We start from the raw sequence: 144,179 nt of genomic DNA on the forward strand, positions 1-144,179 counted from the left end.
TACAGTGCCTTGCGAAAGTATTTGGCCCCCTTGAACTTTGCGACCTTTTGCCACATTTTAGGCTTCAAACATAAAGATATAAAACTGTATTTTTTTGTGAAGAATCAACAACAAGTGGAGAATCAACAACAAGTGGGACACAATCATGAAGTGGAACGAGAATCTGTGGAAAGAACTGAAAACTGCTGTTCACAAATGCTCTCCATCCAACCTCACTGAGCTCGAGCTGTTTTGCAAGGAGGAATGGGAAAAAATGTCAGTCTCTCGATGTGCAAAACTGATAGAGACATACCCCAAGCGACTTACAGCTGTAATCGCAGCAAAAGGTGGCGCTACAAAGTATTAACTTAAGGGGGCTGAATCATTTTGCACGCCCAATTTTTCAGTTTTTGATTTGTTAAAAAAGTTTGAAATATCCAATAAATGTCGTTCCACTTCATGATTGTGTCCCACTTGTTGTTGATTCTTCACAAAAAAATACAGTTTTATATCTTTATGTTTGAAGCCTGAAATGTGGCAAAAGGGCGCAAAGTTCAAGGGGGCCGAATAATTTCGCAAGGCACTGTATTTGCAAAAATACCAAAAAAATGTTTTTACTTTGGCTTTATGGGATATTGTGTGTAGACTGCTGAGGATTTAAAAAATAAATGTAATCAAGTTTAGATTTAGTCTGTAATGTGACAAAATGTGGAAAAAGGCAAGGGGCCGGTCTGAATATTTTCCGAAGGCACTGTGTGACATCATAAAAATGATCTTTGCCTGGTCAAATAAACAATGTACAGACAATGATAACAAGATACAGTATTTGACATGTCCACACTGATAATATAGTTTTATTAAACCGAGTCAGTCAGATGACATAACATAGTAAAAACATATGTACCATCACTATTTTCATAGACGATCCCTAAACAGTGCTTCATATATATGCTCACACTGCACTGACAGTGAGCTCAATGGCATATTAATGGACACAAGTCATGGATTTACAAGCCATTTAGTTACCAATAGGAACATCTAGAACAGTCTAATAGTTAAGGACGTGAACTTGCTAGCTCCAGTTGTTCAATGACTGTACAGTATCGGTTGTTTGTACTGTGCTGTACCCACAACAATCACCTGTCATACAGTATACATACACACACATTTACCACAGTTAAATCCTACATATAGAAGACACATCCACAGAGGTGTTAACCTTTATCATTTTTGTACAGAAGGCAGTGGTTCATTCACTGAAGTTGATTGGTCGTTGTTGTGGCACCACTGCTCAGTTCGGGCATTATTCTATTGGGCCGACCATATTTATTTAGGCTCATTTTCATAGTAAAAGGCATTATAAAAAATATAGTACAGTTCTTTAAACATTTATTTGAGCAAACATTCATATCTGTCCATTGCTGGCCTGTTCATTTAAAACAGAACAGCAGCCATAGTAACAAAAAGACAAACGCTTCACACAGGAGAGGCAAAATAGTCACGTTTTAACTTGAAGTGGTCTTTCAAAATGTCGACATAGCAGTGTGTAACAACGCCGCGATGAAGTCATGATTGACAGTAAAAACGCCTGTTCCAACTGACGTAGTACTATGATGCCCAAAAACCATCAAATGTTCCAACGTGTCTCCAGTTTCCCCCCACTTGACTCTCTGAAGACTAAAACATGATTATGTCAGTTGCTTTCAGGCTGAGCTTGCATGAACTGCTATGAGACATGCTATGTAGACATTTGACGGGCCACTTCAAGTCAGTGTTACCAACCGAAAGGGGGAAAAAAAACCACCTTTCAACTGGGAAACGTCTGCAGATTCCTAAAAGGTGAGACACTCACAGCAATGAAGCAGCGAGATGTTTTGAAAGAAGCACATCAAAAGAGAATTGTCAAAGATAATTACACACATAAAGAAGTATCCAGTGTAGCCTACTGCACCCGGGCAGCAAATTGTTCCTTCTGCCAGCCAATCTGCACCGCCACCTCGGTTAGTGAGAACATCCCCTGGAGGCTGGAGCTGGGACTTTCTTCATTCAGTCCTAGTGCTTAGGGACGTATGCGAGGAGGCATGTGAGGAGAGGTGGGAAGAGAGGGGAATTCAGTGGCAGTGCGGATGATGGTGTAAAGAATTTTATGGCGAGGGGGAAAAAAACCTGGAGCCCGGCCCTTCGCCATATCGCCATACACATGCCACCCATTAACAAGCGGAAATGTCTCCAAAAATCATCCAGTCCCTCTTTGGCACGGGAGTTGTTGAAATGTTGAGTGAGTCACTTGTACTTGATACACACAATGTGCTTCTATAGAATTCTATAGGCTTTGTTCATTGAAAAGGTTCTCCCATGTCTCCAAATTCTATGTGGTAGAGAGAGACGAGAAGCCTGACCTCCTGAAGTCAGGCTCCAAGGGCATACCAGGGTAAAAGGTCATGGGAGGGTCTAGAGCAAGTTCTAGGTTAAAGAGCAGAGGGAGGCCAAGATCGACCTAACAGTTCATACAGGCCTCAGGCGTACAGTGATGTTTGTTTGGTTGGTCATTGGTCAGTATACATACATTACACACACGTGAAGTAGGCACGGCACGTGTCAGTGTCCTTAAACTGTCTTTTCTCAGCCAGCGTACACAGAGTTTGTCCAGTGTCTGTCTGTCAGTCACATACAGTTCCCAAGCGACCCAACGGCTTCGCCACCTCAAGCCCACTCTTTTCTCTCTCTTTCTTACTCTGTCAAGCTCATTCTTTTCCTACCCTCCTTTTACCCCCTTGTCTTCAATCTCTCCCCATGCCCTCTCCTTTTCTCCTTAACTATTTTTCTTTCATCTCTCCCTCTCTTTCTCTCTCTCTCTTTCTTTCTCTCCATCACTCCCTCTCTCTCAGGTGCAGCAGTCTCGCTCCAGGGGGTGGCCCTGAGGGGTGGAGGAGGAAGAGGAGGATGAGGAGATGAGAGGGGGGTAGGGGCTCATCTTGTCTATGTTGACATAGGTGGTGTTGAGAAGGATGTAGTGCTCTCCGCTGAAGCTGGAGAAGATGGCGTTGATAAGGGATACCAGCTCTGAGAAGGTGGGCCTCCTCTCCGACTTGGGGTGCCAGCACTCGACCATCACGTTATACCTGGGGTGGGAGATAAGGGAGGGGAGGTGGTTAGGATCAAATTTTGATGCATGGATAAGCCGATATGCAGGTGAAATACAATTATGTACATATGTTTTGCTCACTTAGATATTTAGTAGCCACATTTATACTGAACAAAAGTATAACGCCACATGCACACAATTTCAACAATTTTACTGAGTTACAGTTCATATAACATTTTGTTACACCTGCAATTACATCTGCTAAATATGTGTACGTGACCAATCAAATTTGATTTGATATAAGGAAATCAGTCAATTGAAATAAATAAATTAGGCCCTAATCTGTGGATTTCACATGACTGGGCAGGGGCACAGCCATGGGTGGGCCTGGGAGGGCATAAGTCCACCCACTTGAGAGCCAGGCCCGCCGCCCACTGGGGAGCCAAGCCAAGCCAAAACATGAGACATCTGTGGCATTGTGTTGTGTGACAAAACTGCACACGTTAGAGTGGTCTTTTAATTTCCCCCAGCACAAGGTGCACCTGTGTTATGATCATGCTCTTTAGTCAGCTTCTTGATAAGCCACATCTGTCAGGTGGATGGTTTATCTTGGCAAAGGAGAAATGCATACTAATAGGGATGTAAAACCAATTTGTGCACAAAATTTGAGACAAATACGCTTTTTGTGCATGTAGAACATTTCTGGGATTTTTTATTTTAGCTCATGAAACATGGGACCAACACTTCACATGTTGCGTTTATATTTTTGTTCAGTGTAGTTTTGACAGTTTTGCCACAGGGCCCCATTCATTCTGGAAATACTGCATGTCAGTGAATGTTCATGAAAAAAGACTCATATGAATGGTTATGGATCATTGCGTTTTGCTCTCCGCTTGGCTGAATCTATACTAGGATTTACACCTCACCTGAAAACTCCCCCTGACTTGCGGAGATGAATAGGGAGATACTATTTTATTTTCACGAAATAATCGTAGTTCGTACTTGGAAACATGTTGTTTTTACAGATTGGGGGAGATTAAGGAGGATCTCATGTCTCTAGTGACCTGATTGATTCAGTAGTTATATATGCGTTATAGTTTACACAATTCTCTCTCTCCCTAACCCTCCCTCCCTCCGTCTGTCTATCTGGCTGTCTGCATCCCTCCCTCCCTCTGTCCGTCCGTCCCCTTCTCTGTCTACATATCTGTCCGTCTCAGTCTTTTTCTTCAAGCAGACCATGCAGTACGTAAGGGTGGTGTTAACAATGGGCCTCTGTTCATCTCAATGTCTCTGTCAAGGACAAGCACTACTGAGCCATCCCTATGCGCATTGGTCAAGGTGAAAGACAGGAGTGTGTGTGGGCATATGTGTGCGTAGGAATACACTTTTATTAATACTGAAAGCATCTGTCTGCACATTATATTTGGGAGTGGTTGGGTATAAGCTTGATGGGTGTAAGTATACATGTGTGTTTGTTTGTGAGTGTGTGTGTGACTAGTGGACACACACACTTTCCACTCACAGTGTGTGTGTGTGTGTGTGTGTGTGTGTGTGTGTGTGTGTGTGTGTGTGTGTGTGTGTGTGTGTGTGTGTGTGTGTGTGTGTGTGTGTGTGTGTGTGTGTGTGTGTGTGTGTGTGTGTGTGTGTGTGTGTGTGTGTGTGTGTGTGTACAAGCGTGCACGCGTGATGTGTGTGCGTACTGTATATGAATGTGTGTTTGTGTGTGTGTGTTCACTCACAGTGGGTCAGGGCAGAACTCTGGCTGCAGCAGCCGTCTCCCTTGCAGTAGGAACACAGTGATGTCGAAAGAGTTGACGTCCGAATACGGCGGGGCTCCCCGGGTCATCAGTTCCCATAGCAACACGCCAAACGACCACTGAAACATTGAACACCAGATGGACCAATTACACATCAGATCACATCACAGTACATCACAGGCTGCATCTGAAATGGCACTCTATTCCCTATGGGTCCTGGTCAAAAGAAACGCACCATATAGGGAATAGGGTGTCATTTCGAACACAGGCCAAGTCAGTCCTAATGAGATCATTTCCCTTCTGGCCTTCAGTGATGAGAGCAGCCAGCCGGGAAGAGTGTTAAAACCAGCTAACCTTAGTGAGATCACAGACAGATACTGTAGCAGAGAGTGACAAGCTAAACCTATATACCTCAACCAGAGATGGAACGGTACAGTGATGGTTTGTTAAGGCAGAGTGGAGTTCGAGGGGTTGAGAGGATGGAGCTCTGATTAAGTTCCAAAGAATTAAGCTTGCTACTTATTTATCACAGGTTATCATCGTGTGTGTGTTAGAATAGACGAGAGAATGATTACGTAATACTGTAAGTGAATGAAGGAGTGAGTAATAGTGTATATACAGTACCAGTCAAAAGTTTGGACACACCTATTCATTCAAGCATTTTGTTCTTTATTTTTTACTATTTTCTCCAAGTGAAGACATCAAACCTATGAAATAACACATATGGAATCATGTTCTAACCAAAAAAGTGTTAAACAAATCAAAATATCTTTAAGATTTTAGATTCTTAAAAGTAGCCACCATTTGCCTTGATGACAGCTTTGCATACTCTTGGTATTCTGTCAACCAGCTTCACCTGGAATGCTTTTCCAACAGCCTTGAAGAAGTTCCCACATATGATGAGCTCTTGTTGGCTGCTTTTCCTTCATTCTGCAGTCCAACTCATTCCGAACTGTCTCAATTGGTTTGAGGTCGGGTGATTGTGGAGGCCAGGTCATCTGATGCAGCACTCCATCACTCTCCTTCTTGGTCAAATAGCCCTTATACAGCCTGGAGGTGTGTTGCGTCATTGTCCTGTTGAAAAACTAATAGTCCTAACGGCAAACCAGATGGGATGGTGAATCACTGCAGACTGCTGTGGTAGCCATGCTGGTTAGGTGTGCCTTTAATTCGAAATAAATCCCTGACAGTGTCACCAGCAAAGCACCCCCACACCATCACACCTCCTCCTCCATGCTTCACGGTGGGAACCACACATAGGAGATAATCCGTTCACCTACTCTGCATCTCACAAAGACACAGAGGTTGGAACCAAAAATCTCAAAAGACAGATTTCCACAAGTCTAATGTACATTGCTCATGTTTCTTGGCCCAAGCAAGTCTTTTCTTATTGGTGCCCTTTAGTAGTGGTTTCTTTGCAGCAGTTCGACCATGAAGGCCTGATCCATACAGTCTCCTCTGAACAGTTGATGTTGAGATGTGTCTGTTACTTGAACTCTGTGAAGCATTTATTTGGGCTGCAATCTGAGATGCAGTTAACTACCTCATTAAGATGGTTGAGAAAATCCAATGTCTGCAAAGCTGTCATCAAGGCAAAGGGTGACTACTTTGAAGAATCTCAAATATAAAAAAATATTTAGATTTGTTTCAAAAAAAGTGCGTTACTACATGATTTATTATATGATATTTCATAATTTTGATGTCTTCACTATTATTCTACAATGAAGAAAATAGTAAAAATAAAGAAAACCCTTGAATGAGTAGGTGTGTCCAAACTTTTGACTGGCACGGTACATGCGTGTGTGCCTGAGTGTGTATGCATGACTATCGCCTCGTAACACTCACCTCTGTCATCATGAATTGCTTTGAGAGGCTATTTAAGGATCATTTCACCTCTACCTTACCTGACACCCTAGACCCACTTCAATTTGCTTACCGCCCCTATAGCTCCACAGACGATGCAATCACCATCACACTGCACACTGCCCTATCCCATATCTGTACAAGAGGAATACCTATGTAAGAATGCTGTTCATTGACTATAGCTCAACCTTCAACACCATAGTACCCTCTAAGCTAATCATTAAGCTCAGGGCCCTGGGTCTGAACCTCATCCTTTGCAACTGGGTCTTGGACTTCTTTACGGGCTACCCACAGGTGGTGAAGGTCGGCAACAACACCTCCACTCCGCTGATCCTCAACACTGGGCCCCACAAGGTTGCGTACTCAGCCCCCTGTTCACCCATGACTGCGTGGCCACACACACCTCCAACTCAATTGTCAGGTTTGCAGACGACACAACTATAGTAGGCCTGATTACCAACAATGACGAGACAGCCTACAGGTAGGAGGTGAGGGCCCTGGTGGAGTGGTGCCAGGAAAATAACCTCTCCCTCAACGTCAATGTCGTGGACATTAAAAAGCAGAGGGAGCAACTCCCTATCCACATTGACGGGCCGCAGTGGAGAAAGCTTCAATTTCCTCTGCATACACATCACTGATGATGTGAAATGGTCCATCCACACAGACAGTGAGGTGAAGAAGATGCAACAGCGCCTTTTCAACCCCAGGAGGCTGAAGAAATTTGGCTTGTCCCCTAAGACCCTCACAAACAGATGCACATTTTTTTTGAACAGATGCACAATTGAGAGCATCCTGTAGGGCTGCATCACCGCCTGGTACGGCAACTGCACCGCCCACGACTGCAGGGCTCTCCAGAGGGTGGTGCGACCTGCCCAACGCATCACCAGGGGAAAAACTACCTGCCCTCCAGGACACCTACAGCACCCGATGCCACAGGAAGGCCAAAAAGATCATCAAGGACATCAACCATCCGAGTCACGGCCTGTTCATCCCTCTATCATCCAGAAGGCAAGGTCAGTACAGCTGCATCAAAGCTGGGACCGAGAAACTGAAAAACAGCTTCTATCTCAAGGCCATCCGACTGTTAAATAGCCTTCACTAGCCGGTTACTCAACCCTGCACCTTAGAGGCTGCTGCCCTATATACATAGACATGGAATCACTGGTCACTTTAATAATGGAACACTAGTCACTTTAATAATGTTTACATAATGCTTAATTAACACATTTCATATGTATATACTGCAATATATTCTACTGTAATTTATTCATTGCACGTCTTAATATTTATATATTTCTTCATTCCATTATTTTACTTTTGGATTTGTGTTTATTTCGCCACACCCGCAATAACATCTGCTAAATATGTTTATGTGACCAATAACATTTGATTTGATTTTGATTTGATGTGTGTGCTTGGGTAGTCTCTCACCACATCTGACTTTGGGGTGAACTTGTGTGTCTGCAGGCTCTCCAGGGCCATCCACTTGACAGGTAGTTTGACTCCACTCTTGTTGTGGATGCTGTAGTACTCCTTATCATACACATCCCTGGCCAGGCCAAAGTCTGCCACCTTCACTGTGTAGCTTTCATCCAGCCTAGGAGAGAGAGAGAGGGATGGGGTCAACAACAGCTTTACAGCATACAAACAGCGCTAGGGAAACTGACAGCCATGTTGGATCCGAACATTCTTATATTATCTTGTAATGGTTGGAGCCAAAATGGCGTCTTTTCCAATGCGGAATCTCAAAGTATGCATGACTGTATGCCTGTCTCACTACAAAGTTGGGGACACGTTCACACACTGACTGTTTGAGATTGCATTTGACAGTTGGTTCCAGATCTTACATGCAGTTCCTTGCAGCTAGGTCTCTGTGGACAAACTTCTTGCTGGCCAGATACTCCATGCCCCGGGCCACCTGCAGACCAAAGCCCATCAGGTCCTTCACTGTGGGGTTCTAACGAAGCAAGGAAGAGGGTGGAGGTGAGATACACGTCCCACATGTATCCACTGGTGCTGGGGGAAAAAATACTTCATATAGGAAGTAAAGCACACAAATACAGAAAGAAAATGCTGCTTCGGTGCTTTACTCCTGTACCTACATATACAAATGTTTCAGCTGCATTGGAATTTGTCTGACATTAGTTCATGTATGACCAGAGTGTGTGTGTGTGTGTGTGTGTGTGTGTGTGTGTGTGTGTGTGTGTGTGTGTGTGTGTGTGTGTGTGTGTGTGTGTGTGTGTGTGTGTGTGTGTGTGTGTGTGTGTGTGTGTGTGTGTGTGTGTGTGTGTGTGTGTGTGTGTGTGTGTGTGTCGTACATGTGTCTCTTCCCGTATGAAGTTCCTGAGGTCTCCGTGCTTCATGTACGGCAGCACCACCAGAGGAGAGCCCTCAGTGGGCAGACAGATCCCCAGGAGAGACAGCACGTTGGGGTGGCTGAAGTCCTTCATGATGATCCCCTCCTTCAGGAACTGAGACACCTCCTCCAGATCAGTGATCCCTGACAACCCGGCAAGATATTACAGAATGGCTTGTTTACTTATTTAGCCAAGTTACTGAAAAGAGAACACATTCTCTTTTACACAACATCCTGACATTAAAGTCTGTATTATAATCAGGCATTGCCACCACCAAAAACGCAAACAAAACAGGCCCTGGAGCCATAAGCCTAAATCTCTTTACCGTGCCATCTAAACCTTAGTTAGCAGCCCATGAGGAGCCAGTCTTCAGGCTGTCTGAGCATTGGGACTGTGACCCTAAACCAAACCTATAGGCAACCGCTACGCAACACTCCCATTACCCAATCGAATCAGTGCTCCTGGTGTCACTGCTCTTTCCCCCTCCCCTCTCTTCTAATCTCGTTTAAAACGGAATCTCATTTAGCTAAGATAAAACAGCTGATTGCCCTTTCACTGGAACTACCAGATGACGACACACTCAAACGGAAAAAAGAAGACTTGGCATTTAATGCTGAGTTTAAAAAAGAAAGAAGACAATACGGCTGTTAAGCTGCAAGAGTTCAAACTACACTTTTCCGAATTGCAGAAACAACATGGTGACATCACCTACAATATTCACCGAAAACACTGTGTCTTTGCCAAGACAGTGACACAGTTCCCTAGGGAACTTCGTTTTCTTTAAAGTTCCCTGGGGAACTTCAGGTCACTGTAAACTCAATGAGAAGGCCAAGGCTCAGAGAACAATGTCTAAACGAAAGGCAGAGGTAACTCTATCGCTATGGGTTACCAGCCGAGTGCCCTCAATCGCTATGGGTTACCACCAGTCCAGCAGGCAGATCTCACCAAAGCCTTATCTAGGACATTAATCTCCCAGGGTAAAGTGACAGGTTACACGATTAGAGACAGGGGGACCCTAATGTCATCCTCGTCGCCAGGAGCCCATTCATCTCAATCATCCTTCCACAGGCCACACCGCTGCGGCTGTGTGTGTCATGTGTGTGTGTGTGTGTGTTGTCAAGAACCCAGCTGGAATGAGATAAGGCCCTCTAATGTTATTGTGGCATTGCATTGTTGCTATGATATCATATCACATCATAGCTATGAGATTTGAATTAATGAATAGGGGATGACTGAGGTTGGATTCTGCTTATATGGTTGAATTTTGGACATGGTTAGTCAGGTGTGTTTCAAATGGAATCCACGGTGTAGGTACGGTAGCTCCTCTTAGCATTATTATTGTATCTTCGGCCATGTTCCAGATGTTCCTTTCCTGTTTTTGATCATCCAATCATCCAAGTCGGAACCCCTTAGCTTCAAAAAGTTCTCTCTCGTTTTGTGTCTGAACACAACCCTGGTCAAGTGACTTTGTGATGTGGTTATTTTGGTCATGCTGTGGTCTGTACTCACGGTTGAGGGACTTGATGGCACAGTGCTGTTTTTGACCGTCAGCCTCTAACAAGGTCCCATGGAACACACAGCCAAAGTGACCTGTGAAGAAAAAAAGAGAGAGAAACATGAGAGATGAAGCTCAAATGGGTGTCAAAATAAGCTAGAAACAGAGTACTTGCTGTTAGAGGAATGCTTGATGCTGAAACCCTTGTTTTTTTTATAGATATACTTCTTTAGACCAGTAAGTCAATGGAGCAATTAAAAAAATATATGTAATTTATTTTATTTAACCTTTATTTAACTAGGCAAGTCAGTTAAGAACAAATTCTTGTTTACGATGACGGCCTAGGAACAGTGGGTTAACTGCCTTGTTCAGTTAACCCACTGAGTCATGCAGGCTGAAAAGCTAGATTCCCCTTTGTTGAAGTCTCGATTACTTCTATGAAGCTCTACTTGAGGCGCCCATTCATTCCCTTCAGTTTAGTTCAATAGGGTTCATTAGAGGCTATATCGCCCCATATCTGAGTTACTGTGGCCTTTATTATATGTGGTCTGGGGGGCTCAGTGCAGCTTTGCAAGGGTGTTGGGCTATTAAAAGCTAGGGAGTGTAGAGAACTCTGAGGTGTTCTCCCATCACGATCCCTGCAGATGCACTGAGGGCTCGGGTTACACCACACGGATAAACAATGGTGCTCGGAATTCTACCCGGGAATAAATCATCCCACGCCACCCCATAATCCTGCTTCGGAATCTCCAGGCTTCCCTGAGGGCCGAGTCAAGGGGAGGTGGGATTTTTGGGGGGAGCATTGTCCCTGAACATTGTGCGGATGGTAATAACAGAGAAAGGTCTTTCTCCTTTTTCTGTTTTCATATCTGAATGTCAAACCTGGTAGTTTGAGTATGTTGGTCACTAAGCTCTAACATGGTGAATACTGTTGAGACCTACAGAGTCCGAGTCTGAGTATACACTACTTGTATGTGGACACCGGCTTGTCGAACATCTCATTTCAGAATCATGGGCATTCATTTGGAGTTGGTCCGCCCTTTGCTGCTATAACAGCCTCCACTCCTCGTCTGGGAAGGCTTTCCATTAGACGTGGGAACATTGCTGCGGTGACTTGCTTCCATGAGGCCACAAGAGCATTATTGAGAACCGGCACTGATGTTGAGCGATTAGGCCTGGCACACAGTCTGTGTTCCAATTCATCCCAAATGTGTTCGATGGGGTTGAGATCAGGGCTCTGTTCAGGCCAGTCAAGTTCTTTTATTCCTCCTCCATCAAATTTTGCCACAAAGTTGGAAGAACAGAATCGTCTAGAATGTCATTGTATGCTGTAGCGTTAAGATTTCCCTTCACTGGAACTAAGGGGCCTAGCCCAAACCATGAAAAACATTATTCCTCCTCCATCAAATTTTACGGTTGGCACTATGCGTTCGGGCAGGTAGCGTTCTACTGGCGTTCTCCGCCAAACCCAGATTTGTTAGTCGGACTGCCAGATGGTAAAGCGTGATTCATCACTCCAGAGAACGAATTTCCACTGCTCCAGAATCCAATGGCGGCGAGCTTTACACCACTCCAGCCGACGCTTGGCATTGTGCATGGTGATCTTAGGCTCATGTGCGGCTGCTTGGCCATGGAAACACATTTCATGAAGCTTCCGACTAACAGTTATTGTGCTGAAGTTGCTTCCTGAGGCAGTTTGGAACTCGGTAGTGAGTGTTGCAACCTAGGAGAGAGATTTTTACATGCTATGATCTTCAGCGCTCGGTAGTCCCGTTCTGTGAGCTTGTGTGGCCTACCACTTCGCGGCTGAGCTGTTGTTGTTCCTAGACATTTCCACGTCACAATAACAGCACTTACAGTTGACCTGGGCAGCTCCATCAGAACAGATATTTGACAAACTGACTAGTTGGAAAGGTGGCATCCTATGACGGTGCCACGTTGAAAGTCACTGAGCACTCCAGTAAGGCCACTCTGCAGCCAATGTTTGTCTATGGAGGTTGCATGGCTGTGTGCTCTATTTTTACCACACGTGTCAGCAACAGGTGTGGCTAAAATAGCCAAATCCACTCATTTGAAGGGTTGTCCACATACTTTTGTATATCTAGTGTACTTTGTCTAAAACTATGACTTATTGAGTTAAATCGTTGGACAACATCATGGGTAAGCTCGGGGGGTCTTTCAGCTGAAAACATTTGAAGGGGTGCCCACATACTTTTGGCCATTTGGTGTACGTTAAGGTAATGTGTGTGTAGGTGTGTGTGTTCATGGATGTGTGTGTCTTTTCATGTATCAGAAGTATGTATAGTAGACACAGTTCCGACCCCATCATCAAGTTCGCTGACGGCATGACAGTAGTAGGGCTGATTACCAAAAATGATGGCACGCCTACAGGAAGAGGTAGGACCCCAGCCACCTGAGCCATGGCCTGTTCTCCCCATTTCCATCACTCAGACGTGGGCAGTATAGGAGAATCATGACCTAAACTGTCAGAATGGCCAATAGCTTCTACCCCCAGACCATCAGGCTGCTGAATAGCCACCACTCGTCAGCTACCTGCTCTCCCTGTCCCCCTCCTGCCTCCTGGACTATCCATCCATCCCTCTACATGTCTATCCTATATATGTGGTCCTTCTGTAGCTCAGTTGGTAGAGCATGGCCCTTGTAACGCCAGGGTAGTGGGTTCGATCCCTGGGACCACCCATAAGTAGAATGTATGCACACATGACTGTAAGTCGCTTTGGATAAAAGCGTCTGCTAAATGGCATATATTATTATATTATTATTATTATTATGTCTATCCCACACACATGTATGATCATCCCACTCACCTCTGCCTATGACCTGGTTTAGGTGTAACAGCAGGTGTTCCCTGGCGATGACCACATGTTGAACCTCCTTCAGCAGGTCAGGGTGCAGCTGGGACGTGTCGATGTGGACCGAGGCCGACAGGAGAGGGGACACCAGCTCCCCCTCCACCCCCAGACCTATCCCCATCCCCATGCCACCCAGCCCCAGCCTGGGGGACAGGAGTTCCCCATGGCCCCCGTAGATGGGGGGAGCCCCCCTGCACGACTCTGGCCTCTCCACGCCCTGGTCTGAAACAATATAGCCAAAGGTCAATTACTACAGGGTGTCAGGGTTAGAGGTCAGTGTGAGGTCAGATGATCACAGAGTGATGCCAGAGAGAGTCATGGTTACAGAACGGAAAAGGGAGAACTTGAGCCCTGCCCAGTACATGCAGAGGAAAGTGAGAAAGGTAGTTACGTTGCTTTCTTCCCTTTCTGTCAGTACTGCTCGAATGAGTGGAAACAGTTGGGGTTATATTGAAAGAGGTTCATGCAGGGACTCTAGTCCTTAGAAGTTGCAGCACATCTCTGGGTTATGAACTTACGAGTTAGAAGTTTAAAGGGGCCAATCGTTGCGACATCAATTTTTGTTGTTGTTGTTGTTGTTACAAGCGAATCATACGTACCCATTGATTCTTGAAGAATATAATGTGTAAATAGTTCATAAGCTTAGCTCAACTGTCATAACCCAACATATAAACTTGTTTTACTCCAAAGTTTAAAAGCAAAGTAAATGTAAACCAACACTGTACAGCCTCAAAACATGGTTGCATCTGTTGTGTTGATATCATGGATGGTTTGTCAATGCATCCATAGCTCTGACTATGAATTAGAGAGTCGTTACATTCCTCCAGCCCCATTCCTCAGCTTTTTACCGAAACAATGGCAGTCGAGTACAATTTGTAATTGTTTCAAATACAAAATAGCCACTTTAAGTTTAGGAAATGAAAGCGAGCATTGTTAGTACAGGGTTATAAGGTCAGCGTTAGTGTTAGGACAGGGTTAGTGTTAGGATCATGTCAGGAAACGTACCCTCCAGCAGGGTGGTTCTATAGTCCACCGACTCGTGGGACACCATTTCGTTAGTGGGACTGACGCTTCGGGCGTTTGCCAACATGTCCAAGTGCTGAATGTGAGCCCGGCCATCATACCAAACCTTACCCTCAGCCAGATCTAGAGACCAGAGAGATGGAGAGGGGGAGAAGAGTGGGGGGGTGGTGGTGGGTGGGTGGGTGGGGGTGGGAGAGAGAGAGAGGGAGGGAGGTAGGTAGAGGATTGGATGTAGGGAATGTGATGAGATGTAGGGAAGAGAGGGGGCAGAGAGAGGTGAGCGATAGGGAAAGATGGGGTAAAGGTGGAGGGAGAAGGTAGGACCAGAGAAAGAGAGAGAGAGAGAGAGAGAGAGAGAGAGAGAGAGAGAGAGAGAGAGAGAGAGAGAGAGAGAGAGAGAGAGAGAGAGAGAGAGAGAGAGAGAGAGAGAGAGAGAGAGAGAGAGAGAGAGAGAGAGAGAGAGAGAGAGAGAGAGAGAGAGAACACAGTCATTGAAGGAGAAGGACAGAGCGCTTCACCATTTCTCCCATTGTGACCGGCCAGTCAGCACAACATCTCCAGCAAACCCACAGCCATCCGAAAACCCACAGCCCAACACGGCTAGTAGGAGGTGGACACACGTGCAAACGTACACACGCACACAAAACCCACACAAACAAAAACATAGTAAATCCTGTATATCACATTTCTATAATAACACACGTACCGTCAATGTGCTTGTTCCTCCTTTTCCAGATGAATAGAGCGAGCAGCAGAAGTAGTAACAGGCTGACACACACACAGCCAGCTATCAGCCCTCTGTAGTCCTGTTCATGAGCCAACATCACTCTTCCCAGACTCACTGAAGACGATGCCTGACGCCACTACGCACACACAATACACACACACAGAAAGGAGAGGAGAACAGTGAGTGAGATGTACAACTACTTTCTAGATTATTATTTTGATTTTTCCCTAGGGGAAATACTGATGCGTAAACACGCACACTGTAAATCAATTCTAGTTGTTTCAACGGTTTATTATTAAGTAACTGGTTCCACAGCCTTTTTAAGTTTACTCAACTTTTTGATCAAAGTGTTACCTGAACTTATTAAACGTTTTTAGTTGGCCCAAACTTAGCTCCGACTTGAAACTTTAAATGATGTGTTTGCTCAACTTGTGCCACGGATCCCTCCGGAACTTTCATCACGCACATCTGTCTCCTATTCCCACTGATTAGTATTTGTATATATGTGCCCTTTGGTGTCCATGGTCTTGTCGATTATTGTTGGTGCGTGTGAGTACCTGTGCTGTGTGTTTTGGGCTTTCGTGTCTTTGTGGATTGCGCAGATGATTACGGGTCTCGTCCCGTGTGCGCGTGTGTACAGTTGAAGTCGGACGTTTACATACACTTATGTTGGAGTCATTAAAACTAATTTTTCAACCACAAATTTCTTGTTAACAAACTATAGTTTTGGCAAGTCGGTTAGGACTTTGTGCATGAAACAAGTAAGGTGTACCTGTGGATCTATTTCAAGGCCTACCTTCAAACTCAGTGCCTCTTTGCTTGATATCATGGGAAAATCAAGAAATCAGCCAAGACCTCAGAAAAAAAATTGTAGACCTCCACAAGTCTGGTTCATCCTTGGGAGCAATTTCCACACGCCTAAAGGTACCAGGTTCATCTGTACAAACAATAGTACGCAATTATAAACACCATGGGACCATGCAGCCGTCATACCGCTCAGGAAGGAGATGGAAGCTGTTCAGGGTTCTGGTGGTTCCAGACTTGGTGCATCGGTACCGCTTGCCCTGCAGTAGCAGAGAGAACGGTCTATGACTTGGGTGGCTGGAGTATTTAACACCGCCTGGTATAGAGGTCCTGGAAGGCAGGGAGTTCGGCCCCAGTGATGAACTGGGCCGTAAACACTACCCTCTGTAGCACCTTGCGGTCGGATGACAAGCAGTTGCCAAGTATGTAATACGCTAGTATGGGTATTTGGACACGGCCACCGTCTCCTCTCCAGGGGCCTCATTTATAAGTGTTGTGCGTAATTTTAACATGAAAGACCTGCACAAAAATAGTTAGATGTATAAACTTGGTGAATGCCATACATGTTTCCCATTATGAAATCAGACCTGTCGTAAAACTGTGCACACGTGAACAACCATTATAACTCGTCCTGAGAAACACCCATTCACCTTTTATGGTGATAATAACACCCTTATTGTCTGTCAAGTTTGGACTTTTTGGAATTAGGCTAAGACAGTACAGGGAATAGGAATGGCCGACTTGATCAAATGTCTTTGGAGGAGTTGGCAGAAAGTTTTATTTTGCAGTGACATTAGCGGTATCGGACCGTTTCTGAAAGGCAACAACAATCCTACACAGTTCAATGCAAAAGATGAACTGTATGTTATAAAGCGCACACCCTGTCCGATGCATCAAGCAAAAAAACGAGAAATGATTAACTGTCCCAATTAAATGAGCGATGCGCACGGTAATTTGTTTTTGCATGGCTACTACGGGAATATAAACTCATCATGGCCAGAAAAGGTTGAGGAATTGTATTCTGCAATGGTTATGATATATACGTATTATGTTTCTAAATGAAATATTGTCTACGTGAGAAATGTGACATTACAGTACTCAGACGTGGCCTAAAAATGTCAATGGGGAGAGGTGAGCATAGAGCAGAATAGGCTACTTGAAATAGCTCATCTATTTACTAATGTGAAGTGGGTCCAATTCAATGAGAGATGGGACGAATGGTCGACAGTCCAAACTTGTTGTAGGCCTATAGGCTACTTCACAAGTAGCCTATGAAACCATCACAGGTCATAGGTGAGGAATCTATTCTGCAATGATCATGGAAATGGAATACTGTAAATAATAGGAAATATATGTCTATTTCGAATTATTTTCGAATGCAAAGATAAGAAACCCCCCAACATTTGCTCTTATCACTAACGGCAAATGTTTGCATCTTGTTATTATATTTAACTAGGCCACCTGTTCTCTTTATGAATGATACATGAGTCATATATTACCCATTTGCACAAAGCTACTTCAACCATGAGAAACTGTTAGTGTGTACACCTTGTTTACAAAATAGGCCCCAGCTCAGTGTTCCTGTAACGTTTTAAGGGTTAAATCATGTGGAAAGTCAAAAGTTTATGGTTGAACAATCTATTGTTATTACATTCATAAGCATTTTATGTGTCAGATAAATACTATTTGAGGGAGACAACTTTTTGGGAAGTCTGAGTTGAACAGTCCAGTAAAAGTTGAGAGGTGTTGTCACGTTCTGACCTTTATTTCCTTTGTTTTGTCATTATTTAGTATGGTCAGGGCGTGAGTTGGGGTGGGCTGTCTATGTTTGTTTTTCTATGATTTGGGTATTTCTATGTTTCGGCCTAGTATGGTTCTCAATCAGAGGCAGGTGTCATTAGCTGTCTCTGATTGAGAATCATACTTAGGTAGCCTGGGTTTCACTATGTGTTGGTGGGTGATTGTTCCTGTCTCTGTGCTTGCACCAGATAGGGCTGTTTTAGGTTTTCACGTTTCTTGTTTTTGTTAGTCTGTTCATGTATAGTTTTCTTCATTAAAGAACCATGAATAGAAACCACGCTGCGTTTTGGTCTGCCTCTCCTTCACCGCAAGAAAACCGCTACAGGTGTTGATGGAATGCCAGGAGGAATGCAGAGATATCCGTGGATTTACCCGCCTAGTGGTAATAAAATGCCAGGCAGCAGAACGATAAAAATGACTGTATGATCTATCAAAGCAGGCATCTATCAAAGCAGGCATCTATCAAAGCAGGCATCTATCAAAGCAGGCATCTATCAAAGCAGGCATCTATCAAAGCAGGCATCTATCAAAGCAGGCATCTATCAAAGCAGGGGCTGTCAATACAAACAGTCAGGACGCACACACGACACACACACATGCTTCAAGCACACACGCTTGCGCGCAAGCACGTGCGCGCTCGCACACACACACTCACAGCGCCATCGTCATGGGCACATACACAAATGCACGGACACACCACACACAGAGCCCTCTGTATGGATGCAGTGGCTGCCCAACAAGGCCTTTATGAAGCTGTGGAGGGGGTACTGCTAGACTGTGGGGTGGGGGGGGGTAGTGGTCTGAAGAGGTCTCTGTAGACAAGGGGCTGTTTCAAGTGGAGGGCTGAAGTGGAGGGCTCAGAGATCCTAGGGAAGGTAGGGTGGGCTCACTAATGTTTAACTAGGGGTGATGAGGGAACTCAGTAGAAACCCAATGGAGGTAGTTTGGAAATGTTCACTGAGAGTTTAGCTGGAATGGAGTGTGTTTTTGTCCATGTGTCTGTACTAGGTCTCTCTCTCGCTCTCTCTCTGTCTCTCTCTGTCTCTGTGTGTGCGTGTGTGTCTGTCCTCACCTCCACCTCTAGTTCATTGGTGGCATCCCGTAACTCCATGGGGACAGTACACTCCAGGGTGTTACCCACCACAGTCACACTCTCACAGGTCCTGTTAGACACCTTCAGCACCTCCCCCTTCATCGCCTCCACATCCACACGACCTGGCACCTGGAGATGGGGGTTATGGAGATTTAGAAAGAAGGGGAAAGGGATAAATGGAGTCAGTATAAATATCCTACGTACTACATCATCCTCAGTGAGTCCTACCATATCCACACAGAGACATGCATGCAGGCTTGCTCGAAAACTGCTTCCAGTGGAAGTGACTGAGGCACTGGTTGTGGTGCCACTACTGTTATCGTGAACCCTCTCTCCAGGACAGAGACAACAGCCTCTCTGCGTCTGCATACAAACTACCTAACCCTTTTGTCGATGAGGGCTCTTCAGACGGGAAGAGAGGATTTTTGAAGGAAGGCATCTCACCATCACTGCCTTGGCTACATGCTCTGACGCTCCTTCACACACATTTCACTTGGCTCCTGGACTGTAAAATGGTCTGGTTCCTTCAGTCTCTAATGTTACTGTCTCAACCTCAACACTGTCGCCTGACGGTTTATTCTCAAACTGCTTGGTCCCACACACACACACACACACACACACACACACACACACACACACACACACACACACACACACACACACACACACACACACACACACACACACACACACACACACACACACACACACACACACACACACACACACACACACACACACACAGCTCGGTTGCCTCTCACTCTGCATGGTTGTGCTGTATGTGTATAGCAGAAGGCAATAAAAAGAATGATCACATTCCTCGCGTGACAGCCTGGGATTTTCAGATTTGACACAGAGTGGAGGGCCGCACCTGTTCCCAAACCTCACGGTGTAACTGTATGCGTCAACTAGTGCAGTACATGTGAACACACACACACACACGTTCTTTTATCCTCGTGGGCACATTACATTTATTTCCATTCAAAATCCGATTTTCTCTAACTCTTAACCCTAAACTTAACCCTTACTAATACCTTAACCTGTAACCCGTAACCAAAACCCTAAACCTAACTCCTAACCCTAACCCCAACCACTAACCCTTACCCTAATCCTAAACTTAAAATAGCCTTTGTCCTCGTGGGGATGTGGGAAATGTCCCCACGAGGGAAAAGGTCCTTGTTTCACAACCCCACAACCCCCCTGCATACGCACACATGGACACTGAGACAATAACAAACTCTAATATCAACAGTATTTTCACATGTACAGAGCATATTGCATAATATGTACAATCTCTCATCTGAACACGTGTCATCTCATGTCTGTACTCTGAGGTTGTGTGTAACATTTAATGTGTGTTTACGAGTCATTGAAAGCAACATATCCCATAGAGAGAATAACTATACAATTTCTGCCAGGCATTAAACAGTCTATCCAAACAAACAGAGTGTGTGGCGCTAATCTGGGCTAAGATGCTTGTTACCCTCCCATGGAACGATCTGTAGAGATAAGAGCTCTACACCAGCCAAGACTAATAACATTATCAGTAGCCTTTACTGATTGGCGGACATTTTGGGGCAAAGATATCAGATGGCCCCAAATGTACTCTATAACAGTGCAACCCAGGGCCTTGGGTGTCCCTGGGGTAATGGGGGCTCATGGGAGCTCATCTGGGACCTAGATGGGGGTTGGGAGGTTACTGAGAGGGAAAGGAGGGGCAGGGGCTGGATTAAGCCATGGGGCCAAGGTCATGCCTGGGAAAAAAGCCGACCCAGGATCCTGTGAGACCTGTTCCACACAGCTGTCACTAACCATCGGGGCCGCCTCAGTAAAAGAAAGAAAGCTATAATTGTTTTCATTGTAAAAAAACAACAACAACGTTTTCTACCCAGAAAAATTAGGTTGCCCATTTGAAACACGCCATTAATATGTCAAGGGCTTTGACCTCAGGAACCTGAGACAATGCAGTGAGATGGAGAGAATACACAGAGGAGAGGGATCGGAGGAGTGAGTGAGGGAAATGTAGGGGGTGAGCGATGGGAAACGGGACTCTTTTTTTCCTGTTTTCTTTCAGTATACAAACCCCTCGCCCCCAGTATTGTTTCCTTCCCACCTCAGACGGGCGAGGGTGAGTCAGTGGAAGGGTGTCGAGGAGGGCAAAGTACAACAAGCTACAATCAGGGCTCAATTCCATTTCAATTCAGGAGATCAACTGAAACTTTCGTCCAGAAGAGAAACTGTAAGCGCCATTTGTTTTAAAATAGGAATTCTCCCATTTTAATTCATTTCCTGAATGGATGCATTGGTAGTTGCACTGACCCCAGCTTTCATCATTATCATCATGGCAGGGCTTTACAGTGTGACTCTTTCGCTTGCATATCCTCCTTCATATTCTTCTGTGCTTTATTATCTCAAATATTCATCATTTGTTGCTCTCACATTTCTTTGTGTGCAGTCCACTGTACATTTGTCAACTTAGGCAAACACGTGTTCCTTGTCAAAAAGGTAAGCATAGAGCCCTGCATGGAGAGGTGGTGGTGGGGTAAGGGACAAGGGGGGAATGTGGATGTGGGAGAAAGGACCTCAACATTAATATTGTCAATTCCCCTTAAACTCAGACGATTCAGGAGATCAATAGAAACTCAACTAGGGAACAAAAAGGTGCCGGTCTGACACGTCTCACCTTAATCTCCAGGATGCTCTTGTTGCCTTTGGATGTGACGGTGGGTCTCTGGAAGTCCTCGAAGCGAGGGTCCTCTACATACAGCAGGTCAAACTGGGGCGCGGTGAAACCATCCAGGACGAACGCCACCTTGGTGACCACAGGAGGCTGCAGGCCCAGGTCCTTCAGGGAGGGAGTGGTACACAGGATGGTCAGCCTGTCCTCACCCTGCGTACAGCTCTGGAGAGAGATCGCACACGTGGCGTAAATAACACACACACACACACAATACATTGTCCTTTACTGCATTAACAATAGCAGTTACAACGTGCACACACATGTACGTACAGTATGTACACATGCACGCACACACCGCAATTGTGCTTTAAGGAGAAACACTCCTTACAAATTCCTCCAGCATTTCCCTTGTTCCCCTGTCACATAACAAGGACACATACTAATCCGTCAGATGACAGATGCTTTCATCCCAGGGCTAATTACACGCTTTCTAATTGTACACACTTATCTATTTATTTCTCCATACAGCTTCAGTGGGGTTTAAGTGCCTTGCTCCGGGCACAACAGCAGTGTGTGTACACCACCCTGGATTCAAACTGAAAAGCCTCCCATCACTAGCGCTTTACCATAAGTGCTATTGAGCTAGACACCGACTTGAGAAACACATAAGAGAAAGCATTATATGAGTCACATTTCACCTTTTATTTTTGAAATGTATTATTTTAACAACAAAAAATATATATATATACATCCAGCACCCGCTCAGAGACAATGAATGTGCACATGTAATCGTTTCCTGAAACATTCCCTTCCATACAGATGATTAGTTCCAGATTCCAGCAGGTCATAATAAAGCCAAAGTAATGACAGACCATCAGATACTGTATAGAATCCAAACCAGCATCTGCTGCTATACCAGTGCCTGACACTATTATTTAGACTGTTTCAAATGTAAGAGTCTATCCAGTAAGATATACCGGCGTGCTGAGTGGAACAAACTATACTTTGATTTTTAAAAGAATGTCAAAAGCTGGCTGATGACTGAACCATATAACCATTTTCCAAGTCTGAATCTCCACTTAACAAAAATATAAAATGCAACATGAGACAATTTCAATGATTTTACTGAGTTACAATTCAGATTAGGAAATTAGTCAATTGAAATAAATAAATTAGGCCCTAATCTAAGGAATTCACATGTCTGGTTAGGGGTGCACTCATGGGTGGGCCTGAGAGGGCATAGGTCCACCCACTTGGGAGCCAGGTCCAGCCACTGGGGAGCTAGGCCCAGCCATTCAGAATGAGTTTTCCCCCCACAAAAGAGCTTTAAGGTACACAGAAATACTCCTCAGTTTCATCAGCTGTCCAGGTGGCTGGTCTTAGATTAGATCATGTGGTCTGCGGTTGTGAGGCCAGTTGGACATACAGACAAATTCTCTAAAACAAATTTGGAGGGGGCATATGGTAGAGAAAATAACATGACATTTTCTGCCAACAGCTGTGGTGGACATTCCTGCAGTCAGCATGCCAATAGCACACTCCATCAAATCTTGAGCATTGTGTTGTATGACAAAACTGCACATTTTAGAGGGGCCTTTTATTGTCCCCAGCACAAGGTGCACCTGTGTAATGATCATGCTGTTTAATCAGCTTCTTGATATGCCACACCCGTCAGGTGGATGGATTATCTTGGCAAAGGAGAAATACTCACTAATAGGGATATATAAACAAATTTGTGCACAACATTTGAGAGAAATAAGCTTTTTGTGCTTATGGAACGTTTCTGGGATTTTTTATTTCAGCTCATGAAACATGGGACCAACACTTTACATTGTTTTTGTTCAGTATATATGTCCCTGGGACTGAAAACTTGCCTCTGCAACTGGATCCTGGACTTCTTGACGGGATGCCACCAGGTGGTGAGGGTAGGCAACAACATATCCTCCACACTGACCTTCAACCCAGGGGCCCCTCAGGGGTGTGTGCTTAGTCCCCTCCTGTACTCCCTGTTCACCCACGACTGCATGGCTGCGCATGTCTCCAACACCATCATTAAGTTTGCAGACGACACAACAGTGGTAGGCCTGATCACCTACGATGATGAGACAGCCTATAGGGAGGAGGTCAGTGATCTGGCAGTGTGGTGGCAGGACAACAACATCTCCCTCAACGTCAGTAAGACAAAGGAGCTGATCGTTGACTACGGGAAACGGAGGGCCGAGCATGCCCCCATTCACATCAACAGGGCTGTAGTAGAGTGGGTTGAGAGCTTCAAGTTCCTCGGTGTCCACATTACCAAGGAACAATCATGGTCCAAACACACCAACACAGTTTGTGAAGGGGGCTTGACAGCGACTCTTCCCCCTCAGGTGGCTGAAAAGATTTGGTACGAGCTCTCAGATCCTCAAAAAGTTTTACGGCTGCACCATCAGGAGCATCTTGACTGGCTTGGTACCACTTGGCATCCGACCACAAGGCGCTACAGAGGGTAGTGCGTACGACACAGCACATCACTGGAGCCAAGCTCACTGCCATCCAGGACCTCTATTACAGGTGGTGTCAGAGGAAGGAAAAAAATGGTCAAATACTCCAACCCCCCAAGCCAAAGACGATTCTCTTTGCTACTGCATGGCAAGTGGTATCAATGCACTAAATCTGGAACCAACAGGACCCTGAACAGCTTCTACCCCCAAGTCACAAGATTTCTAAACAAGACTGCTAAATATATAATCAACTGGCTACCTGGACTACCTGCATTGACCCTTTTTTACACTAACTCTCTTGCATTGACTCTATGCAAACACACAGGACTCTAAACACACAGCCACACACACACAGCCACACACACACAGCCACACACACACAGCCACACACACACAGCCACACACACACAGCCACACACACACACACACGCACAGCCACACACACACGCACACACACACACACACTGCTGCTACTGTCTATTATCTATCCTGTTGCCTAGTCACTTTTTACCTATACCTATATGTATAGTACATAGCTACCTCAATGACCTCGTACCCCAGCATATCGACTCGGTACTGGTACTCCCTGTATATAGCCATGTTATTTTCTACTCCCTATATACTGTATATGGCCATGTTCTTTTCTACTACCTAAATACAGTATATAGCCATGTCATTTTCTACTCCCTATATACTGTACATAGCCTATAGTACATAGCCATTTTATTTGTTACTCACTGTGTATTTATTCCTTGAGTCACTATTTAGATAAGATAAATATATATATAATAATTATGTTTAACTCTTCATTGTTGGAAATTGTAAGCATTTCACTGTTAGTCTACAACTGTTGTCTACGAATCATGTGACAAATAAGATTTGATTTGATTTGATTTTGTCCTTGACTTTATTGTGTTATCCCTGACAAGTGTTGAAAATGTTACAACCTGGAAATACAATTTATTTTTGGGGGTTTGTATCATTTGATTTTCACAACATGCCTACCACAATATTTTTTTTTATTGTGAAACAAGAAATAAGACCAAAAAAATGTCAACTTAAGCATGCATATCTATTCATCTCCCCAAAGTCAATACTTTGTACAGCCACCTTTTGCAGCAATTACAGCTGCAAGTCTCTTGGGGTATGTCTCTATAAGCTTGGCACATATAGCTACTGGATTTTTGGGCAAAACTGCTCCAGCTCCTTCAGTTGGATGGGTTCTGCTGGTGTACAGCAATCTTTAAGTCACACCAAAGATTCTCAAGTGGATTGAGGCCTGGGCTTTGACTAGGCCAAACCACTCGAGTGTTGCTTTAGCAGAATGCTTATTGCCATTGTCCTGCTGGAACGTGAACCTCCGTCCCATTCTCAAATCTCTTGAAGAATGAAAAAGGTTTCCCTCGAAAATGTCAGTGTATTAAGCACCATCCATCATTCCTTCAATTCTGATCAGTTTCCCAGTCCCTGCCAATGAAAAACATCCCCACAGCATGATGCTGCCACCACCATGCTTCACTGTGGGGATGATGTTCTCGGGGTGATGAGAGTTGTTACATTTGCGCAAGACATAGTGTTTTCCTTTATGGCCAAAAATCGAAATTATAGTCTCATCTGATCAGAGTACCTACTTCCATATGTTTGGGGAGTCTCGCGCATGCCTTTTGGCGAATACCAAACGTGTTTGCTTATTTTTTTCTTTAAGCAATGGCTTTTTTCTGGCCACTCTTCCATAAAGCCCAGCTCTGTGGAGTGTACGGCTTAAAGTGGTCCTATGGACAGATACTCCAATCTCCGCTGTGGAGCTTTGCAGCTCCTTCAGGGTTATCTTTGGTCTCTTTGTTGACTCTCTTATTAACGCCCTCCTTGCCTGGTCCATGAGTTTTGGTGGGTGGCCCTATCTTGGCAGGTTTGTTGTGGTGCCATATTCTTTCCATTTTTTAATAATGATGTAATGGTGTTCCGTGGGATGTTCAAAGTTTCGTATATTTTTTTATAACCCAACCCTGATCTGTACTTCTCCACAACTTTGTCCCTGACCTGTTTGGAGAGCTCCTTGGTCTTCATGGCGCTGCTTGCTTGGTGGTGCCCCTTCGCCTAGTGGTGTTGCAGACTCTGGGGCCTTTCAGAACACGTGTATATATACTGACATCATGTGACAGTTTCTGTGACACTTAGATGGCACACAGGTGGACTTCATTGAACTAATTATGTGACTTTTGAAGGTAATTAGTTGCACCAGATCTTATTTAGGGGCTTCAGAGAAAAGGGGGTGAATATATTTGCACGCGCCACTTTTCTCTTTTTACATTTGTTTGAATTATTTGAAACAAGATATTTTTTGCATTTCACTTCACCAATTTGGACTATTTTGTGTATGTCCATTATGTGAAATCCAAAATAAAAATCTATTTAAATTACAGGTTGTAATGCAAGAAAATAGGAAAAATGCCAAGGGGGATGAATACTTTCGCAAGGCACTGTATCCAACCCAGTGGGGTACAAAGGGTGGTAGAGTGACAGTTTTACACTATTCCATACTGAGAGATTACATTTTCGTCCACCCTACTCATGATAGTTCAACCAGTCTGTGAAGGCAGGGTCAGATGCAACACCTGTAACCTTTCCCTCTGTAATTTCTCCATTTGTTTGTTATACAATATTGGATTTCATGGCACGTTCCTTTCACATGTTGAGCTTACATTTCACACGTGAAACTATAATTTTCACATGTATACATTTTGCGTTGACACCACCTTTTCACATGTGAGGAGAACGACATGTTTTCACCTCACATGTGAATTGCATTGTCACGTGTGCAATTTGCAGTTTCACGTGTTAAAAATGTGAAAATCACATTTGCCATTTCACATTTAAGAAAACTCCACGTGAAAATCTCATTTAAACATGTCGAATTGCAAGTTTAACATGTGAAAAACAATCACGTGAAAAGTAAATTAGCAGTTTAACTGTAAAACATTTAACTTTCACATTGTGGAATTTCAGATTCAAATGTGGGGTTGAAATAATGTTAATGGATTACGTTCAAAGGGTGACATACTGTAGTTCTGCAATCCTTAGTTGCTACATCCATTTTTGGACTTGTAAATGAATGATATGTGTTTATTATTGAAGAATGTAACGTATAAATGTCTCATGAGCTTCATTCAACTGTCGTACCCCATCAGAACCCCAAATATAATCTTGTTTTACCCCAATGTTTGTAAAGAAAGTAAATAGGAACAACCACTAAACACATGGTTAAAATTATCATTTTGATATCATGGATGGTCAGTCCTTGCATCCAGCGTTGTCTATAGATTTGAGAGGGGTTTGCATTTCTCCAGCCCCATCCCCATCCCTCAGCTCTTTACTGAAACTGTGGCAGGGAATAATGGTGTAAGAGAGTAATAGTGTTTTATTATGTGATGTAATCCTCTAGTGAGTGAGGTACTTTTGTGCCATAATTATCAAGAAAAACATCTGACGTCGAGAACAAAATTGTTAGTATGGCAAACAAAAAGACTAATAATGATATTGAAAGCCAAACATAACCCCAAAAGTATTGATTGCAAAACCAAATATTGCAAGGAAATCATTTCAAAATGTTTTTTTGTGAAACATTTCTGATAAATAAAACGCCTCCCTCTTTCCTGCAGTTTTCCCTATCTTCGGTTATGTTCGCCTGGCCTTTGCTTTCGCTGCCTTTTTGGAACATTTATTCAAGCAGCATACTGTAGCACCCTGCATCCCACTGCTAGTTTGCCTCTGAAGCCTCTGAAGCTAAGCAGGGATGGGATGGGAGACCAGACGAAGATGAAAAATAAACATGTTAAAAATAAACAGGTCCGAAAACCAGATGTGTTTCTTCTCACATGTTATTTTGTAAGGGTACCACTACCCTAGATACATTCACTTCTCTGCTAATGCATCCTCCATCTTTTCTAGTCTGACATAATGGTAAACAGAGAGAAAAGAAGGGCCTGCGTTCTAGTAAGAGTGAAACAAAGGCCCTCATCCAGAACAGAAGAATAAAGGTAAAGTCCCAAATGACACCCTATTCCCTATCTACTGTAGTGCACTACATTTGACCACGGGCCATAGTGCACTATATAGGTGTAACAGTTCTGCCTTCCCTCCCTCTCCTCGCCCCTATCTGGGCTCGAACCAGGGACCCTCTGCACACCTTGACAACAGTCACCCTCAAAGCACTGTCACCTATCGCTCCACAAAAGCCACGGAAACAACTACTTCAAGGTCTCAGAGCAAGTGAAGTCATCAATCAAAGCGCTATTAGTGTGCACCCGGCTTACCATTTCACACCGGTTACATAGGGAATAGGGTGCCATTTGGGACACAGTCTAAGAGCTAAAGTGGTGGAAGTTAGTTCAGGTATTTCAATTGTTTTTACATTTAACAAGGCAAGTCACTTAAGAACAAATTCTTATTTACAATGACGGCCTACCGGGGAACAGTGGGTTAACTGCCTTGTTCAGGGGCAGAACGACAGATTTTTACCTTGTCAGCTCGGGGATTCAATCCAGCAACCTTTTGATTACTGGCCCAACACTCTAACCACTTGCCTACCTGCCGTCCCTGTATCCTCTGACATCTCTTCTGTCCTCTCCTCTTTCCCCTCTCGGCATCGACATGGCACTTCTGTCCTCTCCTCTTTCCCCTCTCGGCATCGACATGGCACTTCGGTCCTCTAGCACAACTAGCGTGGAGAAAAACTGGCCCAGATGTCTGATATGGTTGTCATTTCCGGCTCTTCACGTCTAACTGGAGATTTGGGAAGTGGTGCGGACGAGTTCTAGAAGTGTTTCTTCATGTGATAATGGTGTCGCAGGGAGTTTTTGTCAGTCAGTCAACATGCTTCCTATATATATAGCAATCTGGTGTTCCTTATGGAACTTTTTGTGTGTTTTCAACAAAGGCCTCCTGAAAGTGCACCGGCAGCAGACACTTCGAAGCCTCCTGGTGCACACACAGCTGTGGCATGGACAAAAAAAACAGTTTAACTCTGCCCAGAGTTGACAGCCAAGTGTAAATGTCTGTCGCGTGGTTAGGGGCCATTGATACTGTATATGTATCTAGTTGGCCACTAAAGCAAACACGTCCTTGAGTAAAGATATCCTACACAGACAGACATCAAGCCCAAAGTACCCATGGCCCCAAAAATGGCCCCAAACATATGTTTCTAGTGGCCTTTCAGCACCACAGTCACATGTCCTTTCTGCTAAAACATTTCATTAGGTGGCATGTTTTTACATATCACGGCAGGAGTGGAATACATATCAATCAATCAATCAATCAAATGTATTCATAAAGCCCATTTTACATCGGCAGTTTCAAGTGGTATTAGTTGTATGTACCGGGGTACACATGGAATACATGGTACAGTTGTCACAACGTGCATTTACAGTAACCTGGTCTTGACCCCGAAGGGCAAGCCGGAGCAGAGGCAGACGCACAGTGGCCAGACTATTCCGGAACATGGAAGTGTTTTAATAAACCTTTCAATGACTCGTTAGTGATTGAACTCCAATTCCCATGAGCATCATTGTTGCTAATCACAGTAGCCATGGGTGGAATAGCAGGGCTGGTTTTAAGTGTTACAGAAGCTTCCTGTTAGCAGTTCAGTTCCCCTGGACAGACTTCCAAACTCTTGTCAGTGTTGAGCAATAACGCAGATGGAGTGCAAACACACACACCCTCTGGCCCTGCAAGCCCTCGTTCACACACACACACACACACACACACACACACACACACACACACACACACACACACACACACACACACACACACACACACACACACACACACACACACACACACACACACACACACACACACACACACACACACACACACACACACACACACCCAGCAGGCCTTGTTTACACACACACGCTAGCATGCACACACACACAAATGCATGTACGCATGCAGTCACGCACACACAGGCACACACATGGGCCCTGTTCACTCACACACAACCTGCACTTGATGATCGAACAAAAGCAAGCAATCACAATTGAGTCTGGCGTGTGTGTGTGTGTGTGTGTGTGTGTGTGTGTGTGTGTGTGTGTGTGTGTGTGTGTGTGTGTGTGTGTGTGTGTGTGTGTGTGTGTGTGTGTGTGTGTGTGTGTGTGTGTGTGTGTGTGTGTGTGTGTGTGTGTGTGTGCTCCTCGACAGGGAGCAACTAAAGGGGTCTAGAAGGTAAAATGGTCCCCTGGAGAGTTTAGACAAATATCCTGTGAATTAGGGGAAACCTCAGTCAACCACTACTCATTATATGGCAATGATTCATTGTTTCATAAATGTCTCCTCTCGCTTGTGTTGGTAGACTGATCTGAATGACTGTGGGTTGGGGGGGAACAACTGTGAATACAATTACTTGTTAGTTGATATTGTAGCAGCAGAGGTGGGTAGTTAGCTCTATTATCACTGAACTGGCAACCCTGTACTCCCAAGATGGAGACAGCAACCATAGTGCAATTGTACAATTGCAAACTCTCTGGAACGTGTTCAGTATCCTGACCAAGGGCTAACAATGCCAAACAAAGCGATCTTATAACGTACTAAGTGTTACCCAGGAGCTAAGGACTCAAGCTGTACATACATAGTTAGTTAAGATCGAAAGATAACACCGACAAGTGTAGCCGTATTGGGTCACAAAAATATCTTTAACTAGCCAGGTGGAAACAGAAGGCCTCATACAAGCCCCTCTCAGGCATCCCCTCAAGCTGGGCTTTGGCCATACTGCTGAAAGGGTAAGAGATGGGAAAGGCAGACCAGACCGGGTCTTCAGTTGACATGGAGCACCCCCATGTATAAATTCCTCCAACATGTGTCTGGCCGGTTAATGGAACGGTAACACTTTCTATGAGGCACACACACACAACGCCGTAGTGTATTTACAATGATATGATACACATATAGTGCATTATAACACAGGGGATGGGAAAGGCAGACCTGGGCTGTGTTGACATGGAACTTTATGATTCCTTACCAACCAACCGGTGTCTGGCTAGTCTAGTGGATCCTCTAGTAAAGCGAACCCTGTCCAACCGCAAACGCCACTTCCCCATCTTCCTCTCCACACCAACCCCTTGGCAATCTCACTCTGCTCCCTGGTCCCCTTTACTGGATGTGAATGGGCCCTGGACGTAGTAATGTGAAAATTCACACTAACTCAGATCTATTGCTCCATCTCTCTTCTTTTTTTTTTCTCGGCTCCTTTGGCTTTCTGACCATGCCAGCTTTTCCCTGCAGATCGTAAAAGAAAGAAGAAAAAAACATTCCTTTCATGTTTGTGGGAAAGCTGAGATTACTTGAGCCTCGGCTTTACTCCAGATCTGAGAAACAGATATCAAGTCGATGCTTGGACATTTTTTTTTCTTTCTTCTCTGTCTCCTTTCTCTCATGCTGTTGTCAGAGGCCCCAAATCTCATTGTCGGTCCATGGAAGAGTTGTTTTTCTTCCCTTCTAGACCTTGCTGGTATGAAATCTATGGAAGGAGGATCACGAGTGTGTGTGTTTGTACTCTACGTGCCAGCAAGTGTGTGGCTGTGCATGTGTGCATGTCAGCATGCGTACTGTATGTGTACAGTATGCTGCATATGCGGAGTATATTATGGACTCCTATTTCAACCGCAGTCCTACTATATTTTTACGGGCTGACAGTCAGCTAGGGGTCTGTGCAGACAGGCTACCCAAAGTCAGGAGATGAAATTGTACACGGATCAAAGTTTTATTTTCTTCTTTCCCTTTTCTCTACTGAACAAACACAGAGCTGCTGTGGTGGTGGATGATGACAAGCCCGTTCAAATTACTGCTCAGGCATTCATATATCCAGGGGTGTTCTCTTTGGAAACAGTGATCTCTTCTCTCTCGCTATCTCCCTCTCTTCTCCGGCGACCCCGTGTTGTGGGTCAAAATAATACTGTGTCTCATGCCGTCTCTTCCTAGAGAAGGCCTCATCTCATCCTGGTTACTGTAAAGAATTTAAGAGGCAACAGCTGGAGCATTAGGGGACTAGAGCATTATCCCCGATACTAAATCATTAGAAATGATACCCCGTGTTGTTAAACACAGTACACGTCCCTGTCTTGTCTTGCCTGGTGCACTGTCATCCAGTCAGTCTTCTCTGGGGGTTTAGGTATTAGATTAGTGGTTGGGAATGGAAAGGAAATTTTGAAAAGGGATTGATTGTTTGAAAAGGGACAAACTCAGTGCATGCGTTGAGTCACGCTTATTTGATCCATAGTTGGACCAAGATTGATCCCATTTCTATTCAAGTCTATTGAGAAATTCTAAGCACAATAAATTCCACGGAACATTTTCAAAGTCTCCAAATCGAAACTTTCAAATCATAAATGTACAACAACAATGTTATTGGTAGTTGAATTGATACTGATATATTATGAGGACACCTTCTACCTGTGTCCTTTTTCCTTCCTCATCCCTCCCTCCCTCCTCTCCTGTTGTCTCTTCTGACCCTAGCCCTCCCTGAGGCTCTGTAGAGCACCAACCTCATCACAGGTCACACCAGGAGGGGGTCAGTGAAAGGGAAACTGAAAGGCGAGCTGGTGTGTGTGTGTGTGTGCGTGCTAGCGTGCGCTTGATGTCAGGGGATGGGGGTTGGTTGTAGCTTAGCTGATACAGATACAGTGGTCTGGTATAGAGGGGGTTGAGAGGGATAGAGAGGGATTTTGTTTGGTTGAGATTTGAGATAAAGTGTTAGAGCAGTGTATGTGTGTGTTTTGCTTGAGTGTGCGTTTCTCCTAAGAGAGTCATGACTAAACCTGTGTGCCTTGCTATCAAGGTTGAAAGATAACACCATAACAAAGCACTACCTGTCCACATAACATCAGAGGCCACTTGTGTGTAAAACGTATTTGTTGTGGTTCATAGAGATGGCAAGATGGCGCCAATAAAGATGGAAGCTTCACTTCAAGTCCTTAGGAAACTATGCAGTATTTTGTTTTTTTAATGTATTATTTCTTACATTGTTAGCCCAGAAAACCTTAAGTGTTCTTACATACAGCCGAGAAGAACTATTGGATATCAGAGAGACATCAACTTACCAGCACAACCAGCCCTACGACCAGGAATACGACTTTCCGAAAGCGGATCCTTTGTCTGCACGTCCCAGGGCATTTGAACTGATTCCAGACGGCGACTCAAAACAACACCGTCGGAGGAGAGGGTGCCGGAGCGGTCTTCTAGGCTTCGGATGCTCGCACACCACCCACCGCTTCTGAGTATATTACTTGCTAATGTCCAGTCCCTAGCTAACAAAGTCAACAAAATTAAGGCCAGAGTTGCTTTCCAAAGAGATATCCGGGAGAGTGTAACATACTCTGTTTCACAGAAACATGGCTAGCTGGGAACATGCTGTCGGAATCCGTACAACCAACGGGATTTTCAGTGCATCGCGCAGACAGGAACAAACATGTCTCTGTTAAGAAGATGGGAGGGTGTGTATGTTTCAAGATTAACGATTCATGGTGTAATTGTAACAACATACAAGAACTCAAGTCTTTTGTTCACCTGACCTAGAATTCCTCACAATCAAATGCCGACCGTATTATCTCCCAAGGTGAACTCTCCTCGGTTATTGTCACAGCCATGTGTATCCCCCCGCGCAAGCGGATACCAAGATGGCCATCAAGGCTGTCTTGGTATCTTTATGCACACTGGAAACCATATATCCTGAGGCTGCATTTATTGTAGCAAGGGATTTTAACTAAGCTAATCTGAGAACAAGGCTACCTCAATTTTATCAGCATATCGATTGCAGTACACAAGCGAGTAACACACTTGACCACTGCTACTCTAACTTCCACAATGCATACAAGGCCCTCCCCCCCACCCTCCTTTTGGCAAATCTGACCATGACTCCATCTTGTTGCTCCCCTCCTATAGGCAGAAACTAAAACAGAAAGCGCCGGTGCTTAGGTCTATCCAACGCTGGTCTGACCAATCGGATTCCACGCTTTAAGATTGCTTCGATCAAGTGGACTGGGATACTGTATGTTCCGGGTAGCCTCAGACAATAACATTGACATATACGCGGTGAGCAAGTTTATAAGGAAGTGTATAGGAGATGTTGTACCTACTGTGACTATTAAAACCTTCCCTAAACAGAAACCGTGGATTGATGGCAGCATTCACGCAAAACTGAAAGAACGTACCACCGCATTTAATCATGGCAAGGCAACTGGAAACATGACCAAATACAAACAGTGTAGTTATTCCCTCCATAAGGCAATCAAACAAGCAAAGTATCAGTGTAGAGACAAACTGGAATCGCAAATCAACGGCTCAAACAAGAGACGAATGTGGCAGGGTCTACAGACAATCACAGATTCCAAAAAGAAAACCAGCCCCATCGCGAACATTGACGCCTTGCTCCCAGACAAATTAAACAACTTCTTTGCATGCTTTGGGGACAATAAAGTGCCACCAACACAGCCCGCTACCAAAGACTGTGGGCTCTCCTTCTCCATGGCTGACGTGAGTAAGAGCATGCGCAGACCAGCTGGCTGGTGTGTTTACAGACATATTCACATATTCAATCAATTCCTATTCCAGTCTGCTGTCCCCACATGCTTCAAGATGGCCACCATTGTTCCTATTCCCAGGAAAGCTAAGGTAACTGAACAAAATGACAATTGCCCTGTAGCACTCACTTCTGTCATCATGAAGTGCTTTGAGAGACTAGTCCAGGATCATAACCTCCACCCTACCTGTTATCCTAGACCCACTTAAATGTGCTTACAACCCCAATAGGTCCACAGATGATGCAATCGCCATCACACTGCCCTATTCCACCTGGACAAGAGGAATACCTATGTAAGAATGTTGTTCATTGACTACAGCTCAGTATTCAACACCATAGTACCCTCCAAACTCATCATTAAGCTTGAGACCCTGGGTCTTGACCCCACCCTGTGCAACTGGGTCCTGGACTTCCTGACTTATCACCAAAACCCTCACAAATTTTTACAGGTGCACAATTGAGAGCATTCTGTCGGGCTGTATCACCGCCTGGTACGGCAACTGTACCATCCACAACCGCAGGGCTCTCCAGAGGGTGGTACGGTCTGCACAACGCATCATTGGGGGCAAACTACCTGCCCTCTATATATTTTATACTTATATATTCTCATCCCATTTCTTTACTAGAATGTGTCTGTTTTAGGTTTTGTTGTGGAATTGTTAGATACTGTATTACCTGTTACATTCTGCTGCACTGTCGTATAAGAATATCTCTACACTTGCAATAACATCTGCTAACCATGTGTATGTGACCAATGACATCTGTGTATGTGACAAATATCATCTGCTAACCATGTGTATGTGACCAATAACATCTGCTAACCATGTGTATGTGATCAATCTGCTAACCATGTGTATGTGACCAATGACATCTGTGTATGTGACAAATATCATCTGCTAACCATGTGTATGTGACCAATAACATCTGCTAACCATGTGTATGTGACCAATGACATCTGTGTATGTGACAAATATCATCTGCTAACCATGTGTATGTGACCAATAACATCTGCTAACCATGTGTATGTGACCAATCTGCTAACCATGTGTATTGGCCCAATAACATCTGCCAACCATGTGTATTGGACCAATAACATCTGCTAACCATGTATATGTGACCAATAACATCTGCTAACCATGTGTATGTGACCAATAACATCTGCTAACCATGTGTATGTGACCAATCTGCTAACCATGTGTATTGGCCCAATAACATCTGCCAACCATGTGTATTGGACCAATAACATCTGCTAACCATGTGTATGTGACCAATAACATCTGCTAACCATGTGTATGTGACCAATAACATCTGCTAACCATGTGTATGTGACCAATCTGCTAACCATGTGTATTGGACCAATAACATCTGCTAACCATGTGTATTGGACCAATAACATCTGCTAACCATGTGTATTGGCCCAATAACATCTGCTAACCATGTGTATTGGCCCAATAACATCTGCTAACCATGTGTATTGGACCAATAACATCTGCTAACCATGTGTATGTGACCAATAACATCTGCTAACCATGTGTATTGGACCAATAACATCTGCTAACCATGTGTATGTGACCAATAACATCTGCTAACCATGTGTATGTGACCAATAACATCTGCTAACCATGTGTATTGGCCCAATAACATCTGCTAACCATGTGTATTGGACCAATAACATCTGCTAACCATGTGTATGTGACCAATAACATCTGCTAACCATGTGTATGTGACCAATCTGCTAACCATGTGTATTGGCCCAATAACATCTGCCAACCATGTGTATTGGACCAATAACATCTGCTAACCATGTGTATGTGACCAATAACATCTGCTAACCATGTGTATGTGTAACCACAGTGAGACTATTTCTTTTTGATTTTCCGACCAATCTGCTAACCATGTGTATTGGACCAATAACATCTGCTAACCATGTGTATTGGACCAATAACATCTGCTAACCATGTGTATTGGCCCAATAACATCTGCTAACCATGTGTATTGGCCCAATAACATCTGCTAACCATGTGTATTGGCCCAATAACATCTGCTAACCATGTGTATTGGCCCAATAACATCTGCTAACCATGTGTATTGGACCAATAACATCTGCTAACCATGTGTATGTGACCAATAACATCTGCTAACCATGTGTATTGGACCAATAACATCTGCTAACCATGTGTATGTGACCAATAACATCTGCTAACCATGTGTATGTGACCAATAACATCTGCTAACCATGTGTATTGGCCCAATAACATCTGCTAACCATGTGTATTGGACCAATAACATCTGCTAACCATGTGTATGTGACCAATAACATCTGCTAACCATGTGTATGTGACCAATCTGCTAACCATGTGTATTGGCCCAATAACATCTGCTAACCATGTGTATTGGACCAATAACATCTGCTAACCATGTGTATGTGACCAATAACGTTTGATTTGATTTGGGAACAACATGTCACAACGTGGGCCAAGTCCAAGTCAGCCAACCACCAACCCCCAACACTAAAGGTGGACCAGTCTGTTTCAAGACAGAGGGTAACCTTAAAAAACAACTGCAATGAAACCTACATTTCTATCTAGTTATCAGGGTTCCTTATAAAAGTGGAACACACAGAGAGTCAGGTCAGGGCTTCTCTCGTGCTGTGGTAACTGAGGTAACCTTGATAGTGGCTGAATACATGTGTATCCGCACCGCAGCGTTCTTAGAAGAAGGAGAATCAACACAGATTGAAGAGCTCGAGGCCCACAGCTGTGTCCCAAAGGGCACCCTATTCCCTTTGTAGTGCATAATAAACCATGGTTGTGTCCCGTAGGGTTTTGGTCAAAAGTAGTGCACTATATAGGGATGATGGTGCTATTTGGGATGCGGTGGGGGGAAAGATAATCAACCCAGATTGTGCAGATTGAAGCCAGATAATAAAACAAGTCAGCTACTGTAACATTACTTTGTGACTCAGAGGTGATGACGCTATCTCATATGGAGCGTAGATTTTCCATTTCCCCTCCATCCATTCGTACAAATCTATCTAGCACTGTTTCCCTAATATTTCACCTCTTTTCTCCTCTTTTCAGGGGAGCTTAATGACAATAACAGCCACGCGGTTTGTTTGAAGGGGGGGGGGGGGGGGCTGGAGGTATTTTGTTTTTTTGCACAGGCTGGAAGGCCTACGGTCGGTCGCCTCAACAGACGGACAGACACTCAACGGGAAAGAGGTCTTGCTGAACCTCAATCCTAGTTCAGTAGAGGTTAAGACACTCACCACAGTGAAGACCTTGCCGTCCTGGGCTGTGGGGATGAGCACCATCTGAGGCGGGGGAAGCCGAGTGAAGGTAGAAGCCCTGGGCCACCACAGTGCTTCCTCCGCTATTGGGGACGCAGAGAGAGTAGCCATGAATAAAGACACAGTGTGATCTCCATGGAGAAAATGGCTGTTAGTGATTAGTCACTAGCGTGCCCATTGGCCGTTATCAATAAAACGTCACAATAAGGCGCAGAGTGTTAGATTTGCCCGCTGAAAACATCTAAAAACATTTACGTGCCGTTTTCAAGGGATCGTTCAATAAATGTTAACTGTCCTGCAAAAATCATCACCTCTTGAAGAACATAGTCATAATTACAAATGCATTGTTATTCCATGCAGAACAATTGCGCACATTTAGCTCTATCATCATACAGCAAGTAACTGCATGCTTTCAATGATCATTAAAAATCAATTAATCCTGTAATATTGTCCTTTGTAAGATCTGCCTGTCGAGCAGCCGAAGGGCGTATTTGACGATATAAACTGTAAAGGTTGGCTAAACTTAGACGCAAATAGACCTAATGTACTTTTCTCCCCCAAACAACGTAGGCCTTCCTAGCGAAGTTAGCTAACACGATTCCCTTTTCAACGTTGTTTTCAAGAGGGTTTAATCACGCTTGCTGCTGACAGACATGATAGACTCCATTTATTGACGGACCACGTCAAATTGGCTAGCTTGCTAAAAACAGCTAACAAAGCTAGAAGGCTGTATCCAAATATTGTTTGATTTGCTTGCCATCTATAGAGGTGAAGACAGTAATCCGACTGGCAATGTAACTACGTCATAGAAAGGCCGACGTCTTGCTCTTTCCAAAAGTCGAATCTCTGAGGAAGCTAAATGACACGTGTTGTTTGCTTAGCTAGCTACACGCCAAATCGATAGGCTCCCCTCACCTATCTGAAAATACACGCTCAATCAATGTTTTCTGATCATAAAAAGCATGCAGTTACTTGCTGTACAACTCTGATGATTGATGTGGAATAATCGGAAAAGTGTAGTTCTGACTCTGCTCTTCAAGAGGAGGTGATGATATTCCAACCAAATAGTTAGAACCTTTATTTAACAATCCCTGGAAAACGGCACATAGTTGTCAATGGTTTTAGCGGAGCTGGGGGTCTCCTTGCCCACCAGCAGCCAAATAGATTTTTATTTCATGTGTCCCTCTTCACCCACTTATCCTTTATGACCGTCTCTCTCACTTTCTCTTCTCCTCTATATACCACACACTGCTACTCGTTCCCTCTCCCTGCGACTTCTCTGTTTTCATAAACTCCCCCCTACGATCTCTCATTCCTTCTCGGACACCTGTATCCTATGGAACCTCTTCCTACGGATAATAACAGCTTTATCTCTTTCCCTGGCTGCCTCTGTCGACACCGCCCTATTGCTCCTGCTGCTCTACGGCCTGCCTCCCTCCTTATCAACGGACGAACTAGCAAACTACCATCAAGTACCTGATGAAGGACCGTGTGGGCTGGATGCTGGAGATGAGAGGGTCTTCGTTGTAGGCGAAGAGTACAGGGGCCTCTCGGACCACAGAGTCCACCCTCACATACACCGCCTGGAGGGACGGGGCCGACTGGGGAGGGGTCCTGCACATCAGCACGGTAACTGACACACTGGAGAAAGAGAGAAAATACACGTCGGCATATTAGTGAGAGTACACACACACACACACACACACACACACACACACACACACACACACACACACACACACACACACACACACACACACACACACACACACACACACACACACACACACACACACACACACACACACACACACACACAACACAGTTCCTCACATTTGGAGAATAACCCAAACCTGTTAAATACAGTGTATATCGTCCGCATGTACAGACGCAAGCATTTTTACTCGAAGCAGAAACATTATGCACTCACCTCAGGATCTCACAGGTTGCGTTCCCCACAGTGACCTGTCTGGTGTTGCCACTGTCTAAGAAAGAGCCTCTGATGGTGAGCACGGTGCCTCCTGACTTAGGACCGAATGCAGGGAAGATCTCCCTGATTACTGGGTTCTGTATGAGCGAGACAGGAGGGGAGTCGAAGCCACTTCAAACCCAACAACAACCACAATTACAGTTCATATGGAAATCAGTCAGTTACTGTAAGTAATCAATCTGTCCATCCATCTGACTTACTGTACCTACAGTGTCTATGACAGTGGGCACCAACTGTAGTCGTGGAGAGCTAGAGAGAGAACCAACGCCTGCATTTTTAGCTCTCCGGGACCAGGGTTAATGACTACTGTCTACTGTGTTCATATTGTGATTGTGAGTGGAGATAGCATTCAGTTCTTACCACAAAGGTGAATCCCTGTGTTTGGGACATCTCCTTGCCACTGTGGACCTTCACCACACTACTAGCCAGAGACGAGTTCACAGGAGACGCCGGAACACACACCAACCTACACACACAGAGACGTGTACACACACACACACACACACACAATTCAATAAAACTTGATTTATCCCGCAAGAGAGGCACAAGAACACCAACAACAAACACTGTGTGCTCACTCTTGTTGGGGTAAGCAAGCAGTTAACCTAATTTGATGATGACTTTACTACGCTGCTGAAAAGCACAAAGAGGCCATCTTTTGGGGGGTTCAATCTTCTACACAATGAGTTGACTATAAGAGGGGGGGGGGGGATGTTTGGTAACTTGGGCTTTTGAGTTAAACGCTGCTGTCTGGCATGGCCTCTTGGATTGGAAAGAGTGAAATTCTGTACGCAGCCATTCTCCCACCAATTTAATACTTAGTGAAGTCATGAGCAGAATGCAATGCAATGTGGGAATGCGCCCCGGCACTTGGAGTCTCATTCTATGGCGCCGTTTCTTTAACATTATTCATTCAACTGTTTACCCTCACCCTTATCCCAACGCATGATTAAACAGTACACACACAAACACAACCCCCCCCCCACCCCACCCACTGACTCATCCACAAGGATGCATGCACTACTACCCCCACGCCTACACACACACCCCAATCCCAGTCCGTCCTCCCTCACCTGTTGCTGTTGCTCTCTCGTCTCAGTAGTTTGCAGGGTGCTCCGGCCACGTCCAGGCTGATGAGTGTGTGGTCAAACCTCTCCGTCTTGTTGAAGCCAAAGTTCCTCCCACACACCGTCACCTTGGTGCTCCCTCCCAGGGGGCCGTTGGCTGGGGAGATCTACACAAACACACAATAACAACCCAAAGACAACCTTCAAACATCCTTCAAAACAACCTCCAAACAATCAGATAACAAAGGAAGTGGAAACCCTGTACTTCTAGATCCAGGTGCTGGTTTTAGCAGAGACAACTAGTATCCAAAAACAAGTGTAGAAACCACACACTGGAAATGACAAGCGACCAGACAGACAACCTTTAAACTATCCTTAGACAACCTTTAGACAACAATGGAGGAGTTGCTTACAAGCTCTCCAGTAAAAACATGACTAGCTTGTTCACAGCTAAATCCCACTGTGTCACTGTGTAGTGTATCCAGGTTACTGGTGGGAGCTTTGTTTCCATACTTGCCAAAGGGGTATATGGCATATAGTATACTGAACAATTAGCTACAGGTAACTGCCAAAATAATTTTCAAAAAATGGAGTAAATGAGGGATACAAAGTAAATGAGGGATACAAAGTAAATGAGGGATACAAAGTAAATGAGGGATACAAAGTCAATTGAAAGTAGGTGCTTCCACACAGGTGTGGTTCCTGAGTTAGTTAAGCAATTAACATCCCATAATGCTTAGGGTCATGTCTATAGGGTCATGGCTACCATGGCTATGCCCCACATAGGATGACAATGCGCCCATCCACAGGGTCACGGAATGGTTTGATTAGCATGAAAACCATGTAAACCATATGCCAAGGCTGTCTCAGTCACCAGATCTCAACCAAATTGAACACTTGGAGATTCTGAAGCGGCGCCTCAGACAGCGTTTTCTACTACCATCAACAAAACACCAAATGATGGAATTTATAGTGGAAGAATGGTGTTGCATCCCTCCAATAGAGTTCCAGACACTTGTAGAGTCTCTGCCAATGTGCATTGAAGCTGTTCTGGCTCGTGGTGGCCCAACGCCCTATTAAGACACTTTATGTTGGTGTTTCTTTTATTTTGGCAGTTACCTGTATGGCCTCAGATGACACTAGTCACTAGCAGCTTGTCTTTGTTTATGTAGACACTCTCAGTATGGAGTATTGCAATAAAGATCAAAACAACAACAATAGTCCCAGTGTTTTGGTCAGAGGGAGTGACATAGGGGGTGTTGTGAAATGTTGTGCTTGTGGACAACAAAGCTTTTTTTTAAAAGTGGAACTGGCTAGTTACTGTGGTGATGACGGGAGGGCAGGAGTCCTGGGTCCAGAGGGACGCTGGGTGACACTGGGCTGCCCTGGTGCAGTGGCCGTCACACCAGCCACATCCCATAAAACCTGGCGCCAGCAAGCAGGAACTACACATCCACTGTTGCTCACAGCCAGGACCAATCAGAGGGACCTTGGTGATCTGGGCGTACACACGACAGCCAATCAGAATACAAACTAAACAAAAACAAGTTTGTTTTGTACATAAGAATGCTGTGGGTTTAATTCCTGCATTGATCACATAACTATATGACACTGGATAAAAGCATCTGCTAAGCTAAAATACCATATTTCATTACTATTATAATATTATATAGTTATGCATTACTTCATTGTAAAAACATCATACTGTACAGGAAGTATTCATACCCTTGACTTATTCCACATTTTGTTGTGTTACAGCCTGAATTCAACATTGATTAAGTATTTTTTTCCCTCATCTATCTACACACTATATACCACAGTGACAAAGGGAAAACATGTTTTTTGACAAGTGTTGCAAATCAATACATGTTAGAATCACCTTTGTTAGCGATTACAGCTGTGAGTCTTTCTGGATGTCTCTACGAGCATTGCATACCTGGATTGTACATTATTTATATCTACTAGGCTAACATATGGAATTGTTTTAAGATGGTCTTACCATGGATCATTTAGCTATTTGATGTTGCATTGTAGGACTCCTTTAGGTATCAATTAATATTATTTTTATTTGGCCTTTACAACTATAGCCCATAGAAACACATTGAATAACAAATTCATAAATGGCAAAAAGTCAAATAGTTTTAAAAAATGAAAAAATAGAGAATAAGGTTTTGAAGTGTCTGTCTTATATCTACGAGATAGAAGAAAGCTCAGGAAATATACATTTTATTTGACGAATATTTAACCTCTTATTTTTGGTGGCACAAAACTACATCCAAAACAGAGAACATTGTGTTCGTGAGGGTCTACCCTTTCCACAGTAGGGTCATACTCGTTTCTAGGCTAAACCATACGGAAGCTACAGACATTTTCATAAGAATAAATATTTTCAGAATTTCAAGGCCTAACAAAAACCGCAGATGTGGAAGGCCCGACATAGGCGGATGTCCATGCTACTTATTATGTGACTTGTTAAGCAATGTTTTACTCCTGAACATATTTAGGCTTGTCATAACAAGGCGGTTGATACGTACTAATTCAAGACATTTCAGCTTTTCATTTTTTAAATTAATTTGTAAAAACTTTTTTTTAAAAGAAGAGAATTCCACTTTCATATTATGAGGTATTGTACTCAGGCCAGTGATGAAAAAAATCTAAATGAAATACATTTTTTAATTTCTCTGATCAATGTGGGCATACGGGGAAAACATTTATTTTCAACTGTTGGCTGACCATAAAGAGTACTTATTTTCTATGGTAGAGTGGGTCAGGGTGTGACTGGGGGGTTTTATTATTTCTATGTGGGGTTCTAGGTTTGTTTTTCTATGTTGGTGTTTGTGTATGATTCCCAATTAGAGGCATCTGGTAATCGTTGTCTCTAATTGGGGATCATATTTAAGTAGCTGTTTTTCTCACCTGTGTTTACGGGATATTGTTTTTGAGTTATTGCACGTTAGCACTCTCTGTAGTCGTGGTTTGTTGTTAGTTTATAATTGTTTTTGTCTTTGCTAAGTTTCACTTCTGTAATAAATATGTGGAACTCAACGTACGCTGTGCCTTGGTCCGTTTCTACGAACGAACGTGACAGAACTGTTGTAGGACATTGATTCCAGCAGTCTGTTGGCTCTGGTCAATGTTGAACACTGTGGCTTAGTGCCAAGGGGCTGTTGTTTCCATCAAACCAGCAATGGAAAGAATGTCTGTTATGAATATAAAGAGTGTGTGTGTCGATACAGTGTGCGTGTGTGTGTGTCTTTGTGTGTGTGTGTGTGTGTGTTGTCTTTTGATACTCCCTCTCCTGTGTCTACTGACTACCCACCTTATTTCCTGTCACCAACAAGAGTGAGCCGTCCTGGCTGCGCTGGGGGGAGCCGTCGTGGCGCTGGGGGGACAGGAGAGCCACCTCGGGGGACACGGGGCGCGAGTCACCCAGGCGGAAGTCCACGTGGGGCGTGCTGCGTTTGGAACGGGAGACCACCACCTGGGGAAGACAGAGGCCAGGCCAGCTCAGTAAAACACAGAGTTCAACCATTTATTAATAATTTTAAAAACACCCCTGTCTACCGGAGATGCCACACATACCTCAGTTATTAATAAAGCAATGTAATAATGTAGAAAGGCACTGTGGGGTGTTGTACTTTGGCAGGCTGCCTAAGCGTTTCTTCAGGTTGCGTAAGTCCATACAGTGTAGAATTTCGGGAGAAACTCTTTCAGTGTAAACTTTAACAGCTAAAACCAAATATAAAGTTTGTAGAAAAGATAATGGACCTATATATTTTTGGAGGTCCAACGCAGCAGTTTTTATTTCAATATCAAATCATTTCTGGGTAACACTGAAGTACTGTGATTGTTGTCAGTTAAAATGGTCAAAAATAAACAAACGTAGCTTCTCAGTGAACATTGACAATGACCAAAACAATGAATTTAGCATTATAGGCTTTGTTAATATGTTTGAGCAAAATAACACATAATTAGCCATGGCAAAATACTGGGAATTAGCTTTAAAAGTGGAAAACATTGATCTCAGCTCCATGGGAGAATAAAGAGAATGTGTAGAATTGCAGGAAATTAGCTTTCAAACTGTAAACATTTCTCTCAGCTCCATGGTGAAATGAGTAAAAATGCAGGGAATTGGCCTTAAAATTAAAAAATGTCTCTACACCACCAAGATAACGGCCTCTAAAATGTCATCTGAAATTCAATCAGGCCGCCAGCCCGACCGCGCCCCTTTACCACAGGCCCTACCAAGCCTTTTTGATCCAGAAAAAAACAATTGACATGAACTTGGGCATGGTGATTTCGTAGGACCTTTCAGTGCTGAGTCAATCTTCTGCTGTTTCTACTAATCGGGTGCCGTACAAGACTGAAGGTTACAATAGAATGGAATACGGTAACAAAGAGATAACGCCATGGAATCTGGTGGTGCAGACCAGGTCATCTAGTTGTGAGGGACTATTAACACAGTAACATTGAACGATGTTTCACGTCACATGCAAAGTGTGTGTTTTCTTCCCCCATTGGCATTGTAGGGGCCCGGCGAGCCACTCCCACTACTGTGTGGAGGGTAATAATGCTGCTATATTGAGAGTGAGATGACAGATTGGCAGATTAGAGCTTAACCACCATGGAGGTGGAGGGAGCTACAGTGAGACGGAGGGACAAAAGACATTGCCCGAAGGCAGAAAGAGCAGCAAGAGAGCATCTTGTACCTGGACATGTCGCGAGGTGTTTCAGAAGTCTTATTCACACACGCACACACGTCGACGTAGGTACGCAGTCATACACATACACACATGCCTGTACACACACACACACACACACACACACACACACACACACACACACACACACACACACACACACACACACACACACACACACACACACACACACACACACACACACACACACACACACACACACACACACACACACACACACACACATAAACGCATGCACGGACATACACACTCCTACACACATATGCAGTGCAGCGCACACCTGGAGTAACTTGGCTTGGAGCTCAGAACCGGTTGGGTTGGGGTGAAACATAACAGTGGGCTGTAATAGAGTGTGGTTATGTCCTGGTTGACTTTAAATCATCCACTGTATCACCCACTCACCCACCCCTCCTCTCCTTCTATCCCCCCTTATCTCTTCATTGACTAAGGCCCTCCGCCAGGTGTGTGTCTCTGCAAGGTGTGTACGTGCGTGTCAGCTGTGCTCACTTTACATTACCATTGCATTTCAGTAAGGAGAATGAGGGGGGCTGCTACCCTCTTAGTCTTAAGTCATATCAGGTAGTCAGACGTGGACACTAACGCCTGTTTTCAAGGTCCTTTGCTGACAAGGCACCTTGGAGCATTGATACACTGAAGCTGAAAACCAATGTCTTCTTTGTGAGAGACTTCAGCCAGTCAATGAATGGCATGTCTCCTTTCTCATAGGGGACACTATTATTTCCTGCTCCACTCTTACAGCTACAACCAAAGACTGAATGGCCTAGTCTCTTTCTCCAGAGGTAATAGTGGTCGGAATTAGAGCTTATTGTATTAGACAGGGTTAGCCTATAAACACAGCCACTGTGCTATTTTCACAGTGATATTGAACCATAGGGAGAGGTTTCCTGAGCCAGAATGGAGAGACCACGGGGACACAGCACAACACAGCACAACACAGCACATCGTTCTCTTTCTTTCTCCTACCCTCTCTCTTTTGTTCTCTCCATTGGTGCTAAGAGCATTTCCCCCTGGGAACAAAGGCTAAACAGAAAGAAAGGCAGTTGACAGAGGCCTTTCCTAGGATTCTAATAAGCGAGAAGCAATCGTTCAACCTTATAAGATCCCTCCCTCCCTCTTTTTTCTACACTCGGTCCCATATTTCTCTCTCATGCCACAACTCTTCTATTCTACCAATCTCTCCATACCTTCACCTCGTCTCTTAAAGCCCCCCCCAACCCCCCACCCCATGAGGTCCACTGCATCCCTCTCTCAGGACAGCTGGTCTCCTGCTCTCTCCTTCCCAGACCCCCATCCCGAGACAATGAGGTTAGAAATTTCACCAACAAAAAAAAAAGAGTGAGAAAAAAAAAACATGCCAACAGCTGCGGGGACTCGGAGAGAGAGAGAGAGAGAGAGAGAGAGAGAGAGAGAGAGAGAGAGAGAGAGAGAGAGAGAGAGAGAGAGAGAGAGAGAGAGAGAGAGAGAGAGAGAGAGAGAGAGAGAGAGAGAGAGAGAGAGAGAGAAATGCTGTGCGAGGGAACGTGTCATCGAAGCTCAGGGCGCTTGCCATTAACGGGCAGTTCGGCTCATGACCCTGCTTCCGCGCAGCTGTCGTCGACTTTTTCGCCCGTTCCCATCGTTCCTCCATGCCTTTTTTTCAACACAGTATTTCCTGAAAGTACTCATAAAACATCAGAGTTTGAGGCCAAACAGAGCTTCCTTTTACAGGGACATGCAAGACAGAGCAACCACTCCAAAGCTCTTATCCGTCAGCGTTCCCACTTCCACCTGACCTCACTCAACCTAGCCGGGTCCAAGATCGGTTATGCATTATGCATGTAAATGGGCAGGATGTTGGCTGATCTGGAACCAGGCTAGACTGAGCCATCTGCTGAGTAAATCCTGCCTCTCTAGGAGACAGTGAGACCGCCGCCGAGGGCCGAGACATACAAATGGGAAGCGGGAAAGTGAAATCCACCATTAGCTGTACTTGTTCATTAATAGGCAAAACCAGACGTGGTTTGTTCGCTCAGATGGTACACACGGTGGAACGCAGCAGGAGGGTTTGTGGAAGCATGGCGAGGCAAGGTCAGGGGTCATGTGTTGAGCAAGTAGGAAGGAAGCCACCCTCCTCCCAGCTGTGGTGTTTCCTAACCTGGCCCTGTACTGGCTGCCACCTGTGTCTCGGCTCCTTGTGATCCCAAAACGTCAGGTTTCACTGGTCACGTACCACCGTCCTGCCCCATTTACATGCACAATAAGAAAGGGAGACTGTGCTGCCTGGCCACGGCACCAACAGGCAGTTTTGCAGGTTTGAGCCTTCTGTATACACTCAGGAGCTCAATTTACTTTTTGTTTATGAATAATTCAAAGTTAGGTTTGGTTTGGTTTCTTCCTCATCCTTTTTCTTGGGTAAGCAGGTTACAGCACCAACCCTTTGCTGTTCAAGGAACTTTTTGGACTAAAAGGACTCATTCATGCTGCCTCCTTTGCATTGAGTGAGTGTGTGATTTTCACACTCTCACTGCTCCCACTCTCGTAAGGCTGTTTAAGTAAAGTGTTACACTTCCCCTCTCGTTGCCAGTGCTCCCTCTTGCCCCCTGTCCCCCTACCTGTATGAGGCGTCCGTCTGCGGTGCCCAGGCTGGCCACGGTCTGCTCCTGTGCAGTCGCCACGGCAATGGAGGTGAGCAGGATGTTGCTGAACTGCCCGCTGAAGTAGTCTAGTCTGGCCATGGTACTGGTCACCTCCAGACGGTAGCCCTCCTCATGCTTCCCACAGCCAAACGAGTCGTCTGACGAACTCTACACGGGGAGGAAAACACATGCTACATAAGATATGTGGATCACATACGGTTACATGAAATACGTCATGTACAGCCAGTGGTTTTTAACTAATTACATTCCGAGTGTCTCAACTGATGAGCCACAGTACTTCCCAAGACCCCTAACCTCCCCCCATGGCCCTGTCAGATGAGGGTAAAAGGGAGGGATGGAGAGCAGGGCTCCCTAAGCCTCCTCATCTGCTCTTTCGTCGGACCCTGCTCGTAATGGAGAGCTGAGTTGTGGCTGGCACGGTGTGCGTGTGCGTGTGTGTGTGTGTTTGTGTGCGTGGCAGGAATTCATGGGAAACACATTGGGAATGCGTGCCGGTGCGGCTGCCATGACATTACACACGCTCACTGCTCACTGCTCTCTCTCTCCCTCTCTCCTTTTGCTTTTCTCCCTCCCTATTTGTCTCCCTCTCTCTAGCACGCCTAATAGGCATGCAAGAGTCTTCTCCATTAGTAATAGAGTAAAAGTCCACCCTGTAAGTGTGTTTGCGCCTGGCCTGTTTTCACTCGGCCACTCTCCAGAACCACTGTCTGGCAATGGCAACCCTGTGCAGTTTTTCACTTGGCCACCCTACTCTCTGCTTTGAAAGTAACCTAAGTCATCGTCATTAAACCATTAGAAGAGGTCACCAGTCTTTAAAGTGGAGAAAGCTCGGGGTAGGGTGAGGGGGGCTGGTGTGGTCAAGCTAGACAAGCTCTCAGGTCAAGGACCCCCCCCCCCCCCCCCAGTCGGTCATCAATAGTTAATGAAATCCGAGGCTGGCAGGCGGGGGCCGTGACTAAACAGGCGGGGCCAGCTACAGAGTTTAGGGTGCTAGCTACAGACTACAGAGGCAGAGGGTTACTGATTAAGAGATCCAGGCTGCGGCCCCTACCACTAACTCCACTTGGCCCGGCCTGGCAGCATCTACTGTTTCACTGTACGCTCCAAAGGGCCCAGACACAACACTCAGTAAGGAACACAACACTGGCCCAAAACCCATATGGGAGGGGGAGAGAGAGAGAGAGAGAGAGAGAGAGAGAGAGAGAGAGAGAGAGAGAGAGAGAGAGAGAGAGAGAGAGAGAGAGAGAGAGAGAGAGAGAGAGAGAGAGAGAGAGAGAGAGAGAGAGAGAGAGAGAGAGAGAGAGAGAGAGAGAGAGAGAGTAGTGTATACAATGATGCAGGTCAAGTGGGTCATTTATTTTCAAATGATCTTAAAATCACTCACCACACTGACTGATGGTGCCTGTGAATCAGGGAGGGATAGCCAACTAATGAAGCACCCAAAGAGAGGCTCTGTAAACGAAGTACTACGTGTGAGGACTATGTCAAGGTGACTTGCTTGCGATGGGTGACACTGAAATGTCTCGGGGTAAACCGCAAAGGCGTGCTTTGAAGCTGAGGAGAACAATGGGAGAGTAGTAAATCACGCAAGCAGCTTTTCTCTAGCAGCCATTACAGAGTAGACCATTACAGGCGAGTTTAGCTCCAAGGTGAAAAGACAGTCCTGGCTGGTAGACAAACAAACAATAAAACAGCCTCAAAGCTACGATATACCTGTATCTATCATAAGCCAAACCAGGTTGGACTGGCTACAACTAGCTCCAAGGCTATAGCAAGGGTAGGATAGATAGAGAGACAACTACAGAGGGAAATCCTCAAGGCTCAGGCTGGCCAACATCTCTGGCTGTACGTAATGCCAAAAGCCACAGCTGTACTGCAGAGGGCCAGCGGTGCTGAGCTGTCAGGCCGGAGTTGATTCACTCTACGAGAACCTCATCGTTCTTTCAGAGGAGGAGAATAATATCTGACGTCTGAGAAGGAGAGAGAGGGCTGACTACCTAGAGTGAAAATAGATCAGGTGGGTAAGATATAGTGTGTGTGTGTGTGTGTGTGGGGGGGGGGGACAGATGACAGATGGAACGTATTTCATGTGTCTACAGTCTGTGTGTGTTTACTTTTGCCCGGAATCTCCCGGCCAACAACTTTGATCCATCATAACTCCCGCTGTCCGCACCTCTCACGCAAGTAAACCACATGAGATACAGTCCATGGGAAGTGGTCCAAAGTCTGGGACCTCTCTCTCTTACTACTCCCTGAGATTGAGATGTCATCAAGCCAGGATACTATGGAGATTACCACAGAACCGCTCCAAAAACAGGTCCAGGGGAGATTATTTTGATAGCAAACAAACAGGGTCCTATGGAGTGTTTGTAAAAGCAATGCTGAGCGGTAGGAGGGAGAGACGAAGAAAGAGAAAGGGCTCTGGAGCATTCCATGGAACTCTGTGAAGGTAATGCTGAGGATCAAGGGGACGTAACTGGACAGTGGACGGGTGTTTTGACAAGTCGTGTTTGAAGCCCCTTTGCTATTATCCTAGAGACCTAGGGATTTTCTTTGGCACACAGTAAGACAGTCTTGAAGAATGGTCACGCTGTTTTCATGGCAAACGATTTCCTTAGCGAGGTTAAATACGTTCTCTACTCTCTCTCGCTCTCTCTAGCTCTCAATTTTTTTTGGGCTCCGATTTGAAATTGAAAGAGATGTTTTAAGGCAAAGGAAGGTGAACTCCCAACTGGTTTCGGGTCTCCAAACTTTCCCCAAGTTTTAGGAAGATGTTTTTGTCCAGTAAAACAGAAGCCGAGGGGATACGTGAGACACTGTACACCTTTTTCCCCCACACTTAACCACCGGCCATTGTCTGCAACACAACGGCCAGGCGATAGAGTTACTATGGCAGCAGCGGCTCAGTGTTTAACTGCTCCGCGGGGCCCGCTAGCGACCCATGTGAGTGTATGTGTGTCTACATGAGTGTGTATGTGTGTGTGAGGCCTGCCAGAGTCAAGAGAGGTGTGTAATCCGCATGCTGGGTACAGACAAGGTGCAGAGAGAGGTCTATTGTCCTTTTCATACTCCTACACTGACCCTCGGGCCAGGCTCCCTTAGAGCAGACACACCAGTGGCTCTAGCGACACACAAAACCACTGGGCTGGGGCTGTGTTACTATTTATTATTTTATTTATAATTATTTTTTTTTTATCCCCTTTTTCGTCATATCCAATTGGTAGTTACAGTCTTGTCCCATCGCTGCAACTCCCGTAGGTACTCGGGGCTGTGTTACTATTAATAGTAGACGTACACCTACACACTCACTTCACTCAGTCATAAAAATACACTGGGGGATACTGCTTAGAGTAGGTAGAGACACACACACACACACTGTTATTGCTGATTTCTTGAGTGGGCAGCAATGCTCTCCACAAAGTCAGCTGGCCTTTTACTAGAATAACACAACTCTGCCCCCTGACAGCTTGCACTGACTGTTGTGTGTGTGTACTTATTAGGGAGCAAGTGCGGTTGGGGTGTAATGGGGTGTGTATATGTATGTTTTGTAGAGTCTGGAAGGGGTGTTGATGGGTTGTGTGTGAGTGATTACACATGTACGTATATGTGTGTTTGTGTGTGTGTAGAGGCCCCCACACAATATACATAGCTTGTGTGTGTGTGTGTGTGTGTGTGTGTGTGTGTGTGTGTGTGTGTGTGTGTGTGTGTGTGTGTGTGTGTGTGTGTGTGTGTGTGTGTGTGTGTGTGTGTGTGTGTGTGTGTGTGTGTGTGTGTGTGTGTGTGTGTGTGTGTGTGTGTGTCAGGGGAATTAGAGAAGCTGACAATAAGGTTGGATTAGACCCTGGCGCGCCGAGGGCAGCTGGTCTGGCGGCGATGCGTGCCCTCCGGATGCCAGGCAGAGTTAGGGGTTAGTGTGTGAATGTGTGTTTATGGGTTAGGTATGGTGACCCAGGGTGGCATGGGTGCATTGAGCCCGGACAGAGAACAGCTTCGCACATCATATAAACAGACGCCAGAGGAACTCAGTCAGGCTGAATAATATTCATTTCTGTTTTGGAGTGTTAAACCCAACCCTCGTTGGGAACGAGCGTTTCAGTTCATTGAGGGAGAAAAGTACAGGGTCTAAAAGCCTCTGTTGGTGAGAGGGCCCACTCTAAACTTCTCTCTAACCCTCTCTCCCTTTACCCCGCATTCCCATTGTTTCTTCCTCCCCTCTCGCTCCCTGTTCACACTGTTCTCCACCTGTCACCCTTCCCTTCTCTCTCTCCTATCATTCCACTCACTCACACACTCACTCACCCTTCTCTCTTCCTTTCTCTCTCTTTCTCTTCCTCTCTCTATCTCTCTGTCACTGAGGCACAACTTGGTGTCCGTGGCTCATTTGAATAGTCAAATGATCTGTCAACGCAGACCGGGGGGCTGTGGGAGCCTTTGTGAATCCTGCCGGGGAACAATGCAGCTACCCTTGGGTACCACACTCTATATAGTCACACACACACACACTGGCTGAATGAATGATGAGTGAATGATGACCCAGCACCTCCCTCTCTCTCTCCCTAAGCTGAAGAATGCAGTTACTAATCATTTGCTCCTTAAGCTTGGTCTCGTATAGCAAGAGGAGTGCAGTGTGGAGCTGTAGAGAGTTTGGGCCAAAGATATTATTTGTGGTCGTACTGTGATGAACTTCTATCCTCAGAGCTCTTCTTCCAGCACGTAGCTACACTCCGTCATCGAAACAATGACTGATATCTGATGATGGGAGGGAAACAGGGAACATCAACGACCTATAGAACATTCTTCACTAGCCCAAGACTTTCTCTTTTCTGTGACCGATAGTCCAGCCAGTCCATACAGCATATTTACTGTTGCACGGCAGGCAGCCGCCAGCCTAGCATGTTAATTCAATTAGACCAAACAGACCAACGCAAATTGAGGATAATTTAGTGTTGGGGCAGCGGGACGCGTAGAGTTAGCGCCCATCATTTACCCGCCGTGCATTATTAGCATTAGCGCTTATCCACTCGTTATTCATGACCAACCACTGACAGACAGAAGGGGCTTCGAGTGGGAATCCTTTCCACCATGAACTCACCCCACTGTCTCCTACTACATTTCAGTAATGGACTCTGGTGTAATGAAAAGGAACTGCCCAGAGCAGAGTGCACCGGAGAGGAGTTGTCAATGGCCAATGCTCCCTGATGAGTAATAAGGAAACATATCCAACTCGGAATGGGGAACATGCACGATTCCAGAGGAGCGTAACTGCTTTTCAAAGATCCAAGATCCAACCTGACATGCTTTAAAGCCCTTTCCTGCCAAACGAATTGAAACGGAATTCCTGGTTATCAGTCAGTAGTAGTCTGGACTAATCAATTCCACCCGGGCCAGCGAGCAGCAAAACGTTTGGCAAGAGCCTACTTAGTGATGACTTCACGGTGAGTGAAGTTAAATGTCTGAAAACCTGCCCCTTCCTTCAGGCCATCCCGCTACCACTTGACTGGTGTGTTTAGGGCTCTCAGTGTGTGTGTGTGTGTGTGTGTGTGTGTGTGTGTGTGTCTGTGTCCGTCTGTCTGGTCTCTCTCGCTCTCTCTTTGTATTTTTTGGAGAGCCAACGCGGAGCAAAGGGAGAAGGATTTTCCACACACTGAACCATTAAGACCTTAGCTAACTGTATATGAGACACGGTGGGGGGAACACAGAAGGACCCCAGCACCAGTAGTTCCAACAGTAGGGACTTTAAGATGAACCAGATAACCAAGGGTTGTAAACAGGGCCAGGAAACTATACACTGTATCTTGGCTCTAGGTCTGACAGCGTTGCTTATCAGTGTACATTGACGCAGGGCCTGGGGAACACTAACATGTTTTCCCACACTATGAGGTTGGAATAATACGTTGAAATTATAAAAAATTATGATAATGCCCTTTTAGTGTAGGAGCTGTTTGAAAAGAACACCTGAAATTTCAGGCTGTTTTGGTGGGATGTAGTTTTGGCCTTCCATGGTGACATCACCATGCAATACATTAGCTAATAGACCAATAAGAATGAGTTTGAAACCTCTCTGCCAATAACAGCTAATAAATGTATTTTCTTTTCTGCTCCCCACTCAGACCACTCCCAGACAGTCCTAACAAAATTCTTGCTTGAGAAATTGCTCTTAGGTAAGAAGCTATTTTTGTTTCTAATTTTACCATTTGAATTGAAAACAATCACAGTAAGCTATTTAATTGTTACCCAGAAATGATTTGATATTGAGATAAAAAAACAAACATCTGCATTGAACATCTGCATTAAGTATGGGATGTGCATATCACCTTCGTTTTCTTAATTGACACAGGATAGCTAGTTCTTCCCTTCTTTTGTCCGTCGTACTGCCAGATGGTGAAGCGTGATTCATCACTCCATAGAACGCCTTTCCACTGCTCCAGCGTCCAGTTGTGGCGAGATTTGCATCACTCCAGCATACGCTGGGCATTGTGCATGGTGATCTTAGCCTTGTGTGTGGCTGCTTGACCATGGAAACCCATTTCATGAAACTCCAGATGAACAGTTCTTGTGCTGACGTTGCTTCCTGAGGCCGTTTGGAACTCGGCAGTGAGTGTTGCAACCGAGGACAGACGATTTTTACTCACTACGTGCTTCAGCACTCGGCGGTCCCCTTCTGTTAGCTTGTGTGGCTTACCACTTTGCGGCTGAGCCATTATTGCTCCTAGATGTTTCCACTTCACAATAACACCACTTACAGTTGACTAGGGCAGCAATTTGACAAACTGACTTGTTGGAAAGGTGACATCCAATGACAGTGACACTTTGAAAGTCACTGAGCTCTTCAGTAACACTGGCAATGTTTGTCTATGGAGATTGCATGGCTGTGTGCTCAATTGTATACACCTGTCAGCAACGGGTGTGGCTGAAATAGCCAGAATCCACTCATTTGAAGGGATGTCCACATACTTTTGTACATATGGTGTACTTGTGTTTTAACGAGAACGCAGGTTTAAAAATCAACACAAACTTGGAGAGAACAAACACAACCTTATCATACGTATTATATTCAGATTTATTTCATGACAACTTGCAGGTGGTGGTGGCTTTTAGTATTTTTTTTGTAACTATTTCTGCACCAGCTAAATACTATAATGTCTGTAAAACAAAAAACACACAACAAAAGGCAAACTAACAATGGGCATAGCCCCAGTCCAGAGAAATGGGCGGCAGTGCAACAATGCATCATTGTACTGCCTTTTCACACTAATAAACTCCTGGAAGTTGGCACCCCCCCACACACACACACACACACAGATTATGTGAGAATAATTCATGATGATCTAAATACTGTACATCTGGTTGGTTTCTCCAGGGCACAGATCCAGGAACACTGTTAATGCTGATCTAGGATCAGTTTTGTCTTGAATCATAATGAATAAGGGAGGACGTGATCCTAAATCAGCCCTCCTCTGGGACACTACTGTTAATGCCAGAGGAGAAATCTTCCAACAGGTTTTTGTATTAGACTGTAAATGTATTATAGCAACATATAAACAGGAAGTTGTGTGTAATGCGTCACCTACCATCTTACTCTTCTTCTGAAACATGACTGAACATTGTCACAGTCCCGGTATGACGACTGCCAAAAAAAAGCTCAAGGGTTCATTGTCAGAGACTATTGTAGGATACATCAAACCAGTAAATGCTGGTTGTTTTTATTTTTTATTTAACCTTTATTTAACTAGGCAAGTCTGTTAAGAACAAATTCTTATTTATAACGACGGCCTACCCCGGCCAAACCCTAACACGGGAGCCCAACTTTAAAAACAAAATATTTCTCTTTTGACACAATCCCTGATGCACAAAGACTGCGTTTTCTTGGCAGTGAATTGGGATAGTCCATTAGATGCATGGTCAAATACTGGGCTTTCTGACCGTAAAATACACCATTCAATTCCAAGAAAAACAGCTCATGCTCACTCAGGTGTGAGCTTGCCCTCCCTTCCTTTTCCTCCTTCAACAGCAATATGATTCAGCCAGAGATCACCAATCCCCAGTGGGGTGGATAACATCAAAGCCTTCTGCCCCAATCTGAATGGTGTCCTGGGGATTTGGCTAGATAGCCTAGGTCTCTGTTTGTTGGTGCATTGTATGGGAGCGCGACAGGGTGATAAAAACCACACAAGCGTTGAGAGGATAGGGATTGAGAGGTTGGAGTAGGAGGGTGTGGGGGTGTCTTTCTATTCGATCCCCTCCATACTTGAGTACACATTCAGACACAATCTCTTGGCTCCATTGTGTGTGGCTTAGTGTAGCTGAATGGAATGGCTGGGGGTTTAGCATCAGCTGATGCCAGAGTCAGACCATGCCTTGTTATCTTAACCATCTTAACCAAGGTTTAGATGTATTCAAGATTCATCTAAACCTAACCCTGAAACATAAAGTCTCTCACATTCTGTCAATGTATCATCAGTTCACTGTTGACCGGCCTGGATGTGCATGGATTCAACCACAAAGACCAGGGAGGTTTTCCAATGCCTAGCAAAGAAGGGCACCTATAGGTAGATGGGTAAAAATGTAAAAATAAGACATTGAATATCCCTTTGAGTCTAGTTAAGTTATTAATTACCCTTTGAATGGTGTATCAATACACCCAGTAACTACAAAGATAGAGGCATCCTTTCTAACTCAGTTGCTGGAGAGGAAGGAAACCATTCAAGGATTTCATCATGAGGCCACTGGTGACTTTAAAATAGTTACAGATCTTCTTTAATGTCTATGATAGGAGTAAACTGAGGATGGATCAACAACATTGTAGTTACTCCACAATACTAACCTGAATGACAGAGTGAAAATAAGGAAGCCTGTACAGAATTAAAAAATCCAAAACATGCATCTTGTTTGCAATAAGGCACTAAAGTAAAACTGCAAAGAATGTGGCAAATAAATTAACTCTGTGTCCTGAATACAAAGAGTTATGATTGGGGAAAATCCAACACAACCCATCACTGAGTACCACTCCTAATATTTTCAAGCATGGTGGTGGCTGCATCATGTTATGGGTATGTTTGCCATCGGCAAGAACTAGGGAGTTTTTTTTTAGGATAAAAATAAACTGAATAGAGCTAAGTACAGGAAAAATACTAGAGGAAAACCTGGTTCAGTCTGCTTTCCAACAGACACTGGGAGACAAATTCAACTTTCAGCAGGACAATAACCTAAAACACAAGGGTCAGCCCTGATCTTTTTCACCTGTCCTTGTGCTTGTCTCCACCCCACGTCCGTTCTAGCAATGATCAACAACCATCTTGACAGAGCATGGAGAACAAAACAATTCCAAAAGAGCAAACACTGTGTAAAAGGTCTTAGAGACACCCAGAAAGACTCACAGCTGCAATCGCTGCCAAAAGTGATTCTAACACGTATTGACCCAGGGTTGTGAATACTTATGTAAATAAGATATTTCATTTTTTTTTAAACACACAAAAAAAAAAATACATGTATTCACTGTCAATATAGGATATTTTGTGTAGATGGGTGACACATCTATTTAATTCCATTTTGAATTCAGGCTGTAACACAATAAGTCAAAAGTATGAGTACTCTCTGTATACTGATACCTTGACTCTAAGTATAGATTTGGTAGAGCTTTCCTGCAGTCAAATGTTACGTTTCGCATGGTTCCATAAGACAGATGGTTACTTATGTGCAAAAAAAAAGCGAAAGTAGGGTGGTTGATCGGGGTGGATGGTGGATGGATCGTCTTGGATTTATGTACAGAATACTACGAAATGTTCTGAGACCAGGTTGCATAACTATGTGCGTGAGGTGTATACTTTTGCTTCTAAGTAAATGTATTTAAGACCACCAAGAAACATTCTGTGTGACCCTGATTTAGCCCACTGCAGTAAAAAGGTTAAAAAAAAATAGAGAGAGAGATTTTTTGTTGTTGCTAGGGAGCGTTAGCTAGCACTAGTTCGCTGTAACTGTGCCCAAACTCTGGTATTGTTCATCCTATAGCTTGTTCTCCATCTTTGTTTTAAATAGTGAGCCAACATGCTTCTCTGTAGCAGACATTTCTTGTCTCTCTGGAGCAGACATATAGTAAGAAGTATTTTTGGAACATGAAATCACAAAAAAACTGAGAATCGATTCGAAATACATGTAGAATCGTGGGAATCGCAATACATATTGTATTGGCTCCTAAGTATTGTGATAATATCGTATCAGGAGGTCCCTGGCAATTCCCAGAACCTAATATATATTGAATGGCTTGAATGTCTACCAATGTCATGCCCATCTTTTATCTGTTCACTCAAAACATTTATAAAGTATAAACAGTGCTCACTTTAGACTAGGGACTGCAAAAAGACTTAGTGAATGTTTTTTTAAACGTGGGAGTAATTATTAATAAACGGTGAACAAACTATTTCAAAATGCCTTTAGAAATGGTTCATCACGGACCCCTAAAATAAAGTGCTAGAGACATATGCAACTGTATGGCAAAGTCCAGAGTTCCATAGGGCTGTAGAGTCCACCATGTTAGTCTGTCTGAGGTCCATGCTGGGACGCTGGCCTGGGCTTCCGGGCCCACAGGGTGGAGTAGACCGGCTGGCCTAACACAGAGGGTTGTTTCTGCTCCACTGCTCCACCCCCCTACACTGACCTTGGTGATTACAACATCCATGAAGCCAGCTCAGACTGGTAGTGAGACAACACTTTAAGAAGGGATGGGGGGGGGGGGGGCTGAGGTAAGGGCACTGGTCAGGAGGGTGCCTCGTGTATGTGCGTGCATGCTGAAATAACGAGTGCGTCCACATAGCACCTATTCCACCAGGAAGCAGGATATCACTGTGTGGAGGTAGAGGCAGAGAAGAGGCAGAGTAGAGGCAGAGTAGAGGCAGAGTAGAGGCAGAGAAGTAAACGAGTAGTGGGAAAGGAAAGTGACTGATTAGAAAACAGCTCTGGGCCCTTGACTCATATCTAAGCTCAACTGAGCAAAGCTCCTTTACTCCACATCACACACTAAACAAGTGTATGATGTGGAGCCTTAGGCACTATTGGCAAAGACCTCTGAGAAGCAATAAAGTAGCCACATTTTTGCAAAATCCCTGCTTAGATGTGTGGAGGACAAAATGGAAGATATGTGATTTGAAGAGAATGTATATAATTTGTAACGGCATGTTGAAAAAGAGAAATTGACGAGGACAGGAGCGGTGGACAGCAGAGATCAGTGTCAGGGCTATGGCAATTCCAGTATGTGCTTTCCCTCAGACAGACAGGTTGCAAGCGGAGGGAGACATTTCCACTAGTTACTGCTCTTAGATAAGGTAAGGTGTGCACACAATTCCAACCTCACAAACAGACAAGAAGCACACACCTATACTACGCAATGTTCTTTTTCCCAAACAAGTCACAGAGAACTGGGACTGGAGACCCCTCACTAATGATTAACTTAATGCAAAATACAAACTAAAAACTACCACAGAAAACAACCCGATTATTACCAGGAAATACCTGCATATGTGAACTGAGAAAACACACCAGCCCTGGAGAATTTTGAACAAACAGCCAGAGGCGGCTCGCCCATTAGGGAGTTAAAAGGGCAGCGCCACACTTGTGATTGGTCAAAAAAATATATTTTAGGGATTATGTTTTAAATGCTCATAAAAGTGCGGTAAATGTGTAATTTGCCTGTTTCAAAAATATATTGTTAAAAACAAGATGTTCAGTTACTTGCCCCACAGTGACTGCCAACATTGTGCCAACATTGCTTGGATTGTGTTGCCAGCTATTTTCTATTAATGGGAACAGCCCCAATGAAATAGGAGGTTTTCATAGCTCAAATGTGCGTCCGTTCAGTCAGATCTTCCGGGTCTGCTCTAGTCTCCTTCCTCCCAAAAGTTATCTTGCGCCAGATAGCTTACTTCCACAAGTGAGACTACAGTAGAACTTCTCTATCAGGTACAGATGGCTCTAAAGCAAAAAGCTAACTGTAATTAACTTGCAAATAAATAATCATAACAGTCACAGGAGCCTGGGACCTGATAAACCGGTCAACTACATCCAACAAGAGTTGAAGGACAGGGGGATACACTAGCTAGAACCTTCTCATCGCGGATCTGGTAGGACAAAAAAGCGTGGGCAATTTGATTGTTTGCCACTAATGTTGTCAAATCAGGTTCTATTGTAGGTGACAGGGCGACATGTTGTGTGGACTAAAACAGCATAAAACCGGGTGTATCACAAAGCATGATCAAATTATACAGTCATTTTGAGAAACATCGAGAAATAGATTGGTACATTTTTAGCTAAAAACGAACCAGTTATTGACCTTTTGATATAGCTAGCTGGTAGCTTGCTAGCTAGTTATCTCCCGCGCCAATTTCAAGTCTTTCTAAGCTCATATCTGACTTACTCGGAAATATGAAGTTATTTCAGAATGAACTTTTACTAGCTAGCGCATCATACCTTGTCACATTATGTTAGCCAGCTATCCTCAGTTAGATAACGTGTTTTCACTTATTACATTTGTACATTTGTTGCATTCTTCCTGGTCCACTTGTTCGTTCATGAGCTGGCTGCTTATTCTAAATAGTATAATCTGATTCGTTCATAACAGCAGCAGCATGTGCAGCAGTGGTCATTCGGTTTTTGACAGGCAAAAGTGAAAAAGCTGTATTTATGCTGTCGTTCAAATGCACAGATTGCTTTATATATATATATTCTCAAAGAAACTACCCGTAGCTTCTGTCATGCTGCTTTGTTGACAATTCCAACCATCTTCATGCCCCAGGTATTCACCAATCAACAGCCGCTGCTGCAAACAGCAACCACACCAGCCTTGGAGAATTTCTAACTCGCAGAAAACACACCCGCCTTAAATAAACAGCTTTTTAAACATATCTGTTTTCATTCATTGAGAATCAAAGTCCAATTTGATAATGTCATCATCGATTGACCAAAAGGACAATCTTATGTAATCACGACTCAGTCGCAGAATATTGACCCACTGCTCTTCTCTGTATATTGCACAGTTAGTGTTGGTCAATGCACGTTTATAAACCTACAGCCCGGTAAAGTAAGTATGGTTTTCCATTACTTTCTATGGGCAAGGACTTAATACATCATGTGAAATAGGGAACTGCGCCATTATGACATAGTGTTTATATGACATAGTGTTTATATGACGTACTGTTTCTATTTTGTTTCTATTATTTCCTTCTCTATTTCTATAATATTTATTCTACCCCACAGACAGGTGCTGAAGGCAATCAGTCAGCAGCTGGATGCCAGGTGGCCAGCGTGCCAGTCAGTCAGTCTCTGGTGCCTGGTGGTATCTAGCTGCTGTTGCTCAGCCTTTCCTCAAGCATGGAGCCTGTCTGGGCACGGACAATTCATGACACACTGTACTTGTCTTAGCTCATACTGGGATGGACTCACTGAGCTGAGGGGGTGGAGGTGGAGGGGCCTGAAAGAGTACACAGCTGCAGGGTCTCTCACCCAACTCTTACCACATATTCATTAGGGGATAGGCTGGTGAGTGTGTGGTTTTGTGAAACAGATGCAGGTTGAGGAAAACAACCACAAAATCTCAAGCTAAACCTCACACAGTTCTTGACTTATCTGACTTACCTTTCTCAGTTCTTCTTACCATCACTTTTACGTGCACACTCACACATACACCAGGCATGCACACCTATCCTACCTTATCAAAACCCAATATTGTGAGATTATTATGGATTTGAACAGGACAGGGCAGGAACAATCCTGTATTTTCATTATTTTGTTAATTTTACCAGTGAAGTGATGTCTCCCTCCCACCAGGTGAGCTGTGACCTAAACCACCGGGGCATATTCAGTAGTTAAAATAGAAAACATTTTGCAACAAAAATTTGAGATTTGCAGCAAAAATGTGAAATTCTTATTGGACAAATTCAGTTAGTCCCTCATTGTTTTGGTGCATTTTCTTGTGTTTGGTGTCTGGTGAATACAACCCCTACCACAACATCCCAGTGACAGCAGGCAGGCAGGTCACCAGCATGCTCAGGCATGTGGCACCATTGAGATCCTATTAAATTAAATACAGTTTATACAGGTGTTATATACATTAACTGTATAAATAGCCTATAAAATATATATAAACAGACCATAAATGTCCAAATGTTGGTTTTCTTGGAAAGCTGTAAGTGCTATTATAACCAGGTAAAAAAAATGGTGACCTACGAAGAGCCCTAGCTTAATGGCTATTTGGTGTGGGAGAGTGAGAAATTGTGGGGAGCCGGTGTCCAAGTAGGGTACACGTAGCTAGCTACAGTTGAAGTCGGAAGTTATGTTGGAGTCATTAGAACTCATTTTTCAACCACTCCACAAATGTCTTGTTAACAAACTATAGTTTTGGCAAGTCGGTTAGGACATCTACTTTGTGCATGACACAAGTAATTTTTCCAACAATTGTTTACAGACAGATTATTTCACTTAAAATTCACTGTATCACAATTCCAGTGAGTCAGAAGTTTACATACACTAAGTTGACTGTGCCTTTAAACAGCTTGAAAAATTTCAGAAAATGATGTCATGGTTTCAGAAGCTTCTGATAGGCTAATTGACATAATTTGTGTCAATTAGAGGTGTACCTGTGGATGTCTGGTTCATCCTTGGGAGCAATTTCCAAATGTCTGAAGGTACCACGTTCATCTGTTTCAAACAATAGTATGCGAGTATCAACACAATGGTACCACGCATCCATCATACCGCTCAGGAAGGAGACGTGTTCTGTCTCCTAGAGATGAATGTACTTTGGTACAAAAAGTGAAAATCAATCCCAGAACAACAGCAAAGGACATTGTGAAGATGTTGGAGGAAACAGGTACAAAAGTATCTATATCCACAGTAAAACGAGTCCTATATCGACGTAACCTGAAAGGCCAATCAACAAGGAATAAGCAACTGCTCTAAACCACCATAAAAAAAAGCCAGACTATGGTTTGCAACTGCACATGGGGACAAAGATCGTACTTTTTGGAGAAATGTCCTCTGGTCTGATGAAGCAAAAATAAAACTGTTTGGCCATAATGACCATCGTTATGTTTGAAGGAAAAGGGGGGGGGCTTGCAAGAACACCATCCCAACCTTGAAGCATGGGGGTGGCAGCATCATAATGTGGGGGTGCTTTGCTGCAGGAGGGACTGGTGCACTTCACAAAATAGATGGCATCATGGAAAATAGGAAAATTATGTGGATATAGTGAAGCAACATCTCAAGACATCATCAGGAAGTTAAACCTTAGTTGCAAATGGGTCTTCCAAATGGACAATGACCCCAAGCATTCTTCCAAAGTTGTAGCAAAATGGCTTAAGGACAACAATGTAAAGGTATTGGAGTGGCCATCACAAAGCCTTGACTTCAATCCTATAGAAAATTTGTGGGCAGAACTGAAAAGGCGTGTGCGAGCAAGGAGGCCTACAAACCTGACTCAGTTACACTAGCTCTGTCAGGAGGAATGGGCCAAAATTCACCCAACTTATTGTGGGAAGCTTGTGGAAGGCTTTTTACTAGGATTAAATGTCAGGAATTGTGAAAAACTGAATTTAAATGTATTTCGCTAAGGTGTATGTGAACTTCCGACTTCAACTGTATGTGTGTGGAAAACATTTGACATGTCGCTACTCGAAAATAGAATTAGAATCTATTACAAAGTCTAAGATATTTTGGGGTTGGAATTGGAGTATGTATTACGTTTTAAAATGTAGAGGTGAGGTAGCAACTTTTGACAGACTGGTTTCGTCCGGAAAAACAAAAAATGGTTGTGGAGAGAAAAGTCCCACAATTTGCATAATCATAGTGATTAGAGGATAGCTGTGAGGGTGATCGAATAAGGATCAACTCCAGGATTATCCTCAAGCACGTTAATGATAGAATGTTCTTATTTGAAGAGGAAAGGCCAGTCTCTTTGGCACATAACATAGAGTACATGGAGTGGATTAGCTAAAGAGACATACAAATTCTTCAAATTCATTATTTTACACAATATCTTATCACAGCACTGGCAAACACTGGTTGACCAACTCCCTGACCAAAAGGGCTGACCTTTACGCAATCATAAGAAGGTTAATGTCCATTCTAGCATTCTAATTCCAAATTCTATGTGTGGAAACACAGTGCGTGTATCTCAAACAGCAGCAAGCCCCTTACTGTAGATCTTACTCAACTGTTGAATGGACACTTTTTCAACGTATATAGTGATGTGTTCAATGCTGGATATATAAAGGACATGTATCCTTGTTGCATTTCATAACCAGAAACTATTATGTATTTTTTGTTCTTAAGGCCACCCTTTAAAAGCTGTTCATTGAAACAGTACTGCTAATTACAATGACTGTCAATCAAAAGCCTCTTCCATTGGAATTATATTACATACGTACAATCAATCAGGCTTCAGATTCAATTTAAAAGCAATCAGCGTCGGGTGGGTTTTCACAGATCAATGGTAATCTAATAATAATTTTGACTTTAAATGTGGCTGTTTGTTATTTTTAGAGCCCAATTGGCCTCTCCCTCTCTCTCTCTCTCTCTCTCTCTCTCTCTCTCTCTCTCTCTCTCTCTCTCTCTCTCTCTCTCTCTCTCTCTCTCTCTCTCTCTCTCAATCTCTCTCTCTCTCAATCTCTCTCAATCTCTCTCGGTCTCTCTCGGTCTCTCTCTCTCTCTCTCTCTCTCGATCTCTCTCGATCTCTCTCGATCTCTCTCTCTTTCTCGCTCGACTCAATTTATGATAATGGCCCCAAAGCCTGTTGGTGACATTCCAAGTCTGAACCATCTCTCACTCTCTTCCATTAACATTACACAGCAAAATGTGTAGTGTTTCTTTTTGTTGCCAATAACATTGTCAAGCCAAAATCTCCTGTCTAATCCAATCAAGAGGCTCTTTGAACTTTGTGTGTATACAGTAAGTCTATTGACGGGACAAGTTATTAGTCTTTCATAAGTATTCTAGATGATTTGTGTTTCTGGTAACAAACAAACGGCCCCCATGAGACCCACAATAAGCCTGCAGTGAGAGAGGCAATGAGCAGCTACTGAAAAGAGACTGGCTCTAGCCTATAGCACATGAAAAAGACGACAGAGACACCAGTGTATCATTTATCATATCTGGCTCCCTACACTATTTGGGCACATCCTAAATGGCACCCTATGCCCTACATAGTCCACTACATTTGACCAGAGGCCTATGGGCCCATAGCCAGGAGTTAAGAGGCTGGGTGGAATTGACAAACCATTTACATCATCAAACATTCTCTTGCATCGGCTCACTTCTCCAACCCTCCTTTAAATTCCTATTCCAGGTCAGTTTAGTTGACCAGAAGATAAAACAAATGATGTAAAGTGCGCTAAAGCTGCCTCATACGTTTACAACTTTTTACTGTTTTATGGCCTAGATTATCTGGTTCTCTTACTATGCGATAAGAGAGAGGGCCTACTTGCCATATGCCACTGAATACGACCCATACATTCATTAGACAACAACTGGGAGGAGATCCTTCTTCAGGCTTCAAAACAAAAACAGGGTAAACCATTGGTGACGGTTGGTCAGTTATTGTACGTTCAGACTCATTTAGTTCTTTACTGCCTTTCCCCGGGATTAAAAAAAAATGTGGTGCTTTAAAGTTTAAATTACTCGTTGTTTAGACTCGAAACGGCACAACGGAATATGTTTGAATGACTGTTAAAGTCATACGTAAAAAGAGAAACCCTGTTAGCGTTTACCTGTCGCGTAACGTTAAAAGCTCTTTTGGCTGCAGCAAATCAACACAACATTTGATAATCGACTAGATGGATTTAACTGTATGACATTGTCTGAAGCAGAGAATCCCACAAAACCAAAATATTTGAAATAGCAGATTTGAGTGATGAATGTTTGAGTGTGTTCAGAGTCGGTGAAAGAGGGACTGAGAACAAGAGCAGGAGAGACTGTACACCACTAAACCCAAAACAATAATAATGGGGTTTCTGACACGCAACAGCTGCCAAGAAAGATGATGTAGGCTATAAAAACGTAGCCTACTTAGTTCTGACTGTGGAATTATTAAAAGGTGTTACACATGATTACACTTTACAAGTGTAGAGAACCCTGCACCTCAAGGCATCTGACGTGGCTCTCTTGTCTGTCAAGTAGTGTAGTCAAGGAAAAATAATCTCCAATACGATTGTGCACCGCAGTGCGCTAGCTGCATTACTACAGATCCTGGTTCGATACCGGGCTGAGTCCGGGAGACCCACAATTGGCCGGGTGGAGTGGGTGGGGGGGGGGGGGGTTTGGCCGGCCAGGAATTCCTTGTCTCATCGCGCTCTAGCAACTCTCGTGGCGGGCCGGAGGCATTCACGCCGACACCGTCACCAGGCGTACTGTGCTTCCACAGACACATTGGTGCGTCTGGCTTCCGGGTTAAGCATGCATTGTGTCAAGAAGCAGTGCGGCTTGGCGGGGTTGTGTTTCAGTGTAGAATAGAATAGATCTATAACTTTAGAAGTAGCTTGATGTGCACTGTTATTGATTGGCTTAATGCTATATCTAGACTAACACCGTTTTCTCTTTCCCACAGATGGAATCAGATGTAGGTGGGCGTGTCGAGGGAAAGCAGAGAGATAAGTTTCCCTATTCCCTATTCCCTATTTCAAGACACTTGGGGGTATCCCAAGATACAATCCTTGTGATGGAGAGGAAATTTACCCTTGTGCAAAACAATTTTCAAGAGGGAGTGAGAGAGAGAAAGAGAGAGAGAGATTCTCATTAGATGCCTCTGCTCTGACGGGCATAGGGATGGGATCATCTTCCTCCCAGCAGCTGCCGAGTCCCTGTTATTCTACCACAGATTCATCGTGGCTCCCGAAGAGTCAGAAATGCATTCCGTGATTCCATTTGTCCCCTCTGCATTCTTCTCTGCAGCCCCCTCCCCTGCTCTCCTCCCTCTGTATCTCCACTGTAATCTACATAATCGTTAAAACCTATTAACATCCTTATTCTGTGGAGTGCACCCGAGTTATACACTGGCTTAACATTACATGGTGACCAGGCCTATAGCTTATATGGCTGCAGGTTAGGTAATGATTCAGTCAGGCCTACCTGGAATCAAATACTACTTGAAATCTTTCAAATATACTGCACATTGAGCGTTTGCTCAAGCAATTGTTTTAAATTGTATTTGAACCCAGGTATCGATGAAGTCAAGGGAGGATTTTTAGTGCTGCTACAGATATTGACAGGACTATTGACAGGACCTCCGGAGAGGTCGTCAGCAGTTAAACTCGTGTCACTATTGATCAGATGATTTAACCGATTGATCCCATCCATGATGAAGTATGGATGGAGAAGACAGAGAAGAGGAGAGGCATGAGGCCAGTGAGGCCAGACAGTTGACTCCCTCCCATAATGACTTATCACTGAATTCTTGTGCCTCGCTAGATCTCCTTAATCCATGTTTAATTCAAGTCAACTACATACCATATTTATTGCAGTAGCTAATTCTCTAACTCTAAAATCCAGAAAATAACCTAATAACCGTAATACCCTTGAAGATTACTCTCACTACATCTACAGTGCAGTCTATTCTATAACACATAACTGTTATAGTGCATTGCTGTTCAGTTCTTACCCCGTTGTAGCAGCGCTTCTCCTCGGAGCCGGTGAAATGGTATGGCTGCTTGGTGTGGCACTTCTGGATGAAGTCCTTGAAGAAGTTGTTGACGTCTGCCAGTGAGATGACGCAGACGGCCGAGTTTGCACTGGGTTCCGGGGAGTCTGGCTTGGACCGGGCAAAGGCGGCGAACAGCACGTCCTCCCCTTCCTTCAGCCCCATCTCCTGCCTCAGCTCGCGGCCCGCCTTGGCCACGTGGGCTGCCTGGAGGACATTAAACACCTCGATGCTGGCTGAGCGCCGCCGCCTCCTCCTCTCCGTCAGGATGCACTCGAATGGCATCTCTACGTAGCGCCGCAGCTCCGGGTCCGTGCCGCACATGCGGACGATGCGGGTGTGGTAAACCTGCGAGCTGTGGCCCTCGCGCTGCACGGTGAGGAAGTAGGCGTGGTAGCCGCTCTGGAAGGAATAGACATACTGGAGGTGGTGGTCGCCGCGGAGGCCCGGGGCCAAATTCATGTAGGACTGGTCGGAGAAGAAGCGGAAACCATCTTGGGTTTCTTTCATCTGACGCACTGAGATGGTGTGGTGTTGTGGCTGCTGGGCCTGGGGGCTGGAGATCATCCAGGATGGGCTTCCGGGATCTCAGAGTTTCCTACGAAGAATCGCACCACGCCTCCGCTCTCCACGTTCAGCACACGGGACCCCAGGGGGCTAGTCACGCAGTCGGGGCAGCCATGCCGTCCTCCTTGATCTGTCTTGGGTGAATACATGCACTGTACCTCCCTGTCCACCTTATTTCTCTCCAGCAGGTGGCGACGGCAGACACCGGCGTCCGCTGAGCCACAGCTGAACAGCTCATCGTCATAATAACGCTCCACCAGCAGGGCCATGTTATAGTTGTCCACCACAGCGTTGGTCTTACCGCAGGCTCCATCCTGACAACTAGGACCACACCGCCTTCTGACAGCGCCTTCAGACACGGGCCCGGTCTGGTACTCCGACAGCTTGGTCAGGTTCTCTGACAGTGCGTAGATTCGGTTCACGGCACCAATGTAGACGGTCCCCTCGAAGGTTACCAGGTTCTGAATGGCGGAGATGGCCTCAAAGGTGGGCAGGTCGTAGGTCACAGACAGGTTGAGCTTGGAGTTCTCAGCTGCCTCATTACACTGACTCATCACCACGGACCCAGAGAAACAAAGAGCCCAGCGGATGATCACAATGTGAGCGATGTCCAACAAGCAGATATTCTTCATCCTGTTCCAAAAAAAAGTTTTAAAATTAGTTCAAAATGAGGAATTACTTATTCAGAACACTTGTGTGTATAAGGTAGTAGTTGTGGACTTGTTAGGTTAGATTACTCGTTGGTTATTACTGCATTGTCGGAACTAGAAGCACAAGCATTTCGTTACACTCGCATTAACATTGCTAACCATGTGTATGTGAATACTGTTACACAAATGCTGGTTTTGCTATGGTTGAGAAGCATATTTTTTAAAATCTGTGTGTTGTTAACAAAAGGCTAAGCTTGAGAGCTACTATCTATATTTATTTCATTTCATTTGCGATTTTCATGAATAGTTAACGTTGCGTTATGCTAATGAGCTTGCGGCAATAATTACACTCCTGGATGCAGGATGCAGGTTTTTTCCGTAGCCAAACGTGATGAACAAAGTTGCGTTATGGTAATGAGCTTGAGGCTGTATTCACGATCCCGGATCCGGGATGGCTCGCCGCAAGAAGTTAATAGAGCCCTACTTCAATATCAAACACATCAGCACTATGACTCGTTGTTATTGTGAACAAGCCAATCGCTGACACTCATGAGTGACTGGAGTCCTGTTGCTGATGTGCTGACTGAGTGACAATAAAGTCGTAGGCTATTGAAGTAGCGTGCCGCTGTGTTGACCGAGCACCACCAAACACCATTGAGCACCACTTCTGTGGTTCCAAATTCCATCCACAGTGCGACCCAACATGGTGAATCATGGTCGTGGACACAGCAGCCCTCCCTCTCTGCAGGGCGATGCAACCAACCACGGCGCTAAGTTTAGAAAATGTCTCCAAGGTAGCGGGAGATAGAACTCAATTAAAACAATGCAGGGGGACTTTGAGTGGTGCTCTGTACAAAATGATAAATAGTTGGTGCAGGCCACTTAAATGGCAATCCACTGGGGAATGCTTTTATGGTCTGTCCGAGTGTCAGAGAAAGAGGGAGTGTGGAAGAGAGAGAGAGAGAGAGAGAGAGAGAGAGAGAGAGAGAGAGAGAGAGAGAGAGAGAGAGAGAGAGAGAGAGAGAGAGAGAGAGAGAGAGAGAGAGAGAGAGAGAGAGAAATAGAGAGAGAGAAATAGAGAGAGAGAAATAGAGAGAGAGAAATAGAGAGAGAGAAATAGAGAGAGAGAGAGAGAGAGAGAGCGAGAGCGAGAGCGAGAGAGAGAGAGAGAGAGAGAGAGAGAGAGAGAGAGAGAGAGAGAGAGAGAGAGAGAGAGATTTTCGACCAGATCATTTGCAAGTATGATCCATATCAGGGCGATCTGAGTTGGTGGTTCAGCACATCTTTAACAAGACAACAAAAACTGCAGGAGAGAAAGCCCAACAGAACCCCTCAGAGGTTTTTTTTAGCTTATATTGTCGATTCTCAGAAAAAAACAATAAATGGAACTGGTATAGGAAGTTATGTTATTGATATGTTCAGACAATTGATCCAACTCATTATCATATAAAATGGTTGATTCCCCAGCCATCATGTAATGGGCTATGGAAATGATGATTTCTATTATATAATGAATGATACAGTATGTACTTAATTACTGCAAACAAATGATTGATTAACCCTCTGGGATTTCTTTAGGATATTAACTGCCCTGAAACATAGAACCACTACAAGATTGTAAAAAACGAAACAATAAGAATGTTTTATTGTCACATACACCAGATAGGTGCAGTGAAATATGTTGTTTTACAGGGTCCGCCAAAAGTCGTGCAAGTTAACATCGAAATAAATCAGTGGAAAGTGCTAAATTAAGCAATTAACATGGACCATCACCAGTCCAGAGTTCTGACTACTATACTATTTTCAAGGATGGAGGGGAGCCAAAGTGGCAGGTGTGCATACTGGTCAAGTGACTAGTTTGTTTTTTTAAACTTAAAATGATGAGTAAGAGTGAGGAACAAAAACACATTTTCTCGACTCCACATTCTACTACGCACCTGCTCCACTCCCGAAACAATTCATTCCCTATAAGAGGTGTTATTGCAAGGAACAATGACTTATCCTAAGTAAATACAGCTTTGAGAAACAGAATATTTGAGGATATATTGTGATTTACAGAGAGGGAAATGACTAATGGGAGAATTTGCTCTGTGAGGGAACACGCGGACATTTCTGTGAGACTATTTCTGGAGATGTTGGTTAGTGTAGGCAATAGATTTTGAGCATATTATAATGCATGTATTGCAAAACTTAGGCTATTTGGACAATCGTATTTTCTTTAGTCATTGAAATAATTCAGTAATGGCCATTGTGCGCAATTGTTTTGTTTTTGCATGGAATAATCTGACATTTGTAGGTCTGACTGTGCTCTTCAAGAGGTGATGATATTTCAACCAAATAGTGTAACATTTATTTATCAATCCTTTGTAAACGGCAATGGTATTTGCGGAGCTGTGGGTCTTGCCCCAAAGAAGGTAAATCGAACGCTCTACACCTTATTGGGACGTTGTATTGAAAACGACCTATAAAGCATTGACGAGTGTTTCGTGGATGAGTCACAGGCTACAAAGTCATTCAAAGTAAAGCAAACATGAACAATAGAAAGGCAAAAATAAAACTTACCTGTCAGTTAGGCAACTATCTCAGTTATGTTTTGGTTTCTTCTTTCAAATCATAGTAAGCCCACAAAACTCATGCATGCATGCATCAACGTTTTTACGGATAAAGAACAAATTGATGCGCAGGAGATGTTTGACTTTGAATACTCTTATCAGACGTTTTCCCTTTCTTTTCACAACGATCACAACCGTTTTCCCGTTTCTCAGACAAAGTTCGACTCTTTCTGACTCCGATTCACAAGCTGCGGACCTGTGTGACTCAGGATATAATGTAGATGTGTAGGTCACACACACACAGGCATTCTAACCCCCTGCGTATTTTTGGCCGCTTTAGCGCGCGACGCTCCTCCTCTCGACTACTGTACTGCGGGTGGTTGGAAGGCGCGCGATTACACTCAGGTGAGTTTACAGGTTTCATCGATAGCAACGCTAACTTTTCTCATTATTGTTCAGTCTTTAGCTTAGTTCCCACATTGTATGTTAATTAATAATTATATGTGCCATAACAGGTAAATAAAATAGCCTATAACTCGTTATAGAAGCACCTTTCCTTTTCACTAGAAAAACTATCCAACATTCCACCTGACTTTCCCCAAGAAAGACCACTGACTCAGTCTATTCTTAATTATTGGTTGTCAAGTTAAAAATGCTCCCTTAGCTATCAATAAAGAGGCAAGTTCTGGCAACAGCTCTGGTGGACATTCCTGCAGTCAGCATGCCAATTGCACACTCCTTCAAAACTTGAGACATCTGTAGCATTGTGTTGTGTGACAAAACTGCACATTTTAGAGTGGCCTTTTATTGTCCTCAGCACAAGGTGCACCTGTGTAATGATCATGCTGTTTAATCGGCTCCCTGATATGCCACACCTGTCAGGTGGATTAATTATTTTGGCAAAGGAGAAATGCTCACTAAAAGGGATGTAAAGAAATTTGTGCATACAATTTGAGAGAAATAAGCTTCTGTGTGTATGGAACATTTCTTGGGATCTTAAATCTCAGCTCATTAAACATGGGACCAACACTTTACATGTTGTGTTTATATTTTTGTTCAGTATATATACACACAGTACAAAGGTGATTGGAAGTGACTGGGATGGCACAATACAATTGGGGACTTATTTCCATTGTGGTCTCCATTTCTTTTTTTTTACAGACACATTACATAGATACAGACACATTACATAGATAGATACACATTGCATAGATGCAGACACACTGCATAGATACAGACACATTACATAGATACAGACACATTACATAGATACAGGCACATTACAGAGATACAGACACATTACATAGATACAGGCACATTACAGAGATACAGACACATTACATTTACATTTTACATTTAAGTCATTTAGCAGACGGATAGATACACATTGCATAGATACAGACACACTGCATAGATACAGACACATTACATAGATACAGACACATTACAGAGATACAGACACATTACATTTACATTTTACATTTAAGTCATTTACAGACACATTGCATTACATAGATACAGACACATTACATAGATACAGACACATCACATAGATACAGGCACATTACAGAGATACAGACACATTACATAGATATAGACACATTACAGAGATACAGACACATTGCATAGATACAGACACATTACATAGATACAGACACATTACATAGATACAGACACATTACATACATACAGACACATTACATAGATACAGACACATTACATACATACATACATACACATTACATACATACAGACACATTACAGAGACACAGACAAAAAAAAGGTTATACTATTCACACATTAGCCAGCTTTTGCCATTCTTTTCTAAAGTGGTTATGGCTGGTATGGCTTTGAATTGCTGTGGTTGTTTGTTACACTCAACAGCTCCGGGATACACAGTACCAGTCAAAAGTTTGGACACACCTACTCATTCAACGTTTTTTCTTTATTTTGACTATTTTCTACATTGTAGAATGATAGTGAAGACATCAAAACTATGAAATAACAGAAATGGAATCATGTAGTCACCCAAAAAGTTTTAAACAAATATATTTTATATTTGAGATTCTTCAAATAGCCACCCTTTGCCTTGATGACAGTTTTGCACACTCTTGGCATTCTCTCAACCAGCTTCATGAGGAATGCTTTTCCAACAGTCTTGAAGGAGTTCCCACATATGCTGAGCACTTGTTGGCTGTTTTTTCTTCACTCTGTGGTCAAACTCATCCCAAACCATCTCAACTGGGTTGAGGTTGGGTGATTGTGGAGGCCAGGTCATCTGATGCAGCACTCCATCACTATCCTTGGTCAAATAGCCCTTCAACAGCCTGGAGGTGGGTTTTGGGTCATTGTCCTGTTGAAAAACAAATGATAGTCCCACTATGTGCAAACCAGATGGGATGGCATATCACTTTAAAATGCTGTGGTAGCCATGCTGGTTAAGTGTGCCTTGAATTCTAAGCACCCCCACATCATCACACCTCCTCCTCCATGCTTCACGGTGGGAAACACACGTGCAGAGATCATCCGTTCTACTACTCTGCCTCTCACTAAGACAAGGTGGTTGGAACTTAAAATCTCCAATTTGTCCATTGCTCGTGTTTCTTGTCCCAAGCAAGTCTCTCCTTCTTATTTGTGTCCTGTAGTGGTTTCTTTGCAGCAATTCAACCATGAAGGGCTGATTCACACAGTCTCCTCTGAACGTTGATGTTGAGATGTGTCTGTTTCTTGAACTCTGTGAAATATCTGACGTGCAGTTAAGTCTAATGAACTTATCCTCTGCAGCAGAGGTAACTCTGGGTCTTTCTTTCCTGTGGCGGTCCTCATGAGAGTCAGTTTCATCATAGCGCTTGATGGTTTTTGCGACTGCACTTGAAGAAAAAAGTTATTGATATGTTCCGTATTGACTGACCTTCATCTCTTAAATTAATGATGGACAGTTGTTTCTCTTTGCTTGTTTGAGCTGACTTTTACCAAATAGGGCTATCTTCTGTATACCACCACTACCTTGTCACAACACAACTGACTGCCTCAAACGCATTAGGAAGGAAAGAAATTCCACAAATGAACTTTTGACAAGGCACACCTGTTAATTGAAATGCATTCCAGATGACTAACTCATGAAGCTGGTTGAGAGAATGCCAAGAGTGTGCAACGCTGTCGTCAAGGCAAAGGGTGGCTACTTTGAGGAATCTCAAATATAAAATATATTTAGCTTTGTTTAACACTTTTTTACTTACCACATGATTCCATATGTGTTGTTTCATAGTGTTGATGTATTCACTATTATTCTACAATGTAGAAAATATTAAAAATAAAGAAAAACTCTGCAATGACTAGGTGTGTCCAAGATTTTGACAGGTACTGTAAAAATCTGTTCTTACCAGATAGACTCATATTTAAAACAGTGAATGTTAGAGTCTCTGGCTGTGGTATTATGCTGGTGGACATCTTAAACATATGAAAAATGGTTGGATCGATACCTGGGGGCTGAGTCCGTGATAATTCTATGGACCAGACTAAGTCGAATTAATATGACTATATTTTCCACGGATAGCCAGGCTAGCTGCTTAAAATGCTCGACCTCTAGACGAGAATGTGGGGGGGACATTTAAGTACAATTCTCATAAACTGGTCTGTAGCTTATGCATTCGATGCTTTGGGCTGCTGGTGAACCATGATGTGCAGGAATAATCAAAGTGACACTGGACTAGCGCACTTGCCAGAGTCCTTAGGGTGTCTATACCTAGGTTTCCATCCAATTGCCAGATTTTCAAGCAAATATCAAAAACTGCATAAAAACTAATAATTTTCCCGTCAGAGTTGTGTTTCCATCAAATGGACTTGTTGCAGATAAAATTCGGTGGACAAAATACGTAAATACATAGTTAAATGGGTTTCCATTCATTTTCAACTCTAGGCCTACTGATAGTTTTGTCACAAGAAACATTTGCTAGGCATAGCGAATTAGTGCACTCTGGTATCGGTACTTGCGCTCTAAGCCGAAATCTTGCAGATGCAGTAAAGATATAGCCTACATGATGAGATTATTATGGACAAAAGTGAGAGATCATTTTGATTTGTCGAAGGGCAGTCGAAGCATCGATCATCACGCCACCAGAATAAGACCCTCAGAATGTATTGAATGGAGCATCAAGCTCATCACCGTGCACTTTCACCACCCTGTGAAGTTCATCACAACATATTTCCTCTGGCCTAATAAAGTACATGCTTTGCCATGCTGCCGTGTCATTTTCTTTACTTTACTCGCATAAAAAGGTCGGATGGAAACCTGGTTAATGTCAAGCCATTTGGAGGATGCTGGAATTATATTTTCGACAAACGTGTGAATGCCTTCAGGAGACTTTTGAAGTAGCCCAAATCAGATTAAAACCATTGTTACTGGTTGTGTTTATGCCACATAAAAAAAGGTCATTTTAAAGTTAAATTACAAATATTTAGGCTATATCGAAGCTTTCCTTCTCGCTCGGATTGGAGAGGAGGCAAAACATGTTAAGCTTTCCTGAATAACTGGACAACGATTCATTGCATTGTGGTGTTGTAGGTTAGTCTAGGTAGGACACTTGTATTGTCCCTAAACAAGATCAATAGGGGAGCTTTTTAAGCTCAGCCTCTCATGTTTTCACTGTTCTTTCATGAGCAATGATGCACCTGGCTTCTCTGCTGCCTATATCAGCCCGTCCCATTGGTTCTTGTGGATTCATATCGAAAGTTAATGCTCATTTGAATGGTTTTTATGTGTGATTCTTAGTTAGCCTATTGCAGATCTGTACAAACGATCCACCTACCGCTATTGTCACTGTGAATGGCGGATAGAGGACCGGTTAGGCAGTTAGCCTGGTAGACTGTACTAAATACCTGTGGTATAGTTAGCACATGGAAAAGTGTAGTGCGTAAGGGAAGTAACAACACACATTTATAATGGGGAGGCACATTCAAGCAGATGAGGAAATGTGGCTAGGATGAAATAAATTATATAGTAAAACCTGCAAAAGAGCAAATGTAAACCAGGGATAAAACACACTACCCTCCCCCTGTGCCCAATAAAACACCACACAACTCTCCCCTATTTTGGACTCGCTCCCCACCACAGTAAATTTCAAACGGGTCCTAAACCCAGCTGAGTGTGTCACCTATGAATCACGGTGGACAGCACAATGATCACTTTGTCCCACTTTCCTGAAACCAGGCTATTGAAGTGAAAGGGAGTTGGGAAATCAAGATAACAGTGTAACGTTTGGTGAACATAAAATGAGCAGGCACGCTGGTCAGTAGGAGACTATTCACTTTCTACAGTGACTGCAGAAGTGACGGTGACCTTTGACTTCTGAGGGAGGTCGACTTCTTTGAGACTGTTGAGTGTGATGGAACAAGTGACAACAGTAAGCGAGAGCAAGTAACACAAGCGCCCTTCGTATGACTTCATTCTAGTGACTGGTGAACTGGTGAATGTAACATGTGAATCAGGCGCCATGTGTTTGGGCGATGTGCACCCTTACTATAGTCACCCACTTGGCAACAGTGGTTGTAATAATCTGTCACACCAGACATTATCTGGTTGTAGCCTATGTGAGAGTGTTCTGTTCAAGCGCACATACATCCTGCTAATGTTTCTGTGAGTCAACGCTCTACCCTTATTCTGTCAACAACAGTTACGTAGTGTGGAGTATCCTCGCCTGCTTACTCCTCCTTTGTTGGTTTTATAGTGTGTGTCTCATGTCTGTTTGCTGTGTTTTTGCCGTACCTCAGGGCATGTACAGTTTGTCTGATGCAGTAACCAAGGGGTGTGTCTGCTCTGGCAGAACGGTGTGTGTGTGTGTGTGTGTGTGTGTGTGTGTGTGTGTGTGTGTGTGTGTGTGTGTGTGTGTGTGTGTGTGTGTGTGTGTGTGTGTGTGTGTGTGTGTGTGTGTGTGTGTGTGTGTGTGTGTGTGTGTGTGTGTGTGTGTGCGTGTGCGTGTGTGTGTGTGTGCGCCTGCGTGCGTGCGTGCGTGTGTGTGTGTGCCTGAAGGGCTCCTGTGGTGGCTCGTGGCTCCTGTGGCGACAGTGGACTCCATTCCAACTGGGGCGTTTTTCCTCAACAGCAGCTGAGGAGGAAAGGTTCAGTTGGGTGGATGGTCGGGGTGGTTAAACCTTACGTCTTCACGCTGTAGTCACTGCTGTTGTTGGTCTGTGAAAAACTCACCGCACCATCCACCACCACACCACAGTTCTGATAAACAGAGATATTTGTCATGCCGTCCTGTATGTATAGCAAGGATCCGATTTCCACAGATTTCATGGGTACGGCATAAACATTTTTACGTTCATTGAACATAACGTGTCCCAAAAGTAACCCGGACCAGCGTAGGCCAATGAACGTTCTATAACTGTTGTTGCCATCTAGTGGAGAAGAGTTTCAACAACTAGGCACTGTTTCCTCTTGGAATTTGAAACAGAGATTGTGGCAGAGGCTAACGAATGACAGGCAGAAAAAGAGAAAGGCAAAACTAAAAAATGGGGAGAAATAAACAGAGAGAGGGACTTACTTGTCTTAATCCTATGAGCCACCATGACTCTCTTTTTTTTGTTTTACCTCACAGAGAACCCCCACTGTCAAGAGGAAGAGAGTGGAACAGTAATAATCATCATCAGTCCCCAAGTCATCCAGCAGTGGTAAGTCTAGTAGAGATACTGTATCTATCACCTGGCTGGTCAATAGAAACCTGAAGTAACCGCTGACCATAGAGATCTATCCTCCATTCTGTCACTGTAAACTCTGATTGATGCTTGACCCATTAGTGGCCCTGACCCTGCTGTGGCCTGGGCTGGGCTGGGGGGGGGGGGGGGTCACTCCAGAAGTTGATCACTGTAACAGACAGACGGATAGACAGGGATTTAGTGATCCCCTCTCCTCTCAATCAATCAGTCACTAAACCACATATCCTGGAGATGGAGATGGAGGCCAGTGACTGAGAGTAATGTCCAATAATAAAGCATCTTGGCGATAAAAACACAATGTTTGGTTGGTAAACAACAAGAGAGACATACATGTGTCAATATCCCAAGATGGAGGTCAGAGGAAGAGGACATTGTGTCAAGATGAGTGAGGGTCAGGTGGACGTACTCGTCTCAGAGACAATCTGTTTGTAGCGTCACAAGCGTGGTGGTAATAAAATAGGAAATCAAAAGATCCCAATCTGGGAGTTGTACAATAAGATAACTACATCTGAGAGTGGAAAAGTGTCAATCAATAAGACTCTGGCATCCTCTAATCTCTCCTTGTGTGGCCATTATCGGACAAAATCTCATTGTCATTGTTCATATTTGCGGCACAGCGTCTGTAATAAAAGTGATATGAGACAAAATGATGTCATCTGTGGAATATTGGAAACATGAACTGAATCAAAATTCAGAAAGGCATACTATAACATTTAGCTGTGGTAGATAAACCCTCACTTAGCGTTACAATAAAACCTTCTCTTAAACTTTTCTTGAATTTGTTTCAGGGGGAGCGATAGATCCGGATCCCATTCTCAAAACAACCGTCCAAAAATAAAACATTTACTACAATATGTTGAATTATTTTTTTGATCTCTCTCAGTCTCTAGTGGAATGCTCTCGGGTCTAGTTAAAATGTTTACGCGGTTTCTTGAAAGAGCTATTAAAAATCCACTCGACTTGTTTACCCGAGGAAACGGACACAAAACAAATCACGCTCAAGTGGAGCCAGGTTCTTCAGACTCAGAGCAGCTCTAGTACTATTCTACCGGCTCACTCGCCCATCTGGGAGAAGCCAGGTCATGGGTTCGGATTACAGGGCGGCTAGAGGGGACTGGGCACGACTGTAACAATTCAGGGCCTGCCTGCCATGAGAATTTCATATTTGTAAGGTATGGGACGTCTTCCTCCTTCCTGTCTGGCTTATCTCCCAAAGCTGTGGATTAACAACATGTATGTTATAGAGAGGAGGACTGTTCTGTTTAATGGATGACAAATCCAGACATACAGTCTGTGCAATTGAACCTGTGGACATCAGTACTTATATATCTTTCCTGACTCATTTTCCACCAGGCAGTAAAATTGTGTTGTCAAAAAGACAACAGCAAAGCAGTCAAAACAGGAACGCTTAAAGACAAATAGCTATGTGAGAGGATGACTGGTGGTGTGGAGAAGAGAAACCTGGTGTGCTACAGGGAACATCTGTAAGGGGAGTAGATCTTAGACACTGGGGCTGGAGGAGATGGCCCACTGCCATTCTGCCTGTGTGATGTCAGGGTTCATCCCCATCATCACTACTCATGGCGGGCCAAGATATCTAGACTGGACTGTACCCCCAAAAAGTATGGCTCCAAGACCTGTTCTCCCTGACCCGTTGTGGAGGTGGGAGAAGAGAGAGAGAGAGAGAGAGAGAGAGAGAGAGAGAGAGAGAGAGAGAGAGAGAGAGAGAGAGAGAGAGAGAGAGAGAGAGAGAGAGAGAGAGAGAATCAAATGGAAACAGGTCTATGTCACCTTACTTTATCTTTCCATTGTGTATGATGACGAATCCATCATTGGATGAATCATCCCAGGGAGAAGGAAGGACACCTCCAAGGCACCAACTTATTGTCTTGTTCAATGAAATGAGGACGTAACAAGTATTTTTTCCTCTCCCAGAAATGGAATATGTCATTGAGTCGAGTGGATTTACTCAGAAACCCTTTGTAACCAAGGAGAGATGTGTGTACTCTATGCAGGTCTAATCTGTTATCACCTGATGGCGCCACTGTGCTGTTTCATTGGTCGGCTACATGACCAATCACCTAACAGTCACTCCAACGGAAAAATGTGTTTAATGTCACATTTTCTTCACTTTATCCAAACTCTAGTACTAGATGTCTGATTCTCTATGTATGCCAGAGGGCTACGGCGTGAGGACTGTTGGTCATTGTGGCAAGGTAACACTGACGCCTTTGTGTTCTGTCATCCTCCTGTTATGTCTGCTTTGGGCTCACTGTGTGAAGCTCTGGATGGAAATTTCCCTCCTGGAGGAGTCTGAGAGGGTTTCTCCCTCACTACTGTAAACCTACCTGCGGCTGGGAGTCTGGGACTGACGGAAGCCTTCTCCACCTCTCCACCTCTCTAGTAGTAGTTTTCTGGGCCGTGTATTCATTAGGTCACACCGTAGCAAGACGTAATAAAACGTTTCGCAATGGAAATGGAAAATGTCTTATTGGACATGTTCAAGTAGTTCCTCCCTGTTTCATTCAGTTGTTTTCCGTTTGGTGCCTAGTGAAAATGACAGTGTTGTGCTTAATGGACCATGGTCCAGTAAGGCCTGGCCTGCTGTCTTTATGCTGTGTGTGCTTCAGGGGTTCCACACCCTCTCTGGAAGGTCCAGGGAGGTCCATTGGTCTGTCCAGGCCATAGAATTAGAATCGCTAGAAGGGACAGACCACACTATCACAGAACAGACAATAAGCCTGATGGACAATGTGAAAGAGGAAGGCAGCCTTAGTGCAACTTTAAATCCCTTTAAACTGTAATTAGGCTACTGATATTGAGGCAGTGAATCAAGATACTGTTTAAGCAGATACACAACATGACCAAAAGTATGTGGACACCTGCTCGTCAAACATCTAATTCCAAAATCATGGGCATACATATGTAGTTGGTCCCCTCCCACTATGCTACTATAACAGCCACCACTCTTCTAGGAAGGCTTTCCATTAGATGTTGGAACATTGCTGTGGGGACTTACTTCCATTCAGCCACAAGAGCATTAGCGAGGTCAGACACTGATGTTGGAGAATTAGGCCTGGCTCGCAGTTCCAATTCATCCCAAAGGTGTTCGATGGAGTTGAGGTCAGGGCTCTGTGCAGACCAGTCAAGTTCTTCCACACCGATCTCGACAAACCATTTCTGTATGGACCTCGCTTTGTGCACAGGGGAATTGTCATGTTGAAACAGGAAAGGGCCTTCCCTAAACTGTTACCACAAAGTTGGAAGCACAGAATCGTCTAGAAGGTCGTTGTATGCTGTAGCATTAAGATTTCCCTTCACTGGAACGAAGGGGCCCAAACCATGAAAAACAACCCCTGACCATTATTCCTCCTCCACAAATGGGTGTCTACATACTTCTGTAAATATAGTGCATATGGAGTTGCTTGTCTCAACCTGTACTTACTGTAAGTTACGTGTTTTTTGTATAAATCAAGACTGAGATAGGTCCTGTTTTCTCAATCATTGTAGTGTATTACTCAACTGTTTGTTTCAATGTTTCTGGTTACCATGGTGATGGTGTGCAACCTACAGGGGGAAAATTAGCAACACTGAAGAGATGGGCATAAGGCCTCATTGATAAATAACCCCTGTTATGTAGTATGACTCTGCTTACCACATTCAAGTCAGGGTGGAGACAGATGGCACAGTGGCTAAAATGTTTACTCTACTCTCGTTAAATTGTAGAATGGAATTTCCTTAGCTTTTCATATTATTTAACCTTTTACTGCAGTGGGCTTAATCAGGGTCACACAGAGTGTTTCTTGGTAGTCTTAAACAAATCTACTTTGAAACATAAGTATACACCTTACAGTTTCAGCTTGGACACCTTGAATAGGAAGGATTCTAATAATGGCGCCAGAGGAGATGGCTTCCGTTTTACGGTCCCCTAACCAATTGTGCTACTGTGTGTTTTTTATTCATTATAGAAATTAGGACAGCGATTACTCATCCTGTACTGGAAGAAGATTTTTTCTTTAACAAGTTGGACGCGAAGGATTTACTCCAGACACCGACAAGGCCCTCATCCATGTAATTCGTAAGAGAAATAGACGGAGATATCGGGGATGGAGGTCTGGGTGCCTTGTAAGGATCCGACGGCGAGTGGGTAATCTGCCTTTACCATCGGTCCTATTAGCCAACGTGCAATCATTGGATAATAAAATAGACAAACTATGAGCACGTATATCATACCAACAAACATTAAAAACGGTAATATCTTATGTTTCACCGAGTCGTGGCTGAACGACGACATGAATAACATACTGTACAGCTAGCGGGATTTACACTTCTTCGTAGGATAGAACAGCCGCCACTGGAAAGACAAGGGGTGACGGTCTATGTATATTTGTAAACAAAAGCTGGTGCACGAAATCTAAGGAAGTCTCAAGGTTTTGCTCACCTGATGTAGAGTATCTCATGATAAGCTGTAGACCACACTATTTACCAAGAGAGATTACATCTATATTCTCCATAGCTGTCTATTTATCACCACAAACCGATGCTGGCACTAAGACCACACTCAATGAGCTGCATACAACCATAAGCAAACAGGAAGATGCTCATCCAGAGGCACCGCTCCTAGTGGCCGGAAAATTTAATGCCGGGAAACTAAAATCCTTTTAACCTAATTTCTACCAGTGTGTTAAATGTGGAACCAGAGGGAATAAAACTCTCAACAAACTATCATGGTCTAAAAACAGCAAGAGAGTCGTGAAAGGGGCACGACAAAGCCTATTCCCCCCCAGGAGACTGAAATTATTTGGCATGAGTCCTCAGATCCTCAAAATGTTCTACAGCTGCACCATCAAGAGCATCCTGACTGGTTGCATCACTGTCTGGTATGACAACTGATCGGCCTCTGACCACATGGCACCACAGTAGTGCGTATGGCTCAGCCCAGTACATCACCGGGGCCAACCTTCCTGCCACCCAGGACCTCTATAACAGGTGGTGTCAGAGGAAGGCCCTAAAAATTCTCAAAGACTCCAGCGACCCTAGTCATAGACTGTTCTCTCTGTTCTCTCCGGCAAGTGGTACCGCCAAATCTAGGTCCAAAAGACTTCTTAACAGCTTCTACCCCCAAGCCATAAAACAGAGAGAAACAGACTCCTCACAAGTCCTCAACTGGCTTCATTAAATAGTACCCGCAAAACACCAGTCTCAACGTCAACAGTGAAGAGGCGACTACGGGATGCTGGCCCTCTAGGCAGAGTTGCAAAGAAAAAGCCATATATAAGACTGGCCAATAAAAATTCAATATTAAGATGGGCAAAAGAACACAGACACTGGACAGAGGTACTCTGCCTAGAAGGCCAGCATCCCGTAGTCGCCTCTTCACTGTTGACGTTGAGACTGGTGTTTTGCGGGTACTATTTAATGAAGCCAGTTGAGGACTTGTGAGGAGTCTGTTTCTCAAACTAGACACTCTAATGTACTTGTCCTCTGCCTCAGTTGTGCACCACACAGAGTTGTACGAGATCTTCAGTTTCATGGAAATGTATCACATGGAATAGCCTTCATTTCTCAGAACAAGAATAGACTGACGAGTTTCAGAAGAAAGGTTTGTTTTTAGCCATTTTGAGCCTGTTATTATTGCTTCCTTAGTCAGCACAACAGTTTTCAGCTGTGCTAACATAATTACATTAGGGTTTTCTAATGATCAATTAGCCTTTTAAAATGATAAACTTGGCTTAGCTAACACAACGTGCCATTATAACACAGGAGTGATGGTTGCTGATAACGGGCCTCTGTACGCCTATGGAGATATTCCATTTAAAAAATCTGCCGTTTCCAACTACAATAGTCATTTACAAAATTAACAATGTTTACACTGTATTTATGATACATTTGATGTTATTTTAATGGACAAAAAAATGTGCTTTTCTTTCAAAAAACAATGACTTTTCTAAGTTACCCCAAACTTTTGAACGGTAGTGTACATCAAGGAAGACTGAAATATAGCAAAACCATTTGACAGAAGCACCAGATTTTCTGCAGGTTTTTGGTCATTTCACTACAGGAAAGGGCTACTGCTTTATTGTAAAGGATTGAAAGGTGGAAATAGATCAGAGAGAAAGGGAGAGATCATAGAGAGAGAGAGATCATAGAGAAAGGGAGAGATCAGAGAGAGAGAGAGAGATCAGAGAGAGATCAGAGAGAGAGGAGAGAGAGAGAAAGAGAGAGAGAGAGAGAGAGAGAAAGAGAGAGAGAGAGAGAGAGAGAGAGAGAGAGAGAGAGAGAGAGAGAGAGAGAGAGAGGCAGAATTCTTTGAGGGCATGATGACCCCAGTACATAGCTACAATACTTCAACATCTCTAGGCCCCATTCTTTCCTGTCCAATATGGCTGAGTTATATCAGAGAGAGGGCCAGGAACAGTTCAGCATGTATATGTATCTTGTTCAATTAGTCTCTGGCATCCAGTCATTTGAAGTGAACCTCTGTATACATTGTTGTTGACCATTTCTGATTCCTAGTAATGTCGGTGTAGTTCCTGGAACTGTCAGGGGTTACATAGCATGTGAGCACTGAGGCCAGCCCCAATATGAATTGCTTTGCCGTGATTATTATGAATAGATATCTGTTCTGAAAAGCATGGTAAGTCTTTGAATGCAAACTAACTGAAGGAGGACGGTTCATGTCTGGTAGAAAAATGTATTACAATGATGATGAAAACTAAATATTAGGAATCATTCTGAGTAAAATCTTGTAATGGGGAATAATTTGATTAATTCCTCCCCTGTAATTTCTGCCCGTGTTGAATGTTATGGTTAAAGTTTGACGCCACGCTGAGCCGAGGGCACGCTGATAATGTATCTGTGACACCGTGTGATTATGTGACTTACCGAGGATGTTATGTCTTCCTCCCAGCCTCTCGGGCTGGTATATACTGCTCTGCTCTTTTGTTCACCTGAAAATCCCCTTCACAGTTTGGCAACGAGGATGGGATGCTAAGGTATTCAGCCATGTTCGTTGAGCGAAGCTTCAGAATCATCTCTCTGCAGGTGAGGCAAACAAACGTGTGTACTCCTCTGTTGTGGAGCCTTCTGTGGTTTCTCTCACTGAGAGGTTGCCTTCCCGTAGTATCTAAAGATTATCACATATTTTGGTGAAAGGAGCCTCGCTGTATTGTCAATAGATCCATCTTGGTTGCATTGTGGTCAACATATTAAAATGTGAACATGGTACCTGCGGGGTGGGAAAAGCATGTCTCTCAGGGAGAGTCACGTCAGCTGTGTGTGTGGTCCATATTTTGAGAGGCGCTAATTGTGCATTCGGGCGAGCCTGTCTGTAAGGGATCTGCAGTGTCAGGCACTTGTAAAGCTGTACAGCAGTGTAGTCTGTCGATACGGGGTCTGCAGCGTATCAGGTGCTTGTAAAGCTGTATGACAGCATAGTTGAGGCACGGGTGTACTCCCAGTTAAGACCATATAAAATCAAATAAAAAGCCACACTGAGCCGAGAGCATGCTGATAATGTATCTGTGACACTGTGTTATTCTGTAACTGGGCGCTGATGTTGTGTCTTCCTCCCAGCCTCTCGGACTAGTCTTTACAGAACATTAGGTAGTGTCGGATCAGAATATAAAGGGCCCGTCTCCAAGAGGCCTGTTAGACATGTTTCTGTGTGAGAGGTGTCTCCCTGTTTGCAAACTTGTTTTAAACCGAATTGATGTATGACTGACGAACATCCGCTTTGCAGAACATATCTTGTCAATGCATCGGTCAGTAAATGGCCAAATAGAGCAGCTTTTTCCAAAGGTATTGTCAACACAAGTGGGGTGATAAGAGTCTAAGTCTGTGTGTATATCTTATTCATAAACATTGCTCAATCTTACAGCACAGGTGAAGAATGGTGGCTACAACAGCACATAGTGATTTGGAGGCCCCAGGCAGGGGCCAGTCTGTGTACTTAGTGTGCAGCCCAGGTCTGAGCTGATTCCCAATTTCACTGGCTTATGGTTTTGGGTCACCATGGCAATGCGGGTGAATGCCTCCCCATCTAGCTGGAAGTACTCCATCCCTCCATCCCTTGTATTATGTAAAGAATCATGCCCAGTTCATGAGGCCCCTGATGATGTGAGACCTGAGATGGTAAGTCTGCCACTGGTAGCCTCAACATTACATCATTTTTACCTTAGGGATAGTCTTCTGACCCAGACAAAGCTCCTCTTTGGAACAGTCTGAAAGTTTGAACAGCAAGGAGGCCTACATAAAATAGTTGTCTTTTTAAAAGTACCCGCAAAACACCAGTCTTAACGTCAACAGTGACGAGGCGTCTACGGGATGCTGCAAAGAAAAAGCCATATCTCAGACTGGCCAATAAAAATATAATATTAAGATGGGCAAAAGAACACAGACACTGGACAGAGGAACTCTGCCTCCAGCATCCCAGAGTCGCCTCTTCACTGTTGACATTGAGACTGGTGTTTTGCAGGTACTATTTAATGAAGCTGCCAGTTGAGGACTTGTGAGGCGTCGGTTTCTTAAACTAAACACTAATGTACTTGTCATCTTGCTCAGTTGTGCACCGGGGCCTCCCACTCCTCTTTCTATTCTTGTTCGAGACAGTTTGCGCTGTTCTGTGAAGGAAGTAGTACACAGCGTTGTATGAGATCTTCAGTTTCTTGGCAATTTCTCGCATGGAATAGCCTTCATTTCTCTGACGAGTTTCACAAGAAAGGTTTGTTTCTGGCCATTTTGAGCCTGTTATCGAACCCACAAATGATGATGCTCCAGATTCTCAACTAGTCTAAAGAAGGCCAGTTTTATTGCTTCTTTAATCAGAACAACAGTTTTCTGCTGTGCTAACATAATTGCAAAAGGGATTTCTAATGATCAATTAGCCTTTTAAAATGATAAACTTGGATTAGCTAACACAACGTGGCATTGGAACACAGGAGTGATGGTTGCTGATAATGGGCCTCTGTATGCCTATGTAGATATTCCATTAAAAATGATCCCTTTCCAGCTACAATAGTCATTTACAACATTAACAATGTCTACACTGTATTTCTGAGAAATTTGATGTTATTTTAATGGACAAAAAAATGTGCTTTTCTTTCAAAAACAAGAACATTTCTACGTGACACAACTTTTGAACGGTAGTGTAGGTGTATTTGCACAATATAGTCTAAATATCACATTCTATCTATGGACAAACGAAGGTCAGAATCATATGACAACAATTCACCTCTCCTCAATGAGAGACAGATTTACAAATCAAAACGAAAGAAAACAAAACAAACCTAACAAGCAAGCATCACTAGCAGATGGGATTATATTACATTTTAATGTGCACAGTGACGTGAGATTGTACAGTAAAAGCAAGGGAAGGAAAATGTCATTTTAATATAAAAATACATATGACCTTTTTCATTCAATCAAGCAACGTGCTAATATTTACCATCCTCACAGAGAGCAGGTATTCCTTATATAATGCACTATATAGGGGGCATTTGGGACGCAGACAAAGTGTGCTTCATGTCAGTATATTAAAAAACATGCCCCCATTTGCTATCAAACAGCAGTGATTTCAGGGGTGGGAGACCTACAGTGCATTCGGAAAGTATTCAGACCACTTGACTTTTTCCACATTTTGTTATTGTTACAGCGTTATTATAAGATTTATTAAATAGTTTTTCCCCCTCAAAAACAGTTTTTTTTAGAAATGTTTGCTAATTTATTTAAAAAAATGAATTATCACATTCACATAAGTATTCAGACACTTTACTCAGATCTTTGTTGAAGCACCTTTGGGGGTGATTACAGTGTCGAGTTTCCTTGGGTATGTCGCTACAAGCTCAGCACACCTGTATTTGGGGAGATCCTCCCATTCTTCTCTGCAGATCCTCAAGATCTGTCAGGTTGGATGGGGAGCATCGCTGCACAGCTATTTTCAAGTCTCTCCAGAGATGTTTGTTTGGGTACGAGAAGCGGCTCTTGCTGGGCCACTCAAGGACATTCAGAGACTTGTCCCAAAGCCACTTCTGCATTGTCTTGAATTTTTGCTTATGGTCGTTGTCCAGTTGGAAGGTGAACCTTTGCCCCTGTCGGCGGTCCTGAGCGCTCTGGATCAGGATTTCATCAAGGATCTCTCTGTACTTTGCTCCGTTCATCTTTCCATCAATCCTGACTAGTCTCCCAGTCCCTGTTGCTGAAATACATCCCCATAGCATGATGCTACCACCACCATGCTTCACCGTAGGGATGGCGCCAGGTTTCCTCCAGAAATGACGCTTGGCATTCAGGCTAAAGAGTTCAATCTTGCTTTCATCAGACCAGAGAATCTTGTTTCTCATGGTCTGACAGTATTTAGGTATTTAGCTCCTAGAGGGCGGTCATGTGCCTTTTACTGAGGAGTGGCTTCTGTCTGGCCACTCTACCATAAAGGCCTGATAGGTGGAGTGCTGCAGAGTTGTCCTTCTGGAAGGTTCTCCCATCTCCACAGTGGAACTCTGGAGCTCTGTCAGAGTGACGATTGGGTTCTTGCTCACCTCGCTTACCAAGACCCTTCTCCCCCAATTGCTCAGTTTGGCCTGGCGGCCAGCTCTAGGAAGAGTCTTGGTGGTTCCAAACTTCTTCCATTTAAGAATGATGGAGGTCACTGTGTTCTTGGTGACCTTCAATACTGTAGAAATGTTTTTGTACCCTTCCCCAGATCTGTGCCTCGACACAATCCTGTGTCGGAGCTCTAAGGACAATCCCTTCAACCTCATGGCTTGGTTTTGCTCTGACATGCACTGTCAACTGTGGGACCTGATATAGACAGGTGTGTGCCTTTCCAAATCATGTCCAATCAATTGAATTTACCACAGATGGACTCCAATTTGTAGAAACATCTCAAGGATGATCAATGGAATGCACCTGATCTCAATTTAGAGTCTCATAGCAAAGGGTCTGAATACTTATATAAATAAGGTATTTCAGTTTTTTATTTTTAATACATTTGCAAAAAATTCAAACAACCTGTTTTCACTTTGTCCTTATGGGGTATTGTTTGTAGATTGATGAGGACATTCTGATGATTGATGAGGTTTTTAAAATAATTTAATCAATTTTAGAATAATGCTGTAATGTAACAAAATGTGGAAAAAGTGAAGAGGTCTGAATACCTTCTGTGGGCACTGTATTAGCTGATAGTCCTTGGTTGGAGCTGTCGACAGCACAGGTGGCTGGTGGCACTTTAATTAGGGAGGACGGGCTCATAGTAATTGCTGGAACGGATGAAATGTTATCGAACACATACAGCCATTATGAGCTGTCCTCGCCTCAGCAGCCTCCTGTGGACGACAGTCAATAAGCAGAAGTCTACACCAGACCATACTATTCAATCAGGGAATAAACTCAAGACTCACAGTGGAGTAAAAAATTTTTTTTTTAAAGACAACGCAACTCAAATGTTGCATACATTGGGCAAACAAAGCTCAAAACAAAAAGTTCTTCATAAAGTGTAGATAAAGCATGGTTATTTAGCTACGGCTACAGCAAATGCGCATCAACATTGAAAGTTCAACCCTCCCTCTACAGAGAAGAGACCTCACGTGGTTTAAAAGAAGATCCCACAGGTGTGAATGTAATGAAACAAACTTCAAGTGATATTTTTTTGAGATTCAAAGGCAAACATGAAAAAAAATCCTCGGCCACATAGAAAAATGGTATATACCATGAAGGCTGTTCCGTTCGTAGACTTGGTTGTTGTCATAGAATTTCATCTCTCTTGCTTGGATTGGAGCTGGAACAAAACAGTGTTGATGGAGAGAGTGATTATGATGTCATCAGGTGGTTGTCTTGTACCCGTGTGTCTGCCTGCCTGTCTGTCTGTCAGGACATGCAGACTGACAGCGGCGTGTTGGTTGGCTCGGTGGCTTTGCAGAGGTGGTGGTGCATGCAGAAACAAGGGCAGGTTCAGTGTTTCAGACTCGGAGTCACGGCAGGCATAGCGGGGTGGAGGGTGTGTGAGGGGGTCAGGTGGGGGGGGGTAGTGGGACTGAGAGAGGGGTATTGAGAGGGTTTTGGCTCTAGGATTTTGTGCTGTGTCAGGTGGGATTTGTCAACTCTCTCCAAACAACTCAATGGGACAGGCACGGGGATATCCCTTCCCCCGCACCCAAAGCATTTACCCTCCCAAAAATAGGAACACAAACCCAGCAGAGAGGACACCAAAATCCATCATATGAGCCTATCAATCAATTAACTAACTCATCAATCAATCAATAATTCAACCAATCATACCCGTCATTAATCAGAGAAAGGATCACACAACATTTCGGAATAATGTTAGGAATAATGGAGTGGGGGTGGGGTGGCTAGCGTGGTGGTGCTCCTGCAATGATAAACAACACTAACAAAAAACAAAATGAAAAATATAAACAAAGACCCAAAGGAATGACTTGACATAATCATGTGCCCCTGTTGTTGGTTAAACCAGCACTGGAGAGAGAAACGATAGTCATCGAGAGGGAGACGGAGAAAGAGAGGCGGGGCAAGGTACTCCCTGTGTCTCCGCCCCCTCGCCGCCAACATCCCGCCCACAGCTCTAGAAATGTCTCACCCTCTTTGATCAAAAAAAGGTTGCTCCCTCTCTTTTCTTTCAGTTTCTTCAGGTGTCTTCTCTCCCTTTAAAATATATTATGGTTTCCAGCCCTCACCTCATTCCCACCATCCTCCCCACATCCTCCATTCATTTTCCTCTTCTTCCTCCTCTTCTTCTACACCCCCTTGGTGGTGCTGATGCGGACGCTGCTGAAGCACTTGCCCATGGCTTCAAACAGAGGATCGCAGAAGGTGTGGATGCAGATGGAGTAAACACGGCTGACACAGTGGATCTCGATCAGATAGCTCTTGATGCACGGCACCACCGCCCAGATGTGGATGAAGGACAGGATGGCGAAGAAGATGCCCCAGACCAGCGCCAGCGGGATTCCCACCAGGGCGGTAAGGAGACGGTAGCACCAGTACTTGGTCACCGTGAAAGTGGTGAAGCTGGCCTTCCACACGCCATCGAAGCTGTATGTCCCCGGAGGCTCCGCGATCACATCCTCGAACTCCACCTGACGGGAGAAGAGAATCACTGAATCAATAACGATTCATTAGACAGCCACTGTCAAAGCAACTAACATAGATAAAGAATATAACCTAAAGTATTACAAGAGATTTATGCCTCCTCATAGTGACTGGTACGGAAGGTCAACTAGGTCAACCCACCCCCACAACAAACATTTTTGTGATTCCCTCCTTACCCTCTGTACTCTCTCTACCATCCTAAACAATCTTTTCACAATTCCTGACAGACAGAGCTGATACAAAAGACAGAGCCACAGTGCCAGAATTGTCTGAGTCAGAGGGCAAATAAGCAGCACTATACTCCCAAGATGGTGCAACACTAACCAGTTTCTCAAAGCAGGAAAATAATAACAGGAAATGTGAATTATTGTGTGGATTATAAATTATGGACATTTTTTATAGGGGTTGGTCATTTTTTTTGTTAGGTCAAATCAAATCAAGAAATTTCCTGCAACAAAAGGGTGATCAAATGAAGATCCTACATCTTTACATGAAGACTAGTCAAGAGTAGCCGGATGGGCCCCAGGTAAACCACGAAATGTATGTATTTTCAGGGTAAAAACACTTCTCAGGTGGTCGACGGGTTTGCTACGTGCCTCCCAAGTACCCATGACCACATAGATATTTTAGTGCAGACTGTGAAGTGGAAAAACACACGCATGCTAGCACACTTGCTCTCTCTCGCTACCTCACTACCCCTCTCTCGCTACCTCTCTTTCCCTTTCCCTCTCCCATTCATTACCAGGCCCATGATAGAGCAAATATTTATTTTACAGTTACTTAAATTGCGCGTGTGTTTTGTCTGCGAGAGACGTGTTGCTGTCAGAGGGTTTAACAACACCTGTATCTAGTGCAGAGTAAAAGTGCATTTTTGATATGAGATTGAACATTGTATTCAGAACACATTCCTACCAGCTCTTTCTGTGTACACAAAGGGGTTCCTAAACTGAACATGCTAAACTTATAGCATAAAATAAAAGTTGGTGATTACAGCCCTGTAATAATAAATCATATTATTATTTTAAGCCACAAGACCCAGCAACGTCCATTTAATTTCCCCAGAGGCCTTACATCTTGAGTACTGTACTGTATGTACCCTTACAATTGTTTTTTGAAATGTGCAGTTTCACATGTGAAATGGTTGTTTTCAAAAAGGTTACTTAGACTACCCGAGTAGAATAATTCATGTGTGTTTAAAAATAAGGATTTATTATTTACGAGCCATCCACTCCATTATTATGGTGTTGCATTGATATATGTGCATACTTAGCGCTACTACTAGGTGGAGGCATTCAGAGTGTTACTGCTGCAGACGCCTGCCTCTCTTCTTTGTATGTCGCTCCGTGACTGTTGGAAGAAGCCCATTGAAAGGAACAGAGACGCTAGCTCTCTGTCTCCTTCATTTTTTTTTTTTCCCAGGTTGTACTCATGGTTACGTTTTCAAAATCTAGAGATAACAGTTTAACTAAACTGTTTTGTTTTTGGGTCATTTTGATGTATCATTGAATTGCTAACACTGAGTGAAAAACAAGTGAGATTTTCCCATTTACATGACTGTATCCAAGCTAAGTATACAAGTCAATGAGAACAAGATGCCGTTTTGGAAGATTGTTTTTATTTCCGTTATAAAGGTTTTGGGTTTTAAAAAGTTTGATTTTGAGTGTATTTACATGTAGATATGAAGCCACTCCTCAGTAAAAGGCACATGGCCGCCCGCTTGGAGTTTTCCAGAAGGCACCAAAAGACAAGATTCTCTGGTCTGATGAAAGCAAGATTGAACTCTTTGGCCTTAAGTGTCACGTCTGGAGGAAACCTGGCACCATCCCTAAGGTGAAGCATGGTGGTGGCAGCATCATGCTGCAGGGATGTTTTTCAGGGGCAGGGAGACTAGTCAAGATCAAGGCAAAGATGAACAGAGCAAAGTACAGAGAGATCCGTGATGAAAACCTGTTCCTGAGCGCTCAGGGCCTCAGACTGGGGTGAACGTTCACCTTCCAACAGGACAACGACCCTAAGCATACAGCCAAGACGACTCAGGAGTGGCTTCAGGACAAGTCTCTGAATGTCTTTGAGTGGCCCAGCCAGAGCCCAAACTTGAATCAAATCGAACATCTCTGGAAGAGACCTGAAAATAGCTGTGCAGCAATGCTCCCCATCCAACCTGACAGAGCTTGAGACGAGCTGCAGAGAAGGATGGGAGAAACTCTCAAATACAGGTGTGCCAAGCTTGTAGTGTCTGAATACTTTTCCGAAAGCACTGTACATGTGTCCGGAAACCAGATGTATTTTTGCACATGTATTTTTGCACATGTATTTTTGGGGTTATAAAAATGTTTTAATTGTAAGCGAGGGTGCCTCTTGTGCCTATGTTTTTCTGAAGCCCAATTTAGAAATACATAAACATGAGCTGAAAATATTTTGTATTCATAGGGGGTTATTACTTTGCTATTGCTATGGATAACTGAACAGAGAACAAGATTCTTCACTAGAAATACCCATATGTTATATGGAAGGGATCCTCACTCATTCTGAAAGCCAGACAGCATGACTGCTGCTACTAATACTGTCTTACTGGGGCAGACTCAAAGGTTGCTCTTGTGCATGACTATGGGAATGACTTATAATATTCTGCAAGTCATGGTATGCTAGATACATACAGTTGAAGTCGGAAGTTTACATACACTTAGGTTGGAGTCATTAAAACTTGTTTTTCAACCACTCCACAAATTTCTTGTTAACAAACTATAGTTTTGGCAAGTCGATTAGGACATCTACTTTGTGCATGAGACAAGTAATTTTTTCCAACAACTGATTTCACTTATAGCTCCTTGTGGGTCAGGAGTTTACATATACTAAGTTGACTGTGCCGTTAAACAGCTTGAAAAATTCCAGAAAATGATGTCATAGCATTAGAAGTTTTTGATAGGCTAATTGACATCATTTGAGTCAATTGGAGGTGTACCTGTGAATGTATTTCAAGGCCAACCTTCAAACTCAGTGCCTCTTTGCTTGTCATCATGGGAAAATCAAATGAAATCAGCCAAGACCTCAGAAAAAAAACTGTAGACCTCCACAAATCTGGTTCATCCTTGGGAGCAATTTCCAAATGCCTGAAGGTACCACGTTCATCTGTACAAACAATAGTATGCAAGTATAACACCATGGGACCACGCAGCTGTCATACCGCTCAGGAAGGAGACGTGTTCTGCCTCCTAGAGATGAACGTACGTTGGTGTGAAAAGCGCAAATCAAACCCAGAACAACAGCAAAGTACCTTGTGAAGATGCTGGAGGAAACAGGTACAAAATTATCTATATCCACAGTAAAACGAGTCCTATATCGACGTAACCTGAAAGGCCAATCAGCAAGGAATAAGCCACTGCTCCAAAACCGCCATAAAAAAGGCAGACTACAGTTTGCAACTGCACATGGGGACAAAGATCATACTTTGTGGAGAAATGTCCTCTGGTCTGATGAAACAAAAATAGAACTGTTTGACCATAATGACCATCATTGTGTTTGGAGGAAAAAGGGGGAGGCTTGCAAGCCGAAGAACACCATCCCAACCGTGAAGCACGGGGGTGGCAGCATCATGTTGTGGGGGTGCTTTGCTGCAGGAGGGACTGGTGCACTTCACAAAATAGATGGCATCATGAGGTAGGACAATTATGTGGATATATTGAAGCAACATCTCAAGACATCAGTCAAGAAGTTAAAGCTTGGTTGTAAATGGGTCTTCCAAATGGACAATGACCCCAAGCATACTTGCAAAATTGCTTAAGGACAACAAAGTCAAGGTATTGGAGTGGCCATCACAAAGCCCTGACCTCAACCCTATAGAACATTTGTGGGCAGAACTGAAAAAGCGTGTGCGAGCAAGGAGGCCTACAAACCTCACTAAGTTACACCAGCTCTGTCAGGAGGAATGGGCCAAAATTCACCCAACTTATTGTGGGAAGCTTGTGGAAGGCTACCCGAACCGTTTGACCCAAGTTAAACAATTTAAAGGCAATGTTACCAAATATTAATTGAGCGTATGTAAACTTCTGACCTACTGGGAATGTGATGAATTAAATAAAAGCTAAAATAAGTCATTCTCTCTACTATTATTCTGACATTTCACATTCTTAAAATAAAGTGGTGACCTAACTGACCTAAGACAGGGAATGTTTACTAGGATTAAACGTCAGGAATTGTGAAAAACTGAGTTTAAATATATGTGGCTAAGGTGTATGTAAACTTCCGACTTCAACTGTTCGTCTCAGTACCTGTCGCCCCTTTAGGGATTGGACATACAATAAAACAAACTCGACCCATTCTCAGGTTCAACATGTGACCAGTCTTGTTGGCCTCAATCTGGAGTGACAACTGTAATGTATTTTTTTCATTTTGTCCCTAGATTGCAGAATGCCTCAGTCCAGTGTTTCCGTTACTATTGTATAGGTGTGGCGGACAACCCCTGCTTCACTCTGTTTCCTCCCACCTAAAGGGGTTTGATGTGACTTTCATTTATTTTATTGAATTTGTTGCTTAATAAATCATGTTGATTTGGGGCCTTTGTTTGCACCCCGTCTGGACAATCTAAGGGAATCCCTGCCTCAGCTACTCCATTGAGCCTGAACATAATCATTTCCCACTGTAATGTGCCTCCCAGGATACTGGAGCATTTGGCAGGGAGATGTTAGCTAGCGGCTAGTTAGCGAACCGATCACTGCTGTGGTTCCCGTGCGGCGTGGCTGTGGGTGTGTCTACTCTGCCCAGATTAGCCCCATTATGGTTTAACAGAAGGCTGCGTGGCTTTGGGGCCACTGCTAGAGCCACTCCACTCCACTGACTGCACTATATAAAGAACTCAGCTTTACGAGAGGAAAATATATTCCCAAGGCAAACTCTGCATGGATGTTGATTCTTTGATGTGACCAATTGAGTGCAGCTGCTGAAATTCTAACTATAAGATCACTGCTAAAGAAATTCAACAGTCTACTGGTTCTGCAGAAGGAGAGAGAGTAGTGTACATTGTTTGTGTGTGTTGTGTGTGTTTGTGACTGTATGTCTGTATGTATGCGGGACTTGTGTGTGTGTGTCCCTTGCAAAAAAAAACATGTGAAATAGCGGTTTTCACATGTTGAGCTTAACTTTCACACAAAACCATATTTTCGCATGTATTTAATTTAGAATTAACATGTTAACATCACCTTTTCACGTGAGCAGAATAACATGTTTTCAGTTTCAGTTTCACAAATTTGCGCTTCCACATGTGAAAATTGGATATGCATTTTCGCATGTGAAAAACATTGAAAATCAATCATGTGAAAAATCTAATTTGCAGGTTCACATGTAAGAAACCTCCACGGTTGGAATAATGTTATTCTCCTCACATGAGTTGGGTTCCCTGGTAGAATAATTTCCTATGACTGAACCCATTGTAATAAAATTCCTCTTCATAAAGATCTGGCACGACCTTCATACTGAAGTGGGTGCGCGAGGGAATTTCGTAGCGTGAGGCCATACTCTACAACAGAGTATGGCCTCATGTCTGCAGCGATAAACATCCCAATACATTAGGTGATGGCTTTAGTCCGGTCTGATTCTGCAGCAAAAGGCTGCTTAAATGCCACGGTGAGAAGTTGTTGTCTCTTGGCTGAGTTGCCTCCCGTCACTGACACAACGGGGTGATACCACTTTAAATGTGTGGCCATGCTCGATGTATTTCCATGATGATACGGATTTCTTGTGGCACAATGTCTACACATGGTAATGGTGTTGTCCACCAGGTTCCAGGATTGATTCAACATGCCACGTTCAAGTGAACAGTACACACAACTGCTTAAAAAAATAAAAATAAAATTCACCTTCAGGCTTCAGAGTAAAACACAGCAAGCATCTGTCTGGTCTTTATCTTTTCACTGCGACAATGCGTAGAAATTTAGGAAATTATTACTTTAGAAGTAACAGTGGCAGTAAAACTGTATTTCACTCTTGATGGTTAAACTTTACAAATGATACGCATGTTCACATGCGTGCCGAACGATGGGGGGTGATCCGTACGGATCAAGGATCAACTACGGTCCATTACACCACTATTAGCCGTGGTTGCTGATGCATATATAGTTGAATCATGCTTTGTTTAATGCCAGCGGCAGGTCATTGGTAAAAATAGAAAAGAGTAGAGGGCCTAGAGATCTGCCCTACGGTACACCACACTTTACATGTTTGACATTAGAGAAGCTTCCTATAAAATAAAACCCTCTGAGTTCTATTAGATAGATTGCCATATCATGGATTCAGAGCTGAGGTTGAAAAGCCATAACGCATAAGATCTCAATAACAGGATAGGGTCAATAATATCAAAGGCTGCACTGAAATCTAACAGTACAGTTCCCACCTTCTTATTATTAATTTATTTCAACCAATCATTAGTAATTTCTGTCAGTGCAGTACAGTACATGTTGAGTTCCCTTCTCTATAAGCATGCTGAAGAGCCCTCAGATCTATAAGATCCCTCACCTATGTGGGTGTTTTCATGTTTTATGAATCAAAGTTCACTGCTTCAAATGCCTGACCTCTCCCAGTGGATGGTGGCCCTTGCATATGAATAAATAACCCAGCTGGACATGGCGATGGACATGGGCTGTGACTGCATCCAAAATGGCACCTTATTCTCTATTTAGTGCACTACTTTTGACCAGGGCCATTGGGAGTAGGGTGCCATTTGGGAAGCAGCCTCTGACTTTGTGGCAGCTGCTGTTCTGTTCCCGCCACACACGACAGGTGGTTTTCACTATAGCCCACATCAGCACTCTTTCAGCTAAGCTTTCTCTCAACAAACTAATACTTTACATACAGTGCATTCGCAAAGTAGTCATAGCCCTTGACTTACTGCCTGAATTTATAATGGCTTAAATAGATTTTTTTCTCTCATCCATCTACATATAATACCCCATAATGACAAAGTTAAAAAAATGTTTTTAGAAATGTTTGGATATTTATTGAAAATTAAATACAGAAATATGTAATTTACATAAGTATTCACACCCCTGAGTGAATACTTGGTAGAAGCACATTTGGCAGCGATTACATCTTCTGGATAAGTCTAAGAGCTTTCCACACATGGATCGTAGAACATTTGCCCATTATTCTTTAAAAAATGTTCAAGCGCTGTCAAATTGGTTGTGGATCATTGCTAGACAACCATTTTCAGGTCTTACCATAGATTTTCAAGTATATTTAAATCAAAACTGTAACTCGGCCACTCAGGAACATTCACGGTGTTCTTGGTAAGCAACTCCAGTGTAGATTTGGCTTTGTGTTGTAGGTTATTGTCCTGCTGAAAGGTGAATTAATCTGAGGATCTGTTGGAAAGCAGACTTAACCAGGTTTTCCTCTAGGATTTTGCCTGTGCTTATCTGTATTCTGTTTTTTTAATCCTGAAAAACTCCCCAGCCCTGAACGATTACAATCATACCCATAACATGATGCAGCCACCACTATGCTTGAAATAATGGAGAGTGGTACTCAGTAATGTGACGTATTGGATTTGCCCCAAACGTAACACGTTGTATTCAGGACAAAAAAAATTCAAGTGCTTTGGGCACAGTGTGGTTTGTGTCTACTTTGAAAATAATGATTCTCTTTAATAACTCACTAATTTATTAAGAGATGCTGTGTAACTATAAAAACAAGGACTGTGAGAAATGTTTTCTTCCAACAACAGGATATGAGTAATATTTCCTCTGTTCCAACACCGGAGCAAGGATGTTCCACTCTGTTCTAATGACAGCAGCCGCAGCAACACGGGCCCTCAGATCCTCAAAAATGTATACAGCTGCACCATTGCGAGCAAGCCACTATAGAGGATGGTGAGTACAGCCCAGTACATCACTAGGGCCGAGCTCCCTGCCACCCAGGACCTCATTACCAAGAAGTGACAAAGGAAGGTCCAAAAAAACTGTCAAAGACTCCTGCCACCCAATCCATATAATTTTCTCTCGTAACAGCAAGGTAAGCAGTGCCAGTGCACCATGTCTGGAAACAACAGCACCCTGAACATAATCAACGCCAAAGCCATAAGACTGCTAAATAGCTAATCAAATTTAGACCTGCATTGACCCTTTTTTGCACTAACCCTCTTGCATGAACTCGATGAGCACACACTGGACTCTACCCACACCCCAACACACACATACACACCTCCACACTCACACTTTCTTGCATTGTATTTCTGTCTGTAATAAAGCCCTTTTGTGGGGGAAAACTCATTCTGATTGACTAGGCCTGGCTCCCATGTGGGTGGGCCTTAGCCCCCCCCCCCAGGCCCACCGACGGCGGTGCCCCTGCCCAGTCATGTGAAAGGCCTAATTTATTTACTTAAATTGACTAATTTCCTTATAATGAACTGTAACTCAAAGTTTTATATTTTTGTTCAGTAAGCATAGCTACCTCAACTCCCTCATTCCCATGAACATCTACTACACACTGGTGCTCCCTATATATAGCCATGTAACTTTGACTCTTTATTGTTATTCCATATTCACTGTGTAGTTATTCCTCATGTTGCTATTTATATATATATATATATATATAAAGCTTATATATATATATATATATATAAGCTTTATCTTTCACTCTGCATTGTTGGTAAAGGACCCTTAAGTAAGCATTTCACTGTTGTTTATGAAACATGTGACAAATACATTTTATTTAGAATATGCTCTGCTGCTACAAACCTATTGTAAAACATAGTCAACTGGGGCCATGAACCCGAAAAAGCTCAAACTGACATATAGTATAGGTTACACGTGAGAATGCTATGCGACTCACCACCCACTTCGCATATTTTTTGATAAATGTTTATCCTATTTTTCAATCATTGAGTTTTTAAAAATTATTATTTTATTCACTTAATAAGGCTACGTTTCTATTGTTGTTGCATTTTGTCGAGAGGTGAACCTGCAAGCAAGCATTTTGTTGCATTGTGTACTCCACGTATATCATGTGTATCTGACTAATATCTGACTAACTTGAACTTGAACACACGCAGTAGGCTACTTTGGGTCACCCTTGACAGTTTACTGTGCACATTTGACTGCTCCTACTCAATCATCGTGCAAGTGACAATTTCCAGTCCTCATGGGTATATTACAATGGTAACATGCATAATAATACCAAATCCAGTACACGGACTGGTTCGGATTTGAACTCACCTTGACAACGTCGTCGTTTAAGTATTTGGGGTCCCGGTTCACCAGGTCGATCTCTTTCGTGTGGACGTCCTGCATCGTCTTCATCCCGCTCATACTGTCGTTATCCATCTCTTTGTTATTTGGTTTGTATATGTTCCCTTGTTTCCTGATGAACTGCGAGTGAAGAAATCCCTTGTAGTCCGGAGGGAAAGAAGAGAAGCGGGGGATAAATTAGTGGAGAGACCGGTAGAGAGCAGAGGATAGACGGACTGAACGCACCAGAGTTAGCAGACTACCCCAGCCTGAGATGGTTTTAAGGGAGAGCACCACACCCCTCTTTAGCAGATATCCGTCTCTCACCGCAAGGGGTCGTCACCAATAACTCACACAATGCGTGTTAACGATGGTTATTAGGATGTCTGTATGCTCTGTACACTGAGAACCTGTTTCACATAAGGCATCGCAAGCATATTTTCTAATCATATGACTGTCGTCAAGTTTTACTGGAATGTGCATTTTTTCGATTTTCTTAGCTAGTCTAATAGAATTAACATTCTAAAAAAAACACAACTTTGACTGACTTTGTGCGCATAATTATCTATGTGGATTGAAACATAAATAATGCTCCGAATGTAAGAAGTATAGTTTGTTTATTTATAGGGGACAATGCACATTAATCAACATCAATATTACAATAATGCAACATCCATGTAAATGTGCCTGGGTTACCCAAAAGCTCATTTGCACCCAAAGTCGCAGGGTAGCTAACGTCAATTACACAGCCACCGTACAAATATTCAGTAAAACAATAGAAAATACAAGTGAATAAATAATTGTAAATGTCTCATGTCAGTGCTAATGGATAGAGGGGGCTTGCTTGCACATTCGCCCAGTAGGAGTGGGAGTAACGTTCACAACTAGGTGCCAAAAAAGATAACTATTGGCAAATAGGCTTTGGAGTTTAAAAGTTTCCCAATTATCCAATTGCATTTTCGATAAATGTCAGAATGTGAATGAGCCAGATAAACTTCATTGCTCTCAGATGATGACATATCTTCTAAAAACGTACAAATGTTTATTTACAAATATGGACAGCAGTGTCCAGAAGAGAACCCGAGAACCATACCTCGTCAGTTTCACCGTCCTTGAGTCCACCAGTCATGCTGTCCCGCGCCTGAAGTGCGAACAGTCCGGTGTGTCGTTGAAGCGAGACAATATCAGTTTAACAGAGGAAGTAAAGCAATAACAGGAGGCGTGTGGAATATGGTGACGACTTGGAGGGCTCCTCCGGGGATATTACCAAATCCTGTCGCCTTATCTTTACGTTGCGCACATTGGAAGCACAGTTAGTTAAGTAGCTGGAAAGACCTAAGAGTAAATCTCGGCGCTCATCTGCATGGACTGAATGAATGCGTTTCATATTCGCAGAGCAGTCACCTGTGTACACTGTAAAACATGTCCTGTTTTTAACTTACCATAAAAAAAGGTACAGTATGTTACTACTGTTGTAGCTGAGAACTTGTTCTCAACTTGCCTACCCAGTTAAATAAAGGTGAAATAAAAATAAATAAATACAAATCTAACTCTGATACTTACATTATCGTCAGCACTTGCAAGACCCACTGTTCAAGACGGTACAGCATATGTCTTCAAGATTAGCTTCCTGGCAAGACCCATCGAACGTTCTCCCCAATTGATAAAACAACTTTCCTCAAATGTGCACTGCACATGTGTGACCTGATTGTAATTTTCGGTGCAGCCTGTTCACCCGAAATGAAAGGCAGCCACTGCTTTTGGATGTCATCATTCTTTGGAAAGAACTGTAACATAAAAATGTACACTGTGCCATCCAGTCACAACACAGTGTGCTTATTCCGGCATGCTGGTAAGTAGCTTCCGAACTAACAGTTGAAGTCACACCACAGGTGAAAGGTTACCAGTATCTTTGGTCATACTTTCTGCTTGAGCTAGTTTGCGGTTTGTAAACAAAGCCAAAGCAAGGCATAGGCGCACATGTGACGGCAGTTTTAAGGCGGCACATATTGATATTAGTAAAGATTAAAAAAGTAATCTTCATACTTGGGGTCACCTTACTTGGAATTGGTTTCATGTAAATACCATCGAAGTTGATGAAAAATGTGACGTTGACTGTTTGGAACCATTAACAAAGGCTTCCAAACTGGCAGTGACTATAGGGTAGAACAGACCTAAGGACGTACCATGCAACCACTAGTGGTTAAAAGGTTTTTGGCGCTCCAGAAATACAGTACGGTAGTGTATTCTGTGGTGTGGGGTGGAATTACAGTACCATTCGGAATAGAGCAATTGTTTCCCTGCCCACAACATTTTCCAACAATGCACCACAATTTACAGGATGCTGCAGTATAATGCTTCACAGTATTTTACTGTTGATACATGTACACATTTACAAGTCAATCATTGTTTTTCATTACAGTGTAATATTTGTAAATCATATACAGTGGGGAAAACAAGTATTTGATACACTGCCGATTTTGCAGGTTTTCTTAATTACAAAGGATGTAGAGGTCTGTATTTTTTTAATCATAGGTACACTTCAACTGTGAGAGACGGAATCTAAAACAAAAATCCAGAAAATCACATTGTATGATTTTTAAGTAATTAATTTGCATTTTATTGCATGACATAAGTATTTGATCACCTACCAACCAGTAAGAATACCGGCTCTCACAGACCTGTTAGTTTTTCTTTAAGAAGCCCTCCTGTTCTACACTCATTACCTGTATTAACTGCACCTGTTTGAACTCATTACCTGTATAAAAGACACCTGTCCACACACTCAATCCTCTCCACAATGGCCAAGACCAGAGACCTGTAGACCTGTAGACCTGCACAAGGCTGGGATAGGCTACAGGGCAATAGGCAAGCAGCTATGTGAGAAGGCAACAACTGTTGGCGCAATTATTAGAAAATGGAAGAAGTTCAAGATGGCGGTCAATCAGCCTCGGTCTGGGGCTCCATGCAAGATCTCACCTCGTGGGGCATCAATGATCATGAGGAAGGTGAGGGATCAGCCCAGAACTACACGGCAGGACCTGGTCAATGACCTGAGTGCTGGGACCACAGTCTCAAAGAAAACATTTAGTAACACAATACACCGTCATGGATTAAAATCTTGCAGCGCACGCAAGGTCCCCCTGCTCAAGCCAGCGCATGTCCAGGTCCGTCTGAAGTTTGCCAATGACCATCTGGATGATCCAGAGGTGGAATGGGAGAAGGTCATGTGGTCTGATGAGACAAAATTAGAGCTTTTTGGTCTAAACTCCATTCGCTGTGTTTGGAGGAAGAAGAAGGATGAGTACAACCCCAAGAACACCATCCCAACCATGAAGCATGGAGGTGGAATCATCATTCTTTGGGGATGCTTTTCTGCAAAGGGGACAGGACGACTGCACCGTATTGAGAGGAGGATGGATGGGGCCATGTTTCGCGAGATCTTGGCCAACAACCTCCTTCCCTCAGTGAGAGCATTGAAGATGGGTCGTGGCTGGGTCTTCCAGCATGACAACGACCCAAAACACACAGCCAGGGCAACTAAGGAATGGCTCCGCAAGAAGCATCTCAAGGTCCTGGAGTGGCCTAGCCAGTCTCCAGACCTGAACCCAATAGAACATCTTTGAAGGGAGCTGAAAGTCCGTATTACCCAGCGACAGCCCCGAAACCTGAAGGATCTGGAGAAGGTTTGTATGGAGGAGTGGGCCAAAATCCCTGCTGCAGTGTGTGCAAACCTGGTCAAGAACTACAGGAAACATATGATCTCTGTAATTGCAAACAAAAGTTTCTGTACCAAATATTAAGTTCTGCTTTTCTGATGTATCAAATACTTATGTCATGCAATAAAATGCTAATTCATTATTTAAAAACCATACAATGTGATTTTCTGGATTTTTGTTTTAGATTCCGTCTCTCACAGTTGAAGTGTACCTATGATAAAAATTACAGACCTCTACATGCTTTGTAAATTGGAAAACGTGCAAAATACTTGTTCTCCCCACTGTATATGTTGTACACACCTTGTTTGGTTGGTTCACTTCAGACCTTGATGTCTCTCATCCTATCACTCAGAAAAGTTTTGAAAAAGCTGCAAGTTGCCTATCCCACAATGCAGTAATGTACTGTTAAACCAAAATAGCTTTGGAATTTGCAGTATGAGATTCTGTTTACTTTTAGTCACCCCGAGTGCATTGCCATTTACAGCAATTTACTGTGTCGTGTCTTTACTATCATTAACTGAAGACTTATAGTTTTTATCAAAGATTCTCTGTAATTAGTATTACAGAGAATTAGATCAACTGATTAATCATGTACCTAATTAACTAGGAAGTTGGGGCACTATGGAAAATTATTTAGATTACAAGGTTATAATTTCCTAATATAACCTTTCAGACATGTTCGTATCTGATCCACTGTCTTCTGATTAATTAATTATTTACTTTACCTCACCTTAGTCTCATTCCAAACGTCGAAAATTGTTGGTTATCTGCAGTCTTCACTATGAGTCATCCATACATCAATTGTCTTAAATTATTTATTTATTACCAACTTAGTCATTCACAGAAATGCATAAACAAACAGTAAATACTGGCGGCAAAAGGGGAAGTGGGGGTCAACTAAGAAGTCACTACAGAGTTAATAATTATAACTATTGAAATGCTAATCCTTTACACATGAATGTGCACTCATTCGGGAACAATTGGGAAGACCAACTGGGACCACGCTTTAACTTCCAGACTGATGTCTTGAGATGTTGCTTCAATATATCCACATAATTTTCCTTTCTCATGATGCCATCTATTTTGTGAAGTGCACCGGTCCCTCCTGCAGCAAAGCACCCCCACAACATGATGCTGCCACCTCTGTGCTTCACGGTTGGGTTGGTGTTCTTTGGCATGCAAGCCTCCCCCTTTTCCTCCAAACATAACGATGGTCATTATGGTCAAACAGCTCTATTTTTGTTACATTTTTATTTCCCACCATAATTTGCAAATAAATTCATAAAAAGTCCTACAATGTGATTTTCTCTATTTTTTTACTTCTCATTTTGTCTGCCATAGTTGAAGTGTACCTATGATGAAAATTACAGGCCTCTCTCATCTTTTTAAGTGGGATAACTTGCACAATTGGTTGCTGACTAAATACTTTTTTGCCCCACTGTATATTTATATCACAAAACCAGTTCACAACGTCCATATTTCATGTAGTCGTCAGTATATCCTGTTTTATTCCAACAAGAAAGGAAGAAGGAAAAAGGAACATATATTCCAGAGGCCGCTAATGACTGGCAGTAAAAATGTGTCTAGGCATCACAATACCCATAAAGGAACACCTACGTTTAACTTACAGTGGCAGGTTTAGCCAATAATACATGCAGTACAGACAATCCAGAGTGAGTAAACCTGTAAAACCAACCCTTTCTCCACCTACACACTTTTTTGTTTTTATTCCAAGGTCGTTGCTCTATCACCTCGGCTGTATTACACCTAGGCCTATATCATTAGGATCAAGAATATAAAAGCTTATAACAGCTTATATAGAAATATATAATATACCTTTCTCTCTCATTTAGAGAAGTGCTTCCATTTGCCAGTTATTGTGTTGGTTCTACCAGTACCTTTAATCAGTTTATCCAAAGTGTTAACCAGCCTGGCATACTAATAGAGACAACAAGCTCGTGACAATACCTAATCCATTTGCCGGTGTGTATCGGAACTATAATATGTCCGTATAGGCCCACTCCAATCGAGAAGCTATGCAGGTTTTAAGTCATAATATACCCGACCTCTACAATTAGTCCATTCCATAGCAGACAAAAAAACAACAACCTTGGTATTTCTAATGTACAATTAAAAAGAAAAAAGGTCAGACTTATCCATCATCGCCTTCCCGATATAGTCCAAAGTTCCATGTTGCCTAAATAAAAAAAGGACACGTTCATCATAAACATTCTACATTACCATAAGTCCAACCTTATTTTATGTCCACATAGTCAACGGTTCCATACGGCATGAATAAAAAAAAGTCCCATCATACTAACAATGTTTTGTAAAACATCATTGTAATGTGTAACGGGCCTTCCCTCCCCTCTGCCACCGAAACGGTGAAGCCGTTGAAAATCAATTGTTTCCACCTGTTTGTCCGTCATCTTGAGATTACGCTTCATGAACAACTTGACGTTTTCCTCCGTCGACTGATAGTTTTTGTTTTCATTCCCCTTTATTCCCATGATAACAACATTATTTTTCATACATCTGCACTTTAGATCAAGTCATTTGGCTTTCATTGTTTTATTATCATACCATAGCCTCTGTGTAGTGTCTGCTAGGGAGTCCACGGTAGTTTTCAATATCTTATTTTCCGCTCGTATTTCTTCCATCATTTTATTACTGTAATCAGTTCCTGTTTTTATGGCCTTAACCTCCCCCAGGAGCCCAGGCAATAGATCCAGGATCCAGTTTTTTTTAACTGCTTGCTCATGCTTGTAAGCAATTCTCTATCTTCTGGAGACATAGTTATATGAAAAGTCCCCCTCCAATGTTAGACGGCGGCTTCCCTTCAGTTTCGCTCGCGGAGCTCGAGGAAAGGTCTTCTCTTGTTCGCTTCGATGTACCTGCTTCTTTTTAGGAAAATTCTGATCAATAAATAGTTCAAGGCTCTTTATACTATCCAGCATGTTTGTTTCGCAGTTATCAGCTGATCCTCAGTTTTTAGGATTAATTCATGGGACAAACTGTGCCCACCAAGCTGCCACCTGCCACGTCATAACTAGCCTTTGGCGCAAAGCTCTGCAGCATTCGTGAAAATACGATCAATACAAGTGGACGTTACAGTTCCAACACTATTGGTATGACCTCTAGTTTGTTGAGTGATAACCTGGAGCATATTACCGGCATTAGTCACAGTTAGAGGTGTAGCTACCCAAGAGTTAGCCTGCCCAGGAGCAGGTTAGTTCTGACGGATTCGTTGCAATAGAAATGCACCTGGCTAAAAGGTCAGCCACTTTCGTATGACTGGTAATCTCAAGTTGAACTCAAGAGTTGACCAAAGTTGCCTTGCTTACTTCTCAAACTACATTCACAGTATATAGGGCTCTGGTCATTCTAGTCTGTCTACATTCCTTTGTCTGATTCTCTGCCCAGGGCAACAACTCACCTTGGTTAAGAAATGACACCAGCTCCAGAGACACAACAGTCCTGTCCGGGTTGTTTTCAACCTGTCGTATGGGTGTTCATGCATTGCATTCTTTGTTTGACGACAATTGAATGAAACAAAATGAATTGCATTTCCACGTCTTGATTTTAGTTTGTGTGTGTGTGTGTGTGTGTGTGTGTGTGTGTGTGTGTGTGTGTGTGTGTGTGTGTGTGTGTGTGTGTGTGTGTGTGTGTGTGTGTGTGTGTGTGTGTGTGTGTGTGTGTGTGTGTGTGTGTGTGTGTGTGTGTGTGTGTGTGTGTGTGTGTGTGTGTGTGTGTGTGTGGTGAGAGAGAAAGAATGTATGAATGAGATTTTGTGTGTGTGTGTGGAGAGGTGGGTGGGGGGTAATTGGTAACCTAGGCTACACATTGCACCATCCAGTTGCCTAGAAGTTGACTGTCGCCATTCTCTAGGGAAGAGAACTGGATCGGTTGGAATCTACTGCAGAGTCAGGTGAGGTATGTGAGACAATGCAAAATACATGCAAATGAGTCACAATCACAACACTGTCTTCAGGATAGGATATATTTTAATGCCCCTGAGGAAACGGTACTGATGCACACAAAAGAGGGAGACAGGTTGCTTTTTCTTGTCAGTGTTTATATCAGTGCCGTTTGTGTGAGATAGATGGTTCTGAAAAATGTGCATTCTGGCTCCAGATCACACACTGAATACCCAGATGTAGAAGAACCAACCATTCCTCTTGTGCTTGGTATAGAGGAACAGAGTGAAATAAGTGCTTGTAAGGGCATTGTTGGTTAAGGGCTTGTAAGGGCATTGTTAAGGGCTTGTAAGTAAGCATTTATTTTTGTATTCGGCGCATGAGACAAATAAAGTTTGATTTGATTTAAAGTAGATAAATAGACTTCACATTAAACTGAAGACCTGTGACCAGAGGGGTAATTGGTTGATAATCACAAATCAGACAAAAGATGCACTGTAAGAATTTGTTAATTGTTTCAACTAATTATTATTAAGTAAGTTATTCCACAGACTTTTTTTACTTACTTAACTTTTTGATCATAAAATGTTAAGTTTGTTGTCTCCCCATGGAATGTCTCATAAAATGTTAAGTGTTTTGTGTGCTCCTCCGCTCTCTCCACTGGCTTCCAGTTGAAGGCATCCCCAAGACCATGGTCTCTACGGAGCTGTGGGGGCGGCACCTCAGTACCTCCAGGCTCTGATCAGGCCCTACACCCAAATAAGGGCACTGCGTTCATCCACCTCTGGCCTGCTCTCCCTACCACTGAGGAATACATCAATCAAAACTGTTGCTCTTGCTCCCCAATGGTGGAACAAACTTCAATCTTGAGTGAAACCCCACCTCTTTAAGGAACACCTAGGATAGGATAAAGTAATCCTTCTCACCCCCCCCACCATTCTGTAAATACATCAATGATGTTGCTCTTGCTCCTGGTGATTCTCTTCTGGTATACTTCTGGCCCCTCTTTGGACACTGTGTTAACTAACCTCTAGACTAGCTTTAATGCCATACAACTCTCCTTCCATGGCCTCCAACTGCTCTTAAACGCAGGGAAAACTAAATGCATGCTATTCAACCGATCACTGCCCGCACCTGCTCGCCTGTCCAGCATCACTACTCTGGACGGCTCTGACTTAGAATACGTGGACAACTACAAATACCTAGGTGTCTGGTTAGACTGTAATCTCTCCTTCCAGACTCACATTAAGCATCTCCAATCCAAAATTAAATCTAGAATTGGCTTCCTATTTCGAAACAAAGCATCCTTCACTCATGCTGCCAAACATACCCTCGTAAAACTGACCATCCTACCGATCCTCGACTTCGGTGATGTCATCTATAAAATAGCCTCCAATACTCTACTCAACAAACTGGATGCAGTCTATCACAGTGCGATCCGTTTTGTCACCAAAGCCCCATACACTACCCACCACTGCGACCTGTACACTCGCGTTGGTTGGCCCTCGCTTCATACGCGTCGCCAAACACACTGGCTACAGGTTATCTACAAGTCTCTGCTAGGTAAAGCCCTGCCTTATCTCAGCTCACTGGTCAACATAGCAGCACCCACTTGTAGCACGCGCTCCAGCAGGTATATCTCACTGGTCACCCCCAAAGCCAATTCCTCATTTGGTCATCTTTCCTTCCAGTTCTCTGCTGCCAATGACTGGAAAGAACTGCAAAAATATCTGAAGCTGGAGACTCATATCTCCCTCACTAGCTTTAAGCACCAGCTGTCAGAGCAGCTCACAGATCACTGCACCTGTACATAGCCCATCTATCTACCAACCTCATCCCCATAAAGTATTTATTTATTTATCTTGCTCCTTTGCACCCCAGTATCTCTACTTGCACATTCATCTTCTGCACATCTACCATTGCAGTGTTTAATTGCTATATTGTAATTACTTCTCCACCATGGCCTATTTATTGCCTTAACTCCCTTATCTTACCTCATTTACACTCACTGTATATAGACTTTTTGTTTTTTTTTTCTACTGTATTATTGACTATGTTTTGTTTATTCCATGTGTAACTCTGTGTTGTTGTATGCGTCAAATTGCTATGCTTTATCTTGGCCAGGTCACAGTTGCAAATGAGAAGTTGTTCTCAACTAGCCTACCTGGTTAAATAATGATGAAAAAATAAAATAAATAGAAAATAAAAGTTGGCTCAACTTGTATCATATTTTTGTTCAACTAGAAATTATTATTTGGACATCTTCAATAAAAGAAGACTGTGGAACTACAGTATACTAAACAAAAATATAAACCTCCACACAGCTTCTTCACCTGCGGGATCATTTGAGACCAGCCACCCGGACAGCGGATGAAACTGTGGTTTTGCACAACCAAAGAATTTCTGCACAAACAGTCAGAAACCGTCTCAAGAAAGCTCACCTATATGCTCGTCGTTCTCAACAGGGTCTTGACCTGAGTGCAGTTCGGCAGCGTAACCAACTTCAGTGGGCAAATGCTCACATTCAATGGCCACTGGCATGCTAGAGAAGTGTGCTCTTCATGGATGAATCCCGGTTTCAACTGTACCGGGCAGATGGCGTCAGGTGGGCGAGCGGTTTGATGATGTCAATGTTGTGAACAGTGCCCCATGGTGGCAGTGGGGTCATGGTATGGACAGGCATAAGCTATGGACAGTCAACACAACTGCAAGGTCCATTCATCAACCGCCATCACTTCATTTTCCAACATGATAATGCACAGCCCCATGTCGCAAGGATCTGTACACAATGGTTTGAAGCTGAACATCTCCCAGTTCTTCCATGGCCTGCACACTCACCAGACATGTTAAATCAAATCAAATCACATTTTACTGGTCACATACACCTATTTAGCAGATGTTATTGCAGGTGTAGAGAAATGCTTGTGTTCCTAGCTCAAACAGTGCAGTAGTATCTAACAATTCACAACGATACACACAAGTTTAAAAGTAAAATAATGGAATTAAGAAATACATAAATATTAGTATGAGCAATGACGGAGTGGCATTTACTGAAATACAGTAAAATACAGTATATACAGTGCATTCAGATAGTTTTTTAGACCCCTTGACTTTTTCAAACTGTTGATACGTTACAGCCTCACTCTAAAATTGATTACATTTTGAAAATACTCATCAATATACACACAATACCCCATAATGACGAAGTGAAAACAGGTTTTCAGACATTTTTGCAAATGTTGAAAAAATAATAATTCAGAAATACCTTATTTACATAAGTATTCAGACCGTTTGATACGAGACTCAAAATTGAGCTCAGGTACATCCTGTTTCTAGTGATTGTCCTTGAGATGTTTATACAACTTGATTGGAATTCATCTGTGTTAAATTCAATTCATCGGACATGATTTAGAAAGGCACACACTTGTATATATAAAGTGACACAGTTGAAAGTGCATATCAGTGCAAAAACGTAGAGCTCAGAGATAGGATTGTGTCGAGGCACAGATCTGGGGAAGGGTACCAAAAAATCTCTGCAATATTGAAGGTCCCCAAGAACTCAGTGGCCGCCATCAATCTTAAATAGAAGAAGTTTTGATCCACCAAGCCTCTGCCTAGAGCTGGCCCCACGCCAAACTGAGCAATCAGGGGAGAAGGTCCTTGGTCAGCGAGGTGACGAAGTACCTGATGGTCACTCTGACAGAGCTCCATAGTTCCACTGTGGAGATGGGAGAACCTTCCAAAAGTACGACCATCTCCGCAGCACTCCACCAATCAGGCCTTTATGGTAGAGTGACCAGACAGAAGCCACTCCTCAGTAAAAGGCGCATGACAGCCCGTTTGGAGTTTGCGAAAAGGCACCTAAAGGACTCTCAGACCATGAGAAACAACATTCTCTGGTCTGATGAAACCAAGATTGAACTCTTTGGCCTGAAACCAAGTTTCTGGAGGACACCTGGCAACATTACTACAGTGAAGCGTGGTGGTGGCAGCATCATGCTGTGGGGATGTTTTTCAGCAGCAGAGAAGGGGAGACTAGTCAAGATCGAGGGAAAGATGAACGGAGAAAAGTACTTAGAGATCCTTGATGAAAACCTGCTCCAGAGCACTCAGAACCTCAGAGTGGGGCGAAGGTTCACCTTCTAACAGGACAACGACTGTAAGCACACAGCCAAGACAACGCGGGAGTGGCTTCGGGACATGTATCTGAATGTCCTTGACTGGCCCAGCCAGAACCCAGAATGGAACCCGATCTAACATCTCTGGAGAGACCTGAAAATTGCTGTGCAGCGACTCTCCCCATCCAACCTGACAGAGCTTGAGAGGATCTGCAGAGAAGACTGGGAGAAACTCTGCAAATACAGGTGTGCCAAGCTTGTAGCATCACACCCAAGACAACACAAGGCTGTAATTGCTGAGTACTGAGTAAAAGGTCTGAATACTTATGTAAATGTCTTATTTCAGTTTTTTTAATGTTTTAATTAAATTAAATGTTTTTAAATATGTTTTTGCTTTATCATTATGGGGTATTCTGTGTAGATTGATGAGGGAAAACATTATTTTATCAATTTTAGAATAAGGCTGTAACCTAACAAAATGTGGAAAAAGTCAAGGGGTCTGAATACTTTCTAAATGCACTGTACATGTGAAATGAGTAAAGCCTCCTGAGGTTGGACAAACGTGCGCAAGGTAGCCTACAGGAAACTTTTGAAGTAGCCTAATCAGATTAAAACATTGTAACTGGTTGTGTTTATGCCACACATAAAAGGCAGTGCATTTTAAAAGTGAAATAATACATATTTAGGCTATATTGAAGCATTAGGTTCTAGGTGCACAAGGAATAGATCGGAAAGGAAAGGAGGCAGTGTGCCTAAAAGCTTTCCTGAATAACGGGGCCTGCTGGGAGCATACAGTGCTTTCAGGAAGTGAAATGGATTAAATAGAGAAACAATCTCACCCATCTACACTCAATTCCCCATAATGACATAGTGAAAACAGGTTTTTACAAATGTTTGCTAATTTAATGACAATGAAATACAGAAACATTTACATAGGTATTCAAACCCCTGAATCAATGCATGTTATTATCACCTTTGGCAGTGATTACAGTTGTGAGTTGTTCTGGATTGTACAACATTTGCCCATTATTATTTTCAGAATTCTTCAAGCTCTGTCAAATTGGTTGTTGATCATTGCTAGATTTTCAAGCAGATTCAAGTTAAAACTGTAGCTCAGCCACTCAGGAACATTCACTGTTCCCTTGGTAGGCAACTCCAGTATAGATTTGGCCTTGTGTTTTTGTTATTGTCCTAATGAAAGGTGGATTCAACTTCCAGTGTCTGGTGTAAAGCAGATTGAACCCGAGTTTCCGCTAGGATTATGCCTGTGCTTAGCTCCATTCCATACCCCCCCCCATAAAACTCCCCAGTCTTTAACAATTACAATCATACCCATAACATGATGCAGCCACCACTATCCTTGAAAATATGGAGAGTGGTACTCAGTAATGTGACGTATTGAATTTGCTCCAAATATAACACTGTTTTCAGGACAAGGAGTTAATTGCTTTCTCACATTTTTTGCAGTATTACTTTAGTGCCTTGTTTCAAACAGGATACATGTTTTGGAATATTTGTATTCTGTACAACCTTCCTTCTTTTCACTCTGTCAATTAGGTTAATATTGTGGAGTAACTACAATATTGTTGATCCATCCTCAGTTTTCTCTTATCACCACCATTAAACTCTTTAACTGTGTTAAAGTCACCATTGGCCTCATGGTGAAATCCCTGAGCTGTTTACATTCTCTCTGGCAACTGAGTTAGGAAGGACGCCTGTGTCTTTGTAGTAACTGGGTGTATTGATACCATCCAAAGTGTGATGAATACTTTCACCATGCTCAAAGGGATATTCATTGTCTGCTTTTCTTATTTTTACCCATCTACCAATAGGTGCCCTTCTTTGTGAGGCATCCCTGGTCTTTGTGGTTGAATCTGTGTTTGAAATTCTTTGCTCGACTGAGGGACCTTTCATATAATTGGATGTGTGGGGTACAGAGATGAGGTAGTCATTCAAAACAAATAATGTTAATAAACACTATTATTGCACACAGACTCCATGCAACTTATTCTGTGACTTGTAAAGCCATTTTTAACTCCTGCACTTATTTAGACTTGCCATAACAAAGGGTTTAAATACTTACTGACTCAAGACATTTCCTCGTTTATTTTTTATACATTTTTTCAAATGTAGATAAAAAAAATAAAAAAATCCACTTAGACATTATGTGTGTAGGCATTATGTGTGTAGGCCAGGCCAGTGACCACAAATGTAAATTAAACTGTTACACAACAAAATGTGGAAAGATTCAAGGGGGTGTAAATACTTTCTGAAAGCTCTGTATGTGGCCACATTATTATTGCACGACTTGGGAGAACGATGATCCCCAAAAGACATCAGTATCAGAAGTCAAATTACAGCCAGACTGGCCCGCTACTGTGCTTTTCTGGACCGTATAAACTGTCTAGAGTAAATCAAATCAAATCAAATCAAATTTATTTATATAGCCCTTCGTACGTCAGCTGATATCTCAAAGTGCTGTACAGAAACCCAGCCTAAAACCCCAAACAGCAAACAATGCAGGTGTAAAAGCACGGTGGCTAGGAAAAACTCCCTAGAAAGGCCGAAACCTAGGAAGAAACCTAGAGAGGAACCGGGCTATGTGGGGTGGCCAGTCCTCTTCTGGCTGTGCCGGGTAGAGATTATAACAGAACATGACCAAGATGTTCAAATGTTCATAAATGACCAGCATGGTCAAATAATAATAAGGCAGAACAGTTGAAACTGGAGCAGCAGCACAGTCAGGTGGACTGGGGACAGCAAGGAGCCATCATGTCAGGTAGTCCTGGGGCACGGTCCTAGGGCTCAGGTCCTTCGAGAGAGAGAAAGAAAGAGAGAATTAGAGAGAGCATATGTGGGGTGGCCAGTCCTCTTCCGGCTGTGCCGGGTGGAGATTATAACAGAACGTGGCCAAGATGTTCAAATGTTCATAAATGACCAGCATGGTTGAATAATAGTAAGGCAGAACAGTTGAAACTGGAGCAGCAGCATGGCCAGGTGGACTGGGGACAGCAAGGAGTCATCATGTCAGGTAGTCCTGGGGCATGGTTCTAGGGCTCAGGTCCTCCGAGAGAGAGAAAGAAAGAGAGAAGGAGAGAATTAGAGAACGCACACTTAGATTTACACAGGACACCGAATAGGACAGGAGAAGTACTCCAGATAAACAAACTGACCCTAGCCCCCCGACACATAAACTACTGCAGCATAAATACTGGAGGCTGAGACAGGAGGGGTCAGGAGACACTGTGGCCCCATCCGAGGACACCCCCGGACAGGGCCAAACAGGAAGGATATAACCCCACCCACTTTGCCAAAGCACAGCCCCCACACCACTAGAGGGAAATCTTCAACCACCAACTTACCATCCTGAGACAAGGCCGAGTATAGCCCACAAAGATCTCCGACACGGTACAACCCAAGGGGGGGGAACCCAGACAGGCCGACCACAACAGTGAATCAACCCACCCAGGTGACGCACCCCCCCAGGGACGGCACGAGAGAGCCCCAGCAAGCCAGTGACTCAGCCCCCGTAACAGGGCTAGAGGCAGAGAATCCCAGTGGAAAAAGGGGAACCGGCCAGGCAGAGACAGCAAGGGCGGTTCGTTGCTCCAGAGCCTTTCCGTTCACCTTCCCACTCCTGGGCCAGACTACACTCAATCATATGACCCACTGAAGAGATGAGTCTTCAGTAAAGACTTAAAGGTTGAGACCGAGTTTGCGTCTCTGACATGGGTAGGCAGACCGTTCCATAAAAATGGAGCTCTATAGGAGAAAGCCCTGCCTCCAGCTGTTTGCTTAGAAATTCTAGGGACAATTAGGAGGCCTGCGTCTTGTGACCGTAGTGTACGTATAGGTATGTATGGCAGGACCAAATCAGAGAGGTAGGTAGGAGCAAGCCCATGTAATGCTTTGTAGGTTAGCAGTAAAACCTTGAAATCAGCCCTTGCTTTGACAGGAAGCCAGTGTAGAGAGGCTAGCACTGGAGTAATATGATCAAATTTTTTGGTTCTAGTCAGGATTCTAGCAGCGGTATTTAGCACTAACTGAAGTTTATTTAGTGCTTTATCCGGGTAGCCGGAAAATAGAGCATTGCAGTAGTCTAACCCACAACTGATCCAAATGGAATCAGACATTCACATCACAGGGATTTTGCACCGTTACTCAAATTACATTTTCACTGCAGTTTACAACCTAGAGTAGAATTTTGAACTCACTTGAAAACAATAATGCTATTATTCATTGCATTGTGGTGTTGTAGGCTAGTTTATAGGTAGGACATTTTTATTGTCCCTAACCAAGATCAATGGGGGAGCTATTTGAGCTGTGTGTCTCATGTCTTCAATGTTCTTTCATGCACAATGACACATGTAACCTCTATGCTGCCTATCAGCTATTTCTCTATGTTATTGTGGATCTATGTTGAAAATAGTTGCAACCTTTAATGATTTTATGTGTGGTATGATTGCTAGTCAGCCTATTGCAGATCTGGACAAACGATCCACCCACCACTATTTCACAATGAATTGTAGAATTGTAGATAGAGGGCAGATGGATTGTTAGACTGGTAGACTACATTGACCTGTGGTATAGTAAGCAAGCAGAAAAGCGTAATGCATAAGAGAAGTACCAAATCACCTTGATAGGGGAGGCGTGGGTAAGCAGAAGAGTACATTTGGCTAGGATGGAAGAAATTATATCATAAAACCTGCAAAAGGGAGAATAACCTGGGGAAATGTGCACTATCCTCCACTGTACCCAATAAAAAACCACACAACCCTCCCAAATAATAATTTTAAAAAAGTATGACTCCCCTATTTTGGACCAACCCCCCACCCCAGTAAATTTCTAACTGTAAATATCAGTATGGCATATTCCTTACATTCCACCAAGTCAGTAAAATGCTGTATTTATGTAACCCTATAGGTTATTATCAGTATGGAATATTCTGGTATGGAATATTCTTCCATATTCTACCAAATCAGTATTGTGCTGTGTAAACCTGTAGATTATCAGCAGAGCCCCAGGTCGTGTTGCAATAGACCCACCGGGTCAGGTAGAGGCAGTTCTTCTTCTTTCTGTATAGGAAAGTGTCTTATGCAATCAGACCAGCTCAGTGATTTACAACTTTTCTCTCTCACTTTTCTCTCTGAAACTGAGAAACATATCCCCGCCCTCCTATCACAGTTGTCATAATTTTCTATGACAGAGAGACACGCAGCAATACTCAGAACATTTTTTACAAATACTTATCTTTATTTGATGCAGAATAGGAAACTTTTGGTACTTTTTTACAAATCAAAGAATAAGTCTCGTTTGTTGAGCTCAATTAGAATCACATCATGCCATTTACCATTTTTGCTCCATTAAAAAAAATAATTCCACACCTGTGTGCTCTATTGCACAATCACACCTCCAAGCACTGAAGAGATAACTCAGCCAAGTACAGACATGGTCTATTGGCTGGCAGGCTGTCAACTGCCTAGCTTAGCCAAACGATTAGAAGTTACTGACAGAATCGCTGCGTTTGGTTGTCCATTAAAACAAAGCACATGGGTGCCTCTGAAATGACACCCCATACCCTATACAGCCCACTACTTTTTAGGGAATAGGGTGCCATTTTGGATGAAGCCAAGGTTTTGTGTGATGTATTATACGATAAGTTGTGAAGAACTGGTGGCACTATCTGCTAGATTCTCTCCACATTTGGGTTCAGACATCAAAGAATAAAGCAAGCTAGTTGCTCCACGGCTTACAGAAAGCTCAGCAGCACCTAGGCCTACGACCATGTACCTGACTGTATAGAATAAACCAGAGTAGTAAAACTCATCTTAGATACTTAACATACAAGTTCTGTCCAGTTTTTTCACGACTCACAGAAACATGGACCGTCAAGAACACATGGCAATTGTGCATAAATAATTAGTTAGAAAGCCAATACTCCGACAACCCACCCTTTTGTTTATTATATTAGCTTCTGTTCAAAATATATACAACTGTCTTAGGTCTTTACTAGGTAGGTTGTCTTTGTGTACAAGCAAATGCCCAAAATGTATCCAAAGCACTGCGAGATTAACACAGCAGCAGCAAAATAAGGCTGCAGAAGTATAAGCTGCATCTCAGCATCTAGGATCAGTGTACACTCTCTTACAGAAAACAAATTCATTCATTCAAATCCCATCTGAATCCTCTGCTGTATATCCACAACACATAAAAAGCAGAAACTACACAGACGTTACATGTCTGATGCCAGGAATGGTGTGATGCCTAACTGGCCAATATACTGTTTGGCCGTGATCTGATCCTTTATGATTAAAACAGTTATTTTTAGCATCACAATAATGGAATGATAATCATTTATTTTGGTCACAACTGAACAATTGTCCTTTTGGCAGAATACATCAAAATTGCTTAGAAATGCCACACAACCACTTCTATGAATAGTGGACATTACGACTTATCATGAGAATCTTGAAATTCCCAAATGACATAAATGATCATGTTGGATCATCTTATTACTCAGATGGTGCTGTGGCGTTGTCAAAGGGAAGTTGACCCCAATCACCCTTTATGAGCGCTCGTAACTTATCAGTTGCACTTATATGCTCTACCACAATTCCACCACACGGTGTGTCGATGTTGACTTTATAAACAGCTTATATATTTCAACGCAAACATAGGTCAATGACATCTTCACTTTTTTAAGTTTACCTCAAATTATTTACTTGTTTTTCCGCTTAGACATAGGTAAAAAAAAAGAAAAAAGAAAAAAAAGAAGTGAAGATGTCCTTTAACTTCTTAACCCCCATAACAGGGAAGGAAAGACTCTATCAGATGTCCATGGCCTTGACGTGGACAGAGGACAGACACCTGCCCATACTGTGGAAGAGGGGGGTGACAAAAATGTCTGTAAGGCTGCTCCAGACCACCTGGACAGAGGGCAGGGCCATCAGACAGCTCCGCACCACCGGTATCAACACCCTGGAAGGAGGAGGACCACAAAAACAGGTTTCACTTTGCATTGCGCGCACACACAGCATTCTTCAAATGCACAGAATGTGTAGGCATAAGTATTACCTGCATACATATTACATTACGGGGAACATTTAGCCTTGTGCTGGGGTGTAATATCAGTTGCATGAGGTGTTCCTAACAAGTTCCGTTTGCTGCAGAGTCCAGAGTACCTTGCAACATGAATTCTAACACAGCCTTCTTGATCCTCTTACTTTGTCCATTTTGGATGTGCATAAACAGTTAATGCAGACTTTATGAATGCTTGGAGCCTGCAGTACGTATTAAGGGCAGAAGGAAGCATAGCGTTTAGAGCTATTGGACCAGTAACCGAAAGGTCACGGTTTTGAATACCCTTCGACAGCAAGGTGAAAAATGTGTCTGTGTGTTCTTGTGCAAGGCACTTAACCCTAATTTGCTCCAGAGGTGCCATACTACTATTGCTGACCAATGTAAAACAACACATTTCACTGCACCTATCTAGTGATTGTTGTATTTCTATTTGACTGTATACGGCTACATAATGCGTTTTTATTATAGTGCCTTCTTTAGTGCCACTACATCTTGTGACACTATCTATCAGACACATCCCAGCCACAGGGTCAACTCTACTGATCTCTGCTATGTCACCAAAGCCATATTTCAATTGCTCATCCTCCATAAAAGCTGTGACAGACAGTGCAGACGGACTCTTCCTCATCACAAATGGCACCCTATTCCTGATATAAAGCCCTACTTTTCAAATCAAATCCCATTTTATTGGTCGCATACACATATTTAGCAGATGTTATCGTGTGTGTAGCAAAATGCTTGTGTTCCTAGCTCCAACAGTGCAGTAGTATCTAACAATACACAACAATGCACACAAATCTAAAAAGTAAAAGAATGGAATTAAGAAATCGAAAAACTTTAGAACAAGCAAAGTCCAGAGTATAAGAGTGTATTTGGAAAGTATTCAGACCCCTTGACTTTTTCCACATTTTGTTGTGTTATAGCCTTATTCTAAAATGGATTAAATAATATTGCCTTGATGGGTTAAATAAAAACATTTCCTCATCAATCTACACACAATACCGTATAATGACAAAGTGAAAACACATTTTTAGAATTTCTAGCAAATGTAATTGAAATGTCACGACTTCCGCCAAAGTCGTCATACCTCCTTGTTCGGGCGGTGTTCGGTGGTCGACGTCACCGGCCTTCTAGCCATCGCCGCTCCATTTTACATTGTTCCATTTGTTTTGTCTTGTTCCCTGCACACCTGGTTTACATTCCCTAATCACACTGCATATATATATTCCTCTGTTCCCCCCATGTCTTTGTGTGGAATTGTTTTGTTTTGTGTTTGTTGCATCGCACTAGTCTGGTTTTTCACCCTGGGCATTGCCTGTACCCTCTTTGGGGAATTATTGGTGAATCTTATTGTTATTATTGACGGTATTTTGCGCTTGTCACGTTTGCCGGTTGGCTTGAGTTGTAGCTGTTTGCTCCCGTCTGTTTGTTGCTCTTGGCTAATAAAGTCGCCTGATCACCTATTCTCTGCTCTCCTGCACTTGACTCGAATGACCAGAGGTGAAAACCCTGACATAAAAATAAAAAAACAGACCTTATTTACATAAGTAGAACTCTGAAACAGGATTGTATTGAGTCACAGATCTTGGGAAGGGTACCAAAAACATTTCTGCAGCATTGAAGGTCCCCAAGAACACAGTGGCGTCCATCATTCTTAAATGGAAGAAGTTTGGAACCACCAAGACGCTTCCTAGAAGTGGCCCCGCCAGCCAAACTGAGCAATGGAGGAAAAGGGCCTTGGCCAGAGCTGCCCAACAACCCGATGGTCACTCTGACAGAGCTCCAGACTTCCTCTGTGGAGATGGTTGTCCTTCTGGGAGGTTCTCCCATCTCTGCAGAACTCCACCTATCAGGCCTTTATGGTAGAATGGCCAGACAGAAGCCACTCTTCAGTAAAAGACACATGACTGCCCGCTTGGAGTTAGCTAAAATGCACCTAAAGGATTCTCAGACCATGAGAAACAACATTCTCTGGTTTGATGATACCAAGATTGAATGCTAAGCATCACATCTGGAGGAAACCTGGCACCATCCCTACGGCGAAGCATGGCTGTGGCAGCATCATGCTGTGGGGATGATTTTCAGAGGCAGGGACTGGGAGACTAGTCAGGATAGAGGGAAAGATTAACGGAGCAACGTACAGAGAAAACCTTGATGAAAACCCGCTCCAGAGCACTCAGGACCTCAGACTGGGGCAGAGGTTCACCTTCCAATAGGACAACGACCCTAAGCATACAGCCAAGACAATGCAGGAGTGGCTTCTGGACAAGTCTCTGAATGTCCTTGTTCTGGCCCAGCCAGAGCCCGGACTTGAACCTGATCAAACATCTCTGGAAAGACCTGAAAATAGCTGTGCAGACCTGACAGAGCTTGAGATGATCTGCAGAGAAGAATGGGAGAAACTCCCCAAATACAGGTGTGCCAAGCTTATAGCGTCATACCCAAGACAACACAAGGCTGTAATCGCTGCCAAAGATGCTTCAACAAAGTACTGAGTAAAGGGTCTGAATACAAATGTAAAAGTGATATTTCAGTTTTTATTTTTAATAAATTTGTTAATATTTCTAAAAAACTGTTTTTTCTTTGTCATTATGGGGTATCGTGTGAAGATTGATAAGGACATTTTAGAATAAGGCTGTATGGGATGTATAGATGTATAGAAAATGTTGACAGTTTATGGATAGAATAGGTAGCATATCTGAAGAATTGTATGGCCTTGACCAGAATACAGTATATACAGTATATACATATGAAATGGGTAAAACAGTATGTCAACATTATTAAAGCCCTATGGGCAGTGGTCAAAAGTAGTGCACTCTGTAAGGAACAGGGTGCCATTTGAGATCCAACCATTGACTTTTGGCAAAATCTATTCTTCAGAGAGACTGAGACATTGAGATATGGGGAAACTAGACCATAATCTGTACTAAAGGTCATATTAGAGTTACTTTGTGACATGCCCACAAAACATGCCCACAATAAATCTGTAGCCTATCTATTCTAGTGGAATGTCCCACTCTTCTCTAAAAACAGGCCTACAGTGCTGCAAGGCAGAATAGAATGCCAGCTATCTGGCAGGGGTTATGGGGGCTTTTTTCCATTACCAGCTGAACACTGCATTCCTCCCAACTTTCCATAAAGTGCCTCACTTGGGCACAGATCTGGTGTTGTTTTAGCAAGCAGCCCCTTATCTAATTGACTCTTAGGCGGAATTTGTGAATGTCAGGAGTCGCATGGTTTTCCTTCAACCTAACCACTGTGTCCACTGGCATGCATACAGCACATAATGGAACATAGGCCTATGTATGGAAAAGCTGTGACTTAATTGCCCAAATAAAGTAAAAACAATGACAACACATTCATAGTTGTAGCCTACATATGACATTAATTGTATGAATATATACGTCAGTATGCCTACTGGTCTTTTTGTGCAAACTGTCTACTATGGGTCAAAACAAATAGGCAGCAGAGCAGTCAATGGAAAATGTGGCGCTGGGCCAAGCTCTGAAACAACAAGATAGCATGTGTTGTGTTCCTACCAAATATGAATACAGCCGAGGACCCCGAAGACTATCCCGATGATAAATGCCATGGGAACGGCGAGGATGGTGGTCAGTATTCGGTAGAATACATATTTGAACAGTTCGAAGACGGCGTGACTTCCTATCCATACTCTGTCGAAGCTGTGGCTGGAACTGGGCTCTGCGATCACATCGTCAAAACCAACCTGGGGAAGGAAACAAGCACTTGTCAGGAATCAGTCATGGACTCACTCACATACCCATTTGTCCTATTCTGTCCAAACAAACATATTAGCAGGAGTGTACAGCCAATATGGAAACTAAACACACAGGCAATGGCGCATGACATTTGCATTTATTGTGCATTCATATATTTGTTTGCTTATGATTAGTTTATTACATATGGTAAAACTACAATAACGAAAGTATTGATCTACAATTCCGTCCACTGGAGTTAACTTTGTGAAAACCGGAGCGCACGGTGCGCTGATACACTGATACAGTAGTTTACCTTTAAGTGCGCATTTATGTCATTGGGATCTCGGTCTGGGATCGCCGCGTAAACTTTGTCTTTTTTCGACAAAATCGGTTCTATTGATCTGTTGAACTCGTCCTCGTCCATGATAATACTCGTCTCGTAATTCTCCTTTTCGATACCCATTTTCACTTCACAGACGGCGCGGTGGGCAGCGGAGAGCTCTCGTTGGTGGCGCTCTCTGCATTTGTGTCTGTGCCTGCGCGCACGAAACGGACCCACGCCCGGTGCGGAAAGCGGCGCAACGTAGTGTAGACACAACAAGCAAAGTCACGTCCCCATGCTACTTGCACTGTTTGAACAAATATATTTGTTGACGAATTCGTCCGATTGATCAAATAATCTGAAGCGGCTATATATGGCAAAATAGTAATTGACGTTAGTTAACCATTGGACATTATGTATTTCTATCTTAACATTTGTATAGGCTATACACACTAGTCATATTTTTATACATTTTAGTCATTTAGCAGATGCTCTTATCCAGAGAGCATTTACAGGTGTAATTTGGGTTAACTTCCTTGCTCAAGGACATGACAGATTTTTAGCTTGGGGATTTGAATCAGGGACTTTTCAGTTACTGGCCCAACACTTTTAACCACTAGGCTACCAGCCACCACAAGACCTGTTCATGCACCACTCACCATTCAGATAATCGTGAGGTGTCTGAGTGCCAAGTCACAAAAGGCCTTAATCATCACAATCATGACAGTAGTCTGTTTGATAACATTAGTCTCCTTCCTTCACTTCCTCTCTTTTTCCTCCTCCTCCACTAATCACATTCTCCAATTAAAAGGGATGTGGAGGAGAGCGAGGAGGATGAAATTAGAGGGATGTGTATGTGAGTTTGGGAAACGTGTGTGTGTGCATGTATGTGTGTAAAGGAACATTGAGTGCATTTTGTGCATCTCTTCAAGAGGTTCTTGCAGATTTATTGCACGTATTTACTGAATTCAGTGACCTATCCTTCTGCCGATAGTGAACATACTTGGGAGCAATTTTAGAATCGCTCTCAGTCTTCATATTTTTAAAGCCAGGCACAGGAGGCTTCTGAGGGGAGAACGGCTCATAATGATGTCAGGAACGCACCAAATGGAATGGCATTGAAAACCTCAACTATGTGTTTATTACAAATCCATTCCAGTTATTACCACGAGCCGTTCCCCGCATTTAAGGTGCTACCAGCCTTCTTTGAAGCCAGGATATACAGTTGAAGTTGGAAGTTTACATACACCTTAGCCACATATATTTAAACTCAGTTTTTCACAATTCCTGACATTTAATCCTAGTAAACATTCCCTGTCTTAGGTCAGTTAGGATCACCACTTTATTTTAAGAATGTGAAATGTCAGAATAATAGTAGAGAGAATGATTTATTTCAGCTTTTATTTCTTTCATCGCATTCCCAGTGGGTCAGAAGTTTACATATACTCAATTAGTATTTGGTAGCAATGCCTTTAAATTGTTTAACTTGGGTCAAATGTCTTGGCTAGCCTTCCACAAGCTTCCCATAATAAGTTTGGTGAATTTTGACCCATTCCTCCTGACAGACCTGGTGTCAGAGTCAGATTTGTAGGCCTCCTTGCTCGCACACACTTTTTCAGTTCTGCCCACAAATGTTCTATAGGTTTGAGGTCAGGGCTTTGTGATGGCCACTCCAATACCTTGACTTTGTTGTCCTTAAGCCATTTTGCCACAACTTTGGAAGTATGCTTGGGGTCATTGTCCATTTGGAAGAGCCATTTGCGACCAAGCTTTAACTTCCTGACTAATGTCTTCAGATGTTGCTTCAATATATCCAGATAATTTTCCTGCCTCAGGATGCCATCTATTTTGTGAAGTGCACCACCCCCACAACATGATGCTGCCACCCCCGTGCTTCACGGTTGGGATGGTGTTCTTCGGCTTGCAAGCCTCCCCCCTTTTTCCTCCAAACATAACAATGGTCATTATGGCCAAACAGTTCTATTTTTGTTTCATCAGACCAGAGGAACGTTCTCCAAAAAGTGTGATCTCTGTACCCATGGGCAGTTGCAAACCGTAGTCTGGCCTTTTTTATGGTGGTTTTGGAGCAGTGGCTTATTCCTTGCTGATTGGCCTTTCAGGTTATGTTGATATAGGACTCATTTTACTGTGGATATAGATATGTTTGTACCTATTTCCTCCAGCAGCTTCACAAGGTCCTTTGCTTTTGTTCAGGGTTTGATTTGCACTTTTCGCACCAAAGTACTTTCATCTCTAGGAGACAGAATGCATCTCCTTCCTGAGTGGTATGATGGATGCGTGGTCCCAAGGTGTTTATACATGCGTACTATTGTTTGTACAGATGAACATGGTACCTTCAGGCGTTTGGAAATTGCTCCAAAGGATGAACCAGACTTCAAATCAAATCAAATCAAATCGAATGTATTTATATAGCCCTTCGTACATCAGCTGATATCTCAAAGTGCTGTACAGAAACCCAGCCTAAAACCCCAAACAGCAAGCAATGCAGATGTAGAAGCATGGTGGCTAGGAAAAACTCCCTAGAAAGGCCAAAACCTAGGAAGAAACCTAGAGAGGAACCAGGCTATGTAGGGTGGCCAGACTTGTGGAGGTCTGCAATTTTTTTTCTGAGGTCTTGACTGATTTATTTAGATTTTCTCATGATGTCAAGCAAAGAGGCACTGAGTTTGAAGGTAGTCCTTGAAATACATCCACAGGTAAACCTCTAATTGACTAAAATGATGTCAATTAGCCTATAACAAGCTTCTAAAACAATTACATCATTTTCTGGAATTTTCCAACCTGTTTAAAGACACAGTCCACTTAGTGTATGTAAACTTCTGACCCACTGGAATTGTGATACAGTGAAATAATTTCTGTAAACAACTGTTGGAAACGTACTTGTGTCATGCACAAAGTAGATGTCCTAACCGACTTGCCAAAAGTATAGTTTGTTAACAATCATTTGTGGAAAGGTCTAAAAATGAGTTTTAATGACTCCAACCTAAGTGTATGTAAACTTCCGACTTCAACTGTACATGCACAGAATATAGATATATTTTTCCATTGTTGGGATTATTCTCACACTAAACCCACTTCGGAAAGTTTTCCGATCTCTTGACATTTTCCACATTTGTTAGGTTACAGCAATGTTCTAAAATTGATTAAATTGTTTTTTCCCCTCATCAATACCCTATAATGACAAAGCAAAAGCAGGTTATTAGAAAATTGTGCAAGTTCATAAAACACCCCAGCCCCTGGAATTATCACATTTACATAAGCATTCAGACCCTTTACTCAGTACTTTGTTGAAGCACATTTGTCTGTGATTACAGCCTCAAGTCTTCTTGGTTATGACACTACAAGCTTGGCACACCTGTATTTGGAGAGTCCCTCCCATCTGCAGATCCTCTAAAGTTCTGTCAGGTTGGATGGGGAGAGTCACTGCACAGCTATTTTCCGGTCTCTCCAGATATGTTTGATCGGGTTCAAGTCCGGGCTCTGGCTGGGCCACTCAAGGATATTCAGAGACTTGTCCCAAAGCCACACCTGTATTGTCTTGGCTGTGTGCTTAGAGTCATTGTCCTGTTGGAAGGTGAACCTTCGACCTCAGTCTGAAGTCCTGAGCACTCTGGAACAAATTTTCATTAAGGATCTCTGTGCACTTTGCTCCGTTCATCTTTCCATCGATCCTGACTATTCTCCCAGTCCCTGCTTCTGAAAAACATCCCCACAGCATGATGCTGCCACCTCCACGCTTCACCATAGGGATGGTGCCAGGTTTCTTCTAGAAGTGATGCTTGGCATTCAGGCCAAAGAGTTAAATATTGGTTTCATCAGACCAGAGAATCTTGTTTCTCATAGTCTGAGAGTGTTTATGTGCCTTTTGGCAAACTCTAACTGTCTGTTCTGTGTCTTTTACTGAGGAGTGGCTTCTGTCTGGCCACTCTACCATAAATGCCTGTTTGGTGCAGTGCTTCTGGAAAGTTCTCCCATCTCCGCAAAGGAACTCTAGAGCTCTGTCAGACTGACCATCGGGTTCTTGGTCACCTCCCCCACCAAGGCTTTTCTCCGCCGATTGCTCAGTTTGGCTGGGAGGCCAGCTCTAGGAAGTGCCTTGGTGGTTCCCAACTTCTTCCATTTAAGAACAATGGAGGCCGCTGTGTTCTTGGGGACCTTTAATTCTGCAGACATTTTTTGGTACATTTCCCCAGATCTGTGCCTCGACACAATCCTGTCTCGGAGCACTACGGACAATCCCTTCGGTGTAATGGCTTGATTTTTGCTCTGACATACACTGTCAATTGTGAGACCTTACGTAGACAGGTGTGTGCCTTTCCAAATCATGTCCAATTAATTGAATTTACCACAGGTAGACTCCAATCAAGATGTATAAACGTCTCATGGATGATCAATGGAAACAGGATGCACCTGAGCTCAATTTCAAGTCTCATAGCAAAGCGTCTGAATACTTATGTAAATAAGGTATTTTTAAATGTATTTTTATACATTTGCAAACATTTCTAAAAACCTGTTTTTGATTTGTCATTTTGTGGTTTTGTTTGTAGATTGCTAAATTTGAACAGTTATTTGATCCATTTTATAGCCAATTATATTCCCACCAACCATTTCATTTTTTTGGCTTCTTTTTGAAGGCTTTAGGGTCAACTTGAGGGTTAAACTAATGCATTCTGGAAACGTTTGACATTTTATGTAGTCTAAAAGATGCATATTTATATAGAACATACCTAATATAGAAAAGAAGAGGCATTTTAATTTCAAATTAAAGTATATTTCCTTTAATAAAAAGGAAAAAAATTAAATTCAATTATGTATCCTGTTTACTATTTCATTTCAAGAATTGAATTGAATTTACAATGCATTCTCAATTCATTTCTGAATTGAGCACAACTCTGCTTTATAGGGCAGTGTGTGTGTTCGTTTTGAGTGTGTTTGTGACAGCAAGGCAGGAATCCAGTCAGCAGGGAGAACAGAGAGGGGTCCTGCCCACAGAGTGGTGGAACCATACAAACCCACAATCCCCAGGCTTAAACACACAGGGCTTTTCTGACAGCCAAGCATTCAACAAGGGAGGCCGGGCTGGCTGGTTGACTAGGAAATGGTAATGTAGGGTTGGCTGGGGTAGGATGGGGGGTGGCCAGCCATTGATAATGTGGTGAGGGCTGGTTGCATAACATTGTGTATACTCGTATTAGTCTCGCATTGCCCTTCCTCCTGAAAGTGGATTGCGTTTGTAAAGTCAAATGTCACAACACGCTCTAAACTGCTCTGGTGACAAACACACTCTGGGCATTGTCTCCATTCATCACAAGGCTGTTGGCTGCGCTTTGCTATCACTGGAAAGATGGCATAGTATTTTTGTAAGGACCCCAAAAAAGGAGTCAGTGGGAAAACCTATTCAACTAAGTAAATACATTTAGGAAGTGTTTAAAATTATGTAATTACAGTACTGGTAGGCCATTTTGTAGGCTGACTCAACTGAGCTGCTAGCTAGCTAGCTAACTGTACACACTGTTTAGCTAAGTGAATTACATGTCAACGGCTAGCTAACTTTCTATTAGCTAGCTATCTTGAAATAATAATTGTAAATTAAAAACACCGTCTGCAAATGCATTTGTAGATAACAGCCATGGAAGAGGGTGAAATTGCAGTTCCATCTGCCTGTAAAGGGAGAGTGTAGGCTACTGGATAGGCTAGACAGACATTGTTGCATGGGTGCTAGATCTGCACAATCGGCTGCCTTGGATAGCTACTGGATAGGACAGGCAATTTTGTGGGAGGACATTATGAAAAGATTCTCCAGTTCCAGTCCCTAGAGGGGAAAACTTTGAGGACAGAGAGATAACAGCAAAATAATGTTCAGTGCTGCCTAATTTTTGTATAATGAAGCCTGTTTCTTTTGATGTTTTCTGTCCTCAGATATGATAAGCAGTGAAAGACTGTTTGCATCTGAAGAGACAGGTCACAAGAAACTAATAGAGCATTTTCATATCAAATCAAATCAAATCAAATTTATTTATATAGCCCTTCGTACATCAGCTGATATCTCAAAGTGCTGTACAGAAACCCAGCCTAAAACCCCAAACAGCAAACAATGCAGGTGTAAAAGCACGGTGGCTAGGAAAAACTCCCTAGAAAGGCCAAAACCTAGGAAGAAACCTAGAGAGGAACCGGGCTATGTGGGGTGGCCAGTCCTCTTCTGGCTGTGCCGGGTAGAGATTATAACAGAAAATGACCAAGATGTTCAAATGTTCATAAATGACCAGCATGGTCAAATAATAATAAGGCAGAACAGTTGAAACTGGAGCAGCAGCACAGTCAGGTGGACTGGGGACAGCAAGGAGCCATCATGTCAGGTAGTCCTGGGGCACGGTCCTAGGGCTCAGGTCCTCCGAGAGAGAGAAAGAAAGAGAGAATTAGAGAGAGCATATGTGGGGTGGCCAGTCCTCTTCTGGCTGTGCCGGGTGGAGATTATAACAGAACGTGGCCAAGATGTTCAAATGTTCATAAATGACCAGCATGGTTGAATAATAGTAAGGCAGAACAGTTGAAACTGGAGCAGGAGCATGGCCAGGTGGACTGGGGACAGCAAGGAGTCCTCATGTCAGGTAGTCCTGGGACATGGTCCTAGGGCCCAGGCCAGTTGAAACTGGAGCAGCAGCATGGCCAGGTGGACTGGGGACAGCAAGGAGTCATCATGTCAGGTAGTCCTGGGGCATGGTTCTAGGGCTCAGGTCCTCCGAGAGAGAGAAAGAAGGAGAGAAGGAGAGAATTAGAGAACGCACACTTAGATTTACACAGGACACCGAATAGGACAGGAGAAGTACTCCAGATAAACAAACTGACCCTAGCCCCCCGACACATAAACTACTGCAGCATAAATACTGGAGGCTGAGACAGGAGGGGTCAGGAGACACTGTGGCCCCATCCGAGGGATATACCCCAGTGTTTAACCCAAAAGGCTCAGACTCTTCTCTTTCCATCTACACGGGCCGGCACCAGTGTCTCACTGGGCCATGGCTCAGCCAGGCCACTGGTACAACTTGAATTTACATAACACTGGCTAAGTGTGAACTTTAACACCTTCTCACAAAGCAACTGTGTATACCAGCGGTATTTTTTGTATACAATGCTAACTGGAACAGCTCAGCCAGTAGATCAGGGGATCAGTGGAGCAAGGTTGGCCACTGCTGATATGGAGTTTTTTTTTGTTCACCTGAAATGATGCCTACTAATAGCCTACTTGTTACTACTCAATTACCTAATGTTGTTTAGACTAAGATGTCTATTGTTCTTTTACATACGAGTTATCTTATTTTAACATTTTGTAGTGATGACGTTTTGATTCTTTGAAGTGGTGTTTGAACTTGATTTAATTGATAAACTCTTATTCAAAATTAACTAGTGTCCATGTTGATTAATCACATATAACAATCCTGCAATTAAGAGGGACGGGGTTTTGCTCTGCCTCTAATATTTTTGTGTGTCTGTGTTGTATTCTCAAATGAACATTTCCTTTTTGTCTAGTTATACGATCTCCAATCTGTTTTATGTGATTGGCACTCTGTCTCAGTATATCAGCTATCTGAATCCATTTAGCAACTTATCATATGGTATGCATCACCAATACAGCCATAGGCCTACACTATGATTGGATTACTGGCTTTATGGGGATCTGTCATCTCAAGCAGAGAATAGCTAAGCTCACACATTGTTTACAGGTTGATTTATATGTTCTCAATTCAAATTGATACTATTAAACAATGTATCAATGTATATGAAGCGAACCATATACCAGATTTTGTACCTGCCTTTTTAAGTGCTGACAAATGCTGCAAATCCAACCCTTGTAATTTAGGTATAGTATGAAAATGAGGAGATTACAATTAGACCACAGGAGATGAGCGTTACAGAGTAACATATCATGAGGTTAATTTTATTTGATTCATTTTAGCAACGTTGCTTGCAAAAAGGTTGCAGTTGTTCCCATAGTAGATAGAGGGGTATTCAACTCTTACCCTACGAGGTCTGGAGCTTGCTGGTTTTCTGTTTTCCCCTGATAATTAATTGCATCCACCTGATTTCCAAGGTCTAAATTAGGACCTGGTTAGAGGGGAACAGTGGAACTGGCTTCGAGGTCCAGAGTTGAGATTGATGGAGATTTATTTTATTTATTTACTTTTATTTATTCAGGGAACCCTTTGAGACCAGGGTTTCATTAACAATGGTGCCCCGAGGACAACCATTCAACAAATGCAAAATGATAAATAAAATAAAATACATTGGTAAATGACAGAACCAACACTACAGCTTCAAACACCACAAATACAATTTTTTACATTCAATCCAAACAGTTGCAATTCTCATTAAATTGATTTAACATTAAAGTCTTAAACTGCCCTAGAGGCACCAGAGAGTCAGGATGTAGAGAGTTTTCTAGTCTATTCCAATAATGTTGGGCACTAAAACTGAAGACCTAGATCAGCATGTAGTACTAGTGCAACGTTTCCCAAAATCGGTCCTCGGGACCCCCGAAGGGTACACATTTTGGTTTTGTCTCCAACACTACACAGCTGATTCAAATGATAAAAGCTTGATAATTAGTGAATTATTTGAATCAGCTGTGTAGTGCAAGGGAAAAAAACAAAACGTGCACCCCTTGGGGTCCTGAGGACTGAGTTTGGGATATCCTCTACTAGTGGAACCTCGAGTTATCCATCATTGTGAACGGGTTTGGTGTCTCATCTTTTTTTATTTTAACAGTGAAGTCAGGTAGGTTGGAAGTTTGAGTAAACAAAAATTAAGTGATCTACAGGACTTTAATGAGGACCAGCCAACTTTTTTTGATACAAGATGCCATCAGAGTCCCTGGGTTCGCGGCCAGGCTCTGTCGTAACCGGCCGCGACCGGGAGGTCCGTGGGGCGACGCACAATTGGCCTAGCGTCATCCGGGTTAGGGAGGGCTTGGTCGGTAGGGATGTCCTTGTCTCATTGCGCACCAGCGACTCCTGTGGCGGGCCGGGCGCAGTGTGCGCTAACCAAGGTTGCCAGGTGCACGGTTTACCCTCCGACACATTGGTGCGGCTGGCTTCCGGGTTGAATGCGCGCTGTGTTAAGAAGCAGTACGGCTGGTTGGGTTGTGTATCGGAGGACGCATGACTTTCAACCTTCGTCTCTCCCGAGCCCATACGGGAGTTGTAGCGATGAGACAAGATAGTAGCTACTACAACAATTGGATACCATGAAATTGGGGAGAAAAGGGGTAAAATAAAAATAAAAAAATAAAAAAGATAAAGCGAAGGAAGGGCACTATGGTAGACTGCATCCAAAGGTTTAAAAGTAGCGGCTGCTGCATTCTGATAAATGGTATCCCCACAGCTAAGAACTGGCAGAAAAGTAGGCTGTACAATCTGCTTCTTGCTGTTTAGGGAAAGGCATGATCTATTTCTATAAAATAAGCCTACTTTAAATCTCAGCTTAACTAGTCACCCGTAAGTTTTTTAAACATCAAATTATTGTCAATCCAAAAGCCCAGATATTTATAGGCGGGAACCTGCTCGATGAATGAACCATCCAATGCAATGTAAGCCATCTGGAATATTTCTATGAGAATTAGAAAACAGTATACATTTAGTTTTTCCCGCATGATGTACCATTTCCAAATCAACAAGGACTTTCTGCAAGGTGACCATATCAGATTGCAGTTCCAACATAGCGTGGGCAGCCGTATGGGGCAATAGCGTACATAACAGAATGTTTCAGGTTTTTGCTTGTAGACCAATATTATTTATATACTGTAAATTGTAAATAGGACACGTCCCATCCCTGCGGGACACCTTTAGTAATGTCAAGGTCACTTAAACTTGACACCATCAGAAAGCACACATTGTGTCCTGTCTGATAGATAGTTACCAAACCACTTGCAAGACGCCTGGTCGAGGCCCATTTCAGACAACCTTTGAGTGAGTAGGGGATGGTCGACACTGTCAAAGGCCTTGGATCTATAAATATGGCGGCACTTATAAGCAATTTAATATATCATTTAAGACAAGAGTAGCTGCTGGAAACAGTGCTATGTCCAGGTTTAAAAACAGATTGGTACACATTAAGAATATCATTTGAAGTTAGAAAAGTTTTGAGCTGAACGTTTGCAAGTGTTTCTAATATTTTTGCAAGGCAAAATAGTTTAGAATTGTAGTTATCTAGATCAGAAGGATCTCCCCCTTTTTAAAGGAGGAGGACATGCACCGCCTTCCAAATCTTAAGGACGGCACCAGAAGCAATTGCTAAATAGAAAAAAATGTGTGTCAAAGGTTCTACAATAAGGGGGCATAAAGCTGCACAAATGGATCAAGCGAATCAGCTCCTTTTTGCAAGGCACTTAACACATCACTGACATAAAATGAATGCTTTTCCTTAGGCTCTTTTTAGTTGTTCAGTTTGTGTAATTCCTTTGTTTTTCTTTCATCTGCAATGTGCTATATAAATAAAGCTTGATTTGATTTGAGTAAGTGCATCATTCCCTGCTGTCTGTTTAGAGGTGAATAAAGGACTCCCTCTAGTGGAACTTCAAGTATTTTCAGAAACCATTCTTTAAAATAGATGGCCAGCTGAGGCAAAATTGTTATGAACAGCACCACAAATGTATTTTTTTGTTGTCTGTTATGGGACCAGAGGCGATCATAACCTGCTAGGGTAATTGGGGCATGGAGTTTTATTTCCCAAAGATTTGTCCACTTTCCAGAATTTAGCTGGATTTTCACCACTCTCAGATACACAATTCAAGAAATGTGTTGACTTTGCTTTTCTAACCAAAGTCTGAAGGACTGCTAGTCAGAGGTAGAATCAGTCACTCTAGTCTTAGCCCAAGCTAACTTTCTTTCATGAAATCTTTCAGACAATTAATGCATGAAACATGGGTTAGATCTGTCCTTTACCCTTATTATATTATATGGAGCATACTTATCTGCAACAAAGTTAAACAGAGAGGTAAAACATTAGAGGCCTCATCCGAGATAGTGATAGAGGACACACCATCTCAATCATAACCCCAGGTCACACAGGACATGTTGTTCATTGAAAGTTCTAAAATGTATCTTTGTAATAATGTGTGGACACAATTTTGGTAGCTTAGTATCGCTAATGCGGGCAATGGAACAATGGTCACTGAGCAAGGCTGTATGCTTATGAGGGGCGTTTGTCAGAATGATATCCGAAAGAGTAGAGTTTTCAGGGTGTTTTAAGTTATTACGGGCTGGTTTAGTTATCAGTTGAGTAAAATTTTGCTTAGCACAAATATCAATCATTCTATCTGATACTGGCAACTAAATCCAGGTTAAGACCACCCAGTATTAATAATTCAGATTTAGTATAGTTAGCAAGTCAGACAATTTCCCAAGAGCAAGGGAGATAAACTCCCACTAACATTAGTTGGGCATTATTACCAAGGCCCACATTTAGGACAAGACATTCAAATGGCTCGGGGACAGAGCTGGTAAGAGCAACATTCAAGTTGTTCTTTATGAATATGAATATGGAGACACCCCCACCTCTGCCAGCTCTGTCAGATCTATAAAAAATATATCTATTCAGAGACTCATCAGTCTGGCACAGATTTTTTCAACCATGTCTCAGTAATTATCAAAATGTCTGCATTAGTTTGAGAAGCCAGAATAACAATGAGATCCATTTTCGAAATCAAACTTCGGTCTCTAACACACACATGCTATGATCAGTAGGTAACCTTGTATATGAAATAGCCACGGAGTTGGCTTGAAATGGTATAGATACAATATTGTTTAGAACAGTGCCAGTTGGTCTATGCCTCGAACAAGGACCTGGATTAATACAAGATTCAATGAGGGTTACCTGTATCAGGCAAGGACTGATATCCCATCACTTTTTTAGTACCTTTTCAATATTAACACTCAGCATCCATCCCTGTTCCGTATGCACTCAGTCTAGCACTGTGTCCCTCTGCTTGGTGATCATTTCACAGTGGTAGCATTGGACAGTCAATGGTTGGCCATTGATATCCATTGGATAGCAATTGATAGCCATGATGCCAAAATCAAAGCAGGCTAGCAGGCAGGCTTTCAGAGAACAACTGAAACCTGTAAGACTGCATGTTCACATATTTGCATTTTCAAATATGCACCCTGCAGCCTCCATGCACTAGTGTCATCATGATAAAAGTGTTTCGACAAGGCAATCAATATCTCTTGTCCAAACCTATATTTGTACGTTTAAAAAGGTCCTGTGACCAACCAAATAGACAAACATGGTCTCACAACAAACCCTGTCCCTGAAGCTATAGTCCTAAGTGACAAGATATGTGGTCATTGTTTTTCATACACCTAAGTGGTCATACACCTGCTACTAACAACATCCCAACGATTGTTTTCCCATGCATATTATTCCATAGACATATTAGTGACCAACAGATGAATGCCTGGGATGACGATCTCCGTATGGCTCCACAACAAGCATCATCGCTGACCTTCCTGTGGCTTGCATTATATTTTGGTGCTCCTTTCCGTGAATGCTCAATTCATTTACCAAGCCACCACATTCCAGGACTTCCAGTGGTCCCTAGAGGACCAGTGTCATTATGTGGAACGTCTGGAACGGTGTTGAGGGCTTCCTCTGGCTTAATGAGGAACAAATGTGTGTTTGCTTGTTAGGGGACAGGGGGAATGGGGAACAATGATATCAGAGCACTCACTCGGGATGGGGGACATCCTGTTGGATTGAGACGGAGCCCAGAGGAGAGGACCGTATCTCCCATGGTGTGTCTCAAATGGCACCCTATTCCCAGTATAGTGTACAATTTATAGGGATCTGGTCAAAAATAGTGCACTAAATAGGGAATAGGGTGCCATTTGTGATGCAAACCACATCGTTCCACTCTGTGATGACCTTCACCTGAGTATAGAGCAGAGGGATCCCTAGCGTGATTATGGGAAACGCCTAGGGCTTTTGTCACATACCGCTACTAGTTTCCATTCCATCTATGGAGGAGAGAGTGGATACTAGCACCACTGCACTTGAACTTTGAGTTACAGTTTTTATCTGTCTGAGATGTGTGTGTCTCTCTCTCTATCTGTGTGTGCTTGAGCGTGTGTGTGCTCGAGTGTGTGTGTGCTTGATTGTGTGTTTGCGTATGTTCATGTACTATTTATGAGTGTGTGTGTATTTAAGGGTATGTTTATTTGTGTTCATTCTGTGTGTAGTCTTGTTCATGTACATGTATGCATGCATGTTTGCGGATGGTCGTTTACATAGTGGGGTACAGCTACCAGGGTGGCCTTGCTTGTGTATTTTCATGACATGTTGGTGCGGTTGTTTGAGTGCGTGTGTGTGTGTGTGTGTGTTTACATACAGTATGTTAACAGTCTCTGCAGTATTCCAGTAGTTCTCTGCATGGTTGGCAGCAGAGCTAGCCTGGCGAGGTGGGATAGCTCCTAGCTCCTAGCTCCTAGCTCCTAGTCTGGCACCGTGGCACGCCAGACGACCATTTTATGTTCCCTCTCTAACTTCCTGGGACTGACTCATTAAACATTTTTTTCCAGTAATAATGAGTGTGGCTTTCTGGCACCGACCGGCTCCCGTTAAAATAAGGCCTTTCGATAGAGAGAAGGAGCTCAACTAAAGCATAACTGGGCCTATGAGTCAGTGTGTTGCCACATTGAAGTGTAGAACAGACATACTCTGTGTAATTATTGGATTGACAAAGATTCTGCTTCAATTCCACTCCATCATTATTTTAATTTTAAAGATGCATACTGAATTACACTCAACGCTGAGTGAGGCAACAAGCTAACTTGCCTATTGCCTCAACGGGCATATCTCTGGCAGGAGAGAACGTAGTCGGTTTCTCCTAGTCACAAAAAGATGTAAACCTGTCGAGTGGAATCTCTTCATTTGAGGCCGTGGATATTACCCTTATAACGCCACTGTTCAAAGCGTTGAAACACACCTGGGCCACTCCTGCCAAGCCATCTCCCACGGATACACACACAGCATCTACAGAGAGATAAATCATTGTGGCCACCCTTACAAGAAAAACACGTCATATTTGCAGTTTCACTTGTGAAATTGCATTTTCACATGTAAAACAGCTGTTTTTACATGTTAAGCTTACATTTCACGTGTAAAACCATATTTTCACATGTATTAAATGAACAGTTCACATGTTAACACCAACTTTTCACAGGTGAGGAGAATAACATTTTCAGCTCACAAGTGAATCTCACTTTCACATGTGGAATTGAAAAATCACATATGTGAAAAACTCCCACAAGTGATTGTTTTTCACACTTGAACTTGCAATTCCACATGTGGATGTTTTTCACGTGTAAAACTGCAAATGATATTGTTATGCAGGTGAATGAGGACCCAAAAGCGACTTGGCGAAAACAGAGTCTTTAATCCAGTTTAAGGAAATAGCAATACTCCTAGACAAATCGGAGCGGTAAATAAAGCATAAGAAACAATTTCACTCGTAATCACGAGAACTGACTGGAGACTCGATAATGAACTGCAGGTTGCCTCGGGAAGGCACTTGACCGTAGCAGACTCAGACACCTGCTCACCACGCAGCATCTGAGGGAAACACGACACGACAGGGCGATACAAAGACACAGCACGGTGAACAGTATACAAGGATCCGACAGGACAGAAACGGAAAACAAGGGGAGAAATAGGGACTCTAATCAGGGGAAAAGATAGGGAACAGGTGTGGGAAGACTAAATGATTGATTAGGGGAATAGGAACAGCTGGGAGCAGGAACGGAACGATAGAGAGAAGAGAGAGAGAGAGGGAGAGAGAAAAAAGGGAACGAACCTAATAAGACAGGGGGAAAACGAACAGAAGGAAAAGCAAAATGACAAGACAATATAAGACAAAACATGACAGTACCCCCCCACTCACCGAGCGCCTCCTGGCGCACTCGAGGAGGAATCCTGGCGGCAACGGAGGAAATCATCAATCAGTGAACGGTCCAGCACGTCCCGAGACGGAACCCAACTCCTCTCCTCAGGACCGTAACCCTCCCAATCCACTAAGTATTGGTGACCCCGTCCCCGAGAACGCATGTCCATGATCCTACGTACCTTGTAAATAGGTGCGCTCTCGACAAGGACGGGAGGGGGGAGGGAAGACGAACGGGGTGAAGAAAGGGCTTGACACAGGAGACATGGAAGACAGGATGGACGCGACGAAGATGTCGCGGAAGAAGCAGTCGCACAGCGACAGGATTGACGACCTGGGAGACACGGAACGGACCAATGAACCGCGGAGTCAACTTACGAGAAGCTGTCGTAAGAGGAAGGTTGCGAGTGGAAAGCCACACTCTCTGGCCGCAACAATACCTTGGACTCTTAATCCTACGTTTATTGGCGGCTCTCACAGTCTGTGCCCTGTAACAGCAAAGTGCAGACCTCACCCTCCTCCAGGTGCGCTCACAACGTTGGACAAACGCTTGAGCGGAGGGAACGCTGGACTCGGCAAGCTGGGATGAGAACAGAGGAGGCTGGTAACCCAGACTACTCTGAAACGGAGATAACCCGGTAGCAGACGAAGGAAGCGAGTTGTGAGCGTATTCTGCCCAGGGGAGCTGTTCTGCCCAAGACGCAGGGTTTCTGAAAGAAAGGCTGCGTAGTATGCGACCAATCGTCTGATTGGCCCTCTCTGCTTGACCGTTAGACTGGGGATGAAACCCGGAAGAGAGACTGACGGACGCACCAATCAAACGACAGAACTCCCTCCAAAACTGTGACGTGAATTGCGGACCTCTGTCTGAAACGGCGTCTAACGGGAGGCCATGAATTCTGAACACATTCTCGATGATGATTTGTGCCGTCTCCTTAGCGGAAGGAAGTTTAGCGAGAGGAATGAAATGTGCCGCCTTAGAGAACCTATCGACAACCGTAAGAATCACAGTCTTCCCCGCAGACAAAGGCAGACCGGTAATGAAGTCTAGGGCGATGTGAGACCATGGTCGAGAAGGAATGGGGAGCGGTCTGAGACGACCGGAAGGAGGAGAGTTACCTGACTTAGTCTGCGCGCAGTCCGAACAAGCAGCCACGAAACGGCGCGTGTCACGCTCCTGAGTCGGCCACCAAAAGCGCTGGCGAATAGAAGCAAGAGTGCCTCAAACACCGGGATGACCAGCTAACTTGGCAGAGTGAGCCCACTGAAGAACAGCCAGACGAGTGGAAACAGGAACGAAAAGAAGGTTACTAGGACAAGCGCGAGGCGACGCAGTGTGCGTGAGTGCTTGCTTAACCTGTCTTTCAATTCCCCAGACTGTCAACCCGACAACACGCCCATAAGGAAGAATCCCCTCGGGATCAGTAGAAGCCACAGAAGAACTAAAAAGACGGGATAAGGCATCAGGCTTGGTGTTCTTGCTACCCGGACGGTAAGAAATCACAAACTCGAAACGAGCGAAAAATAACGCCCAACGAGCTTGACGAGCATTAAGTCGTTTGGCAGAACGGATGTACTCAAGGTTCTTATGGTCTGTCCAAACGACAAAAGGAACGGTCGCCCCCTCCAACCACTGTCGCCATTCGCCTAGGGCTAAGCGGATGGCGAGCAGTTCGCGGTTACCCACATCATAGTTGCGTTCAGATGGCGACAGGCGATGAGAAAATAAGCGCAAGGATGAACCTTATCGTCAGACTGGAAGCGCTGGGATAGAATGGCTCTCACGCCTACCTCTGAAGCGTCAACCTCGACAATGAATTGTCTAGTGACGTCAGGAGTAACGAGGATAGGAGCGGACGTAAAACGTTCTTTTAGAAGATCAAAAGCTCCCTGGGCGGAACCGGACCACTTAAAACACGTCTTGACAGAAGTAAGAGCTGTGAGAGGGGCAGCAACTTGACCGAAATTACGAATGAAACGCCGATAGAAATTAGCGAAACCTAGAAAGCGCTGCAACTCGACACGTGACCTTGGAACGGGCCACTCACTGACAGCTTGGACCTTAGCGGAATCCATCTGAATGCCTTCAGCGGAAATAACGGAACCGAGAAAAGTAACGGAGGAGACATGAAAAGAGCACTTCTCAGCCTTCACGTAGAGACAATTCTCTAAAAGGCGCTGGAGAACACGTCGAACGTGCTGAACATGAATCTCGAGTGACGGTGAAAAAATCAGGATATCGTCAAGGTAGACAAAAACAAAGATGTTCAGCATGTCTCTCAGAACATCATTAACTAATGCCTGAAAAACAGCTGGCGCATTGGCGAGACCAAACGGCAGAACCCGGTACTCAAAATGCCCTAACGGAGTGTTAAACGCCGTTTTCCACTCGTCCCCCTCTCTGATGCGCACGAGATGGTAAGCGTTACGAAGGTCCAACTTAGTAAAGCACCTGGCTCCCTGCAGAATCTCGAAGGCTGATGACATAAGGGGAAGCGGATAACGATTCTTAACCGTTATGTCATTCAGCCCTCGATAATCCACGCAGGGGCGTAGAGTACCGTCCTTTTTCTTAACAAAAAAACCCCGCCCGGCCGGAGAGGAAGAAGGCACTATGGTACCGGCGTCAAGAGACACAGACAAATAATCCTCGAGAGCCTTACGTTCGGGAGCCGACAGAGAGTATAGTCTACCCCGAGGAGGAGTGGTCCCCGGAAGGAGATCAATACTACAATCATACGACCGGTGAGGAGGAAGGGAGCTGGCTCGGGACCGACTGAAGACCGTGCGCAGATCATGATATTCCTCCGGCACTCCTGTCAAATCGCCAGGTTCCTCCTGAGAAGTGGGACAGAAGAAATGGGAGGGATGGCAGACATTAAACACTTCACATGACAAGAAACGTTCCAGGATAGGATAGAATTACTAGACCAATTAATAGAAGGATTATGACATACTAGCCAGGGATGACCCAAAACAACAGGTGTAAAAGGTGAACGAAAAATCAAAAAAGAAATAGTCTCACTGTGGTTACCAGATACTGTGAGGGTTAAAGGTAGTGTCTCAAATCTGATACTGGGAAGATGACTACCATCTAAGGCGAACATGGGCGTAGGCTTGTCTAACTGTCTGAAAGGAATGTCATGTTTCCGAGCCCATGCTTCGTCCATGAAACAACCCTCAGCCCCAGAGTCTATCAAGGCACTGCATGTAGCACCCGAACCGGTCCAGCGTAGATGGACCGACATAGTAGTACAGGATCTAGATGGAGAGACCTGAGTAGTAGCGCTCACCAGTAGCCCTCCGCTTACTGATGAGCTCTGGCTTTTACTGGACATGAATTGACAAAATGTCCATCAAATCCGCAATAGAGGCACAGGCGGTTGGTGATCCTCCGTTCCCTCTCCTTAGTCGAGATGCGAATACCTCCCAGCTGCATGGGCTCAGTCTCTGAGCCAGAGGAGGGAGATGGTTGCGATGCGGAGCAGGGAAACACCGTTGACGCGAGCTCTCTTCCACGAGCTTGGTGACGAAGATCTACCCGTCGTTCTATGCAGATGGCGAGAGCAATCAAAGAGTCCACACTGGAAGGAACCTCCCGGGAGAGAATCTCATCTTTAACCACTGCGTGGAGTCCCTCCAGAAAACGAGCGAGCAGCGCCGGCTCGTTCCAGTCACTAGAGGCAGCAAGAGTGCGAAACTCTATAGAGTAATCCGTTATGGATCGATCACCTTGGCATAGGGAAGCCAGGGCCCTAGAAGCCTCCCTACCAAAAACTGAACGGTCAAAAACCCGAATCATCTCCTCTTTAAAGTTCTGGTAATTGTTTGAACAATCAGCCCTTGCCTCCCAGATAGCTGTGCCCCACTCTCGAGCCCGGCCAGTAAGGAGTGAAATGACGTAAGCAACCCGAGCTGTCTCTCTAGAGTATGTGTTGGGTTGGAGAGAGAACACAATATCACACTGGGTGAGAAAGGAGCGGCACTCCTTGGGCTGCCCGGAGTAGCAAGGTGGGTTATTAACCCTAGGTTCCGGAGGCTCGGCAGACCAGGAAGTAACAGGTGGCACGAGACGAAGACTCTGGAACTGTCCAGAGAGGTCGGAAACCTGAGCGGCCAGGTTCTCCATGGCATGACGAGCAGCAGACAATTCCTGCTCGTGTCTGCCGAGCATGGCTCCTTGGATCTCGACGGCAGTGTTACGAGCGTCTGTAGTCGCTGGGTCCATTCTCCGGTCGGATCCTTCTGTTATGCAGGTGAATGAGGACCCAAAAGCGACTTGGCGAAAACAGAGTCTTTAATCCAGTTTAAGGAAATAGCAATACTCCTAGACAAATCGGAGCGGTAAATAAAGCATAAGAAACAATTTCACTCGTAATCACGAGAACTGACTGGAGACTCGATAATGAACTGCAGGTTGCCTCGGGAAGGCACTTGACCGTAGCAGACTCAGACACCTGCTCACCACGCAGCATCTGAGGGAAACACGACACGACAGGGCGATACAAAGACACAGCACGGTGAACAGTATACAAGGATCCGACAGGACAGAAACGGAAAACAAGGGGAGAAATAGGGACTCTAATCAGGGGAAAAGATAGGGAACAGGTGTGGGAAGACTAAATGATTGATTAGGGGAATAGGAACAGCTGGGAGCAGGAACGGAACGATAGAGAGAAGAGAGAGAGAGAGGGAGAGAGAAAAAAGGGAACGAACCTAAAAAGACCAGCAGGGGGAAAACGAACAGAAGGAAAAGCAAAATGACAAGACAATATAAGACAAAACATGACAGATATGTTTTACATGTGATTGTTTTTCACTTGTGAACTTGCAATTCCACATGTGAACGAGAAAATAATATTTGCAGTTTCACATGCAAGAACACTCCACATGTGAGAATCCAACCTTCACGTACAGAAGTTCACAAGTTGGGGTGAAATAATGTTACTCTACAAACATATGAAAAGATGGTGTTAACATGCTGCAGTAGCAATGTTTCCACCGGTGGAATTAGGATGACCACATCCAAAAAGTACAAATGTGGGACATTCGTAGGAAACTGGCTAGAATAAACATTTTACGGGCAGGTTAATGGATCACATTGAAATTACTTATACATTAATCATATGTACCCACTGATTCTTGAAGAATATAACACATTTTTCCTCATGAGCATAGTTACATTGTTGTACCTTGTTAAAACTATAATTGTGCTATATTCAGTCCTTGCATCCACAGCGTAGTCTATGGAAATCAAATTGGCATAATAAAAAAATCCCCATAAAAATCTGTCAGTTTAAGCTAGAGATACACTATATATTCAAAAGTATGTGTACACACCTTCAAATTAGTGGACTCCGCTATTTCAGTCACACCCGTTGCTGACAGGTGTATAAAATTGAGCATACTTAAAAATATATATTATTTAGAAAGTATTCCTTGGTATGATCTTCTTGAAATAATTCCACATAGCTTAGATGTACCTCCCTCCCCTGGCTCAAGTATTGTCGCTTTAAACACCTTTAAAGAAACAGTGTTATTTTATTGTATGGTG

The 144,179-nt window shown here is 43.5% G+C and overlaps 3 protein-coding genes across 3 annotated transcripts; all 3 read right to left on the reverse strand.

Annotated features, from left to right (window-relative positions):
- Positions 1–804: 804 nt before the first annotated feature.
- On the reverse strand, positions 805–72,089 carry LOC124003963 (hepatocyte growth factor receptor-like). The gene is given in 23 exon segments (XM_046312664.1): positions 805–3,101; positions 4,804–4,940; positions 8,116–8,281; positions 8,532–8,641; positions 9,003–9,184; positions 10,551–10,631; positions 13,365–13,631; positions 14,415–14,555; positions 15,139–15,295; positions 18,836–18,985; positions 21,540–21,758; positions 37,861–37,914; positions 37,916–37,964; positions 39,358–39,522; positions 39,812–39,948; positions 40,232–40,337; positions 40,945–41,105; positions 42,260–42,436; positions 44,258–44,419; positions 48,272–48,463; positions 67,954–68,523; positions 68,526–69,192; positions 71,772–72,089. Coding segments are annotated over 22 exon segments (4,287 nt in total). The 5' UTR covers position 69,192; positions 71,772–72,089; the 3' UTR covers positions 805–2,863.
- Positions 72,090–89,876: 17,787 nt separating this feature from the next.
- On the reverse strand, positions 89,877–102,461 carry LOC124003972 (caveolin-1-like). The gene is made up of 4 exons (XM_046312677.1): positions 102,361–102,461; positions 101,891–101,938; positions 100,786–100,956; positions 89,877–91,569 (listed from the first exon to the last, which is right to left on the reverse strand). Exons 2-4 carry the CDS (start codon positions 101,924–101,926, stop codon positions 91,228–91,230), a joined length of 549 nt encoding a protein of 182 aa, XP_046168633.1. The 5' UTR covers positions 101,927–101,938; positions 102,361–102,461; the 3' UTR covers positions 89,877–91,227.
- A 15,330-nt stretch (positions 102,462–117,791) lies between these two features.
- LOC123993101 (caveolin-2-like) lies at positions 117,792–123,908 on the reverse strand. Its single transcript, XM_046294889.1, has 3 exons — positions 123,664–123,908; positions 123,171–123,358; positions 117,792–119,529 (listed from the first exon to the last, which is right to left on the reverse strand). Exons 1-3 carry the CDS (start codon positions 123,811–123,813, stop codon positions 119,379–119,381), a joined length of 489 nt encoding a protein of 162 aa, XP_046150845.1. The 5' UTR covers positions 123,814–123,908; the 3' UTR covers positions 117,792–119,378.
- Between the last annotated feature and the right edge of the window lie 20,271 nt (positions 123,909–144,179).

Source organism: Oncorhynchus gorbuscha, linkage group LG02 (assembly GCF_021184085.1).
Source record: "Oncorhynchus gorbuscha isolate QuinsamMale2020 ecotype Even-year linkage group LG02, OgorEven_v1.0, whole genome shotgun sequence".
NCBI lineage: Eukaryota > Metazoa > Chordata > Actinopteri > Salmoniformes > Salmonidae > Oncorhynchus > Oncorhynchus gorbuscha.

What these genes read in the sequence shown, in the direction of transcription:
- LOC123993101 (XM_046294889.1), bottom strand. Translation starts at nt 123,813, where the DNA reads ATGGGTATCGAAAAGGAGAATTACGAGACGAGTATTATCATGGACGAG. An exon ending in ACATAAATGCGCACTTAAAG is followed by an intron (nt 123,359 to 123,663) that starts GTAAACTACTGT and finishes TTCCTTCCCCAG; the next exon opens with GTTGGTTTTGACGATGTGAT. An exon ending in CTCGGCTGTATTCATATTTG is followed by an intron (nt 119,530 to 123,170) that starts GTAGGAACACAA and finishes TCCTCCTTCCAG; the next exon opens with GGTGTTGATACCGGTGGTGC.
- LOC124003972 (XM_046312677.1), bottom strand. Translation starts at nt 101,926, where the DNA reads ATGACTGGTGGACTCAAGGACGGTGAAACTGACGAG. An exon ending in AGGACGGTGAAACTGACGAG is followed by an intron (nt 100,957 to 101,890) that starts GTATGGTTCTCG and finishes CCGGACTACAAG; the next exon opens with GGATTTCTTCACTCGCAGTT. An exon ending in TAAACGACGACGTTGTCAAG is followed by an intron (nt 91,570 to 100,785) that starts GTGAGTTCAAAT and finishes TTCTCCCGTCAG; the next exon opens with GTGGAGTTCGAGGATGTGAT.